At 46.6% G+C, this 144179-nt stretch overlaps 1 protein-coding gene and 1 long non-coding RNA gene across 2 annotated transcripts; one reads left to right on the top strand and one right to left on the bottom strand.

Annotated features, from left to right (window-relative positions):
• Positions 1–66874: 66874 nt before the first annotated feature.
• Positions 66875–69412, bottom strand: LOC123107243 (uncharacterized). The gene is made up of 3 exons (XR_006451624.1): positions 69149–69412; positions 68385–68476; positions 66875–67818 (listed from the first exon to the last, which is right to left on the bottom strand). It is a non-coding gene; the product is annotated as an uncharacterized lncRNA (long non-coding RNA).
• Positions 69413–97566: 28154 nt separating this feature from the next.
• On the top strand, positions 97567–98441 carry LOC123107242 (adenomatous polyposis coli protein 2). The gene has a single exon (XM_044529238.1). It carries the CDS (start codon positions 97651–97653, stop codon positions 98014–98016), a length of 366 nt encoding a protein of 121 aa, XP_044385173.1. The 5' UTR covers positions 97567–97650; the 3' UTR covers positions 98017–98441.
• The last annotated feature ends 45738 nt before the right edge of the window (positions 98442–144179 follow it).

Below are 144179 nucleotides of genomic sequence, written 5' to 3'. Positions count from 1 at the left end.
TTTGGGTGTGTCCTCCACCCCTTCCTTCATCACAGTTTCTTCTAAAATTTCCATGAGGGCTCCTTTCATTACTTCTTTCTTCTGCTGGATGGTTCATTGTACCATGGGGTAAATGTGACACTGAGCAGGATAGTGGGTAGTCCCTTCACACAAGAAACAAGTAATCTGCCTAATTGGGCATTCTTCAACTGGGTGACTTCCTTCGCAATTAGGGCATTCATCCTTGTGTTCTTTATGGGTGTGTCCTATTTCTCCACAAATCTTGCATGCACAAGGTTTCTTCATATCCTTTCCATAAGGCTTCAACTTCTGGGACACAAGCCGAGACTTTGGCAAAGTCAACTTAAATTATTTCCAAGTGGTTACTCCTTGCCATCCATTCATGGTTTGGTACATCCTCCACCAAGTAGCAGCACCTCTTTCAAAGCATAGAAGAGCATGCTGGGTCATATCATGTCCAACTATAGGGTTATTCTCCATGTGATCCTCCATGTTCTGAATCCATCGGTCTGTCTCCAACTGACCCATCGGTCCAAAAAATACAAGCTCATCTCCATTCATCCGCTATTAGGTCCATGTGGGTTTGGGGTAAGATAAGAGAGAGGGAGAGGGACACATAATACAAACAAAAGTTTTGAAAAGACAGATTTTTGTTGTGGCTGTCGAAAAACATCAAACAAATGACAGCTCACAAACGTCGCATCTAACGTAGGTATATAACAGGGGTTTGGTCTTCTAAAGGTCAATAAATCTTCAACGTCTCCAAATTCTTCAAACCTTGTTCATGCCTCCAATGGCTTCTTCCGATCATGCTTGTCTTTCTCAAGTTCTTCTGCCAGATCCTCTCTGTTGACAAAAAGTTTCTCGTGACGTCCTTTAATATTTCTGGAGTGGCATTCCAAACTTCTGGGTTTCAACATTGGCATGAACCATGGTACTACTGTCCTTTCGTTCCTGACGAATCTCCGGTATCTCGAGGTTGTAGCTCCTCCATCTTGGCTACTTTCAGCTTTTGGTTCCTGAGTTCTTCACGAAATGCTTCCTGGTCTAATATGCTTTCATGGAGCTCCACCTTAAACTTCTTGATGTACTACTCCAGATCCTGGTGATACACCAGCTAAGGTTAAAACTTCATCTTACTGTTAGGTGCTCCATCAACCTTCTACCATCCAATCCTTCCGAAGAAATGCATGCTTAGCTCAGCTCGGTGACCATAGTATCAGTGGCGATGACATCATGGATAACCGTGTTTCTGCCCTTGTCATTGCCATGAGCTATCTTCCATAGTTGATATCTCCTACCTTAGGGTTTTCTTGACAAAACTTTGAGTTCTCATGCTCCTTGTTTCAGTCTTTCTCCAATACACCTTGATCTCGGGTATTGACAGCTTCCATAGTCTGCCAAGTTCCATCAGGGTAGCAGTCCTAGGTCATACAAATCTGGGGATTCTTCAGAGCCTTCAAATTCTACTTGTCTTCGGCCTTCAACCGTTGTAGTTTCCATTATTCAGATGCACGGAAAATACTCTTCATTCCGAAGTGGTATTAGTTGTCCGATATCTCGTACTTCTTGGAGTGGTCTCATCAGTCGAATCTTCGAGTGGTCAAAGGGAAAGGGGGTATGGTTTCACTAAAGGGAAATTTGAATAAACTCAGAAGAGAAGAGAGGTAAAAGATCTTTTTGAAAGGGAAAGTTGTAGAGAAAAACCTTTGCTGTGGGCTTGCCAGTTTCTAGGGTCACGTCCTACAGTCAACATGTGCTCTGATACCATCTTGTAGCGACCCGACCCGAATGGGTCAAGTCTCTGTGCTTAAGTGTCATCCCTGGATCGGTATGCTGACACACAATGTAATCGAGGATTTATAACAGAGGTAAATCACATGTAAAAGTAACATAAATACTATTACCTCAAATCCAAAATAGCGGAAGCAACAAGGTTGTGGTTTCCCATCAACACCAACGGCAAAGTTGAGTGTAGAAATCGTAACCCTAACGTATCACTTACTCGACGTAAGAAACCTGCAACATGAGACGTTGCAGCCCGAAACGGGTCAGTACATTGAATGTACTGGCAAATTCACACCATAGAGAAAATGATGAACAATGGCTATCACTATATGCATATATGGCTGGTGGAAAAGCTCTATGGTTATAAGGTTTTTGCGTAAAGCCAATTTTTCCCTAATGCAAAGGAATAAATTTATTTAACTATCATGGTGGTTGTTGAACATTGAGAATGGTTGACAGCATTCTCAATCCCAATTAAGTAACATCATTAAACCCAACAATATTCATTTAAAGTAACGTGATGAGATCAACAGGATAATCCAAGAACTAGATACTCAAGATGTCCATAACCGGGGACACGGCTAATCATGATTAGTTTATACACTCTGCAGAGGTTTGTGCACTTTTCCCCACATGACTCGATCGCCTCTGTTTGTTTTCTCTCACTACATGGTGTTTGAGAAACGGATGACCGAGACATAGTCTTTCAGAAGCACTAGCACCTTACATGTGGGGTAGACCGTACCACCTACAACCCCTACATATGCTAGTCCACCCCGTAAGAGTTCGCACAACTTAGTCAACTATGCCAGAGCCCATAGTAGCATGTGGCTGCACACGGAAGTTTCTAGCATGAATTATCTTATGATCCCTTTGAGCCTGGGTGGCGGTCCAAAATAAAACAGGCAAGTCCTGATAGACATCAGGTGCCTCAATCCACCCAGATGTGTGTTTAAGTTGCCACCTTAGATAAACCATTAAAATTATCAACTCACATCTGTCATGGATATCACTCACCCAATCCACGTCTACTAGCATAGCATGGCATAATAAGCAAACGTAGAAGTAACTCCCAAAGGTTTCATAATAATACAGGTGATAGGTACTACCTCATCTACTTCCCATCCCACAGTTTAATTAGATCCTAATCATGCAATGTGAGAGGATTGATCTAATGCAATAAAACATGGGTTGTAGAAAAAGTATGATCAAAGTGTGAACTTGCCTGCAATGTTGATGAAGATGGTTCGCACTTAAAACTCTTGATAGATCTACTCGTCACACTCCGGTCAATCTATCGTAAGCAAGCAATAGTAACCACACAATAAGCACTCATCTAATGCACAAGTAAAACTCGAACGGAAGAACGAACCAGAAAGTTCAACTTAAGAACTCCGGTTGCAAAGAAAGAACGAATCGAACAAACGACAGAAAACAAAGGCGGAAGAAAACAACTCGGTTCTAGCAAGTTGAAACTAGGTCAAAATTTTACAGTAGCAAAAACTTGTTCAAGTTGATTAGACGGAACGGCGGTTTCGAGACGAAACTCCAGGCGCTTGAATCACCTGATTCTGATAAACGGGCGAGAAGATAAACTAGAACGAAGGTCGGATCTGAGATCGCGATCGCGGAATAAATCCGACGAAAATAAAGAGACGAACGGTTAAACGAACGGGCGTCGTTAACCGGGAATAATCGGTGATCACGTCCGTTGAGACGAACGGTCCGAAAGAAGAACGAAAACCGATCTAGGGTTTTCGGAAAAGAAACCGAAAAAGAAAACGGAAAACCGACCTAGGGTTTCGGAAAAGAAACCGAAACAAAGAATCGGAGAGAAAAAACGGAAAAGAAAACCGGAACGGTTTCTTTTAAAAGAACCGAACCGCGGGGAAGAAAAAGAGAGGCGCGGGGCTACCTCCGGCAAGGCGGGGCAAACGGTGGCAACGGCGGCGTGCTAGGGCGGCGGCGGCGCTGGGAGGCGGCGGCGTGGGCGAGGTGCGGCGGCGGCGCTAGGGCACAAGGGCGGCGGCGCGGGTGTGGGGTGGCGCGGCGGCGGTGTAGGGCGCGGGGTGCAGTGCAGTGGAGGGCTTGGGGCTTGATTTGATGGGTTTAGAGGGGGGTGTTGGGGTATTTATATTGGGGAAGGGAGGGGTTTTCTTGGGGTAGGGGACAAGAAATAGAGTAGGAAAAAGAGTCCTAGAAGAAAAAAGAAAACGGAACAAAGGAAAAGGGAGGGGCTAACCGGCCAGAGTCCAAGCCGGACTCGGCTTGAGCGAGGCGGCGGCCTGGCAGCTGCCTGGCGCGCAGGGGCGCAGGGGCGCAGGGCTGGGGTGGCCGGCCGGCTGGGCCTTTGGCCCAGGCGGGGCGCTGCTTCCTTTTTTTTAAACGGTTTCGCGCGCAGAAAAACACAGAAAAGAAAATCTAAACGAACTCCAAAATTTCTAAAGTAAATTTTCCCCGACTCCTAAAAATGAGTCGAACAAAATGAACTTTACTCCGGACCTAAAATGCAATTTTCGAAAACGCGCATTTTTTCCTATCCAAAGAAAACGCAAACAAAACTCCAGCAAAACCAAAATTGATCTATTTATTAATTCTTCATTTTTTTTCTAAATTTGGGAAAGTCATATTATTCCCTCTCTTATATTTTGATATCGGAAAAATAATTGAAGATGAAATAAATAAATCAAATGATCCTCTTTTCAAATTCGAGAAAACTCTCAAATATGAAAATAACGAAATCTGCAACTCTCTCCGAAGGTCCTTGAGTTGCGTGAAATTTCTAGGATCGACCAAAATGCAAGAAAATAAAATATGCATGATGATCTAATTTATAACATTCCAAATTGAAAATTTGGGATGTTACAAAGCATCCGCAACTACAACAAAAGTATTAAGGTAAACCTAACCATAGCATGAAACATATGGATCCAAATCAGCCCCTTACGAAGCAACGCATAAACTAGGGTTTAAGCTTCTGTCACTCTAGCAACCCATCATCTACTTATTACTTTCCAATGCCTTCCTCTAGGCCCAAATAATGGTGAAGTGTTATGTAGTCGACGTTCACATAACACCACTAGAGGCTAGACAACATACATCTCATCAAAATATCAAACGAATACCAAATTCACATGACTACTAATAACAAGACTTCTCGCTTGTCCTCAGGAACAAACATAACTACTCGCAAAGCATATTCATGTTCATAATCAGAGGGGTAATAATATGCATAAAGGATCTGAACATATGATCTTCCACCAATTAAACCAACTAGCATCAACTAAAAGGAGTAATTAACACTACTAGCAACCTACTAGCACCAATCCCGGACTTGGAGACAAGAATTGGATACAAGAGATGAATTAAGATTTTGAGATGAGATGGTGCTGATGAAGATGTTGATGGAGATTGCCCTCTCCCGATGAGAGGAGCGTTGGTGATGATGATGGCGATGATTTCCCCCTCCGGGAGGGAAGTTTCCCCGGCAGAACAGCTCTGTCGGAGCTCTAGATTGGATCCGCCAAGGTTCCGCCTCGTGGCAGCGGAGTTTCGTCCCGAAAAGTTGCTTCTTATTTTTTTCTCGACGAAAGACTTCATATAGAAGAAGATGGTCATCGAAGAGCCACCAGGGGGCCCATGAGGTAGGGGCCGCGCCCTAGGGGGGCGCCCCCACCCTCGTGAGCAGGGTGTGGGCCCCCTGGTCTTCATCTTTGGCGAGGATTTTTCATTATTTATTATAAGGTATTCCGTGGAGTTTTAGGACTTTTGGAGTTGTGCAGAATAGGTCTCTAATATTTGCTCCTTTTCCAGCCCAGAATTCCAGCTGCCGGCATTCTCCCTCCTTATGTAAACCTTGTAAAATAAGAGAGAATAGCCATAAGTATTTCGACATAATGTGAAATAACAGCCCATAATGCAATAAATATCAATATAAACGCATGATGCAAAATGGACGTATCACTTAACAGACGGGTTATGCAAAACATTCAAAAAGGTGTTAGGTGGCACCGGCTTACGCTGAGATCCCAACCGGCTTAGAGCATCAACTGCTTCATTCTTCCTACGGTCAATGTGTTCCACCTGATAACCTTTAAAATGTCATGCAACAGCGTCAACTTCATGGCGATAAGCCGCCATGAGAGGATCTTTGGAATCCCACTTGTCTGACACCTGTTGAACCACCAAATCTGAGTCACCAAGACACCGGACCGGGCTCAGGCTCATCTCTTTAGCCATTCGAAGACCATGGAGCAAGGCTTCATATTCTGCTGTGTTATTAGTGCATGGGAACATTAGTCGCAACACATAACAAAAAATTTCACCTCGAGGGGAAGTTAAAACAACTCCAACCCCTGAGCCTTCCAACTGTCTGGACCCATCAAAGTGAATAGTCCAATACGTGTTGTCTAGTTTCTCTTCTGGCATCTGCATCTCTGTCCAGTCATTAATAAAGTCCACCAGTGCTTGAGACTTGATCGCAGTATGTGGAACATACTTCAGCCCATTAGATCCAAGTTCAATGGCCCACTTGGCGACTCGTCCAGTAGCCTCTCTGTTCTGGATGATATCCCCCAAAGGCGCAGAGCTAACCACAGTGATCGGGTGACCCTGAAAGTAATGATTGAGCTTCCGGCTTGCCATGAACACCCCGTACACGAGCTTCTGCCAATGTGGATATCTTTGTTTAGATTCAATCAGCACCTCACTGACGTAATAAACCAGCCGTTGAATCGGATGTTCCTTGCCAACCTCCTTGCGCTCTACTACAGTTGCCACACTAACAGCCCGTGAGTTAGCGGCTACGTACAACAATAGTGGCTCTTTCTCAATTGGAGCAGCAAGAACCGGCGGCCCAACAAGTTGTTTCTTCAGATCCTCAAAAGCAGAGTTCACAGCATCACTCCAAACGAAATCATCTATTTTCTTCATCATCTGATACAAAGGCATCGCTTTCTCCCCTAATCAGCTTATGAACCGGCTTAAAGCAGCAACACGACCCGCCAGCCGTTGAACATCATTGATGCATGTTGGTTTGGCCAGGGATGTGATTTCCTTAATTTTCTCCGGGTTAGCTTCAATACCTCGGTTGGACACCAAAAATCCCAAGAGCTTGCCAGCTGGGACTCCAAAAACACACTTAGCCGGGTTAAGCATCATTTTGTAGACCCGGAGGGTATCAAAGTCTCTTTCATATATCTGTGACCAAGGTTTCCTCTTTCCTGGATTTTACCACTATATCATCCACATAAGCATGAACATTATGCCCAATCTGATTGTGAAGGCAATTCTGCACACACCGTTGATAGGTCGCCTGGGCACTCTTAAGCCCAAAAGGCATAGACACATAGCAGAAGGCTCCAAATGGAGTGATGAAAGATGTCTTCTCCTGATCCTTGACTGCCATCTTGATTTGATGATAACCTGAATAAGCATCCAAAAAACTCAAACGTGCGCAACCCGCCGTAGCATTGATGATCTGATCAATACGAGGGAGAGCAAAAGGGTCAGCCAGACAAGCTTTGTTTAAATCGGTGTAATCCACACACATACGCCAGGTGCCGTTCTTTTTTAGTACAAGCACTGGGTTGGCTAACCACTCTAGGTGAAAGACTTCCACAATGAACTCGGCCGCCATGAGCTGGGCCACCTCTTCTCCAATGGCCTTGCGCCTTTCCTCGTTAAACCGTTGGAGAAATTGTCTGACCGGTTTAAACTTTGGATCAATATTGAGAGTGTGCTCAGCGAGTTCTTGATGTCTACTACACAACCTTCTTCTTGTAGACGTTGTTGGGCTTCCAAGTGCAGAGGTTTGTAGGACAATAGCAAATTTCCCTCAAGTGGATGACCTAAGGTTTATCAATCCATAGGAGGGGTAGGATGAAGATGGTCTCTCTCAAGCAACCCTGCAACCAAATAACAGAGAGTCTCTTGTGTCCCCAACACACCTAATACAATGGTAAATTGTATAGGTGCACTAGTTCGGCGAAGAGAGGGTGACACAAGTGGTATATGGATGGTAGATAAAGGTATTTGTAATCTGAAATTATAAAAACAGCAAGGTAACTAATGATAAAAGTGAGCATAAACGGTATTGCAATGTGTTGAAACAAGGCCTAGGGATCATACTTCCGCTAGTGTAAGTTCCCTCAACAGTGATAACATAATTGGATCACATAACTATCCCTCAACATGCAACAAAGAGTCACTCCAAAGTCACTAATAGCGGAGAACGAACGAAGAGATTATGGTAGGGTACGAAACCACCTCAAAGTTATTCTTTCCAATCAATCCGTTGGGCTATTCCTATAAGTGTCACAAACAGCCCTAGAGTTCGTACTAGAATAACACCTTAAGACACAAATCAACCAAAACCCTAATGTCACCTAGATACTCCAATGTCACCTCAAGTATCCGTGGGTATGATTATACGATATGCGTCACACAATCTCAGATTCATCTATTCAACCAACACATAGAACCTCAAAGAGTGCCCCAAAGTTCCTACCGGAGAATCACGATGAAAACATGTGCCAACCCCTATTCATAGGTTCATGGGCGGAACCCGCAAGTTGATCACCAAAACATACATCAAGTGAATGACGTGGTATCCCATTGTCACCACAGATACGCACGGCAAGACATACATCAAGTGTTCTCAAATCTTTAAAGACTCAATCCGATAAGATAACTTCAAAGGGGAAACTCAATTCATTACAAGAGAGTAGAGGGGGGGGGAGAAACATAAGATCCAACTATAATAGCAAAGCTCGCGATACATCAAGATCGTGCCAAATCAAGAACACGAGAGAGAGAGAGAGAGAGAGAGAGATCAAACACATAGCTACTGGTACATACCCTCAGCCCCGAAGGAAAACTACCCCCTCCTCACCATGGAGAGAACCGGGATGATGAAGATAGCCACCGGAGAGGGATTTGCCCTCCGACAGGGTGCCGAAACGGGTCTAGATTGGCTTTCGGTGGCAACGGAGGCTTCTGGCGGCGGAACTCCCAATCTATTGTGCTCCTCGGTGTTTTTAGGGTATATGGAGATATATAGGCGGAAGAAGTACGTCAGGGGGGCCACGAGGGGCCCACGAGGGTGGAGGGCGCGCCCAGAGGGGGTGGGCGCCCCCCTGCCTCGTGGCCTCCTCGTAGATCCCCTGACGCGCACTCCAAGTCTTCTGGGCTTCTTCTGATCCAAAAATAAGTTCCGTGAAGTTTCATGTCAATTGGACTCCGTTTGATTTTCCTTTTCTTCGGAACCCTAAAACAAACAAAAACTGGCACTGGGCTCTGGGTTAATAGGTTAGTCCCAAAAATGATATAAAAGTGTATAATAAAGCCCATAAATATCCAAAACAGTAGATAATATAGCATGGAGCAATTAGAAATTATAGATACGTTGGAGACGTATCAGCATCCCCAAGCTTAATTCCTGCTCGTCCTCGAGTAGGTAAATGATAAAAACAAAAATTTTGATGCGGAGTGCTACTTGGCGTAATTTCAATGTAATTCTTCTTAATTGTGGTATGAATATCAGATCCGAAAGATTCAATACAAAAGTTCATATTGACATAAAAATAATAATACTTCAAGCATACTAACTAAGCAATTATATCTTCTCAAAATAACATGGCCAAAGAAAGTTCATCCCTACAAAATCATATAGTTTAGTCATGCTCCATTTTCGTCACACAAGAATGCTCTCATTGTGCACAACCCCGATGAAAAGCCAAGCAATTGTTTCATACTTTAGTAATCTCAAACCTATAAACTTTCACGCAATACATGAGCGCGAGCCATGGATATAACACTATGGGTGGAATAGAATATAATGATGGGGGTTATGTGGAGAAGACAAAAAGGAGAAAATCTCACATCAACGAGGCTAATCAATGGGCTATGGAGATGCCCATTGATTGATGTTAATGCAAGGAGTAGGGATTGCCATGCAATGGATGCACCAGAGCTATAAATGTATGAAAGCTCAACAAAAGAAACTAAGTGGGTGTGCATCCAACTTGCTTGCTCACGAAAACCTAGGGCACTTGAGGAGGCCCATAGTTGGAATATACAAGCCAAATTCTATAATGAAAAATTCCCACTAGTATATGAAAGTGACTAAACAAGAGACTCTCTATCATGAAGATTATGGTGCTACTTTGAAGCACAAGTGTGGCAAAGGATAATAGCATTGTCCCTTCTCTCTTTTTTCTCTCATTTTTTTATTTGGCCTTTCTTCTTTTTTATGGCCTTTCTCTTTTCTTTTTTTTCTTTTTTTGCGCCTTCTCTTTTTTATGGCCTTTCTCTTTTTTTTATTCCTCACTTGGGACAATGCTCTAGAAAATGGTGATCATCACACTTCTATTTATTTACAACTCAATGATTACAACTCGATACTAGAACAAAGTATGACTCTATATGAATGCCTCCGGTGGTGTACCGGGATATGCAATGAACCAAGAGTGACATGTATGAAAGAATTATGAACGGTGGCTTTGCCACAAATACTATGTCAATTACATGATCATGCTAAGCAATATGACAATGATGAATGTGTCATGATAAACGGAATGGTGGAAAGTTGCATGGAAATATATCTCGGAATGGCTATGGAAATGCCATAATAGGTAGGTAAGGTGGCTGTTTTGAGGAAGATATAAGGAGGTTTTTGTGTGGAAGAGCATATCATATCACGGGGTCTGGATGCACCGGCGAAGTTTGCACCAACTCTTAATGTGAGAAAGGGCAATGCGCGGTACCTAACAGGCTAGCAAAGATGGAAGGGTGAGAGTGCGTATAATCCATGGACTCAACATTAGTCATAAAGAACTCACATACTTATTGCAAAAAACCACAAGTCATCAAAAACCTCAGCACTACGCGCATGCTCCTAGGGGGATAGATTGGTAGGAAAAGACCATCGCTCGTCCCCGACCGCCACTCATAAGGAGGACAATCAAATAACACCTCATGTTTCAAATTTGTTACACAACATTTACCATACGTGCATGCTATGGGACTTGCAAACTTCAACACAAGTATTTCTCAATTTCACAACTACTCAACTAGCACGACTTTGATATTATTACCTCCATATCTCAAAACAATCATCAAGCATCAAACTTCTCTTAGTATTCAAAACACTCATAAGAAAATTTTACTAATCTTGAATACATAGCATATTAGGATTTTAAGAAAATTACCATGCTATTAAGACTCTCAAAATAATCTAAGTGAAGCATGAGAGATCAATAGTTTCTATAAAACAAATCCACCACCGTGCTTTAAAAGGATATAAGTGAAGCACTAGAGCAAATGACAAACTACTCCGAAAGATATAAGTGAAGATCAATGAGTGGTCAAATAATTATGCAACTATGTGAAGACTCTCTAACATTTAATAATTTCAGATCTTGGTATTTTTATTCAAACAGAAAGCAAAGCAAAATAAAATGACATTCTAAGATTGGCAAACATCATGTGAAGAAGCAAAAACTTAGGATCAACCAAATCTAACCGATAGTTGTTGAAGAAGAAAGGTGGGATGCCAACCGGGGCATCCCCAAGCTTAGATGCTTGAGACTTCTTGAAATATTATCTTGGGATGCCTTGGGCATCCCCAAGCTTGAACTTTTGTGTCTCCTTAATTCCTCTCATATCACGGTCTCCCTAAATCTCAAAAGCTTCATCCACACAAAACTCAACAAGGACTCGTGAGATAAGTTAGTATAAACCATTGCAAAAACCTTATCATACTCTACTGTAGCAAATCACTAAAATTATTATTCAACATTGCATACTAAATGCCTCTGCTTATTTAATAGCCCTATCCTCAAATAGAATCATTAAAGAAGCAAACATATGCAAACAATGCAAACATAACAGCAATCTGCCTAAATAGGACAGTCTGTAAAGAATGCAGCAATATCCATACTTCCCTAGCTCCAAAAATTATGAAAGAAAATTCACACTGTAGTAAATCTATCAGAGCTTAATATGAAAAATGTTTCAACATTTTATCACATTCTTACTTTTCTAGGGAATTATTGCAACAGCGGTAAACTTTCTGTTTCCAAACAGCAACATGTGGACTTCTAAAATAGGCATAGTAAAGGCTATCAATGCCACTTCTATTGAAATAAAAGATGCAAAACATTGTTCTAAATAACAGAAAGCAAATCCTAACAAAATAAATTGACGCTCCAAGCAAAACACATATCATGTGGTGAATAAAAATATAGCTCCAAGTAAAGTTACCGATGAACAAAGACGAAAGAGGGGATGCCTTCCGGGGCATCCCCAAGCTTAGGCTCTTGGCTATCCTTGAATATTACCTTGGGTGCTTTGGGAATCCCCAAGCTTAGGCTCTTTCCACTCCTTATTCCATAGTCCATCGAATCCTTACCCAAAACTTGAAAACTTCACAACACAAAACTTAACAGAAAACGCGTAAGCTCCGTTAGCGAAAGAAAACAAAACACCACTTCAAGGTACTGTAATGAACTAATTCTTTATTTATATTGGTGTTAAACCTACTGAATTCCAACTTCTCTATGGTTTATAAACTATTTTACTAGCCATAGATTCATTAAAATAAGCAAACAACACACGAAAAACAGAATCTGTCAAAAACAGAACAGTCTGTAGTTATCTGGATCAAACATATACTTATGGAACTCATAAAATTATCAAATAAATTTATGTACCTGAGGAATTTATCTATTAATCATCTGCACAAAGAGTTAACTAAATATCACTTTCCAAATAAAAATTGCAGCAATTCTCGTGAGCGCTAAAGTTTCTGTTTTTTACCACATGATCAACAAGACTTTCCCCAAGTCTTCCCAAAGGTTCTACTTGGCACAAACACTAATTAAACACAAAAAACCACATCTAAACAGAGGCTAGATTAATTATTTATTACTAAACAGGAACAAAAAACAAGGAACAAAAATAAAGTTGGGTTGCCTCCCAACAAGCGCTATCGTTTGATGCCCCTAGCTAGGCATGATGATTTCAACGATGCTCACATAAAACATAAGAATTGTAACATAAAGAGAGCATAATGAAGAATATAACTAGCAAATTTAAGAATAACCCACTTCCTACACATAGGGATTTTGTGATCAAACAATTTATGTAAACAAGAATCAACTTGCATAGGAAGGTAAAACAAGCATAACTTCAAAACTTTAAGCACATAGAGAGGAAACTTGATATTATTGCAATTCCTACAAGCATATATTCCTCCCTCATAATAATTTTCAGTAGCATCATGAATGAATTCAAAAATATAACCAACACCTAAAGCATTCTTTTCATGATCTACAAGCATAGGAAATTTACTACTCTCCACATAAGCAAAATTCTTCTCATTCGGAATAGTGGGAGTATCATAAGAAACTCGAATACTATAAATTGTTTCCACATTAAAAGAGTAATGTTCAGAGAAGGGGTAATCATAATCATGACAAGTTCTATAAATATAATCACTACTTTTTATAGCATAAGTATCATCACAATAATCATCATAGGTAGGAGGCATGCTATCATCATTATAAATTTGCATATCAAAACTTGGGAGACTAAAAATATCATCTTCATTAAACATAGCATCCCCAAGCTTGGGACAAACATTAATTGCAGCAAATATATTCTCAAAAACATCGCCTTCATCAAACATAGCATCCCCAAGCTTGGGCCTTTTCATATCATAAGCATAATCACTCTCATCATTAATTGTATGGATATCACCAATAGTATAGCAATTATCATATTCTTCCAAGCAAGTGCCAAAAAGATTTTCAAGAGCATAAGAAGTATCATTATCTTCCACAATTATATTTTCATGAGGCACAATAGTAATAGGAGCAGCATTATTTGGGGGATATATCTTTTTACCTCTCTTCCTTTTTCTTTTCTTCTTCTTCACCACATCATGTGTGGGTTCAATCCTCTTTTTGGAGCTCCTTATTAATGAGATTGGTTGAATAGGAGGCTCCTCCTCGTTACCTGATTCATCATAAGAAATAATAGGAGGATATTGGGAAGTCTCTTCCCTTTCATTAGTATTCTCTTCATCTTCTATTTGTTTTCTTTTCTTTATGTAATTGGCAATATAAGGATTTTCAATACAATTCACTGCACAATACATATAAATTTCCTCTAGATCAAAATGAAGAACTCTATCAAGGGAAAATTTTGGAATATCCTTAGTTATACGTTTCATTTCTTCACAACCCAAGAGTAAACTAAGTTCCTTATGATGTGCAAGGGAAATCAAGTCATCACAATTTTTGGACACGATACGATCATGAAACAATTTGCATTGAGTATTGAAATGATCATGTTCATTGCAAAGCTCACAAGTACGGCTAAGAAAATTTAAATTTTCAGAACATTCATCTAGCCTTTCTTGCAACAGTTTAGTTTCTATGTACTTATGCCTCTTGCACTATCTATCTTCCCTATTTGGTGTGTACTTACAAACCCAATGTACTCCACAAAAATTGACATGTTTATAGGAGACATTTTCATCATAACTAGTGCAATCATCAATAGTATCATGGATATTCAAAGAATTCATACTAACAACATTGCAATCATGCTCATCATTCACATATTTTATGCCAAGCATTCTATGTAATTCTTCTTCTAGCATTTGAGCACAATTTTCCTTTCCATCATACTTACGAAAGATATTTAAAAGGTGAAGCGTATGAGACAAACTCAATTCCATTTTTTATATAGTTTTCTTTTATAAACTAAACTAGTGCTACAACAAGAAACTAAAAGACTCGATTGCAAGATCTAAAGATATACCTTCAAGCACTCACCTCCCCGGCAACGGCGCCAGAAAAGAGCTTGATGTCTACTACACAACCTTCTTCTTGTAGACGTTGTTGGGCCTCCAAGTGCAGAGGTTTGTAGGACAGTAGCAAATTTCCCTCAAGTGGATGACCTAAGGTTTATCAATCCGTAGGAGGCGTAGGATGAAGATGGTCTCTCTCAAGCAACCCTGCAACCAAATAACAAAGAGTCTCTTGTGTCCCCAACAGACCTGAGGGAGTCCTGGATTAGGGGGTCTCCGGACAGCCGGACTATATCCTTTGGCCGGACTGTTGGACTATGAAGATACAAGATTGAAGACTTTGTCTCGTGTCCGGATGGGACTCTACTTGGCGTGGAAGGCAAGCTAGGCAATACAGATATGTATATCTCCTCCTTTGTAACCGACCTTGTGTAACCCTAGCCCCCTCCGGTGTCTATATAAACTGGGGGGTTTTAGTCTGTAGGACAACATAAAATCATACCATAGGCTAGCCTCTAGGGTTTAGCCTCTCCATTCTTGTGGTAGATCAACTCTTGTAATACTCATATCATCAAGAATAAATCAAGCATGACGTAGGGTTTTACCTCCATCAAGAGGGCCCAAACCTGGGTAAAACATCATGTCCCCTGCCTCCTGTTACCATCCGTCTTAGACGCACAGTTCGGGACCCCCTACCCGAGATCTGCCGGTTTTGACACCGAGATTGGTGCTTTCATTGAGAGTTCCTCTGTGTCGTCGCTGTTAGGCTTGATGGCTCCTACGATCATCGATAGTGATGCAGCCCAGGGTGTGACTTTTCTCCTCGGACAGATCTTTGTGTTCGGTGGCTTTGCACTGCGGGCCAACTCGCTTGGCCATCTGGAGCAGATCGAAAGTTACGCCCCTGGCCACCAGGTCAGGTTTGGAAGCTTAAACTACACGGCCGATATCCGCGGAGACTTGGTCTTCGATGGATTCGAGCCCCTACCTTGTGCGCCATGTGGTCATGATGAGTAGGATTTAGCTCTGCCATCAGACCGTATTTAGGAGATCGCACCGGCGGCCGCTCCGAGCCTCAATTCGGAGCCAGTTGCGCCATCCATGGACGGGTGGATAGACCTCGTCACGGAGGCCGTATCCTCAGCGGCGATCGAGCCGAATATCGACCTTACCCTTCACGAGAGTCGTGTTGTCAAACTGCCGGATCCTTCTCCGGCCACGGACTCCGAACCGCCTGCGCCCGTTCCTGTCGAATCCGATTGGGCGCCGATCATGGGGTTTACCTCCGCGGATATTTTTCAGCACTCGCCCTTTGGCGACATACAGAACTCATTAAGGTCTCTCTCCTTGTCAGGAGAGTCTTGGCCGAACTATGTCCGGTAGGATTGGGATGCGGATGACGAAGAAATTCGCCGCCCACCCACCACCCACTTAGTAGCCACCATCGATGACTTAACCGACATGCTCGACTCCGACTCCGAAGACATCGACGGTATGGACGATGATGTGGGAGGCGAAGAGGAACCACTGCCCACAGGGCACTGGACAACAACCTCATCATACGATATATGTACATGGTGGACACACCCAAAGAAGGCAATGGCGACGAGACAACGGAGGATGACCCCTCCAAGAAGCAACCCAAGTGTCGGCGTCAGCGGCGCCGCTCTAAGTCCCGCCAAGGCAAAAGTGCGATACCGGCACAGGAGATAATAGCACTCCGGACAGTGCCGAAGACGACAACAATCCCCTCTAGCAAGATTTAGGGCAGGAGGATGGAGAGGCCATCCCTCCCGAGAGAGCGGTAGATGGAGAGGAGGAGGATGATAATTACATGCCTCCCTCCAAAGACGAGGCAAAGCCTCGACGACGACGAATTCGTTGTGCCAGAGGATCCCGTCGAACAAGAGCGCTTCAAGCGCAGGTTTATAGCCACGGCAAATAGCCTTAAGAAAAAGCAACAGCAGCTTCAAGCTGATCAAGATTTGCTAGCTGACAGATGGACTGAAGTCCTGGCGGCCGAGGAATATAAACTCGAACGCCCCTCCAAGAGTTACCCAAAGTGCAGGTTGCTACCTCGACAGGAGGAGGAAGCACCGAAACCTACATCCCCGGCGTATGACGCGGCTGATCGGCCACCTCGTGGTCGCGACAGAGAAACATTCTAGCCAAAAGCTCAGCCCGCACCCCGACGCCATTCAAATAAAAAGGCATGGGGAAATACGCCAGACCTGCGACATGTATTGGAGGACAAAACAAAACACGCAAGATCGATCTACGGATCATGGGGGAGCGCCACTAGGCGAGATGATAATCGTCACGCCGGATACAGTAAAAGTAAGTCCGGCTGGGCCGAACACAGCGGGCAAGACTGATTTGAGCTGCGTCGCGATATAGCCCAGTACAGAGGCTCCACGCACCCCTTATGCTTCACAGACGAAGTAATGGATCATCAAATCCCAGAGGGTTTCAAACCCGTAAATATAGAATCATACGACGGCACAACAGATCCTGCGGTATGGATCGAGGATTTCCTCCTGCATATCCCCATGGCACGCGGTGATGATCTACACGCCATTAAATACCTCCCACTCAAACTCAAAGGACCAGCTTGGCATTGGCTCAATAGCTTGCCAGCAGAGTCCATTGGCTGTTGGGAAGATCTAGAAGCCGCATTCCTCGACAACTTTCAGGGCACTTATGTGTGACCACCAGATGCCGATGACTTGAGCCACATAATTTAGCAGCCAGAGGAATCAGCTAGGCAATTCTAGACACGGTTCCTAACAAAGAAAAATCAAATCGTCGATTGTCCGGATGCAGAGGCCCTAGCAGCTTTCAAGCACAACATCTGCAACGAGTGGCTAGCCCGGCACCTTGGTCAGGAAAAGCCGAAATCTATGGCAGCCCTCACGACACTCATGACCCGCTTTTGCGCGGGAGAAGACAGCTGGCTAGCTCGCAGTAATAACATATCAAAGAACCATGGTACTTCGGATACCAAGGACGGCAATAGCAGGTCACGTCACAACAAACATAAGCGCCGCATTAACAATGACAATACCGAGGATACGGCAGTCAATGCCGAATTCAAAGGCTCTAAACCCGGTCAGCGGAAAAGTCATTCAAAAGAAGCACTCCGGGCCCATCCAGTTTGGACCGCATACTCGATCGCTCATGTCAAATACACGGCACCCCCGACAAGCCAGCCAACCACACCAACAGGGATTGTTGGGTGTTCAAGCAGGCCGGCGAGTTAAATGCCGAAAACAAAGATAAGGGGCCACATAGTGATGACAAGGAGGAGCCCCGGCAGCCGAACACCGGAGGACAGAAGAGGTTCCCCCCACAAGTGTGGACGGTGAACATGATATACGCAACTCACATCCCCAAGAGGGAGCGGAAGCATGCGCTCAGGGATGTATATGCGTTGGAGCCAGTCGCCCCAAAGTTCAACCCATGGTCCTCCTATCTGATCACCTTCGATCGTAGGGACCGCCCCACTAGTATCCGTCATGGCGGATTCGCCGCACTGGTCTTAGACCCAATCATTGACGGATTTCACCTCACTCGAGTACTCATGGATGGCGGCAGCAGCCTGAACCTGCTCTATCAGGACACAGTGCGCAAAATGGGTATAGACCCCTCAAGGATCAAACCCACAAAAACGACCCCTAAAGGCGTCATACCAGGTGTAGAGGCCCATTGCACAGGCTCAGTCACACTGGAAGTGGTCGTCGGATCCCCGGATAACTTCCGAAGCGAAGAGTTAATCTTCGATATAGTCCCGTTCCGCAGTGGCTATCATGCACTGCTCGGGCGAACCGCATTTGCGAGATTCAATGCGGTACCGCATTATGCATACCTCAAGCTCAAGATGCCAGGACCTCAGGGGGTCGTTACAACTAATGGAAACACAGAGCACTCTCTTTGAAAGGAGGAGCACACTGCGGCCCTCGCAGCAGATGCACAAAGCAGCCTCTTAAGGCAATCCACTAGTTCCGCGATTAAGGACACGGAAAACTTCAAGCGCGCCTGGAGTAATCGGCAACTGGACCGCCTGGCACGTTCCGAGCTCGCATAGTAATGCGGCCCCCACCCCGATCCCAGCCAAACGGTGAAACCCGTGCCACGCGTACATAATTACGCATTAAAAATACCATTGGCATGGGTGGGGAGGGGGGAACGACTACGGCACGCTCCAAGACGCGGCTTAAAACGCACTAGGGGCTTCCTGCTTAGTTATTTTTCTCTTTCAGGACTTTAATCTCTGGAAACCCTGTCCGGCAGCATGATTGCCGAACACATGATGCAGCAACCAAGGAGGCAGAAAGCTACGTCACACCACGGAACTCCCAGGTGGATTACGATAACGAGTGAAATATCTGCTTTAATACTATTCCTCAGCTTGCCCTTGGAGGGGACATAGTCCTACTTTTTGCTTATCGCACTACCTGTATCATTCTGCTTTAACGCACCTTTTTGAATAAACAATGCATAGCATTAAGACTATTATTGCATTCTTATTTATATTTATATATATATATATATGTTCATTCATGACATCCAGCACCCGTACACTCTGGTACGGCCAATACGCTAGGGGCTTAAGCATAACCCATAATACGGCGTGAGAAGTCCAAACACTTTCGACAGTGCGGCACCCCGAACTTAGAGCATTATATGCATCAGCTCCGAATCATGTCTTGGGTCAATAGTTGGGTTTGCCCGGCTCCCATGTTTTGGTACCTTACGTTCTGCTATATCGGCTAAGGTAGCACTGGGAGAACTACTGTCATGATAAGGCGAGAGACTGGTCGCTGTTCGAGAGGTTTCGAGTCCTTAAAGACTTACGCCGCTTAGAGCGAGGAGTCGGCCCTGTCCGGCTTAAGGCGTGTATAGCGCCCCGAATTCAGCCTTCCAAACACTAGGGGCTTCACCGAAATTTAAAATTATAGAATTCTATGGCTAAGTGACAGTGATAACGCATTATAGTCTGATTGCCTTGTTCGTTGTGCTGAGCACCTCCCTCGAAGGACCGAAAAATGGGAACAAGAGTGCTCAGGTTTATCCCGAACACCCCAGCACTCGTGGCATGGGGGCAGAAGCCAACGACTAGCCATCTCTCAGATTTGATAAACAGCCGAACAGAAGGTAATATTTTAAATTCAAACAAGCGTTGCATAGCGCATATGAACAAGTTTTCATAAATACAGGATTACACAAGCAAGTTCATTCAAATATTACATCTTTTGCACACTCGTCCGCTACAAGACGGGCACCCTTCAGGACACCCTCATAGTACATCTTGGGGTGGCGACGCTCCTTGCCCTCCGGCGGCCCTTCCTTCACCAGCTTCACGGCGTCCATCTTGGCCCATTGCATCTTCACATGGGCGAAAGCCCGGCGTGCACCTTCGATGCAGACGGACCGCTTGATGACTTCCAGCCGTGGGCAGGCATCCACAAGCCGCCTCACCAAGCCGAAGTAGCTATTGGGAAGGGCGTCGCCAGGCCACATCCGGACTATAAAGCCCTTCATGGCCTGTTCGGCCGCCTTGTGTAGCTCGACCAGCTGCTTTAGCTGGTCGCTCATAGGCACCGGGTGTTCAGTCCCAGTATAATGGGCCCAGAACAACTTCTCCGTCGAGCTTCCCTCCTTGGCTCAGTAAAATTTCACGGCATCCGACACGCTGTGGGGAAAATCTGCGAATGCTCCTAGAGAGCTCCGGATTCGGGTAAGTAACAAGTAATTTACTTTCACATGCTTGCTTTGCATATAGAATGTCTTACCCACCGCTATCTTCTTCATCGCATCAATCTCCTGGAGGGCCTTTTGGGCTTCGGCCTTGGCACTCTTTGCACTCTCAAGGGCCGTGGCAAGCTCGGACTCTCACGTGTTCAAGTCAAGCTCCAACGCCTCGTGCTTCGTCACGAGAGCATGGAGCTCTTGCTGCACCTCGCCCACCTGTGCCTCATGCCTTTCCCGCTTGGTGCTCTCCTTGGCCGCTTTGTTTTCGGCCTCGGATAGCGCTTGCTTCGGGGTCGCCACCTCGGTCATGGCCCCTGGCAAATTTACGATGATCCTGTCATTTTGCAATCGGATTCTTTTTATATATATCCATAGACTAGGTACTACTTACCTTTGTTCTCCTCGAGCTGCCTCTTGGCAAGGTCGAGCTCTTCCTTGGACCCTTTGAGGTCCTGCTTCAGTGCGGCAACCTCCGCAGTCAGTGCGGCAGAGGCCAGAAGCGAAGCCTGCATACGCATATAGACATACTTATATTAGACTCCTGCGATATTGTTTGATCATCTGTTCTCCTTTTCTTTGTGAGCACCGAACAGAGCATCAGGGGCTACTGTCTATGCGGTAATACTTTTCCTATATTTCAAAAACTTACCTCAAAGCCTGTTAGAAGGCTGGCACAGGCTTCAGTCAGTCCGCTCTTGGCGGACTGAACCTTCTGGACCACCACACTCATAATAGTGCGGTGCTCTTCGTTGATGGAAGCGCTGCGAAGTGCTCTGAGCAGATTGTCCGGTGCCTCTGGATGGATAGAGGTCACCGGCACAGGCGTCTTGCCCCTCTTGGAAGGAGGCCGCCTGCTCGAGTCTGGAACCACTGGAGGTTCTGGCGCGGTGTTCGGCTGAGGGCCGAACTCGGAGTCCTCGGGAGCCTTGCTCCCTCTGCTCCCGGAGTCCGGAAGGTCGCCTTGAGGCACCTCCGGGACTGTCTCCCCTCGACCCGGTGCCTCTTGAGACAACACCTCGGTGTTGTCCGTAGGGCAAGGGGAGGTGGTGGTCGGAAGTGGATCGCTATCCATATCCGACGAGTCCAGGGAGCCGTCCGACGAGGATACGTCGATACGGGCTCGGGGCGGTTTGCATAATCATAATTCGGCGTTAGGAGAAGCAGTGCGACAAAGGTATGCTATGAGTTACTCTGGTATCCGAATACTTACGACTTCGCCAGGGGATTGGCCCTGAGCAGCTGAGGGAGTCCTGGATTAGGGGGTGTTCGGGTAGCCGGACTATACCTTCAACCGGACTCCTGGACTATGAAGATACAAGATTGAAGACTTCGTCCCGTGTCCGGATGGGACTTTCCTTGGCGTGGAAGGCAAGCTTGGCGATGCGGATATTCAAGATCTCCTACCATTGTAACCGACTTTATGTAACCCTAACCCTATTCGGTGTCTATATAAAACGGAGGGTTGTAGTCCGTAGGCAATCAACTCCATACACAACAATCATACCATAGGCTAGCTTCTAGGGTTTAGCCTCCTTGATCTCGTGGTAGATCTACTCTTGTACTACCCATATCATCAATAGTAATCAAGCAGGAGTAGGGTATTACCTCCAGCGAGAGGGCCCGAACCTGGGTAAAACAAAGTGTTCCCTGCCTCCTGTTACCATCCGGCCTAGACGCACAGTTTGGGACCCCCTACCCGAGATCCGCCGGTTTTGACACCGACATTGGTGCTTTCATTGAGAGTTCCTCTGTGCCGCCACAATCAGGAAGGATGCCTCCTCCCGTCTTTAAAGATGACGCCGTTGCTAAGGGAGCCTTGGCTGTCGGCCAAACCCTCCGGCTAGGTGGTTTTCTCATGACCGCCTGTTCGGCTGTTGCGCCGACGATGACCTCTCGGGTCAATAAAAGCAACCTACACGTTAGCTTGGAGCTCGTCGAGCAGCTAGATCCAATGGAGCTCTCTTCCGTAAACGAGCTCTTGGATCGCATCGTCGCCCTGGGGGTCGCTACGGATTACGACCAGGTTGGGCTTAAACCCGATCTAAGAGAAATTAACTCTCCCCAAGTCACCCACCACGTTGCCATGGTAGAGGCGCAGTGCGGCGACCCTTCATCTATTTTAAGGACTAGCTACGTCCGAATTCCCGACTCCTCCAAGCCGGATACCCGCCGAGAGGAGGATGTGACTCAAGACCTGAGCTTAGGATCAGGCAACGGGCTAGATTCATTGGACAACGTCCAAGAACCCGAACTTCAGAGTTCGGAAACTCTTCGGCCTCCGAATCTTGGATTGGGTGAGGCTTCAGATTCAACGACACCCGCCCACCCGAACATAAGCGATCTCTCCCAAATCAGGCAGAGGCCCGAGGAAACAGTACATCATTACTGGGCCAGATTCCTCCTGGTTATGAACAGGATAAAGGATTGCCGCAAGGGAGACACAATCTCTATTTTTTGCAGTAATTGCACAGACGAGGGAATCCTTAACGCTGTAAGTCGTCGTGATATTACACGCTTCGCTGACTTGGCGTCCATAGTACAAAAATACTGTGTGATGGAAAGCGCCTGGAAAACCGAAATAAAATTTTGGGACAATCTGGCCTTGAATAGTAATTCCGTCCGAACTAAGAGGGTGCATCATCATAGGACACCCGGGATAAACACCAAAAAGCCAAAACCCTCTACAGGGCATGGAACCATACTGGAAAGGTGGCTTGACGGACCCTGTAGAATTCACAGTACAGAGGACGCCACACCAACTCACAGCCTTAGAGCATGTTGGATACTCCGGCAGGTGGCCAAAATCGGCGAGGACCTCTTAATCTTGGAGGCCGCAGAAAGCCAGCCCGACGACACCAGTACCGTTCTCACAATCTTCGAGACTTTCGCATCAAACAATATGCGAAAAAGAACACTCCGCAGCCTCGCCGAAGTCTATCAAGTTGCAACAATAAATCTATGGAGCGACACTGCCATTACCTTCAACGCAAGTGATGAACCTAGATTCCGAACAGCCCGAGCACCAGCCGCATTGGTCCTCAGTCCCATAGTGGACGGCTTTCGCCTCACCAAGGTGCTCATGGATGGAGGCAGCGGACTGAACCTCATTTATGAGGAAACCCTTCAAAAAATGGAAATAGACTGGAACCGCATCGAGCGAAGTAGCACAACCTTTAAAGGAATAATCCCCAGTCGGGAAGCGCGCTGCACAGGAAAAATCACACTAGATGTGGTGTTCGGCACGCCGGATAATTACAGGTCCGAAGAAGTCACGTTTCAGGTGGCCCCGTTTAAGAGCGGACATCACGATTTACTAGGGCGGGAAGCATTCACAATCTTCCAAGCAATACCCCATTACGGCTACATGAAGCTTAAGATGCCCGGGCCGAATGGAATTATCACTCTAGCTAGTGATCCGGACATAGCACTCCGCGCCGAAAACAAGACGGCCGCATTAGCCCTTGAGGCACTATCCGAAGCCTTAGCGTCCGAGGAACTGACTGCGCTGCGCTCCACGGTTAACAAGGATGATGTGATACTCGACAAGAGATCCAAATCCACATCCTTCAAGCCAGCTGACGAAATAGTCAAATTCCAGGTCCATCCAACGGACCCCAATAAATCAGCTTCCATCAGGGCACGACTGAACCCTGATGTAGACGCTGCACTGCGGGAGTCCCTACGAGAGAACTGGGACATTTTCGCCTGGCACCCTTCAGACATGCCAGGGATCCCACGCAGGCTGGCCGAACACAGCTTAAATATCCTAAAAGGACTCAAACCTATCAAACAAGCCCTTCGGCGTTTTTCCGAACCCAAGGGACAGGCTATGGGAGAGGAGCTAGCCAATTTATTGGAGGCCGGATTCATTAGAGACATAAAACATCCGGACTGGCTAGCAAACCTGGTGATGGTACCAAAGAAGGACAAATCCTGGCACCTGTGTGTCGATTTTAAAGACCTTAACAAGGCTTGCCCAAAGGATCCCTTCCCCCTCCCCCGTATCGATCAAATTATCGATGCCACCGCAGGACACGATTCGTTGTGTTTCCTCGACGCATACTCCGGTTACCATCAAATCAAGATGGCAGAATCAGACCAAGCTGCAACAGCATTCATCACACCATACGGCCCATTCTGCTTCAACACAATGCCCTTCGGGCTGAAAAACGCCGGCGCAACATATCAGCGCATGATCCAGACATGTCTGGCAAACCAGATCGGCAAAATAGTGGAGGCGTATGTGGATGATGTGGTCGTCAAATCAAGACATGTCGAATCCCTAGTAAACGACTTGAGGCTTACATTCGATAACCTCCGACAATATGACATCAAGCTCAATCCAGAAAAATGTGTCTTCGGCGTTCCAGCCGGAAAGCTCTTGGGCTTCATTGTATCCGGTAGAGGAATTGAAGCAAACCCAGCCAAGATCCAAGCTTTGTCACAATTGGATGTCCCAAAGGACCTCAAACAAATACAAAAATTAACCGGATGCATGGCGGCTTTAAGCCGCTTCATCTCCCGCTTGGGAGAAAAGGCACTACCCCTCTATCGCCTCCTTCGGCACACCGAACACTTCGAGTGGACGGAGGCCGCCACGGCCGGACTTGATGAAATAAAAGCCATATTGGCAACAAACCCAGTCCTGGCTGCGCCGAACACCGGCGAACCAATGTTATTGTACATTGCAGCAACACATCAAGTTGTCAGCGCAGTGCTCGTTGTCGAGTGGGAAACGGATGGACACAAATTCCCCCTTCAAAGGCCGGTCTACTACGTATCCACTGTCCTCACTCCATGCAAATCACGGTACCCGCATTATCAAAAGATTGCATACGCGGTATTCATAGCATCCCGGAAGCCACGACACTACTTTCAAGAGTGTTCCATAACAGTAGCCTCGGAAGTACCACTCAACGATATTATTAACAACCGCGATGCAACGGGCCGGATTGCAAAATGGTCCATCGAGCTTCTCCCGTTTGATATAACCTATAAGCCACGGTGAGCTATTAAATCGCAAGCTTTGGCCGACTTCGTCGCAGAATGGACGGAGGCCGAGCTCCCTAAAGAGTACGACACATATTCAAATTGGATTATGCATTTCGACGGCTCCAAAATGTTGACCGGACTGGGGGCTGGCATCGTCCTGACGTCTCCCACAGGAGACACAGTCCAATATGTGCTCCAGATCATGTACACAGTTCCAACAATGTAGCCGAATATGAGGCCCTCCTACATGGTCTCCGGATAGCAGTATCCATGGGTATCCAGCGCCTAGAGGTACGCGGGGATTCAAACCTCGCAATATCCCAAATAAATGGAGACTTCGACGCCAAGGACCCAAAAATGGCAGCTTACTGCAATGCCGTCCTAAAAATGTCAGCTCGGTTCGAAGGGCTGGAGTTTCACCATATAGCTCGAGAAAACAATCAAGCAGCGGACGTCCTGGCACGCATCAGAGCAAAACACGATGCAGTCCCCCCCAACATCTTTTTGGAAAGATTGTTCAAGCCATCCTAGCAAGGGAGGGTGAACCCGCAAATAACAGCCCGGACCCAACCGCACCACTCGACGCCGAACAATCTGACACAATTGGAGGCTCTGCCAACGAAATTACACCTTCAGCCCACGTAATAATGGCGGTTATCGCCCCGTGGACAGAACCATTCCTAGCCTACCTTACTAGACAGGAACTCCCGGAGGACCAAAACGAGGCCTGCTGCATAGTGCGGTGATCTAAAGCCTATAGAGTCCATGAGGGAGAGCTTTATAAGAAAAGCACTACCGGAGTCCTTCAAAGGTGCATCTCCGAAGAGGAAGGGCAGAACCTTCTGGCTGAAATTCATGCCAGACTCGGTGGTCACCACGCCGCTGCTCGGTCCCTTGTTAGCAAGGCTTTCCGTACAGGCTTTTATTGGCCGACGGCTTGGGCAGACGCTCAGGACCTAGTCCAATGATGTGCTGGTTGCCAACTTTTTTGCCAACCAAAGCCATATGCCACCCACCGCACTCCAAACTATACCCATCACCTGGCCTTTTGCGGTCTGGGGGCTTGACATGGTCGGACCCCTTAAAGGTGGCACCGATAGAAAAAAATACTTACTGGTCATGGTGGATAAATTCACCAAAGGGATAGAAGCCAAACCTGTTAAAACGGCCGAATCCGGACCTGTGATAGACTTCTTATCCGGAGTTGTACACCGTTATGGCGTCCCCCATAGCATCATAACCGATAACGGTACAAACTTTACCGCCGACGAGGTAAAACTCTCGTGCAAAAACATGGGCATCAAGCTTGATTATGCTTCCGTCTATCACCCACAAACCAACGGCCAGGTCGAACGTGCAAATGGTCTTATCATGAGCGGCATTAAACCCAGACTGGTGCGGTCCCTCAAGGAATCTAACACGCACTAGGTAGACTCCGTGCTATGGGGGCTGCGGACCACGCCAAATCGCACCACCGAATACACACCATTTTTTATGGTGTACGGCGCAGAGGCAGTTCTGCCCTGCGACATAATTCATGACTCACCTAGAGTGCGCATGTACGAAGAAAGAGAAGCCGAGCTCGATCGGCAGGACAACTTGGACGCCCTGGAGGAGGAGCGTGACGTGGCAAAAGCCCATTCCGCATTTTATCAATAGCAGGCCCGAAGATATCAAAGCAGAGAAGTACGGGCCAAAAATTACAATGTTGGCGAACTAGTTCTACGCCTGCCGGATAAGAAAAAGGACAAACTCAAGCCCAAGTGGGAAGGTCCATTCATAATCTACCAAGTCCTGACTGGCGGGGCATACCGCCTGCGAGATGCGTCGGATAACCAACTTGAGCCGAACCCGTGGAACGCCACCCGTCTCCGAAGATTCTATGCCTAGCGCCGGACTCTGTGTTCGTCTCCTTCCTCTGTCCATTTTTTGCATTTTTCTGTCTTACATTTCTCTCTTTCCCCTCTTTTCTTTTATAGCCCTTAAAGGCTCATCTAGTGACGCGCCACTCACGCTCATTAAACCTGGGGGCTTCTTTAACAGGAGCCTATTTATACGGGCTTCACGCCCAACACATGCGTCAAACTTCCGCATGTACCTTTTTCTTCACCATTATATGCATCGATATGACTTAAGTTTTGGCCAAGCTGGGTTGCCTGGCTCTTGTGCTTACCCCTACGTTCCCGATTGTTCGGCTAGGCGGTAAAGGGAGCACCTCTGTGATTGTTACTGCCGGGTCAGCCGGATGTGTACCTCAGACTGGGTGAAGCCGAAAGCTAGCGTTCTTAAGGGAATATTCGGTCGGTGAGATAAAAGATGATATTTTTACTCATTTTATGCGCCCCCAGATGCTTTTTCTGCGTCTTTTTACGCAGTCCGGACATGCACTTTAGGGCATGCCTCCCAGCGAAAGGAACCCCTAACGGAACTATTCTCTCTGGAAGATGTTTCTTACTAACCGTGTAATATAACATAACTAGTTGGGCACTTGTCTAATAAAGCACTAATGACCCCTACGCCTGGTCTCCACGCATACCACGGTTCTTATATAACCGCTATGGTATTCGGACACACTCCGGACCATCAGGTCCCGAGGTTGAAGCGAAAAGGTCGGCAACGACAAACGATCTACAATCCGGCTAGAAGGCATTACACATGTCAATTCAAAATTACATAGTCATTCTGACTGATTGTATTCCTCTTCTATACCATCTAACAGGCTGTCTAATTTACAGTCCTGCTGGGAATACTTCGCGGATAACTCTACTTGGCCATATACTAAGCTTACAGGGATCTCCTTCCCGTCAGGCCCCACTGGTCCAACCTCGGCCATGTGGTTTGGGTCAGACTTCGTAAAATGGGTCTTCACCATGGCCCAGGCCTCCCTAGCGCCTTGTCGGGAGGCTGATATCTTCCACAACCGGAAGCGCTGCCGAGCTCCCTTCAGCTTCTCTGCAAGCTCTCCAAGGCCCTCGGGCATGGAGTGGGCAGGCCATAAGGCTTGGGCAACGCCTCGCATCGCCTGCCAAAATCGCTCGTGCAGTTGCATGAGTTTGGGAAGAAGGTCACCCGTAGAACCGGGCATCTCCCCTGCAAGACGACCTGTGAGCATACCTACAGACATTACTCTGTTAGTCGACTTCCTCGTCGAACTCTTTTTTCAAAGTTCATTCAAGCACTTACTAAAAATGCTGCGTCGAAGCCGCTGATTCTCCTTCGTGGAGTCGGACAGCTGGCCACGAACATCTTTAAGTTCGACGTCCAGCTTGGTATTGGCATCCTGAAGATCATTCTTCTCTCGCCTCACCTTTGTCAACATACTCTCACCGGCCTTTAGCCGGCGTAAGAGTTGTTGCTTGTCCAGATCTAATCCGGCGCCATCTGCAATATGATTTGTCAGATTTGCACCCACACCGCACAATACTAATCTTTCGAAGTGTATCTTACCTGAGGGGGTCTCTTTGGGCTCCCTGCTGCGGCTAGTGCGGCCTCTAGTTGGGCCTTGCACTTTTCCAGCTCCTGGGACAGTACGGTATTCTTCTCTGTAAGAAGCTGCATATTAAATGATCCTTAAATCAGTTGCTCTAACTGTTTCAAGTCTCGGGGGCTACTGGTATATATATATTTGACCAAAATTTTCTTACCTATATGTCTTTTACATACTGCTCCGTGGCTCTGGCTAAACCATTTTGAGCGGCACGGAGGTACGCATCTCCCGAATTAAAGGCATATAAAGCCTCTTGGGAGAAACAAGCATCGCGTAGAACTGCCCGGCGACGCCTGTGGTTCATGGCACTCTCCACTTCAGAATTTGTGGCAGACAGCCTGTCCACATTCTCTGTCGGAGGAGCGTCCGGTGCGCGCCTTGTGCTCGCCTCTGCTTCCTGGCTAGACGTTGGAGCCTGGCTGGTGGAGGCGCGATTGGCAACCTCTCCGGATGTAGTCCGGCGAGGTCTCTTTGTTCTGAAAATAGCATGAACGTTAACATGCCCTGACAGAATAACACCAAGGAAACAAAGGGTGTGCTATACCTTTGCTCCGGCATCTCAGTCCGGACTACATTCCTTTTTGCCCCACGGGGCCCTGCGGCCCCTCGTTGGCTAGCCGCCGCAGGTTCGGCCTCCTGCCTTGGAAATCTCCCCTGCAAAACACGGTTGTCGTCAGAGACACCGGAATACATGAGAGTGGAATCTCTCTCAAGGGAATGAGACTCCGGTTTCTGTCACCTGGGAGGCCGGGATTAACCCTGGGTAATCAGCCGTGATGGCTACCAAGGTATTGTCCTTGCTTAGCTGATGGAACACCCCGGCTTTTTGCATTCGTTTGAACACGTGGAAGACGGCCATTATTGGGCGTGGAAGCCGAGGATCACTACGTTACAAAAATCGGACATTATTCCTATAGGTACACAAGATTTGGAGAGGAACCCGCCTTGCAATGCCGAACAATCTGCGCGCCGGACTCATCGTCATTGAAGCCTGGTTCGGGGGCTACTGAGGGAGTCCTAGATTAGGGGGTGTTCGAGTAGCCGGACTATACCTTCAGCCGGACTCCTGGACTATGAAGATACAAGATTGAAGACTCCGTCCTGTGTCCGGGTGGGACTTTCCTTGGCGTGGAAGGCAAGCTTGGCGATGCGGATATTCAAGATCTCCTACCATTGTAACCGACTTTATGTAACCCTAACCCTATCCGGTGTCTATATAAACCGGAGGGTTGTAGTCCGTAGGCAATCAACTTCATACACAACAATCATACCATAGGCTAGCTTCTAGGGTTTAGCCTCCTTGATCTCGTGGTAGATCTACTCTTGTACTACCCATATCATCAATATTAATCAAGCAGGAGTAGGGTATTACCTCCATCGAGAGGGCCCGAACCTAGGTAAAACAAAGTGTTCCCTGCCTCCTGTTACCATCCGGCCTAGACGCACAGTTCGGGACCCCCTACCCGAGATCCGCCGGTTTTGACACCGACAGTAGCCACTCGCCTTCGCCTTCGGCGGCTGTGGTGGAGTAGTTCGGAAGGAGAGTCCTTCCCTTCTTGGACCCTTCGCCCCCCCCTCCCGGTCGGGGCGGCCTTCCTTTTCTTGTCTCCCTCAACTGAAGGGGGAGCATCTTCATCTTCCTCCTTGTCTTCGGGGGAGGAGTGCATCGCGGAGTTATCGGACGATGAGTCCGATAACACCTGGCGTCGGGAACTCTTTCGGGTTCCCTTGGCCTTCTTGGTCTTCTCAGGCACCTTGTAAGGAGCCGGAGTCAGCATCTCTGTCAGGAGAGCGTCCGCAGTGTCTTCGGGCAGAGGGGTCGGACAGTTAATCTGCCCTGACGTCTCCACCCAGTCCTGTCAAAGGCATGGAGCTCAGACCCCGCACATGGTTAAGCTAGGGGAAATAAATATCCTACCGGATGTATAGAACTCACCGAATGCGCTCGGCGCTTCGCGCTTAGCCCGCGGTCCTCGGTGAGAGAGGGGGGACCTCGACGCCCTTGAACAGCACCCTACAGACGTCCTTGTGCGTCGTGTCGAAGAGCTCGCTCAGAGTCTGGTGCGGGGCCGGGTCGAACTCCCACAAGTTGAAATCCCGTTGTTGACATGGGAGGATCCGGCGGATGAGCATGACCTGGACTATGTTGACAAGCTTGAGTTTCTTGCTTGCCATGTTCCGGATACATTTCTGGAGTCCGTCCAGCTCCACCGATGAACCCCAGGACAGGCCCTTCTCTTTCTAGGAAGTGAGCCGTGTAGGGAATCTGGATCGAAACTCGGGGGCGGCCGCCCAGTTGGTGTCGCGCGGCTCGGTGATGTAGAACCAGGCCGATTGCCACCCCTTCATGGTCTCCACGAAGGAGCCTTCAAGCCATATAACATTGGGCATCTTGCCCACCATGGCTCCAGCACATTCTGCTTGTTGGCCGCCCACCACCTTCGGCTTGATATTGAAGGTCTTCAGCCAGAGACCAAAGTGGGGGCGGATGCAGAGGAAAGCCTCACAGACGACGTTGAACGCCGAAATGTTGAGGATGAAGTTCGAGCCAGATCATGAAAGTCCAGCCCGTAGTAGAACATGAGACCGCGGACGAATGGATGAAGGGGAAACCCCAGTCCGCGGAGGAAGTGGTGAAGGAAAACTACCCTCTCATGAGGTTCCGGGGTAGGGACGATCTGCCCCGCAGCGGTCAACCGATGCATGATATTCGCGGCTAAGTATCCGGCTCCGCACAGCTTTTTGATGTGCCCCCCCCCCCCCGTAACGGAGGAAGCCATCCATTTGCCCCACGCTCCGAACATGTTTGGAGAAGGTTGAGGGGAAGGATGTGGACTTGGGCGTTGGAGCTCGAGTGCGCAAGAACGGATGAGCAAGGAGGAAGAAGGCGTGGGTAGAGAAATACTAAACCTTATCCCTTTATAAAGGCGGCCGAAACTATGCACTCCCACTAGCCTGGTAAAACTCGCTTATCCCCCAAGCGCCATAATTGGTGGCGCGGTTGGGTTACCCACGCCCGTATTGATGACAATCCCGTAATAAGGGGGACACGATCTCTGCTTTGACAAGACGTGTCAAGAAACCACCTCGCGTTATGTGCGGGGCTGGTTAAAGAAAAACGGTTCGAATAATCGCCGAGCCATGGCATGATGTCATGTTGCCGAAATGTGTCAGCAGATTAGATTTGTGGAAATATTATTCTCTCTACGGTGGTATGTGGAACTTATTTTGCAGGGTCGGACACTATCCTTGTATTTAGATTCTTCTGTGGTGTATTCGGAGGAGGAACCCGCCTTGCAATGCCGAAGACAATACTGCGCGCCGGACTCATCGTCATTGAAGCCTGGTTCAGGGGCTACTGAGGAAGTCCTAGATTAGGGGGTCTCCGGACAGCCGGACTGTTGGACTATGAAGATACAAGATTGAAGACTTTGTCTCGTGTCCGGATGGGACTCTACTTGGCGTGGAAGGCAAGCTAGGCAATACGGATATGTATATCTCCTCCTTTGTAACCGACCTTGTGTAACCCTAGCCCCCTCTGGTGTCTATATAAACCGGATGGTTTTAGTCTGTAGGACAACATACAATCATACCATAGGCTAGCCTCTAGGGTTTAGCCTCTCCGATCTCGTGGTAGATCAACTCTTGTAATACTCATATCATCAAGAATAAATCAAGCAGGACGTAGGGTTTTACCTCCATCAAGAGGGTCCGAACCTGGGTAAAACATCATGTCCCCTGCTTCCTGTTACCATCCGCCTTAGACGCACAGTTCGGGACCCCCTACCCGAGATCCGCCGGTTTTGACACCGACAACACCCAATACAATGGTAAATTGTATAGGTGCACTAGTTCGGCGAAGAGAGGGTGACACAAGTGGTATATGGATGGTAGATAAAGGTATTTGAAATCTGAAATTATAAAAACAGCAAGGTAACTAATGATAAAAGTGAGCATAAACGGTATTGCAATGTCTTGAAACAAGGCCTAGGGTTCATACTTTCGCTAGTGTAAGTTCCCTCAACAATGATAACATAATTGGATCACATAACTATCCCTCAACATGCAACAAAGAGTCACTCCAAAGTCACTAATAGCGGAGAACGAACAAAGAGATTATGGTAGGGTACGAAACCACCTCAAAGTTATTCTTTCCAATCAATCCGTTGGGCTATTCCTATAAGTGTCACAAACAGCCCTAGAGTTCGTACTAGAATAACACCTTAAGACACAAATCAACCAAAACCCTAATGTCACCTAGATACTCCAATGTCACCTCAAGTATCCGTGGGTATGATTATACGATATGCGTCACACAATCTCAGATTCATCTATTCAACCAACACATAGAACCTCAAAGAGTGCCCCAAAGTTCCTACCGGAGAATCACGACGAAAACATGTGCCAACCCCTATGCATAGGTTCATGGGCGGAACCCGCAAGTTGATCACCAAAACATACATCAAGTGAATCACGTGGTATCCCATTGTCACCACAGATACGCACGGCAAGACATACATCAAGTGTTCTCAAATCTGTAAAGACTCAATCCGATAAGATCACTTCAAAGGGGAAACTCAATTCATTACAAGAGAGTAGAGGGGGAGGAGAAACATAAGATCCAACTATAATAGCAAAGCTCGCGATACATCAAGATCATGCCAAATCAAGAACACGAGATAGAGAGAGATCAAACACATAGCTACTGGTACATACCCTTATCCCCGAGGGAGAACTACTCCCTCCTCATCATGGAGAGCACCGAGATGATGAAGATAGCCACCGGAGAGGGATTTCCCCTCCAGCAGGGTGCCGGAACAGGTCTAGATTGGCTTTCGCTGGCTACGGAGGCTTCTGGCGGCGGAACTCCCGATCTATTGTGCTCCTTGGTGTTTTTAGGGTATATGGAGATATATAGGCGGAAGAAGTACGTCAGGGGGGCCACGAGGGTGGAGGGCGCGCCCCCTGCCTCGTGGCCTCCTTGTAGATCCCCTGGCATGCACTCCAAGTCTTCTGGGCTTCTTCTGATCCAAAAATAAGTTCCGTGAAGTTTCAGGTCAATTGGACTCCGTCTGATTTTCCTTTTCTTCGAAACCCTAAAACAAGGTAAAAACAGAAACTGGCACTGGGCTCTGGGTTAATAGGTTAGTCCCAAAAATGATATAAAAGTGTATAATAAAGCCCATAAACATCCAAAACAGTAGATAATATAACATGGAGCAATAAAAAATTATAGATACGTTGGAGACGTATCAGTTCTCTCGGGTCACCCGGCATGTCAGAAGGTTTCCATGCAAAGATGTCCCGATTCTCACGGATGAACTCGATGAGCGCGCTTTTCTATTTTGGATCCAAGTTGGCACTGATGATGAACTGCTTGGATGAGTCGCCAGGCACAAACTCGACCATCTTGGTGTCATCAGCTGATTTGAATTTCAACACCGGTTCATGCTCCGTTGTTGGTTTCTTTAAAGACGTCATGTCTGCCGGGTCAACATGATCCTTATAAAACTTTAACTCCTCTGTTGCGCAAACAGACTCAGCATATGCCGCATCTCCCTCTTCACACTCCAGGGCTATTTTCTGGCTTCCATGTATTGTAATGGTGCCCTTATAACCTGGCATCTTGAGCTGCAAATACACATAACACGGCTGAGCCATGAACTTGGCGTAAGCCGGCCGTCCAAACAGAGCATGATATGGGCTTTTGATCTTAACCACCTCAAAGGTTAATTTTTCCGCTCTAGAATTATACTCATCCCCAAAGGCTACTTCCAATTCAATCTTACCAACTGGGTATGCCGACTTTCCAGGTACCACACCGTGAAAAACAGTGTTGGATTTCTTAAGACTCTTATCAGTCATCCCCATCCGACGAAACGTCTCATAGTAGAGGATGTTGATGTTGCTGCCTCCATCCATGAGCACCTTAGTGAACTTATATCCACCAACCTGAGGCGCTACTACCAAGGCCAAGTGACCCGGATTATCAACCCGGGGAGGATGATCCTCTCTGCTCCACACAATAGGTTGTTCTGACCATCGTAAGTAACATGGAATCGCCGGCTCAACAGCATTGACAGCCCTCTTGTGAAGCTTCTGGTCCCTCTTACATAAACTAGTGGTGAACACATGGTATTGCCCACTATTCAACTGTTTTGGGTTGCTCTGATATCCGGACTATTGCTGCTGGTTACCTTGGCCAGGTTGTGGATTATAGCCTCCCTGGTTACCCAGATGGCCCTGACCGTGAAAACCGCCTCCACCTGAACCGACGCCCGGCCATGGAAACCGCCTCCACCTGAACCGCCGCCTGGGCCGTGACCTCCATCAAATGCATTTGAATTTTTAAACGCCTTCATGATTGTACAGTCTTTCCACAGATGGGTGGCTGGCTTCTCCCGGGTACCGTGTTTTGGACAAGGTTCATTCAATAGTTGCTCAAGGGTGGGACCTGACCCGCCTGACCGAGGGGGTTGCCTACCCTTGCGTCATTTATTGCTGCCCTGCGCATTGGTGTTAGCTACAAATTCGTCGGCCTTACGTTTATTACCTCCTTGATTTGCCGGGTTTTGCTGGTGACCCTTGTCGTTGCCATTCTTCTTCCCCTTCCCTGTCTTTTCTTCATCAGACACAAGGTCTTTGGTACTATCAGAATCAGCATACTTGACGAGAGCCACCATCAACTGGCCCATGTCATTGCAGTCACGCTTGAGCCGCCCCAACTTCTGCTTCAGAGGTTCAAAATGGCAGTTTTTCTCCAACATCAAGACTGCTGAGCTGGCATCCATCTTATCGGATGAATGTATTATCTCCTTGACCCGGCGCACCCAATGGGTTGTAGATTCACCTTCCTCTTGCTTACAATTAGTTAGGTCCACAATTGACATAGGTTGCTTACATGTGTCTTTGAAATTCTGAATGAACCGGGCCTTCAACTCCGCCCATGAGCCGATGGAATTGGCTGGCAATCCTTTCAACCATGTACGGGCCATTCCATCCAACATCCTAGTGAAATACTTAGCCATTGCCACATCACTGACCTCCAACAGCTCCATTGCCATCTCATAACTCTCAATCCAGGCCCCAGGCTGTAAGTCGGTTGTATAATTAGGCACCTTACGAGGCCCCTAGAAGTCCTTTGGCAAGCGTTCATTATGTATGGCCGGCACCAGCGCAAGGGACACCTTGGTTCTTGTGGCCACTCCTGTCTCAATCGAGGTTGCTGGATAAGCCGGAAACGTCTGATGAGCCGCCTGCTCAGCTTCTTGTCGGATCCTCTCCTAATCCGCTAAGTTAAGGGCTCCAGCCTGTACCGGCTCATGCCTGCGCGGCCGGTTGCGGCGTTGAGCATTGCTTGACATGTCAGCTGAATCCATATGCCTACTATAGCTTGGGATCCGGCTCGGGCGAGGGGTTGAATGGATTCTGTCTCGACTGTAAGAGTGCGCATCCTGCTGTGCCAGAGCTGTTTGCAGAAGTTCTCTCACCCTTCGCATTTCGATCGCCGCCGGAGAGTCGCCCTCCATCGGGAGAGCCGCCAAACGAGCCGACGCGGCAATGAGGTTTTCTAAGGGATTGGAGAAGTGACCCGGTGGTGTTGGCACATAATGAGGTGGGGCGGTATGTACACGAGGCGGTTCCATGGTGCGTGGCTGAACCGGTGCCCCGGGTGTCGTGATCCGATTTGCCTCCAGCAGGTTACTTGTCCCAGCCCGAGGTGTATGAAAAAGGTTCCTAGGATCGAGCGTCAGAGGTAGACGTGACTGAGTTTTCTGATGCCTTCTTCCCATGATCTCGTTTGACGCGTTCAGATCCACCGAGAGACGGAAAGTCTCCACTTGAAGCTGTTGAGCATGAGCGTCCAAAGCCACTCGCTCCGCTACCATCCTGACCTCTTCTGTTGCTAAATTTTCTTTAGCTTGTGCCATCTCTTCACGCACACGTGCCACCTCCGCGTCATGATGAGCTTTATCCGCAGACTCTACCACGACAGTCAACAGAGTCATCAGTTTATCCATGAGGTCCATTAGAATCTGAGCCGGGGGGCGCGCGGGGTCTCCTGACCCGGCTGCAGCCGATCCGGTGGTTGTTGTTGCTGCTGCTGTGGAGTTCCGCCCGGGCTGTGTTCCTGCCATGAAGACTCCGGCCCAATTCGGCGGCTCAAGGGGTCCGGAATACTGCTGCCATCGGAACAGCCCCCGAGCATGCCGTCCTGCAGCTGATACAAAGAATCCGTCTCGCCCGTTGATGATGTAGCGTCAGAACAGACGGCCGTCTCACCGCCATCCACCGATCCTTCAGAGTATTCACCATCGTGGATGCAGCCTACGAAAGCATGCTTCACGACAAATTGAACACGGGTGGACCTCGCGCGCTGAGCCGTTTCGACGAGGTTGGTGTGGACGTCCGGCTCAGGACCCGACTCGCCGATCCAGCCGATGAAAACATGAATTTCGCCAAGGGGACCCGGTACCCGTACTCAATTGAGCCGGCCTCGGGGCCCCAGCCTTCGTCATCGATGTAGAGCTTGTCGCGACGACTCTTGGTCATCCGGCCCACAGTGTATCCCTTGAGCCCTTCGAAGTTGCCCTTCAAGAACTCAAATCCACCATGCGCTGGCCCCACGGTGGGCACTAACTGTCATGGAATTGTCATGGCAGATGTCCTAGCAAAAGGACTTAGTCGTAGGACCATCGCAACTAGGAAGCTTAAAGGGGTTAATCAGGACAAAGGACACAAGATGTTTTATACTAGTTCGGCCCCTTACGATGAAGGTAAAAGCCTACGTCTAGTTGTGTTGGTATTGCTGGGGTTTCGATCACCAAGAGGCTAGTTCGCCGGCTTGGTTATCAATCTCTTGTTTCTTGCCCTAAGCCGCCACCGGTTGTCCCCTTATATACATGGGTTGACGCCTGGTGGCCTACAGAGTCCCGGCCGGCTCATAAATCGTGTCCGGCTCGGTGACTTCTTTTACATGCCTTTCTTTACAAGTCTTTCCTTACATACGGCGGTTTACAATATTGGGCCTTAAGCCGCCTCTAGGCCTTTAGGCCTTCTATAAGATTTAACAAACTATCGCCTTGAGTGTTTACTGGGCTTCCTTTATGACCCGCCATTGGGGCTTGACCCGGACCCTCCTGGGCAGGTCATAACTGATAGCTATATCCCCAACAAAAACCCCGCCGCCGGACATGTCCACCGCCGCCGCCACGTCGCCCGGACCAATCCGGGGCCGACATGTCATCGCCACCTGTCCCGCGCGCCTTTCCCCGTCGGGCCTAGGGCAGGCCCGCCCGGGCCCGAGCACCCGCACCGCCGCCCGAGCGCTCGCCTCGCTCCACCGCCGCCTCGCTGTCGTCCTCGTCGCCCGTCTCCGGCGACCGCGTCTCGCCAGAATCCCGATGTTCTGCCGCCTCAACCACCCGCGCAGCCCGCCGGAGCTTCCCCGCCTGCTGCTCCCGCGCCATGGCCGCCGCCCCGTGCCGCCTTCCTCCAGGAGCTCCTGCGCCGCTCCACCTTTCGGCCATCACCGGAGTTCGGACACCGCCGGATCCGCGCCGCCGTGCAAGGAGTTCGCCGGAGCCGCCGCTTCCTGCGCCGGATCGGGAGGAGCCCGATCTGGCCGCGCCCACGTTGACCCTCCGTATGGGCCCCGTGTGTGGGCCGCAGCCTCAGCGCCGGCCTTCCTCCTCCTTGCGGTCGACCTGGGCCAGGCCCATGGTGAGCCACCCCTCTAAACCCCACTCGTGTGCACTTTAGCTATCATGTGCCCATGTATTTTTCACTAAGTCCTTAGATCCTCATAATATATGCCTTTGTTCATCATGCCATAACTTGTTGCATACTGCTCCGTTTCATGCGCATGATATATCAATATGTTCATCGTGATGTGCTCCTCATTTTGTTCCATTGTGTCATGCTTATTTGAGTCCATCTTGATGCCCAAATCATGGGTGCAAGAGTGCTATAAAATGTTAGGTGCTGTTTCTTATCAGTTTAAGAGCATTTGTCATTTTTGCCATGATTATTGTGTGCTGCATATGAGCATGAGCTCTACATGTGTTATGGGCTATGCCATGCCATCTTTACAGGGGTGTATGCCATGTATTTTTGTGATCTTTGTGGTGACTAGCACAAGCATGCAAAGTAGCTCTCGTGATATTGTTGATTTCAGAGGCTTAGAATTTCACCAAGTCTTTACTCTGCTGTTATTTTTATGTCATGTATTCATGTTGCTACAGTGAGATCCATGCTTCTTTTGAGTATGTTCAGTAAGGATGATTTTGACATAGGGTTATGCTATATCCATCCATGCCCATGTTTGCATTTATGGAGTGCCCTAGCATGACTCAATCTTGCTCTACTTTTGCTATAAAATGTTCCTGGCAGATTGTTTATGTGTTAATCAATTTTGCCAAGGTTGTTGTAGTTGATCCATGCATGCTATAAACTTGTTTTTGTCATGGTTAGCCTTAGGATCATGTCTTCTTGCTGGTAGTTTGTTTAGCTTGTCATGCAATGCCTTGTGTTGAGTGAATCAAGCTCGCAAAGATGCCTTCGTAATTCTGTTGATGCCATGTCCAGTTTTCTGCTAAGTCTGAGTCTGTTAACGAAACTTGCTATGTTTACATGGGTGCCATCATATCTTATGATCCTTTTTGGCTTATGGTCAGTAAGGGACTTTTGTTATATGCTTTGAGTAGTTTCATGCCATGCCTTTGTTTGCTATGATACATTCTTGTAGCATGTTGTTATCTTGCTCTAAACATTACTTCCTGATGTTAATTCCTGGCATGTTAGTATTTTCACTAAGTCTGTGATGCTGATATCTTTTGCACTTTTGCCATGCTTGTTTGAACCTGCTATTGTGTGATTTAGCCGTAGCTCAGTGTTCATCTTTTGTCAAGCATCTTGAGTAGATCACTGCCATGTGCTTTGTTGCTATGTTGGAGTGCAGTAGCTTAGTTTCTTGTTGCATTCTAGATGGCATCATGCTGTTAATCGCATAATTGTGCCATTATCGTTTTGCTTGCCATTTGCAAACCGTGCATCCGATTCCGGTGATCTTTATATCGATTTCAACCGAAATCAACTCATCTTTCCAGCGGCGCACTTGGTTTGCCAACTTGATGCCTAGTTCAATCTTTTCCTTCTGGAGCATGCATATGCATTGCATATCACATCCCGCATGTCATGCCATGTTTTGCATCATGTTGCTTGCGCATTGCACCATGGTTGATTGTTGGTTCTTTTGCTTATATTGTTGCCTTGGGTAGAGCCGGGAGACGAGTATGTGATCGAGGAACCTATTGAGTACGCTTACGAGGATCAAGCTTTCGTCAACTCGGAGAACTTTGCAGGCAAGATGATCATACCCTCGAAATCACTTCTATCTTTGCTTGCTAGTTGCTCGCTCTATTTCTATGCCGCGATACCTACCACTTGCTATATCATGCCTCCCATATTTCCATGTCAAGCCTCTAACCCACCTTGTCCTAGCAAACCGTTGTTTGGCTATGTTATCGCTTTGCTTAGCCCCTCTTAAAGCGTTGTTAGTTGCAGGTGAAGATGGAGTTTGTTCCTTGTTGGAACAAGGATATGTTGGGATATCACAATATCTCTTATTTAATTATTTAATGCATCTATATACTTGGTAAAGGGTGGAAGGCTCGGCCTTATGCCTGGTGTTTTGTTCCACTCTTGCCGCCCTAGTTTCCGTCATACCGGTGTTATGTTCCTTGATTTTGTGTTCCTTACGCGGTTGGGTTATAATGGGAACCCCTTGACAGTTTTCTTTGAATAAAGCTCCTCCAGCAAGGCCCAACCTTGGTTTTACCATTTTCCACCTAAGCCTTTTTCCCTTGGGTTCTTTACACTCAAGGGTCATCTTTATTTTGAACCCCCGGGCCAGTGCTCCCCTGAGTGTTGGTCCAACCTGTCAGCCGCCGGTGACCACTAGGGGCAACTCTGGGTTGGCCTACCGGAAGTTTGGACAATCCGGTGTGCCCTGAGAACGAGATATGTGCAGCTCCTATCGGGATTTGTCGGCACATTCGGGCGGCTTTGCTGGTCTTGTTTTACCATTGTCATGTATTGTACTTGGGATTCCGAGTCTGATCGGGTCTTGATACGTCTCCGTCGTATCTACTTTTCCAAACACTTTTGCCCTTGTTTTGGACTCTAACTTGTATGATTTGAATGGAACTAACCAGGACTGACGTTGTTTTCAACAGAATTGCCATGGTGTTGTTTTATGTGCAGAAAACAAATATTCTCGGAATGACCTGAAACTCCACGGAACATCTTAGAAAAAATAATAAAAAATCCTCGCCAAAGATGAAGACCAGTGGGGCCCACACCCTTCTCATGAGGGTGGGGGGCGCCCCCCCCTAGGGCGCGCCCCCTACCTCATGGGCCCCCTGGATGCCCTCCGACGCCAACTCCAACTCTATATATTTGCTTTCGGAGAGAAAAAAATAGGAGAGAAGAAATCATCGCGTTTTACGATACGGAGCCGCCGCCAAGCCCTAAAACCTCTCGGGAGGGCTAATCTGGAGTCCGTTCGGGGCTCCGGAGAGGGGGATTCATCGCCGTCGTCATCATCAACCATCCTCCATCACCAAATTCATGATGCTCACTGCCGTGCGTGAGTAATTCCATCGTAGGCTTGCTGGACGGTGATGGGTTGGATGAGATTTATCATGTAATCGAGTTAGTTTTGTTAGGGTTTGATCCCTAGTATCCATTATGTTCCGAGATTGATGTTGCTATGACTTTGTTATGCTTAATGCTTATCACTAGGGCCTAAGTGCCATGATTTCAGATCCGAACCTATTATGTTTTCATGAATATATGTGAGTTCTTGATCCGATCTTGCAAGTCTATAGTCACCTACTATGTGTTATGATCCGGCAACCCCGAAGTGACAATAATCGGGACCACTCCCAGTGATGACCATAGTTTGAGGAGTTCATGTATTCACTATGTGCTAATGCTTTGTTCCGGTTCTCTATTAAAAGGAGGCCTTAATATCCCTTAGTTTCCAATAGGACCCCGCTGCCACGGGAGGGTAGGACAAAAGATGCCATGCAAGTTCTTTTCCATAAGCACGTATGACTATATACGGAATACATGCCTACATTACATTGATGAATTGGAGCTAGTTCTGTGTCACCCTATGTTATGACTGTTACATGATGAACCGCATCCGGCATAATTATCCATCACTGATCCGGTGCCTACGAGTTTTCCGTAAATTGATTTACGCTTATTTACTCTCCCGCTGCTACTGTTACAATCACTACAAAATACCAAAAACATTACTTTTGTTGTCCTTTACTTTTGTTGTTGCTACCACCACTATCATATTACTTTGCTACTAAACAATTTGCTATAGATACTAAGTTTCCAGGTGTGGTTGAATTGACAACTCAGCTGCTAATACTTGAGAATATTCTTTGGCTCCCCTTGTGTCGTATCAATAAATTTGGGTTGAATACTCTACCCTCGAAAGCTTTTGCGATCCCCTATACTTGTGGGTTATCAAGACAAATTTCTGGCGCCGTTGCCGGGGAGCATAGCTCTATTCTTTGAGTCACTTGGGATTTATATCTGCTTATCACTATGAAGAACTTGAGAGATCCAAAAACCAAGATCTATCCCTCAACTACGAGGCGAGCTAAGGAACTGCCATCTAGCTCTGCACTTGATTCACCTTCTGTTATGAGTAAGATTGCGACACCTACACCTGCTTCTGCTATTCGTTCTGATATGTCGCATGTTATTGATGATGCCATTTCTGCTATGCATGATACTTATGATGAAACTACTTCTATGCCTGATACTACTGTGCCCCTTGGTGAATTTCTTGATGAACAAATTGCTAGGGCTAGAGAAAAAGAAATTATTGAATCTGAATATGATGATGATAGTGATGATGAAAATATGCCTGTTATTCCTGAGGGTTATCTTTTTGATATGGAATCTTCTGCCGCTATTTTAGCTTGCAAAGATAGATATGAGCTTAAGAGGTTATTAGTTAAATGGAACAAAGAATCACTTAGAGATAAAATGAAACCCGGCCCTGCTTTTGCTACTTCACCTATTTGTGTTCCAGATAAGGATTATGAATTCTCTGTTGATCCTGATGTAATTACTTTGGTTGAATCTGATCCGTTTTATGGCTATGAATCTGAAACTGTTGTGGCACATCTTACTAAGTTAAATGATATAGCTGCCCTGTTTACTAATGATGAGAGATCGTGTTACTTTTATATACTCAAAATATGTCAGTTCTCATTAAAGGGTGATGCTAAGATATGGTTTAATTCTCTTAATCCTGGTTGTGTGTGTAGTCCCCAGGATATGATTTATTACTTCTCTGCTAAATATTTTCCTGCTCATAAGAAACAAGCTGCTTTGAGGGAAATATACAACTTCGTGCAAATTAAAGAAGAGAGTCTCCCACAAGCTTGGGGGAGGCTTCTCAAGTTACTTAATGCTTTGCCTGATCATCCTCTTAAGAAACCTGAAATACTTGATATCTTTTATAATGGACTAACCGATGCTTCCAGAGATTACCTGGATAGTTGTGCTGGTTCTCTTTTCAGGGAAAGAACACCGGATGAAGCTGAAATCCTATTGAATAATATGTTGACAAATGAAAATAATTGGGCACCTCCTGAGCCAGCTCCTGAGCCAACTCCTGCTCCAATTACTGAGCCTATTCTTAAACCAACTCCGAAGAAGAGAGGTGTTCTATTTCTCAGTCCCGAAGATATGCAAGAGGCAAAGAAATCTATGAAAGAAAAAGGTATTAAAGCTGAAGACGTTAAGAATTTACCTCCTATTGAAGAAATACATGGTCTTAATTCACCGCCTATTGAAGAAACATATGATCTTAATTCTTTATTTATTGAAGAACCTCCAAATCCCGATATCCCGACACAGGTAGTAAAGGTAAATTCTCTCTATAGATATGATAAAGCTGAAGTTCCTCCTACTAAAATTGCTAGTCAGTGCTTGGATGAGTTTGATAACTTTATGTTTAAGCAAGACGACTTCAATGCTTATTTTGGTAGACAATTAAAAGAAAATGCTTATATGATTAGATGCTTGGGTGATTATATGGCTAATATTAAAGGTGAACTTAAACTTGTTAGCAAACATGCTTCTATGGTTACCACTCAAGTAGAACAAGTACTTAAGGCTCAAAAAGAAGTTCTTGATGAAATGAATAGTAAGAAAAATGATTATGCTGTTAGAGTGGCTACTAGAACTGGTAGAATGACTCAGGAACCTTTGTATCCTGAAGGCCACCCTAAGAGAATCGAGCAAGATTCTCAAAGAAATAATATTGATGTTCCTAGTTCTTCTAAAAAGAAGAAAAAGAAAAATGATAGAACTGTGCAAACTTCTAGTGAACCTATTGCTGAACCACCTGATAATCCAAATGATATCTCTATGTCTGATGCTGAAACACAATCTGGTAATGAACATGAACCTAGTGAAAATATTAATGATGATGTTCATGACGATGCTCAACCTAGTAATGATAATGACGTAGAAATTGAACATGAACCTAGTGAAAATATCAAAGAATCAACGTTATGATAAAAGAGACTTTGTTGCTAGGAAACATGGTAAAGAAAGGGAACCTTGGGTTCAGAAACCCATGCCTTTTCCTCCGAAACCATCCAAGAAAAAGGATGATGAGGATTTTGAGCGCTTTGCTGAAATGATTAGGCCTATCTTTTTGCGTATGCGATTAACTGATGTGCTCAAAACAAATCCTTATGCTAAATATATGAAGGATATCAGTACTAATAAAAGAAAGATACCGAAAGCTGAAATTTCCACCATGCTTGCTAATTATACTTTTAAGGGTGGAATACCAAAGAATCTTGGAGATCCCGGAGTACCTACTATACCTTGCTCCATTAAAAGAAATTATATTAAAACTGCTTTATGCGATCTTGGAGCCGGTGTTAGTGTTATGCCTCTCTCTTTATATCGTAGACTTGACTTGAATAAGCTGACACCTACCGAAATATCTTTGCAAATGGCTGATAAATCAACTGCTATACCTGTCGGTATCTGTGAGGATGTGCCTGTTGTGGTTGCAAACGTTACTATTTTAACGGACTTTGTTATTCTTGATATTCCCAAGGATGATAGCATGTCCATTATTCTTGGAAGACCTTTTCTTAATACTGCAGGGGCTGTTATTGATTGCAACAAAGGCAATGTCACTTTTCATGTTAATGGTAATGAGCATACGGTACACTTCCCGAGGAAACAACCTCAAGTTCATAGTATCAACTCCATTGGAAAAAATCCATCGATTATAATTGGAGGTTTTGAATTTCCTCTTCCTACTGTCAAGAAGAAATATGATATACTTATTATTGGGGATGTGCATATCCCCGTTGAGGTAACTTAGTGTTATTCGAAATTTCTCTGGTTTCATGATTATCGGGACGAGTTTGTTAACAAGACTTGATCAACCTTGTTAGTGGATTCTTTTTGATGAGCATGAGATGGATGAAACTAGAAGCACCACCTTCTGAACCTTCTCTTTATTTTTTGTCAATTAGTAGAAATAAAGTAAAAGTAGTATTTTTCTGTCTGTTTCCTGACTTATCCGTGCAACATAAAAATATCCCGAAAATAAAAGTCCTCAGAATGCCATGCCAATTTAGTATGATTTGTTCGGGAATATTTGAGGATTTACTGTGCAAAAATTACCGTGGGAGGACCTGCCACCTGGCCACGAGGGTGGTGGGCGCCCCCCCCTCTAGGGCGTGGCCCCTGCCTCGTGGGCCCACGGTGGCCCTCCTCCACTTATCTGAGCACCCATCTTCTTCCTCGGTCTCACACAAACCCAAAAAACCAACTCAAGCACGAGTTCCAGCCACTTTTGCTGTGATTTTCGATCTCCTTGCTCAAAGCACCTCTCGCAAAACTGCTTGGGGAGATTATTCCTTGGTATGTGACTCCTCCATTGGTCCAATTAGCTTTAGTTCTAGTGCTTTATTCTTTGCAAATTTGTGCTGCATAGGTGACCATGTTCTTGAGCTTGCATGTCAAATTTATATGGTTCTAGGTAGTTTTGATGCATGATATAGGCCCTAGGCACTTGTAGGAGTAGTTGCTATCAATATTAGGTTTTTGGCCTAAGCTTGGGGGAGTACGTATTTCTCACCGACATTACATTTATGTTCACACACACTCGTTGCTAGATATCGGTGCTCATACTTTTTCACTATAATATCCATGCTAGTTTATTTTCTTTTTCCTGCTTTCTTCTTGTGTGTTTGTTAAACCTTAAGAAAAACCAAAAAAATAGTAGTAGTTTACTTTTTTGTTGTAGTAGTAATAATTAAAAATAAAACCCAAAAATATTTCCCGTTCTTCTTTTGCTTGTTGGGAGCTTTCCCGTGTAAATAGTTTTATTTCTTTTCTTTTCTTTGGGGGTCAGTAGGAGAAGACTAGAATCAAATTGTTGAAGTGGCTCTTATATGCATTATTGTTGAATTAACCCAGAGCCCATATTGCCTTGTCTTCTCCTGTTTATTGAATGCTCGCAAATTCCAGCTTAGTCCAATGCACGTACACTCTTATTATTATTCACACCGTTCGGTCATGCAAGTGAAAGGCAATTATGATGATATATGATGGACTGACTGAGATGAGAAAAGCTGGTATGAACTCGACCTCTTTTGTTTTTGTAAATATGATGAGTCCCTCGTTCTTGATTCAGCTTATTATGAATAAACATGTTTGCAATGACAATTAGGGATCATCGTTGCTTGTGCCATGCTTGATTTGCTATGAGTTATAATGGTTTACCTTGTGTGCCAACATGCCATTGAGATGATTATGATGTGGTATGATGGGGTGGTATCCTCCTTTGAATGATTTAAGTGACTTGACTTGGCACATGTTCACGCATGTAGTTGAAACAAATCAACATAGCCTTCACGATATTTATGTTCATGGTGGATTATATCCTACTCATGCTTGCATCCAATGTTTATTAATTTTAATGCATGTACATGGCTGTTGTCGCTCTCTAGTTGGTCGCTTCCCAGTCTTTTGCTAGCCTTCACTTGTACTAAGCGGGAATACTGCTTGTGCATCCAATCCCTTAAACCCCAAAGTTATTCCAGATGAGTCCACCATACCTTCCTATATGCGGTATCTACCTGCCGTTCCAAGTGAATTTGTATGTGCCAAACTCTAAACCTTCAAATAAACATTATGTTTTGTATGCTCGAATAGCTCATGTATCAACCAAGGTTGTCCTTATCTTCTGTGTTAGGCGGGTTATTCTCAAGAGGAGTGGACTCCGCTCCTCACTCACGAGAAAATGGCTGGTCACCGGGATGCCCAGTCCCATGCTTTATGCAAACTAAATCAAAATTAATTGCAAACAAAACTCCCCCTGGGACCTGATGTATGTTGGAGGCACTTGTTGTTTCGAGCAAGCCATGGATTGATGCTTGTTGGTGGAGGGGGAGTATAAACTTTACCATTCTGTTTGGGAACCGCCTATAATGTGCTTAGCATGGAAGATATCGCCATCTCTTAGTTGTTACGTTGACAATGAAAGTATACCGCTCAAAATACAATTTATCTCTATTTCAAAACTGAGCTCTGGCACCTCTACAAATCCCTGCTTCCCTCTGCGAAGGGCCTATCCATTTACTTTTATGTTGAGTCATCACCCTCTTATTAAAAAGCACTAACTGGAGAGCACAACCGTCATTTGCATTCATCACTGTTAATTTATATTGGGTACGACTATGGTTGGATCTTTTTTACCATGAATTACAATGTCTAGTCAGTCCTAGATCTTTAAAGGTGCTCTACATTTATGTTTTGCGATCTTAGAAAGGGCTAGCGAGATATCATCTTGTTATATCATATTATGATTGTTTCGAGAAAGTGTTGTCATCTGAGATTTATTATTATGAATTGCTAGTTGATTATGCTATTGATATGAGTAATTATAAGACCTGAGAATTATTGCAAATGTGGTTAGTTATGATCTATGCTGAAAACTTGAATGCTGGCTTGACATAGTTACAACAACAAGAGCAAACAGAGTTTGTAAAAGTTTTTCTTTCTTTCTTTCAGTTTGTCAACTGAATTGCTTGAGGACAAGCAAGGGTTTAAGCTTGGGGGAGTTGATACGTCTCTGTCGTATCTACTTTTCCAAACACTTTTGCCCTTGTTTTGGACTCTAACTTGTATGATTTGAATTGAACTAACCCGGACTGACGTTGTTTTCAGCAGAATTGCCATGGTGTTGTTTTATGTGCAAAAAACAAATATTCTCGGAATGACCTGAAACTCCACGGAACATCTTAGAAAAAATAAAAAAATCCTCGCCAAAGATGAAGACCAGTGGGGCCCACACCCTTCTCACGAGGGTGGGGGGCGCCCCCCCTAGGGCGCGCCCCCTACCTCGTGGACCCCCTAGATGCCCTCCAATGCCAACTCCAACTCTATATATTTGCTTTCGGAGAGAAAAAAATAGGAGAGAAGAAATCATCGCGTTTTACGATACGGAGCCGCCGCCAAGCCCTAAAACCTCTCGGGAGGGCTGATATGGAGTCCGTTCGGGGCTCCGGAGAGGGGGATTCGTCGCCGTCGTCATCATCAACCATCCTCCATCACCAATTTCATGATGCTCACCGTCGTGCGTGAGTAATTCCATCGTAGGCTTGCTGGACGGTGATGGGTTGGATGAGATTTACCATGTAATCAAGTTAGTTTTGTTAGGGTTTGATCCCTAGTATCCATTATGTTCTAAGATTGATGTTGCTATGACTTTGCTATGCTTAATGCTTGTCACTAGGGCCCGAGTGCCATGATTTCAGATCTGAACCTATTATGTTTTCATGAATATATGTGAGTTCTTGATCCGATCTTGCAAGTCTATAGTCACCTACTATGTGTTATGATCCGGCAACCCCGAAGTGACAATAATCGGGACCACTCCCGGTGATGACCATAGTTTGAGGATTTCATGTATTCACTATGTGCTAATGCTTTGTTCTGGTTCTCTATTAAAAGGAGGCTTTAATATCCCTTAGTTTCCAATAGGACCCCGCTGCCACGGGAGGGTTGGACAAAAGATGCCATGCAAGTTCTTTTCCATAAGCATGTATGACTATATACGGAATACATGCCTACATTACATTGATGAATTGGAGCTAGCTCTGTGTCACCCTATGTTATGACTGTTACATGATGAACCGCATCCGGCATAATTATCCATCACTGATCCGGTGCCTACGAGTTTTCCATAAACTGGTTTACGCTTATTTACTCTCCCGCTGCTACTGTTACAATCACTACAAAATACCAAAAACATTACTTTTGCTGTCTTTACTTTTGTTGCTGCTACCACCCCTATCATATTACTTTGCTACTAAACACTTTGCTGCAGATACTAAGTTTCTAGGTGTGGTTGAATTGACAACTCAGCTGCTAATACTTGAGAATATTCTTTGGCTCCCCTTGTGTCGAATCAATAAATTTGGGTTGAATACTCTACCCTCGAAAGCTGTTGCGATCCCCTATACTTGTGGGTTATCAGGTCTTCCTGGGAGAAGGAATATCCTTCGTTCACCGTGAGAGCTTGTGATGGGCTAAGTTGGGACACCCATGCAGGATTTTGAACTTTCGAAAGCCGTGCCCGTGGTTATGGGCAGATGGGAATTTGTTAATATCCGGTTGTAGAGAACCTGACACTTAACTTAATTTAAAATGTATCAACCGCGTGTGTAGCCATGATGGTCTCTTCTCGGCGGGGTCCGGGAAGTGAACACGGCTTTGGAGTTATGTTTGAATGTAAGTAGTTTCAGGATCACTTCTTGATCACTTCTAGTTCACGGCCGTGCTTTGCTTCTCTTCTCGCTCTCATTTGCGTAAGTTAGCCACCATATATGCTAGTGCTTCTTGCAGCTCCACCTCACTACCTTTTCCTACCCATAAGCTTAAATAGTCTTGATCGCGAGGGTGTGAGATTGCTGAATCCCCGTGACTCGCAGATTACTTCAAACAGTTGCAGGTGCCGATGATAACCGTGCAGGTGACGCAACCGAGCTCAAGGAGGAGCTCGATGAAGATCGTGTTCGTTGTGTTGTTTTTGTTTCCAGTTGATCAGTAGTGGAGCCCAGTCGGGGCGATCGGGGATCTAGTATTAGGGGTTGTCTTTCTTTATTTGGTTCCGTAGTCAGACCTTGATTGTATTCTGGATGATGTAATGCTATGTTTATTGTATTGTGTGAAGTGGCGATTGTAAGCCAACTCTTTATCCCTTTCATATTCAGTACATGGGATATGTAAAGATTATCCCTCTTGCGACATGCCTACTATGCAGTTATGCCTCTAAGTCGTGCTCTGACACAGGAGATATAGCCGCATCGTGGGTGTTACAGTCCGAGTGGGGGAGATTGAATGTTGGTTCGTCCGTCCAGGGAGTACATGCAAAGCTTAGAAGTTTGGGCGAAAATTTGTCCAGTTGGGATAGGAATACTTTTGGTCATGTCAAGGGAGAAATAAAACATTTGAAGAGAGAATTGGAGGTCTTAAGAAGTGTTTCGAGGAGAGTGGAACCGAGCCACTTGGAGATAAAAGTGACAGACAGGCTGGTGGAGATGTACCAAAGAGAAGAAATTCTAGAAAAACAAAGATCAAGAGTGGACTGGTTAACACATGGTGATAAGAACACGAAGTATTTTCAGAGAAGAGCTGCGTTGAGGCGCAAAAAACAGAATATCTATGTTAGCAAAACCTGGTGGACAGTTGACAGAAGACGTGGACGAGATTGAGTCGATGGTAACTCCGTTCTACAAGGAGCTGTATACTTTGGAAGGTTGCAATAATATGCAGGATGTACTGGAGGCGGTCCCAGCAAAAGTAATAGGTGATATGCGAGCCCGGCTTAATGATGCATATTCTAAAGAAGAAGTGAAGAAGGCGTTGTATCAAATGTAACCGACAAAGGTTCCGGGTCCGGACGGTTTTCCGGCCCAATTTTTTCAGAAACACTGGGCCATATGTGGAGCTGAGGTGACGGTGGCTGTTTTCAAGATTGTAGAGGGAAAGGAGAGTGCGGAAGGCATTAATCAAACTTATTTGGTTCTAATTCCAAAGGTAAAAGACCTGACCCTTCTTTCGCAGTTTCGGTCAATAAGTTTGTGCAACGTCCTATATAAGATAGCATCAAAGGTCATTGCTAATCGTTTAAAGGAAGTGCTTCCAGAGATTATTTCTGCAGAACAGTCAACTTTCGTCCCTAGGCGTATGATTACTAATAACATTATCGTTGCCTATGAGTGCTTGCATTTTATGAAGCACAACCGAGCTGTCAAACACTGTCATTGTGCACTCAAGCTGGACATGATGAAGGCTTATGATACTGTTGAATGGGAGTACTTGAGAGCGATCATGTTAAAGCTAGGCTTCTCGAAGATATGGGTGATCATTGTTATGCATCTTGTAAGCTCAATGTCCTTTTTGCTTAATGGCAAGAAGTTGGAAGAATTTAAACCCAGCAGAGGTATTCAGTAGGGAGATCCAATCTCCCCTTACCTGTTTTTGTTAGTAGCAGAGGGCCTTTCGTGCCTCTTGAAGAATGTGAATCGGTCATCTCAGATGGGGGGGATACAGGTGGCTCCTTCGGCACCGCCAGTTAATCACCGTTTGTTTGCAGATGATAGCCTGTTGTTTTTCAAAGCAAATGGTGGAGGGGCGACGGAGGTGTCAAACCTGTTGGAAACTTACTGTCTAGCATCGGGTCAGAGAATTAACCCAATGAAATCTACTATATTTTTTAGCAAAGGTTGCCCGGCTAGTGCAAAAGAGGAGGTTAAAACAATTTTGAACATCCCAAATGAAACTCTAAATGACAAGTTGATACGTCTCCAACGTATCTATAATTTTTGATTGTTCCATGCTATATTATCTACTGTTTTGGACATTATTGGGCTTTATTATCCACTTTTATATTATTTTTGGGACTAACCTATTAACCGGAGGCCCAGCCTAGAATTGTTGTTTTTTGCCTGTTTTAGGGTTTCGAAGAAAAAGAATATCAAATGGAGTCCAAACGGAATGAAACCTTCGGGAACGTGATTTTCTCAATGAACAAGACCCGGGAGACTTGGACCCTACGTCAAGAAAGAAAAGAGGAGGCCACAAGGTAGGGGGGCGTGCCCACCCCCACCAGGCGCGCCCTCCACCCTCGTGGGCCCCCTGTTGCTCCACCGACATACTCCTTCCTCCTATATATACCTACGTACCCCCAAACGATCAGATACAGAGCCAAAACCCTAATTCCACCACCGCAACTTTATGTATCCACGAGATCCCATCTTGGGGCATGTTCCGGAGCTCCGCCGGAGGGGGCATCGATCACGGAGGGCTTCTACATCAACACCATAGCCCCTCCGATGAAGTGTGAGTAGTTTACCTCAGACCTACGGGTCCATAGTTAGTAGCTAGATGGCTTCTTCTCTCTTTTTGGATCTCAATACAATGTTCTCCCCCTCTCTTGTGGAGAATTATTCGATGTAATCTTCTTTTTGCAGTGTGTTTGTTGAGATCGATGAATTGTGGGTTTATGATCAAGTCTATCTATGAATAATATTTGAATCTTCTCTGAATTCTTTTATGTATGATTGGTTATCTTTGCAAGTCTCTTCGAATTATCAGTTTGGTTTGGCCTACTAGATTGATCTTTCTTGCAATGGGAGAAGTGCTTAGCTCTGGGTTCAATCTTGCGGTGTCCTTTCCCAATGACAGTAGGGGCAGCAAGGCACATATTGTATTGTTGCCATCGAGGATAACAAGATGGGATTTTCTTCATATTGCATGAGTCTATCCCTCTACATCATGTCATCTTGCTTAAGGCGTTACTCTGTTTTTAACTTAATACTCTAGATGCATGCTGGATAGCGGTCGATGAGTGGAGTAATAGTAGTAGATGCAGGTAGGAGTCGGTCTACTTGTCTTGGACGTGATGCCTATATACATGATCATACCTAGATATTCTCATAATTATCCTCAATTCTGTCAATTGCTCAACAGTAATTTTTTTCACCCACCGTAGAATACTTATGCTCTCGAGAGAAGCCACTAGTGAAACCTATGGCCCCTGGGTCTATCTTCATCATATTAATCTCCTACTACTTAGTTATTTCCTTTGCTATTCACTTTGCCTTTATTTTACTTTGCATATTTATCATAAAAATACCAAAAATAGTATCTTATCATATCTATCAGATCTCACTCTCGTAAGTGGCCTTATAGGGATTGACAACCCCTATTTGCGTTGGTTGCGAGGATTTATTTGTTTTGTGCAGGTACGAGGGACTCGCGCGTAGCCTCCTACTGGATTCATACCTTGGTTCTCAAAAACTGAGGGAAATACTTACACTACTTTGCTACATCATCCCTTCCTCTTCGGGGAAAACCAACGCAGTGCTCAAGAGGTAGCAAGAAGGATTTCTGGCGCCGTTGCCGGGGAGGTCTACACAAAAGTCAACATACCAAGTACCCATCACATACCCTTATCTCCCGCATTACATTATTTGCCATTTGCCTCTCGTTTTCCTCTCCCCCACTTCACCCTTGTTGTTTTATTTGCTCTCTCTCTCTATATATATATATCCTCCCTCTCTTTCTCTATTTGCCTCTTTTTGCCCGCTTGCTTTTTGTTTGCTTGTGTGTTAGTTTGGTTGCTTGTCATTATGGCTAGTCCCTTATCTTCTCCGTTGTCTCCCGAGAATGAAATTCTAAATTTTAAGCAAAGGGAGGGAGAAAATCTAAAAGATGCTTGGTATAGAATTTGCAATGCTCAAAATAGATCCACTAGGAAGCAATCTACTTCCGTTCTCCATCGCAATTTTTATGTAGGCATTACTCCTTGGCATGGATATGTTCTTGATACTATTACCGGAGGTAACTTTGTGGGTAGCCATACTTTTGATTCTTATAATGCTATGTTAGATTTATTTGGCTCACCCCCTCTCTTGGTTAATGGAACTATATTAACTTTGGAGCATGTAATGCAAAGGCTTGAAATTATTGAAAATAAGGTTGCTACCATAGAGTTAGTTGAAAATTTGGATAAAAAGATCCACTGCCGAATCTCTCAATATGGATCTAAAGTAGGAGTTACTTTGAAAAATATTAAAGAAAATGAACCCATAGTTAATGAGAAAATAAATCACGATTCCACTAGGATCGATAAACTTGAGGATATTATTACCAACTTGGGAACCACTTTTTCTTCCGTAAAGAATACTCCAAGTCCTCCCACTAAAATTTCCAAGCTTATGTATGTTCCTAAAAATAAGGGTGAATCCTCTAGTAAGGATTCTGCGAATCTCAAATCTATAAGTATTCATTCCAATCTTTTTGCTATCATTAAGGAACCGTTTGTTACAAATGAATTTTTCGATCTTGTGCCTAAAAGTTTGATAATTAATAAAAAGAAATAAATTCCTAAAGATGGTAGATGCCTAATTGAAGAATTGCCTACCAAAGATGGCAATACCTAGATCTATTCTTGCTTGGTATGCCTAGCTAGGGGCGTTAAACGATAGCGCGTGTTGGGAGGCAACCCAATTTTATTTTTATTCCTTGCTTTTTTCTCCTGTTTAGTAATAAATAATTTATCTAGCCTCTGTTTTGGTTGTGTTTTTTGTGTTTAATTAGTGTTTGTGCCAAGTAGAACCGTTGGGAAGACTTGGGGAAAGTCTTGTTGAACTTGCTGTAAAAAACAGAAACTTTAGCGCTCACGAGAACTGCTGTCATTTTTATTTAGAAAGTGATATTTAGTTAATTATTTTTGCAGATGTTTAATAGATAAATTCCTCACGTCCAGAAAATTATTTTAGAATTTTTGGGGTTCCAGATCTTGCGCTAGCTACAGATTACTACAGAATGTTCTGTTTTTGACAGATTCTGTTTTTTGGTGTGTTGTTTGCTTATTTTGATGAATCTATGGCTAGTAAAATAGTTTATAAACCATAGATAAGTTGGAATACAGTAGGTATAACACCAATATAAATAAATAATGGGTTCATTACAGTACCTTGAAGTGGTCTTTTATTTTCTTTCGCTAACGGAGCTCACGAGATTTTCTACTTTAAGTTTTGTGTTGTGAAGTTTTCAAGTTTTGGGTAAATATTTGATGGATTATGGAACAAGGAGTGGCAAGATACTAAGCTTGGGATTGCCCATGGCACCCCCAAGATAATCTAAGGACACCTAAAATCCAAAGCTTCCGGGGCATCCCCTCTTTCGTCTACTTCTATCGGTAACTTTACTTGGAGCTATATTTTTATTCGCTACATGATATGTGTTTTGCTTGGAGCGTCTTGTATGATTTGAGTCTTTGCTTGTTACTTTACCACAATCATCCTTGCTGTACACACCTTTTGAGATATCCATACATGATTTGGAATTTGTTAGAATACTCTATGTGCTTCGCTTATATCTTTTGAGTTATATAATTTTGCTCTAGTAATTCACTTATATCTTTTAGAGCACGATGGTGGATTTGTTTTATAGAAACTATTGATCTCTCATGCTTCACTTAGATTATTTTGAGAGTCTTAATAGCATGGTAATTTTCTTAAAATTCTAATATGCTAGGTATTCAAGAATAAAAAATTCTCTTATGAGTGTGTTGAATACTATGAGAAGTTTGATACTTGATAATTGTTTTGAGATATGGAGATGGTGATATTAAAGTCATGCTAGTTGAGTAGTTGTGAATTTGAGAAATACTTGTGTTGAAGCTTGTGATTCCCGTAGCATGCACGTATGGTGAACCGTTATGTGATGAAGTCGGAGCATGAATTATTTATTGATTGTCTTCCTTATGAGTGGCGGTCGGGGACGAGCGATGGTCTTTTCCTACCAATCTATCCCCCTAGGAGCATGCACGTAATACTTTGCTTTGATAACTTGTATATTTCCGCAATAAGTATATGAGTTCTTTATGACTAATGTTGAGTCCATGGATTATACGCACTCTCACCCTTCCACCTTTGCTAGCCTCTCTAATATCCCACACCTTTCGCCGGTATCATACACCCACCATATACCTCCCTCAAAACAGCCACCATACCTACCTATTATGGCATTTCCATAGCCATTCCGAGATATATTGCCATGCAACTTTCCACCGTTCCGCTTCATCATTGTCATATTGCTTAGCATGATCATATAGTTGACATCGTATTTGTGGCAAAGCCACCGTTCATAATTCTTTCATATATGTCATTCTTGAATCATTGCATATCCCGGTACACCGCTGGAGGCATTCATATAGAGTCATATTTTGTTCTAAGTATCGAGTTGTAATTGTTGAGTTGTAAGAAAAATAAAAGTGTGATGATCATCATTATTAGAGCATTGTCCAAGTGAGGAAAGGATGATGGAGACTATGATTCCCCCACAAGTCGGGATGAGACTCCGGACGAAAAAAAATAAAAAAAAGAGGAAGAAATAAAATAGGCCATAAAAAGAGAGAAAAGGCCCCAAAAATGAGAGAAAAAGAAAGAAGGGACAATGTTACTATCCTTTTACCACACTTGTGCTTCAAAGTAGCACCATGATCTTCATGATAGAGAGTCTCATATGTTGTCACTTTCATATACTAGTGGGAATTTTTCATTATAGAACTTGGCTTGTATATTCCAATGATGGGCTTCCTCAAATTGCCCTAGGTCTTCATGAGCAAGCAAGTTGGATGCACACCCACTTAGTTTCTTTTTGAGCTTTCATATACTTATAGCTCTAGTGCATTTGTTGCATGGCAATCCCTACTCACTCATATTGATATCTATTGATGGGCATCTCCATAGCCCGTTGATACGCCTGGTTGATGTGAGACTATCTTCTCCCTTTTTGTCTTCTCCACAACCACCACTCTATTCCACCTATAGTGCTATATCCATGGCTCACGCTCATGTATTGCGTGAAGATTGAAAAAGTTTTGAGAATGCCAAAAGTATGAAACAATTGCTTGGCTTGTCATAGGGGTTGTGCATGATTTAAATACTTTGTGTGGTGAAGATAGAGCATAGCCAGACTATATGATTTCGTAGGGATAACTTTCTTTAGCCATGTTATTTTGAGAAGACATAATTGCTTAGTTAGTATGCTTGAAGTATTATTATTTTCTATGTGAATATGAACTTTTGTCTTGAATCTTTCGGATCTGAATATTCATACCACAATTAAGAATAATTACATTAAAATTATGCCAAGTAGCACTCCGCATCAAAAATTCTGTTTTTATCATTTACCTACTCGAGGACGAGCAGGAATTAAGCTTGGGGATGCTTGATACGTCTCCAACGTATCTATAATTTTTAATTGCTCCATGTTATATTATCTACCGTTTTGGACATTATTGGGCTTTATTATCCACTTTTATATTATTTTGGGACTAACCTATTAACTGGAGGCCCAGCCCAGAATTGCCTTTTTTGCCTGTTTTAGGATTTCGAAGAAAAGGAATATCAAACGGAGTCCAAACGGAATGAAACCTTCGGGAACGTGATTTTCTCAATGAACAAGACCCGGGAGACTTGGACCCTACGTCAAGAAAGAAAAGAGGAGGCCACAAGGTAGGGGAGCGCACCCACCCCGACCAGGCGTGCCCTCCACCCTCATGGGCCCCCTGTTGCTCCACCGACGTACTCCTTCCTCCTATATATATACCTACGTACCCCCAAACGATGAGATACGGAGCCAAAACTCTAATTCCACCGCCACAACTTTCTGTATCCACGAGATCCCATCTTGGGGCCTGTTCCGGAGCTCCGCCAGAGGGGGCATCGATCACGGAGGGCTTCTACATCAACACCATAGCCCCTCCGATGAAGTGTGAGTAGTTTACCTCAGACCTACGGGTCCATAGTTAGTAGCTAGATGGCTTCTTCTCTCTTTTTGGATCTCAATACAATGTTCTCCCCCTCTCTTGTGGAGAACTATTCGATGTAATCTTCTTTTTGCAGTGTGTTTGTTGAGACCGATGAATTGTGGGTTTATGATCAAGTCTATCTATGAACAATATCTGAATCTTCTCTGAATTCTTTTATGTTTGATTGGTTATCTTTGCAAGTCTCTTCGAATTATCAGTTTGGTTTGCCCTACTAGATTGATCTTTCTTGCAATGGGAGAAGTGCTTAGCTTTGGGTTCAATCTTGCGGTGTCCTTTCCCAGTGACAGTAGGGGCAGCAAGGCACATATTGTATTGTTGCCATCGAGGATAACAAGATGGGATTTTCTTCATATTGCATGAATCTATCCCTCTACATCATGTCATCTTGCTTAAGGTGTTACTCTGTTTTTAACTTAATACTCTAGATGCATGCTGGATAGCGGTCGATGAGCGGAGTAATTGTAGTAGATGCAGGCAGGAGTCGGTCTACTTGTCTCGGACGTGATGCCTATATACATGATCATACCTATATATTCTCATAACTATGCTCAATTCTGTCAATTGCTTAACAGTAATTCGTTCACCCGCCGTAGAATACTTATGCTCTTGAGAGAAGCCACTAGTGAAACCTATGGCCCCCGGGTCTATCTTCATCATATTAATCTCCTACTACTTAGTTATTTCCTTTGCTATTTACTTTGCCTTTATTTTACTTTGCATCTTTATCACAAAAATACCAAAAATATTATCTTATCATATCTATCAGATCTCACTCTCGTAAGTGGCCTTATAGGGATTGACAACCCCTATTTGCGTTGGTTGCGAGGATTTATTTGTTTTGTGCAGGTACGAGGGACTCGCGCGTAGCCTCCTACTGGATTGATACCTTGGTTCTCAAAAACTGAGGGAAATACTTACGCTACTTTGCTGCATCATCCCTTCCTCTTCGGGGAAAACCAACGCAGTGCTCAAGAGGTAGCAATTCCTCATGGCGTCTGTCGGGTGTACTCTACCAGCTGCTGCCCAGACTTGCCATTCGGCGGCGAATCCGGCGTTCCTGGCGTTGCCATGGGCGCTCCCTTGCAGCAGCCTCCCCCTCCCCAACGGCATGACCCAGCCCTGCTGGTGTTCTGTTTTTGGGCGTGGGGCCTGCGGGTGGAGGCGGGGCATCCACGACCCGCCTTCCGTGCAGGCGGCCCCCTCGTCTATGGCGGCCCTCCCTCGCCCTCGAGCCACGGTGATAGTTCTCGCGCGGAGATGGAGATGCTTCTGTGGTGTGGCTGACACCGGGATCCTCACGGTGGATCATTGTTGGTGCTGCTCCGATCCCGGTGGCCTCGGGCCCGCGTCTCTCTGGTGTTCCCTGCTGTCGGCATCCACTATCGGGCATCTCCTCCTCGGCGACCGTGTAGCTGCGTCCCCTCCAGCTCACTCGGCTCGTCGACATCATGACGGGTAAGGCCACAGCAGCTCGGATATGCGTCCTTCCAGTCCTGGTTTGCCGGCGTTGCTGGACGCAGCGGCCCAGATCCACCTACGGGGTTTCACTTCGTCGCCAGCCCCACCCTGTTCGCCTCAAAGCCTCCACCTTTTCCCAAATCCAGTGCTTGTAGGTTCGATGGCGGTGCCACCCTCCGACGGCAAGTGCAGCCCCGCCAACCTCTCCCAACATGGTGGTTCCGATCAACTTTGGCTTCCTCATCTTCAATTCCAGACTCAGCAGCTATGGGATTGCTCAGCTTCAGGCCAGGGAGAGATCCCTACTCGGCTTGCCAATGCTGGCAGTGGCGGCGCTCGTGGGTGTCACTTCCTTCTTGGAGGCACTGCCAAGGCCTTCAGCTGCGCCCCTCTTCGAGCTCAGGAGAAACCCCAAGTCCGATCCCCCGGACCGGATAGTGATGACATCCCAGCGTTGTCTTCCTTCTTGAAGGTGCTATCTTGCGAGCTCGCGGTGTCCCCGATTCTGCCTCGATCGATGTTGGAGTTCTTGTGTTGGTTTGGCATTGCCGCTTGGTTTGGGTTTGGTAGGTCTAGCTGTGATGTATCCTCCCTTCGGGCCGAGCATCCCCTTCTCTCTTCTCCACACACCATGTTCACGCCTACCTGTGTCCGTGTCATGTGTTGTACCTCCTTTTGTACTCATTCTTCTCCTTCTATCAATGAAAGATACACAAGCTTTGCGTATTCGCGAAATCAACTGCGGCCTCCCAGCTGCTCCCACCACGGGGGCCAACGGCCGCTACTGTGCGCTGCTTTGTTACAACGACCACTACTGCGGCCACGGCCCTCCCCCAGCCGACGCCATTGCTGCCAGTCACTAAATCAGCTAGACCGACTGTCGCGAGCTGTCGTCGATGATGAGGGAGAAGCTTATAGTACTTAAATAAAATAAAATTTTAGTGGAAATGGCTTCTCTGTGTGAGTCTTACTGTCTGAGATGGGAATGGAATGATGTAATATGGCTTATCTCTGGGGTGATCTGGTGAGCAGTATATTGAAAGAACATTATAACTCACCTAGCTAGGAGTCTCCATGGTGATTTGACTGTCTTAACCGTCGGATCCTCGAACATAGGATCCAGATCATCTCGCTACGTCCCAAGTCGTCAGCACGCTAGACACCACGTTTCTTGCCTCGTGGGCTAGCTGTCTTAATGGGACGCTGCTCTGGGAGAAATTTCTAAGGTCTGTGGTTAATTGGGTCTCTCCCACCCGAAGCGCGCCTCAGCTTGACTCTTCGCACCTTTGAAGGCGGACTCAGTAGCGGGGCATGACAACGACGAATCATCCTCCTTCCCAGTGGCATAGATCAGCGCCATGGCAACCTCACGCGCCCCCTTCCCGACCTTGACCTCGAACAATAGTGCCCATGGCGACTTCCCAGCTCTCCCTGCGGCGTTGCCGGTAGAACTGGCATTCCTAGGCGAGGAGTCGTCGAAGATGGTCGAAGTGCTCCCCCATTCCATGTACATCGGTTGTTCCTTCCCCTGTAGGTACAATCGCGCCCTTTCTCTTACATGATATGCTAATGAGAGTGGTTCTTCTACACCCACTCTCGGTGCACCCACGGTGCACCCACGCAAGAAAACATATCAAAATATTTCGAAAAAATCTGAAACTTCATGGAAATGATCATCAACAAATGTTATGGGGGCTTGCAAAATTTGGTAGCCAAATAACATTCGAGGAGCTCTCTACCAAAAAGACAAAATCACTGAAAATTAGTCATAATGTACATGCACTGTTTGAGCAGATTTTGCAATTTTGTCTTTTTTGTAGGGTGCTTCTGGAAAGTTATTTGACCACCAAACTTTGCAAGCCCTCATAACATTTGTTGATCATCATTTTCACGAAGGTTCATATTTTTTCGAAAAGTTTTGATATGTTTTCTTGCGTGGGTGCACCGTGGGTGCACCGAAAGTGGGTGCAGCCACTACTTTCGTGCAGAGAGAGGTTCCTGTCCTGATCCATCTGTCTGCCTCCCGGAACAATTCATTACTAGAGCATTGTTGGCGCGCGTTGTTGCGCCCGTCTATTTTGAAGTTTTCTTTGACAGAGAGATATATAATTTTTTTGTAAATACATTTAGACGAAATAATGCATGAAAATGATAAAATAGATTGATATAACAATGGAGTTGACCATTCAACCAACATGTTTCATCACAGGTTTCTGGAGCTCTAGAGACAACACATGTATGGCAATCTATCACAACTAAGAAGCAAAATCAGCAGATTAGCAATCGTAATAGAAAAAAAGAAGATATGGACAGTCGTGGGTACTGCAGCTTAGCTGATTAGCTGGACGAACTCCACATTTAGTATGCATCCCTCATATATGGACAGTCGTGGGTACTACAGTCGTGGGTACTGCAGCTTATCTTTTTGTTGGATGCTGCCCTCCTGCTGACCAAATTGTTACATTAAAGTTTTCATGTAGGAAGAGCCAAAGACCTCATAAAAACCTTTCTTTCTTGTTGTACAGTGAAGGAAAGCAACGATGGGATGCTATGAAACAAAGACTTCCTATAGTCCGGCAAAAGGAACACTTGCTATTGTCCTCCGGAGAAACATGTAGTAGCCAAAGCAATGTCCTGAAACAAAGGCTTGCTATAGTCCCGCCAAAAAAACACTTGCTATAGTTCTCCGGATAAAGTATGTAGTAACCAAAGGCAATGTGAAACAAATACTTGTTGCAGTCATCTGGATAAGTATGGAGTAACCAAAGAGGTGTCCCAAATACATCCAGTTGTTCCACATAAACATTGAAGTAAAAAATGCAAGTTAATTTGTTATGCACAGATGGCTAAATGACACACTATCAATTCTACTATTGAGATTTCTATATCTCGAATGTTGAGAAGTATTTATATCATTATGCTTTATTTTTTCTAAAACCAAAGAGTAACATATAATCAATCAACAATTTACTTGTGGACTATAGAAAGCTGCAACTTCTTCGCATTGTAAATGGGAGAAAGAGAAAAATAATTAAAAAATACAACTGAAAAACACTTGTGGTAGTAAAGATCAAATACCACAGTTGATGGAAATGCCGGCAACTTAGTAAGTATTCCTTCTACTCGATTGTTGCAAGCATATTCCAGAGTGCAGACCACAAATAGATGTTATGCGACCAGAAATAAATCACATTGTTGTAATGTATGAAGATTTTTTTTCAATAATATTCATCGATATAACCTAACCTGCACGGTTATATACGGCTGGAACAATGGATAATACTGAGTACGCGAATCCTTGCTGTTGTGTTAGACGATAGCAGAGGTCCTTGCCCATTCAAGTCCTCTCAATTCTGCCTGTCAGGTGCAATATTTTGTACTGAAGAATAGTGGACAAGACAGAGAAAGCATGCTTAGTCATCTCCATGGTGAAAATTTAGCCCACTGACCTATCTAAAATGTAGAAACTGAAATCAATACCTGCACGACAACTATCACAAGATCATGTGAGAGGAGATCCTTGGGGAGACGGAAGATCAGGCAGCGTAGCAGTACCTCAATTTCCTGCGTTTCTCTCCACGAACATAATTTAAGACCAGAAAGATATTCGAATATCCAAGGAGGACGACGCGCTCGAGGAGATTCAGCTATGGCAAGGCACCCGAAGGAATCCAGCGCTTGATGGTATCCAGTCAATCAAGTCGAGGCGCGGGATGTAGGTGAACCGGGGGCCTGTCAATCCAGCCAACCATGGTAATCCATCTGCGAGGTAGAGAGTCACCTCGAGCATCGAACAGTTGCCGGAAATCGAGGAGGTATATAACCATCGCAAACAGGACCTTAATGGCGACTGGTGTGCGCCACTCACCGGCGACGGATAATTGCAGGGTAGTTGTACACCTGGTATCATGGATAGGATATAACTCATCCACTGAAACTTCCTTCACATCTTCTAATAATCTACATAAGGGAGAAAGTTAACAGCTCTTTTGCAACATTTATCCTCTTTCTTAAACTACACTATTGTGTGCCGGAAAGGACACAATAAATGGATATTTATATTAGAATCTTACAGTACATTAACAAAAAGGAACTTTGCAAGATACAAAGAATTGTTTGTACGGCCAACTACATATACATAGTTAAAAAAATGGAGCCCCTGAAATGTTCTTGGATTCTAATGGATTCATCAATTTGTACCTCTTAATCCTTAAATAGCATCATCTCTATCAGTAATTTGTATTCTTGACAGCAGTCAGTTTAGATGTATTCTTCAGTGACTAACTGATAGAAACAAACATTGTTCTTTCAGATCGTACAACTCCACCAAATATACTAATCTAATTATTTGCTTCAAGCAACTGGGAGCAACGAATACCAGGATTGTCATATTATATACAACTGCAAGTGATAAATATTTTCAGTCCAACAATCATTTTTGATGGACAAAATGAAAGGAGAGCAGCTGAACCTATGCCAATAACCTGCAGTGGCGGAGTGGCATCAAGCTCACGCAAGCACATGTCTTCGGTGTTCCAAGCGACGGCCTCCTCCAAATCTCCCTTGAGGCTAGTGGCGCACCGCTCCGCATCAGACGTTCTCTCATATACATAAGAGATTGAACTAAACCTGGCGGCGACGCGCACGAGTGGCTACAGCAAGGAGCAACGGTGACGGGGAAGAGGAGACGTCGCACATCTGCTACCGTCGGGATCCTGTCGAGCATCACATCCTGGCATGCATCGCGTCGGGTCGATCCCCTCCTGCGCCAGATCACTGATTGCAAGCATCGCCTCGGATTGATGCCCACCCGCGCCGGAATCCCTCACGAGGCTTGACTTAGGCTGGATGGAAGAAGAACGCCCGAAGTTGAGGGAGGCGAGGAGATGTGTGGGCGGCGGCGGGGAGAGGAGGGGGCATCGGTGAGTAGCGAAGCGAGGTGCTGGTTCGCTTTTTTTTTTTTGAGACGAGGAGGTGTTGGTTCGCTGTGTTTTAGCTGTCTTGGGCCACGTAGGAAAACTCGCCCGCTTAACCCCTGGGCTCCAAAATAGCTACGGGAGTAGCTGCCCTTGCGAGGTTAGGCCCAGTTCGCGGCTAACGTAGCGCTAACTTTAGATCGGATGGTCAGAAACGTTTAACATATGAAATCAAACGGCCAGAAATGTCTAATTCATGAGAGAGCAGGGATTAGGCTCAGTTTTACTGTTCTTAATTTCTTCATCTCTTCATTCATAGCGACGCAGCCGTGACCTGCGAGGTAAGTTGGCGCTAGCTGGGACCGGTTGATGTTGAAGGTGCGCTTCATTCTGGGGCTTTTCTTCAATCTATTAGTAAGCCCCTCCTCAGAAGGACCATGTCTGTTTTTGCAACTATGCTTTGCCGATCGGTGCTTTGTTCATTGTTGATTCTCAACTACTACATATCTGAATTCGTAGATGAAGTTGATTGTCTAGAGCACTAGCTATATATGTGAGATTGGCAGCTAGGTGAATGCATTCGTTAAGCAACACAACAAAGGTGTCTACTGGTTCCGATTTCTGAGTATCTTCTCGGTTGCTAAGATAAAAATCTAGGTATCATAGCATATGTCGTTTTCTTGCAAAAAAAATAGTATCATATTATTAGTCACTCTTGAGACAGAGCTATGGATTAGCAATTATCTCTTCTCTGTAGAAATATTTTGGCCAACTTTTTGAGACACTGAATTTTATTGAAGATGACCACGGTCTTCTCAGGATCTTTGAACCTTGGAAACGTACATATACCGTTTTGACTATTGTTAGGTGCCTGCCATCTTGTACATGTATCACAATTGTTGTGAGAATTTTAAAGTGTGCTTTGACAGATATAGCAAGGCCTAATCTTTCTGGGTATAATTTTATATATATCAGCTCATAAGTAATCATACATTTTTATTGTAAGATAAGAAATCTTTGACTAATCCAACCACCGTGTACTGAAGTTTCTTTTTGTGAGTTGTGAAATGTGTGGTGCTTGCTTAAAATTTGACTGAGAGGCTAAAATAAAGAAGACAAAAGTCAGTCCTGTGAGTAAAAATAATTTGCTTTGACGAGGGCATAGAACGAAATTTCCTCCTGTAAATCATATGTTTGTATTGCACTAAGACGTTGACCAACATTAATAAATTTGTTCCAACGTCGATGTTATGCATGACCATTTTTCCTCCCAAGTTTTATTGGATAATTGAAGTGTTTCCCCTCCCAAGATGTATTTTATCACAGTTGAGTTTATCGAGTCACTAGTAAGCTTGCACGTGCAACGCACGGCAATACAATATAAAAAAAATCTCATCCATCTAGTTAGACTTATGAACAAAAAAGGAAAACATCCTACATAAATTTTCAGACGCAAGATTTAACCAAATAATTGCAGAGAAAATATTTTGATAAGGTGTCCGAACCTCTGTAGTTGCAAATTCAATGTACAGACAAACATTTTTTGTTGTAATAAGTGCTTGGTCATCCAAAAATCTAATACACTTTAGATCATTGTTAATCATCGCAAGCATCAGATAAAGTTATATTCATGTGAAGCAAATTGATTATATAAGAATGTTTTGTTTCGTCGCACAAAAGTACAATATTTCATTCACGAAATCCTTAAAAATGAGCATGCGAGCGCGCGCGCACACAAAAAAAATGAAGTATATCCATATTACATCACAAAAACAAGTATTTTTTATTACATCTTAAAGAAAGTACACTCATATTCCATCGCAAACAAGCATATTATTTTTGAAAAGTTGACATGAGCAATGTCATATCTATTGGTAGGAGTAGATAGTTTTACAATCGGATCCATACAACCAAGCTCCCAAAACCGCAGCCCCGTCACTTTCTCTTATCATTCCCTAAAAAAACTAATACTGATCTTGAATGTGGCGTCACTGATTCCCCTATAACTTCTGAGGTCTCACGCATGTATAATAACCAGTGAAAAATCTCCTACTCCGCACGACATGTCAATTGTGTTCTTGCAAGAACGGCACCAGTCTGCAAACAGATGACTCCAAATATACAAAATATGCAGAATTTTCCTAATAAAACAATATTTCAGCCAAGTACAAAGGGAAGAAACAGTCCCTTTTTAACAAATGCTTGGCAGCTAAATTATTACGAAGAACAATGGAACTTCACATGTTTGTTCAGAATACAGACTCCATATGATACAGTTCAGAAACACTACTAGAAACTACGATTTTACCTAGCCATATACCCTAGGTGAAATGCAAAAAACCATAGGTAAAGGCTTTACCTAGAGCTTGCCCCAGGGAAAGAACCTTAGGTAAAGTATAGTCGGTAAAGAGCTCTTTACCTAGAGTGCACTTGCCAAGCCCTAGGGAAACCATTTGGTTACCTAGGGCTGCAGGCCCTAGGGAAAGAAATGAACTTGTCTGCCTGTCCAACGTGGAAAGGTGCTTTACCTACAAACAAGTTTGGCTCTAGGGAAAGACTGGAGCCCTTCTGAAACATTTCCCCTAATAAACAAATATGCTATTCAAACTTAATTTCATAGCAGACATAATTCAAATAATTAAATTCTGAACAATAATTCAAATGTATAATTACAGCCGTAATTCAATGTACGCATCAGATTTATGATCAAATGACACACATACATCAGACCCAAGGTCAGTTTGAAACCAGATTCAAGGTCAGTTTAGAACCAAAATTTAAAAAAATGCTACAACTAGCAGAATACCTAAATCAGCACGTACAAGCTTTGTTGGTCAATCCAAGTATCTACTACTACAAAAAAACTTGTAACAATATGTATCTATGTTATCTATGCATTCACCCAAAAAGTTGGTCTTCAAATAGACTTCATGTTCTACATGTTGCTGAGCACACGAAGTTGGCAGTTCTGTGCTTGTTTCCAAAATCTACAAGAGCGATCAAACAAGCAGTTGGTCGAACTGGAGGTGGTGGAATTTTGTTGATAAGACATTCCTTGTTTAGCTGCCAAAGTCTGCAAATGAATAGAGATACACCAACTGGTTAGTTCCAAAGGCTGGCAAGAATGTTGATAAGCTCGAACTCTACATAGCATCACCTCAAGAATATTCTTTGTGTAAGAGCCTGCATATGATGAAGGCAGAAATTATTTTTAGGTGTGGCGGGGTTTATGAAGGAGCTAATCATATATCATGCAATTAGGCAAGAGCTCACTAGAATAGTAGATATATATTACTTTGTGTTCTGAAAATACAACCAAAATCCAAAATTGAAGTGTTCGCACTCAACATACGTCACTAGATGGATGACCGATCAATAATTTATCATGTATATTAACCAGACAGACATAAAGATTATCTATAAAACATAGAAACTATAGATAAATCATGAATTGGTAACTAGTAGGATAAAACCGTAGTGAAGAATAAAGTCATAGTGAAGATTGATAAAGAATACATAGTTATAAACCCATAATGAAGCTTTACTTTCTTAACAGAACATGGCAACTACATCCAAAGTTAAACTGGCTTCAGTGAGACTTGCTTGGCAAAACTGCTCTTTAAATCTGCATAACAAAATTACAAGCAGAACCGAATCAATTGGTCATTCAACAATGGAAGTGCACTAGAACAAATTGAATAGCAGAGCATATTTCACTCAACCACTGCAATTGCCTTTCATCATAGTACGCACTTTCTTCTTTGGCGCCATTATAGCATACTGACTCTCGCGGCCTTGCCGAGTAATTGCTAGTTTTACTGATGTGCTGACGTGCAGTCAAGTTACAACCTACAAGCCCACTGCATCAGGCCACGACCCGGCGATGAGCAATCAAGCCCCGCAGGGAGGCACGTCTTAGCTCAAATTTTCATACGTCTTAGCAAATTTTACGTATGGCGGACACCAAACCACGCCAGATTGCTGGCTTCGCCCCTTGCATTACATGATAGTATACATCGACCATCAGACTATGACACCCATAAGAACATGTTCTTGCAGATAAAGAAGATAACTCAATGATAAATAAAGTATGAACAACTAATGGTTTCCTTTGTGCAAACAAACCAATGCAAACACATAGTCATCATAGTATAATTTAAGTGCCTGATGGTACAAATGATTTGTGCTAACCAGATCTCAGTTTTTCAGAGATGTCTCATCTGCATATGTAGCAAACCATGCCTGACACCGCATTGCTGGACTGATCATCTAGCCCTTATAGCCTATAAATCAACAATAATATCAGTTATGGCAGTAACTACATAACAAACTAAACTATTTCTTGTTCTTGGCTCATTTTTCCATGAGCGTTGATGTTTCATGCTTACCTCAATTCAACCAACAACACAAAAGTTAGCATACAACTAGATATCAAAATCAAATTGACATAATAATAGATATTAGATGGACATGGTTGTCAGTTCGACATATTCAAAAGGGAAATGCCTAGATAGTAGAAAATTACTAGGCTCCCTGATACGGTAATGTGCTTAAGACCACAGCCTCTCTGACTGCATTAATAAGATGCTACTACTATCAGTTATATAGACTCAAAGTGACCCTTTTATAACAAGACAAGGTTACTATACTAGTATACTTGATGTATGTCCATAGATTCTTAATAACTTGAGATTCAACACAGTTGTTAATGATATCTCTTGTTGCAGCGTTCTTGTCAAACATTTCCTGAACCTACTCTCTTTTACCGATTAAAGTATCTATAACTGCTGGGTAGGTTATGCAATTATAATCGAACTGATAATAACTACTTAATGGTAAAGAAATAGTGTCACATGATTATATCCCCACGTAGTCTATTGATCTACTGAATATGCAGATTTATATTGAAGATCCAGCACACAAGTAAACGTTAGAGTGAGAGATATAGAGGTAACCTGTTGGGTAGGAGGGGGGTACAACGTCGGGTAAATGCGATAGTCTTCCGACTAGCAGGCGCGACAAGGTCAACAATGGACGGCGCGGCGCCGTCATCCCGGCCGGCGTGGCCATGGTCACCACGCCCGTCACGCCATGGTTTCGCTGGAGCGCTGGAACTAGAGAAGGGGAATAAGAGGGGGCACGGCAGGGGCAGTGCGGCGTGGGGCGGCGGGGGACACGGCGGGCCAGAGGGGACGCGGGGTGGCGGTGGGGCGGGGGACACAGCAGGCCGTGGATGCGGTAGGGAACGGGGCGGGTGGCCAGGAGGCAGGCGGCACTAGTATACGACGGGACGGCATGGGACACGGCGCGAAGTCGACCAAAATATCGACGGAGTCCATCTACGTGCCACAGCGGGGCCAGGCTTGATGCCATTTAAGTAGGGCTGGCCCTTGGAAATATATTTCTGGTTTTTTTTGCCCAAAAATTCATCTTCCCCTAGGGTGTACTGTTCACTGCTTTACTATCCCTTGAGGAGGCCAATGAGCTCTAGGTAAAGGACTTGGCCCTAGGTAAAATGGGAGTTTCTAGTAGTGAAAATGAGTTCCGCCAAAGAATGATAGTTCAGTTCAGAAACATGATTTTTTTTTTGTTATGTGTGTGTGTGTTGTGTAGTGTGGGTCCATTGAAAATTCAGTAGTAAATTAATTCTAAAATGAATCATCTAATGAAAAAAGCATCATAATTAACTATTTAACTGTCCCACTTGTGTATTTCGTGACAAAGAATACCTATTTGCATGAATCTGGGATTCTTCAGAATTTCAAATCTAGTTATGACATGGTATGAGCAGCATATGGAGTTCTTGGAGATTGCATTTTCAGTAGAAATACTTATGAACAGACATAATAAATTCTCATTTTGTACAAACCAACTCCAACTCCACAATGGCTATACATGGTGCTCCATTTGGTAACCTCGCCCAAGATAATTGAATAGTGATACTTCCAAGTAGCTTACAAGCGAAACATTGGATACCAATAATGAATCATATATGGATTTAGATACTCTAAAATAATATATGGAAGTAATTACACATGCTCCTTCAAGCTATCTTTTCTAGATATTGTTTAGCAAATTATTATTCAAAGCATTACAAAGAGTTCTATAAATGATTATAAAACACATGATATGCGGCATTCATACAAGCTGACTATATACTTTAAGCATGTTCAAGGTAAATCTGTCTAGATATGAGTTACATTCATGAATATAAATTAAATCTACTACTTATGCTTATGCACAACGCATCATAAAGATGACAACCACACCTGGATCATGGAAACTTAGGAGCTTCATGGCTTACACAGAGACATGCCATTGCTTGTAGCAGTGGTGGAGGTAGAGGGTGGACAGGGTGGGCCACGGCCCACCCTGGCATTTTTGGAATAGCTTTATAGCATAGGAAAAAGGGTAAAAAATATTAAGAAAAAATATTTTTTATGAACACTTCTATTGTTGGCCCACCCTGGCCCATTGGGCTAGATCCGCTATTGGCTTGTAGGGTCATTGTTCACGCACATCTGTGACGACCTAATTAAGAGATAAGAAGCCCTCCACCACCGGTGTGCCTCCGTGAGGCCATTGCCACGCACAGCTGCCAAAACGTCCTATATTTAGGAACCGGGGAAGTACTTGACCAAAAAAATTAACATGCTACAACATATCAGAACATAACCACGGAAAAGAGGAACTTAGAAAAAAATATAAGAGGCAAACTGAAATCAAAGGCCCATCAGAAAATGTAAGAAAGCGGACGACACCGAGTGACTGAAGACTGTAAAAAGGGAGCGACACCGAGGCAAATTGAAATCAAAGGCTCATCAGCAATCATAATTACCGGCCTCCTGTGACGCCTCGTCACCCGATCAAGACAATACTTTCTTCACCTTCGCCTTCAACTTTTGTGGCCTCAACTATTACTCGATCTGAGCAAGGGAACCCACTAGCCTACGACATGTAGCATCCACACATCAATCTAAGCAAAGATATATCATATATGAGGCAACCAAGTTGTCTACAATGGTTTCTTAAGACATTCCCAGAACCTATTAAAATCTGCATGGTCTTTTTGCAAGTTAATTTTGTACGGATGGCATAAACAGTTTTATGCATAAAGGATGAGAAACAAGGGACATACCTTACTCTTCTTACTAAAATATTTCTTACTAAAATATCCATAGAAATAGTAATGGCCAAATTTTTTTTGAAGGTCACCGGGGGAGGGCTAAGCCCTCCACCTGAATCTTTTTCTTTTTTCTATTGCATCACACCCCCTGCTTGGGGAAGTTGTTTACACATGTGGGGGGAGGAAGAGAGGTACTGAGAGAGGGAGGGCGGGCACAGGCGCCACACCCTAACACTAAGTCTAATTCTCCTGAGAGAACGCGCGCAGCCACCTATCTGCGCACGGCCGATCGGCCACTTTCAAACGGCTTTTCCAGAGGACCGAGTCTTCCCGACAGCACCCGAGCAAGCGGGTCAGGGAAGGCCATGCGCCTTGGAACACAACGGCATTTCGATGCTTCCACAACTGCCAACAGCAAAGGAGGGTGAAGGAGGCGTGGGTAGCATCACCGACCACCCCCCGTGAAAGGGCATTTCCCTTCTTTATGTTTTGGATGATGATGACAACCCTTTGTGGTCTAATCGTGTGCTATATGTTTCAGGTTCTCGATGCTTAGGCTTGCATCGGATTGCTATTGCCTCTCGAAGGAAAAGATCGAAGATGTGTCATCTACGCTTTTATTTTCTTTGGTCGTAGAGTACCCGTACTATCAAGAGGGAATCCTCATTAGGAAGCTCTGGGGGAATCAGTTCACGTACACTTTTCTCACCCTCTCTTTGCCTTCCTCATGTGTGTGTGTGAGAGAGAGTTTTCCTTGCCTCTTCCCCTCTTTCCTGCTCACTGTTTCTGCCCAGCGGTTGTACCGCTCTTTGGAGCGGTTGTACCGCTGGGTCTTGTCGCTCACCAGCTTTGCTCAAGCGGTTGTACCGCTGCCTCCGGGTGGTGGTACCGCCACCATGCTCTGCAACAGCTAGGGCGGTGGTTCCGTCCATGCACCGCTCAAGTACCGCTCTCACTTCTGGTTTGATGCGGTTCTTGGGCGGTAGTGGCCTGGTTGGTCCTTTCGTTCCACGATGACCGGTACCACCGGTGGTCCGAGCGGTTCTTCCGCTCAGAACTTAGTCGTCCAAGAGCTCAAGGCCATGCGGTTGTTCCGGCCAGGCACCGCCCAAGTACCGGTCAAGCTCCTGTTTTGATGCGGTGGTTGTGCGGTAGCCAGGCGGTTAGTCCGGTTATTTTTCTTAGCCGGTACTACCGCCCGCCTGTCCGGTTGTACCGCTTGGTAGGGTTCTGCAGTTACACCGTGAGTCCCGGTTGTACCGGGACGAGGACCGGTTGTACCGCTGCAGTGCAAAAAACGCAGTAACGGTTGGAAATGTGGGGTGACTATTTAAGGGGGCTTCTCCCACCTACCACTCCTACCTTTGACCTCTCTCACTCCACCATTAATGCCCTTCAAGCTCTCTTGCCCGATCTCTCTCTCTAGCCACTCAAACTTGTTGATTTGCTAGGGATTGAAGGAGGAGACCTAGATCTACACTTCCACCAAAGGATATTTGCTTCCCCCATACTTTCTTGTGTGGATTTTGTTACTCTTGGGTGTTTGAGCACCCTAGACGGTTGAGGTCACCTCAGAGTCATATTCCATTGTGGTGAAGCTTCATGGTTTTTGTTGGGAGCCTCCAATTAAGTTGTGGAGAGAGCCCCAACCTTGTTTGTAAAGGTTCGGTCGCCGCCTTCAAGGGCACCAATAGTGGAATCACGGCATCTCGCATTGTGTGAGGGCGTGAGGAGAATACGGTAGCCCTAGTGGCTTCTTGGGGAGCATTGTGCCTCCACACCGCTCCAACGGAGACGTACTTCCTCTCAAAGGGAAGGAACTTCGGCAACACATCCTCGTCTCCACCGTCTCCACTCTTGGTTATCTCGTGCCTTTATTTGAGCAAGCTTACTTGTTTTGATATCTCTTGCTTGCTTGTGTACCTATCCTTGTTGCATCATATAGGTTGCTCACCTAGTTGCATATCTAGACAACCTACTTTGATGCAAAGTTTAAATTGTTAAAGAAAAGCTAAAAATTGTTAGTTGCCTATTCAGCCCCCCCCCCTCTAGTCAACCATATCGATCCTTTCAATTGGTATCAGAGCCTCGTCTCTTTATTAAGGACTTTACCGTCCAAAGAGTATGGTTGATACCATAGACGGTGTGGAGGAACACTCCGGTGTGAATCCGATCTCGTCTACGGGAGATGGGGGAACTTAGGTCTCTCGTGAGGAGTTCAATGTGGCCTTGGAGACATTGAAAACCTCCATGACGACCGAAGTCGAAAGCATGTTTACTAAATTTCTTGAGGGGCTTAAACTATCCACCGCACCGTTGAAAGTGGGTGATCCCGCCAACAAGGTGACAGATGCTATCCCCGACAAGGGGGAAGCTAGTAGTGAAAAGGCTCCTTCTTCTAGTGGCAAGAATGGCACCGGCATCTTTGCCCATGTGGAACCACCACTTGTTTATGGTGGACCGGTTCCTTCCACTCATTTGAATCATGCCAGTCCTCCCCCTAAGATTGTGAAAAATGAGGATTTTGATTCTTGGGTTTACCGCTTTAAACGTTATTTAAATCATGTGAACACTAACCTTTGGAGAATCATTGAAGAAGGTTTCTATCCACATGATCCAAGCAACTTCACTCCTCGAGAAGCCGCGGACAATCAATTCAATGAGAATGCTCTCTTCATCATTCAAGATGAAATTCCACCCGAAGACCTACCTCATCTTCGTCCTTTCGCCTTGGCCAAAGATGCATGGCATTGTGTCGTGTCTCTCTACCGGGGAAGCGCAAGCATTCAACGCTCCAACTATGAAGTGATACAAGATGAGGCCGATGAGTTTGCAATGAAGGAAGATGAAGAACCTCGTGAGCTCTATCGGAGAGTAACCAAACTCGCGGTCTCACTATGGGATCACGGGAGCAAGGACACGGATGACAATTGGATCAAGCGCAAATTCCTCAAGGCAATGATGCCCTATCACAAGGCCATGTCCTCCGTCATTCGTCAAAGACCGGACTTCCACACTTTGACCTCAAGTTAAGTGTTGGATGAGTTTGTGGCCATGAACATTTTGGACAAGACCGCCGACAATGCGGTGCTCCGTTCTCAACGGGCAAAGAAGCCTAACCTTGCATTGAAGGCCAAGCTCATCGTGGAAGACGAAGAAGAGGAAGAAGAGGAGAGCAAACCCGAAGATACGAAGTATGCATATCATGAACACATGGCACTTGCTTCAAGGCAATTTTGGAGCAAGAAAAACTCAAGGCCAAACTTTAGCAAAAACAACTCGAGTGGTACAAGGGGAAAGCAACGTGTAAGGACTTGCTACAATTGCGGCAACGTGAGTCATTTCGTTGCGGAATGTCCGTATGAGAAGAGGGATGACAATGGTGGCAAGCTCATCCGAAAGGACAAGGACAAGTCGTTCCCCAACAAGAACAACTTCTCCAAGAAGACTCCTCACAAGGCTTTGGTTGTGCAAGAAGAGTACAATGAGGATGATGACGATGATGAAGATGATGAGTCGGTTGCCATGGCCTCCGTTGCCATTGCAACAACGTCACGGGTGTCTCTCTTCGACTCACCCAACGAGAGCATCACCGCCAAGTGCCTCATGGCTAAAGCCACCAACAAGGTAACCTCCAACATCAAAACTACCATCATTAATCATCCTTCCCCGACGGATTGCATTAATGAACTTGAGGGAGCTAATGTGGAGGCTAACGAGTTTGAGGCCTTTATGGGCAAACTCAAGGGAAAATCCAAGAAGCACTTTGTTGCTCTCTTGGAACAACTTGGTGAAGCCAATGACATGATCGAGGCTCACGAGGACACCATCTCTAAGATGGAAGGGCATAGTCGTGACTATGCCGATGAGATCTCGGATCTTTCCAATGCTCTTGAGGAAGAGCGTGGTCTTTGTTTGGCTCTTGAGGAGTCACACAACGTTGATCATGCTAAGTTAAAGAAAGATTATGATCATGACCTCATTGTTTCTTGTGTGCTAAATTCCGAGAAGGCCAAACTCGAGGTTGATCTTGCTAGACTCAAAGAGGAGTTTGATATACTTGACAAGGCCCACAAGGCCTTGAAGGGTATTCACGCTAGTCTCAAGGAGTCTCATGATCAACTCCAAGTGAAGCTAACTAAGGAGAAAGCAACTTTTCCTCATATGGTTTTAATTGATAATGCAAATGCTACTAACCCGTGTTGTGAGCATATACATCTTGTTGAGGAAAATGCTAAGTTGAAGGAACAACTTGAGAGAGGTCTTGCAACTTGCATACAAGGCAAGAAGAACCTCAACGATCTCTTGATCAACCAAAAGGGAGTTGTGGCCAAGGAAGGGGTTGGGAACGTACCCGACTCCAAGAACAAGAAGAAGAATGACAAGACCAAACGACCTCCTCCTCTCATGCAAACCTTTGTGAGGGAGGGAGAGAGTGCCCCCGAGGAGAAGAAGAAGAACAATATCAAGAAGGGCAATGTCACCCCTCCCAACAAAGCCGGCGATTTTAATCCTTCTTATGTGTTATGCCGTGCTAGTGATGGGCATGTTTATGCCAAATTTGTTGGTTCTCTTCATGAATGCATTGAATGGTCTATTTGGGTTCCTAAGACCCTTGTTACTAACATCAAAGGACCCATTACAAAATGGGTACCTAAAACCAAGCATTGATCTCTTGTAGGTGTTTGCTTCCGGTGGTGGATCATGGTTGCTCGATAGCGGAGCTACAAATCATATGACCGGAAGCAAGGACTTGGTGGTGGACGTGAACAAGGTTCCATCTATGCCCACCAATGTCGAGTGGGGTGACGCCTCATCTTCTAAGGTATTGGGACTTGGCAAGGTGGTCATCTCTCATGATCTCACGATCGAGAAGGTCATGCTTGTTGAGTCCCTTGCATACAATTTACTTTCCGTTCGTCAACTTGCAATCATGGGCTTTGCCACTTTCTTTGATATCGATACCGTGGCCCTCTTATGGAGCAAGACTCTTAAGGTAGCCTTTGTTGGGCATGTCGAGAATGGTCTATATGTGATTAACTTTTCGGAGCGACCCACTAAGACCGCGACATGCCTAATGGCTAAAGTTGATGTGGGATGGCTTTGGCATCGCCGTTTAGCCCATGTCAATATGAGATCTTTGCAAAGTCTCCTCAAGGGGGACCATGTCCGTGGACTAATGAATGTTAGTTTTGCTAAAGATCGTGCTTGCAGTGCCTGTATCGAAGGAAAGCTACATGAGAAGGCTCACCCTCCCACGACTATCATTTATTCAAAGAGGCCTTTGGAGCTCCTTCACATGGATCTCTTTGGGCCTCCATCCTTCGGTAGTCTTGGAGGTAGGAAGTATTGCTTGGTGATTGTGGATGACTACTCAAGGTACACGTGGGTGTATTTCTTCAAGAGGAAGAGCGAGACCCAACAAACCGTCATTGACTTTGCAAATGAAGCACAACGTCAACACAATGCAAAGATCTTGACAATAAGAAGTGACAACGGTACCGAGTTCAAGAACTACACCTTGGATGAATTTCTTAGTGATGAGGGAATCAAGCATCAATATTCAGCACCATACACCCCTCAACAAAACGGTGTCGCGGAAAGGAAGAACCAGACGTTGATGGATGCGGCAAGGACCATGATGGCGGAGTTCAAGTCTCCGTACAACTTTTGGGCCGAAGCCATCAACACCGCGTGTCATGCATCCAAACGGCTCTACCTCCGCAAGGGCTTGAACAAGACTCCATATGAGATACTCACCAGTAACAAGCCCAACCTCAAGTACTTCCGAGTATTCGGGTGTAAGTGTTTCATTCTCAAGAAAGGTGTTTGGTTGTCTAAATTTGAGGCTAGAGATCATGAGGGCATATTTTTTGGTTATGCTACAAACTCTCATGCTTACCGTGTCCTCAATAAATCCATGGGACTTATTGAGGAGACGTGTAACGTGGAGTTTGATGAGAATAACGGCTCCCAAGTGGAGCAAAGTGGCACTTGTGATGTAGGTGATGAAATTCCTCCTCAAGCCATAAGAAGAATGGGTGTTGGTTTTATCCTACCCATTGAGGAACCCCTTGTGGCCGAAGGAGAAGGACAATGCTCCACTCAAGTGGAGCCATCGCCAACCCAAGGCCCACATGCTTCCGAAGAACAAAGTGAAGGCCCTCAACCTCATGAACTAGACTAAGGGCAAGATCATACTCAAGACGATGTTGACACACGAGTGATGCCCAAGGTCAAGTTCTCTCCCCCGAGCAAGTTCAAGATCAAGAACAAGTTCATGACGGCGCTCAAGATGATCAAGTAACCGCTCCTCAACCCACCACCGAGGAGGAATTAGAGCGTCGTGCCGCCAAGATTGCATCCAAGCTCTCCACCAAGGATCATCTCATGACGAATGTGCTTGGAAGCTTAAGAAAGGGGGTAAGCACTCGTAGACAATTAGCAAATTATTGTGAGCATCACGCGTTTGTCTCTTGTGTGGAACCCCACAAGGTCTATGAGGCGCTAGAAGATCCGGATTGGCTCAATGCCATGCATGAAGAACTCAACAACTTCGAGCGCAACAAAGTGTGGAGATTGGTGCCAAGGCCAACGGGGAACCACAATGTCATTGGAACCAAGTGGATATTCAAGAACAAGCAAGATGCCCATGGGATTATCATTCGCAACAAGGCTCGTTTGGTAGCACAAGGCTACTCCCAAGTCGAGGGTATCGACTACGGTGAAACCTTTGCTCCCGTTGCTCGTCTTGAATCCATTCGCATGTTGATTGCATATGCTTCTCATCATAATTTTAAGTTACAACAAATGGATGTGAAGAGTGCTTTTCTTAATGGTCCCATTAATGAATTGGTTTACGTCAAGCAACCCCCCGGGTTCGAGGATCCCTACTTTCCCGATCATGTGTATCAACTCGATAAGGCGCTCTATGGCCTTAAACAAGCCCCACGTGCGTGGTATGACCACCTTACCGAGTTGTTACAAGACCGTGGTTTTGAAGTTGGGCTAATCGACCCCACTCTTTTTACTAAGAAGGTCAAAGGGGAGTTGTTTGTGTGCCAATTATATGTTGATGATATTATCTTTGGTTCTCCTAACAAAGCTTTCAATGAGGAATTTGCCGCTCTCATGACCTCAAAGTTCGAGATGTCCTCCATGGGAGAGTTGAAGTTCTTTCTAGGGTTCGAAGTGAAGCAAAGAAGAGAAGGAACCTTCATCAATCAATCCAAATACACTCAAGACATGCTCAAGAGATTCAAGCTAAGTGACGTCAAGCCGGCTTCCACTCCAATGCCCACCAAGTGCCAACTTGACTTAGATCCCAATGGTAAAGTGGTGGATCAAAAGGTATATCGTTCCATGATTGGATCCTTGCTTTACCTTTGTGCATCTAGACCGGACATCATGTTGAGTGTGGGAATTTGTGCACGGTTTCAAGCCGCACCTGAGGAAAGTCACTATGTGGCGTTCAAACGAATCTTTCGATATTTGGCTCATACCCCAAACTTTGGCCTATGGTACCCTAGAGGATCAAACTTCAAGCTTGTAGGGTACTCGGATTCCGATTGGGTGGGAGACAAAGTGGATAGGAAGTCCACTTTCGGAGGGTGCCAATTCCTTGGTTGCTCTTTGGTAAGTTGGTCTTCCAAAAAGCAAAGTTGTGTGTCTCTCTCGTCCACTGAGGCGGGGTATGTTGCCGCAGGTAGTTGTTGTGCTCAACTCCTATGGATGAGGCAAACTTTAAAGGATTACGGTGTCACTTGTGACAAAGTGCCTCTTTGGTGTGACAATGAAAGTGCCATCAATATCTCTCTCAATCCGGTGCAACATTTCAAGACGAAGCATATTGAGATCCGGTATCATTTCATCCGGGATCACATTAGACGAGGAGAGATCGAGCTCAACTATGTCAACACTCATGACAACCTTGCAGATATTTTCACGAAGCCCTTGGATGAAGTAATATTTCGCGAGTTAAGGCATGAGCTAAATATCATTGATTCGAGCAATGTGGCTTGAACCCTTGCACACCCTACCACGCTCAATGTGTTGTCTAGTTTAGGTGTAGGCATGGACATAGGGGGAGTGTTTTTCTCTCAATGAACTCTCCCTCCCCCCATTATGTATAAATTGATTGTGTCTTTCACATTAGGCATATTTAATGGTACTTGTGCTTCAAAGACGAGCTTTGGTCATGGACCCAAGGATAATTCTTCGCGGTGCCGTACCAATTGACTCAAACATAGGTGGCCTCGGCCACCGTCCTCTCTTCGGGAGGTTGGAGTTAGCCTTGTTGTTCTCGTGTTGTTTTCTCTCTTTCTTTCTTTGCTCTTTGTGTTAGGTTCTCCTAGGGTGTTGTTTCTCTCCTGTTTTGTGCCCCTTCTTCCTCCCTTCGGATTGCACCCATTTGATCTTGGCTTGGGCTTAGGTGGTCGGGCGGTACAACTGGTACCACGAGCGGTTCTACCGCTGGTACTGGGTTGTGCCGTCCCAAGGGTCTCCGTTCGGTGCTTGGGCGGTTCCACCGCACAAACCCATGGTAACCCACGTCCAGTACTACCGGTTGATGCCGTGTGGTACTACCGCTGCCTCCCAGGCACCGGAAGTACCGCCTCCATCCACCGGTCTATACCAGACGAGCGGTACAACCGCTCCCCTAAGCGGTTCTACCGGGGTGTGTGTACGGGCCTATATATACTCGACGGGGCTGAAGGGTTGTCTTTTTCCCTTCATCCTCATTCCTCTTCTTTTTGCCCTAGCTGCCGGCCATCTCTGCCCCTGCCCCGGAGTGCGTCTCGCGCTTCGGATCCTTGGCTCTCCGTGGATTCTCTCCGTGGAGGCCTCCCGATCTCTTCCCATGGATGGTGGTAATGCCTCGTGTTCTTTGCCTCTAGACTTTTTTTAGGGTTCTTCCTTGTCTAGGGCTTTACTTATCTTTCCGCGTTTAGTGTTTGATCTATGGCTTAGAAGAGTTCTTTGTTAGCCTCATGTCTTGTTTGCAGCACTTAGAATTCAGAATATTACTTGTGTGATTCGTATGCCTCGGTTAGATCTATCTTCCCTGGTAGTGCCACTGTCAGCGGTTCTACCGCCCCTACGGGCGGTACAACCGCTGGAGCGGTACTACCGGCGGAAGATCCGGTACAATCGGAGTATATCAACCACTAAGCACTGTTCTATCTTCTCTGTTGTTGCAACTTGTTCCTTTTCTGCTAGTGGGTGCAATCCTCTCATCCTTGTTGGGTTTTTGTGTGTTCTTTTCGTGTGTGTGTTCAGGTGGCTCTAGTTCTCGCTCTGCTCCTCACAAGACCAAGAAGAGGGCACGAAGGACCTTGCGCCCGGTTGTGTCTGATGATGATGAAGAAGTTGTGATTCCCACCAAGCCCACTCGCCGTGAAAAGTCTGCAGCTGCTAAGCAATGTGTGGTTATGCCGTTGCATCGTTGGAAAGCCAAGGATTGGGAAGCCTTCCGCTCAAAGAATCCGTATGAGGTTCCCATTGCTCCCCGTTGGACCACTGTTCAGTTCCGGAATGAGATGCAAGTGCGGATTGTTCATGAACTCTTTGAGCACAACAAGAATAGATATGCCAAGCACTGGACAATTGATTTTGATCATTGGAGAAACAACATGGAGTATTTTGGTGAGGCGCTAGCTCTCTGCGAGGAGTTTGATCTTGTCAAGATCATGTCAGTCAACTGTGACTTTGATGTTCAACTTATCCATCAGTTCTATGCCACGGTTCATTTTGGGGAAGATGATGCGCGCACTCTCACCTTCATGTGTCGCGATGAATTGTTTCATGTTCCCTGGAGGGCTTTCTGCAATGCTATTGGGTACGAGGATATCGGTCTGGAAGGAAGGGGTGGCATTCGTCCTCATGATTTTCCTGAGTCCATGCCTAAGGAGAAGCTTGCCCCTCTGTACATTCGGGGCCGTGGGATTATTGGAGAATCCAAGGATTTGGAGAAGGTCTATGACATCATGCACCGAGTGTTCCGCAATGTGCTCTTGCCCAAGGTGGGCAATCAAGATGAGATTCATGGCTATCTGGTTGATTTGATGGTTGCTATGAAGACCATGGTGGGGACAGGGGCAACGTTTGATGTGTCAAATTGGCTGTGGCATGAGATGTACAACATGGTCATCTACCGTAAAGTCCCAATCTACGCTCCGTTTGTCATGTGCTTTCTGAACTCTGTGTGGGCTGTTCGTCGTCCTGGAGAGCTCCTCACTTCTCCAGACAACCTCACTGTTCATGAGGTCAAGCTCCTTAAGAAGAAGAAGCATGCCGAGCCTCGCTTCCCTGAACATGCTCCTGAGGATGTCTATGCTACTTCTGACGATGAGGACTTTGAGCTGGAGCCAGGGGCCAAGCCTTCGTGGGTGGCCAAACTTACTGCCAAGGTGAAGAAGACCTTTTGTCTCCAGGCTGACATCCAGAAGAAGATGTATGAGGCACATGTCAATGAGAAGCTTGCACGGCGTCGCCAAATTGCAATGATGAAGCACCTCAACATGCAGGTTCAGAGTGGCTGTGAGAAGAGCATCACCCCAGAGGAGCGTTGGATCTCTACCCATAGCACCTGGACTGATGATGAATCCCCTTCCTAGCCATCATCCTCATTTGCAGCAGCTGACAATGCCATGGAAGAATCTGATCACGACGACGATGAACGACTCTGATGATGAAGATCCAGATGCAACCGAGGAGTCAGAGGAGGACGCCTGAGCGTTGGGTCGCTAGCTTCGCTCTTTTCCTTTTTGGTGTCTTGATGCCAAAGGGGGAGAGGGTTCTATAGGTCTCGGGGATTTGCTTGGGTTTTTCTGTTTTGTGTTTGTTTGTGGACTTGTTTCGTTCCGTGCTGTGTGTGAGACTTGTTCTCCGTTTACCTTTTTATTGCCTCTAAGTATTATATTGTCTATCCTTTTGAGCTCAGAGTGATGAGTCTATAAAATCTAGGGGGAGTCTAGTCCTGAAAGTGTGCCCATGCTTTCTAACAGCTAGTACTTGTTGGGGCACACATTCAGGGGGAGTTCCGTCTAGATTTCATTGACTTATCTCTTGCAAATCATGTTGTTGTCATCATCCACCAAAAAGGGGGAGATTGAAAGGGCATTTCCCTTCTTTATGTTTTGGATGATAATGACAACCCTTTGTGGTCTAATCGTGTGCTATATGTTTCAGGTTCTCGATGCTTAGGCTTACATCGGATTGCTATTGCCTCTCGAAGGAAAAGATCGAAGACGTGTCCTCTACACTTTTATTTTCTTTGGTCGTAGAGTACCCGTACTATCAAGAGGGAATCCTCATTAGGAAGCTCTGGGGGAATCAGTTCACGTACACTTTTCTCACCCTCTCTTTGCCTTCCTCAGGTGTGTGTGAGAGAGAGAGTTTTCCTTGCCTCTTCCCCTCTTTCCTGCTCACTGTTTCTGCCCAGCAGTTGTACCGCTCTCTGGAGTGGTTGTATCGCTGGGTCTTCTCGCTCACCAGCTTCGCTCAAGCGGTTGTACCGCTGCCTCCGGGTGGTGGTACCGCCACCATGCTCTACAACAGCTGGGGCGGTGGTTCCGTCCATGCACCGCTCAAGTACCGCTCTCGCTTCTGGTTTGATGCGGTTCTTGGGCGGTAGTGGCCCGGTTGGTCCGGTCATTCCACGATGACCGGTACCACCGATGGTGCGAGCGGTTCTTCCGCTCAGAACTTAGCCGTCCAAGAGCTCAAGGCCATGCGGTTGTTCCGGCCAGGCACCGCCCAAGTACCGGTCAAGCTCCTGTTTTGATGCGGTGGTTGTGCGGTAGCCAGGCGGTTAGTCCGGTTATTTTCCTTAGCCAGTACTACCGCCCGCCTGTCCGGTTGTACCGCTTGGTAGGGTTCTGTAGTTACACCGTGAGTCTCGGTTGTACCGGGACGAGGACCAATTGTATCGTTGCAGTGCAAAAAACGCAGTAACGGTTGGAAATGTGGGGTGACTATTTAAGAGGGCTTCTCCCACCTACCACTCCTACCTTTGACCTCTCTCACTCCACCATTAATGCCCTTCAAGCTCTCTTGCCCGATCTCTCTCTCTAGCCACTCAAACTTGTTGATTTGCTAGGGATTGAAGGAGGAGACCTAGATCTACACTTCCACCAAAGGATATTTGCTTCCCCCATACTTTCTTGTGTGGATTTTGTTACTCTTGGGTGTTTGAGCACCCTAGACGGTTGAGGTCACCTCAGAGCCATATTCCATTGTGGTGAAGCTTCGTGGTTTTTGTTGGGAGCCTCCAATTAAGTTGTGGAGAGAGCCCCAACCTTGTTTGTAAAGGTTCGGTCGCCGCCTTCAAGGGCACCAATAGTGGAATCACGGCATCTCGCATTGTGTGAGGGCGTGAGGAGAATACGGTGGCCCTAGTGGCTTCTTGGGGAGCATTGTGCCTCCACACCGCTCCAACGGAGACGTACTTCCTCTCAAAGGGAAGGAACTTCGGCAACACATCCTCGTCTCCACCGTCTCCACTCTTGGTTATCTCGTGCCTTTATTTGAGCAAGCTTACTTGTTTCATATCTCTTGCTTTCTTGTGTACCTATCCTCGTTGCATCATATAGGTTGCTCACCTAGTTGCATATCTAGACAACCTACTTTGATGCAAAGTTTAAATTGTTAAAGAAAAGCTAAAAATTGTTAGTTGCCTATTCACCCCCCCCCTCTAGTCAACCATATCGATCCTTTCACCCCGCACCTCCAAGGCCTGTAGAGCACCAACCTGGTAACCCTTTCTGGCCACCTCAACGCCCACGGCCAGCCAGAATGAGCAGGCAAGGGGGCAGTCAAAGATCAGATGATCCGCCGTCTCGATCGCATGCCCACAGATGGGGCATGTAGCCTCCTCAGCCATCAGAATAGTCTTCCGGAGCAGGACGTCTCTCGTGTGAATCCTTCGTTGCACAAGGAGCCACCCGAAGAACCGAACACGGGACGGCGCGACACACCCCCAAATGAAGCTGGCGAAGGTGGCCTGCGTGCCGCCGAAGCGCTCCAGGGCGTATACCGCAGCCGTCTTGACGCCCCCGCCCGCGCTTCGGCACAACACAGGGAAGCGTTCATCGTCGCCAGGGGGCACCTGAACCTCGGCGAGCAACGCCAGAAGCGCCCCCCGCTCTGCGCCCCCAGCGGTGGTGAGCCTGGGAACGAGCACCCAGTCGAGGCCACGAGTTTGCACCTGCCACACAGTGGCCTCCGTCACCGTAGCATGCGAAAGAAGGGCAGGGAAGGCCGCCGAGACCGCCCTGCACGGCAGCCGTCGATCGAACCAGAATGACGTCCGCCGCCCGTCATGAACCACCACCGTCGTCACGCTCCGGTAGAGCGGCAGCATCTTGGACAGCGACCGGGCGTGCTCGCCGGCCGACCGGAGGCCCGAGGCAGAGAGCAGCGATTGTCCGCCCAGCCCCGCCCACAGTAATGGCCAAATTTACATCCCAGAGACGTGTCCATTGCTAAAACTAAAAAATGTGGTACTTTGAAACATATGTAGCAAGTACAACTACAACTAAGACGAAATTTGCACACACCTGTGTGTGTATGCACAGTACTATTCATAACTGATTTGCAAACCAAAAATTGATAAATCGCTACTGGAAAGCACTATCCAAAATTATTACATCAATATACTGCAGGATGTACAAACCACTTATAAGCTGCATTAAACTGAGACTGGAGAAAATTTTGTAGTGGAAATGGCACTACACTATTCAGTTGACTCAAAAGAAAATCATAATGAGGATGTGTGCACCTAGAACATTGCTCATCAACCAATTGAGCAGACTCTATATGGCTTTTAGTGGAAATCCCACCTTTTTTCTTCAGAAAATACATACCCAAAGAACAGAAGAATTCAACAAGTTTGGCATATGAAAGCAACCATCTATTCATCCATACATGTTTTCTTGGAACGACCCGCCATCACGGCTGCATTTGCCAATACATGTCAGAGGTGCATGCTAATTGATAGTCAATCAAAGCAATTCCAGAGCAGAGCTCGAACTTACAGTAAGCAGAGGTCGATGATTATAGGCTGAGTTCAAAAGTTGTATTGTTCTCATAAAAGTAATACTGTAACAGGCAGGTCCGTGAGGAAGAATGTCCAAAAAAACTGTTAAAAATGATTCTGAGCCTAAACAGTACATGAACATATGCCCAAAATGTAGTTCACCTCTTTGCAATGGTTACAGAAGAAATAAAGCTCGGTAATTTCTTCTAGAACTCCAGTTCCTATGGATCAAGCAAGTAAATGAACACCACTCAACAAAGCATATGCGCTCGTGTTCATTGTCACTGAAAAGTAAAAAAAAGGAAAAGTGAGATAGTACTTAGTGTGGTGGTAGGTGTCCAGAAAAGAGCAATCTCCTAGATTTGTATCAGTATGTAGAGCAATAATAAGGCGAAAGTGAACTTGCTCCAAATGAAAGAAAAAGTTGGACCTAATTATCATTAATAGCTAAAAAATATCTACTGAAACCAGTACTGTTTCAAGCATAGTATGAAGAAAATTTTACATAAAGACCTTAAATAGAAAAAAACTGGTATTATATTTGCATCTCTGAACTGAATAAATATTTAACAGCTATATTATTTTTCAGTTCAAAGACATGTGTTAGATAATGTCCATCAGTATTCAGAACAGGTCACTGAGAACACCTCAATTTTGCACCATCGAGAAGCGTACAGAGATCTTCTTGTCCAGGAAGCTCGTCCTCGTGCACCATCACTTCCTCACTTGACAGAACAAATTAATCCAGCAAGTTAGTGATCCTAAAAGATTAACACCACAATCTTTGAGGCAATAACACAAGCACCTGGTGCAGCGGAGAGTGGTGTGCGCGTGGGTCGCCTGCTCGTGGAGGCATCGAAAAGCCAACAGGGAGCACGCTGGTTCTGCGTGGTGGCAGCGGGGAGGTCCGGCGAGGGTTGCAGGGAGGCAGGCGATGAGGCCCGGTGATGTCGGCATCTGGGAGGCTGTTGGCGATTTTGGCCGGGAGGGACACGACGTGCGGGCAGCAATGGGGTGTCGGTGTTGGAAATATGCCCTAGAGGCAATAATAAATTAGTTATTATTATATTTCCTTGTTCATGATAATCGTTTATTATCCATGCTATAATTGTATTGATAGGAAACTCAGATACATGTGTGGATACATAGACAACACCATGTCCCTAGTAAGCCTCTAGTTGACTAACTCGTTGATCAATAGATGGTTACGGTTTCCTGACCATGGACATTGGATGTCATTGATAACGGGATCACATCATTAGGAGAATGATGTGATGGACAAGACCCAATCCTAAGCCTAGCACAAAGATCGTGTAGTTCGTATGCTAAAGCTTTTCTAATGTCAAGTATCATTTCCTTAGACCATGAGATTGTGCAACTCCCAGATACCGTAGGAATGCTTTGGGTGTACCAAACGTCACAACGTAAATGGGTGACTATAAAGGTGCACTACAGGTATCTCCGAAAGTGTCTGTTGGGTTGGCACGAATCGAGACTGGGATTTGTCACTCCGTGTAAACGGAGAGGTATCTCTGGGCCCACTCGGTAGGACATCATCATAATGTGCACAATGTGATCAAGGAGTTGATCACGGGATGATGTGTTACGGAACGAGTAAAGAGACTTGCCGGTAACGAGATTGAACAAGGTATCGGGATACCGACGATCGAATCTCGGGCAAGTACAATACCGCTAGACAAAGGGAATTGTATACGGGATTGATTAAGTCCTTGACATTGGTTCATCCGATGAGATCATCGTGGAACATGTGGGAGCCAACATGGGTATCCAGATCCCGCTGTTGGTTATTGACCGGAGAGTCATCTCGGTCATGTCTGCATGTCTCCCGAACCCGTAGGGTCTACACACTTAAGGTTCGATGACGCTAGGGTTATAAAGGAAGTTTGTATGTGGTTACTGAATGTTGTTCGGAGTCCCGGATGAGATCCCGAACGTCATGAGGAGTTCCGGAATGGTCCGGAGGTAAAGAATTATATATAGGAAGTGCTACTTCGGCCATCGGGACAAGTTTCGGGGTCACCGGTATTGTACCGGGACCACCGGAAGGGTCCCGGGGGTCCACCGGGTGGGGCCACCTATCCCGGAGGGTCCCATGGGCTGAAGTGGGAAGGGATCCAGCCCAAAGTGGGCTGGGGCGCCACTTTCCCCTAGGGCCCATGCGCCTAGTGTGGGGGAAACCCTAAAAGGAAGAGTCCTAGGAGGGGAAGGCACCTCCTAGGTGCCTTGGGGGGAGGGAATCCTCCCTTGGCCGCCACCCCAAGGCCCATCTAGGGCTGCCGCCCCTCTAGGGGTGGGAACCCTAGAGGGGGCGCACCCTCCTCCCTCTCCCCTATATATAGTGAGGCCTGGGGCTGCCCATAACACGCGATCTGATCTCTGCCTATTGGTGCAGCCCTCCCTCTCTTTATCCTCATATCTCGCGGTGCTTGGCGAAGCCCTGCAGGATTGCCACGCTCCTCCACCACCACCACGCCGTTGTGCTGCTGCTGGATGGAGTCTTCCACAACCTCTCCCTCTCTCCTTGCTGGATCAAGGCATGGGAGACGTCACCGGGCTGTACGTGTGTTGAACGCAGAGGTGCCATCCGTTCGGCACTAGGATCTCCGGTGATTTGGATCACGACGAGTACGACTCCACCAATCCCATTCTCTTGAACGCTTCCGCTTAGCGATCTACAAGGGTATGTAGATGCACTCTCTTTCCCCTCGTTGCTGGTCTCTCCATAGATAGATCTTGGTGACACGTAGGAAAATTTTGAATTTCTGCTACGTTCCCCAACAGTGGCATCATGAGCTAGGTCTATTGCGTAGATTCTATGCACGAGTAGAACACAAAGTAGTTGTGGGCGTTGATTTTGTTCAATATGCTTACCGTTACTAGTCCTATCTTGATTCGGTGGCATCGTGGGATGAAGCGGCCCGGACCAACCTTACACGTATGCTTACGTGAGACCGGTTCCACCGACAAACATGCACTAGTTGCATAAGGTGGCTGGCGGGTGTCTGTCTCTCCCACTTTAGTCGGATCGGATTCGATGAAAAGGGTCCTTATGAAGGGTAAATAGCAATTGGCATATCACATTGTGGTTTTTGCGTAGGTAAGAAACGTTCTTTCTAGAAACCCATAGCAGCCACGTAAAACATGGAAACAACAATTAGAGGACGTCTAACTTGTTTTTGCAGGGTATGCTATGTGATGTGATATGGCCAAAGGATGTGATGAATGATATATGTGATGTATGAAATTGATCATGTTCTTGTAATAGGAATCACGACTTGCATGTCGATGAATATGACAACCGGCAGGAGCCATAGGAGTTGTCTTTATTTTTGTATGACCTACGTGTCATTGAGAAACGCCATGTAAATTACTTTACTTTATTGCTAAATGCGTTAGCCATAGTAGTAGAAGTAATAGTTGGCGAGCAACTTCATGGAGACACGATGATGGAGATCATGATGATGGAGATCATGGTGTCATGCCGGTGACAAGATGATCATGGAGCCCCAAGATGGAGATCAAAGGAGCTATGTGATAATGGCCATATCATGTCACTATTATTATTTGATTGCATTTGATGTTTATCATGTTTTGCATCTTGTTTACTTAGAACGACGGTAGTAAATAAGATGATCCCTTACAACAATTTCAAGAAGTGTTCTCCCCTAACTGTGCACCGTTGCTAAAGTTCGTCGTTTCGAAGCACCACGTGATGATCGGGTGTGATAGATCCTTACGTTCACATACAACGGGTGTAAGACAGTTTTACACATGCAAAACACTTAGGGTTAACTTGACGAGCCTAGCATGTACAGACATGGCCTCAGAACACAGAGACCGAAAGGTCGAGCATGAGTCGTATGGCAGATACGATCAACATGAAGATGTTCACCGATGCTGACTAGTCCGTCTCACGTGATGATCGGACACGGCCTAGTTAACTCGGATCATGTAATCACTTAGATGACTAGAGGGATGTCTATCTGAGTGGGAGTTCATAAGATGAACTTAATTATCCTGAACATAGTCAAAAGGTCTTCACAAATTATGTCGTAGCTCGCGCTTCAGTTCTACTGTTTAGATATGTTCCTAGAGAAAATTTAGTTGAAAGTTGATAGTAGCAATTATGCGGACTAGGTCCGTAAACTGAGGATTGTCCTCATTGCTTCATAGAAGGCTTGTATCCTTAATGCACCGCTCAGTGTGTTGAACCTCGAACGTCGTCTGTGGATGTTGCGAACATCTGACATACACGTTTTGATAACTACGTGATAGTTCAGTTAAACGGTTTAGAGTTGAGGCACCATAGACGATTTCGAAACGTCGCGGAACATATGAGATGTTTCGAGGACTGAAATTGGGATTTCAGTTTAGTGCCCACGTCAAGAGGTATGAGACCTCTGACAAGTTTCCTAAGCCTGCAAACTAAGGAGAAAAGCTCAATCGTTGAGCATGTGCTCAGATTGTATGAGTACAACAATCGCTTGAATCGAGTGGGATTTGATCTTCCAGATGAGACAGTGATGTTTCTCTAAAGTCATTACCACCAAGCTGCTAGAGCTTCGTGATGAACTATAATATATCAGGGACATGTATGATGATCCTTGAGATATTCGCGATGTTTGACACCACAAAAGTAGAAATTAAGAAGGAGCATCAATTGTTGATGGTTGGTGAAACCACTGGTTTCAAGAAGGGCAAGGGCACGAAGGGATACTTCATGAAACGGCAATTAAGCTGCTGCTCTAGTGAAGAAACCCAAGGTTGAACCCAAACCCGAGACTAAGTGCTTCTGTAATAAAGGGAACAGCCACTGGAGCAGAATTACCCTAGATACTTGGTAGATAAGAAGGCTGGCAAGGTCGATAGAAGTATATTGGATATACATTATGTTAATGTGTACTTTACTAGTACTCCTAGTAGCACCAGGGTATTAGATACCGGTTCGGTTGCTAAGTGTTAGTAACTCGAAATAAAAGCTACGGAATAAACGGAGACTAGCTAAAGGTGAGCTGACGATATGTGTTGGAAGTGTTTCCAATGTTGATATGATCAAGCATCGCACGCTCCCTCTACCATCGAGATTGGTGTTTGCGTTGAGCATAGACATGATTGGATTATGACTATCGCAATACAGTTATTCATTTAAGAAGAATAATGGTTACTCTGTTTATTTGAATAATACCTACAATGGTCTTACACCTAAAATGAATGGTTTATTGAATCTCGATCGTAGTGATACACATGTTCATGCCAAAAGATAGTAATGATAGTACCACCTACTTGTGGCACTGCCACGTAAGTCATATCGGTACAAAACGCATGAAGAAGCTCCATGTTGATGGATCTTTGGACTCACTTGATTTTGAGTCACTTGAGACATGCAAATCATACCACATGGGCAAGATGACTGAAAGCCTCGGTTTCAGTAAAATGGAACCAGAAAGCAACTTGTTGGAAGTAATACATTTTGATGTGTGCAGTCCAATGAGTGCTGAGGCGTGTAGTGGATATTGTTATGTTCTTACTTCACAGCTGATTTGAGTAGATGTTGAGTATATTTACTTGATGAATCACGAGTCTGAATTATTGAAAGGTTCAAGTAATTTCAGGGTGAAGTTGAAAGATCGTCGTGACAAGAGGATAAAATATCTATGATATGATCATAGAGATGAATATCTGAATTACGAGTTTGGCACAGAATTAAGACATTGTGGAAATTGTTTCACAACTGATACAGCCTGGAACACCATAGTGTGATGGTGTGTCCGAACATCATAACTGCACCATATTGGATATAATGCATACCATGATGTCTCTTATCGAATTACCACAATAATTTATGGGTTAGGCATTAGAGACAACCATATTCACTTTAAATAGGGCACCACATAATTCCGATGAGATGACACCGTGGTTTAGAGAAACCTAAGCTGTCATTTCTTAAAAGTTTGGGGCTGCGACAAAGTTTCAGGCTGATAAGCTCGAACCCAAAGCGGATAAATGCATCTTCATAGGACACCCAAAACAGTTGGGTATACCTCCTGTCTTAGATTCGAAAGCAATAAGGGATTGTTTCTAGAATCGGGTCCTTTCTCAAGGAAAAGTTTCTCTCGAAAGAATTGAGTGGGAGGATGCTAGAGACTTGATGAGGTTACTGAACCGTCTCTTCAACTAGTGTGTGGCAGGGCATAGGAAGTTGTTCCTGTGGCACCTACACCAATTGAAGTGGAAGCTTATGATAGCAATCATGAAACTTCAGATCAAGTCACTCCCAAATCTTGTAGGACGACAAGGATGCGTACTACTTCAGAGTGGTACGTAATCCTGTCTTGGAAGTCATGTTGCTAGACAACAATGAACCTACGAGCTATGGAGAAGCGATGGTGGGCCCGAATTCCGATAAATGGCTCGAGGCCATAAAATCCGAGAGAGGATCCATGTATGAAAACAAAGTGTAGACTTTGGCAGAACGACTCGATGGTCGTAAAGCTGTTGAGTACAGATGGATTTTAAAAGGAAGACGGACAATGATGGTAAGTATCACCATTAAGAAAGCTCGACTTGTCGGTAAGATGTTTTCTGACAAGTTCAAGGAGTTGACTACGATGAGACTTTCTCACTCATAGCGATGCTAAGAGTCTGTTGGAATTATATTAGCGATTACTGCATTATTTATGAAATCTTGCAGATAGGATGTCAAAACCATTGTTTCCTCGACGACTTTCTTGAGGAAAGGTTGTATGTGATACGACCGAAAGGTTTTGTCAATCCTGAAAGATGCTAATAAGTATGCAAAGCTCCAGCAATCCTTCTAAGGACTGGAGTAAGCATCTCGGAGTTGGAATGTATGCTTTGATGAGATGATCAAAGATTTTGGGTTTATACAAAGTTTATGAGAAACTTGTATTTCCAAAGAAATGAGTGGGAGCACTATAGAATTTCTGATGAGTATATGTTGTTGACATATTGTTGATCAGAATGACGTAGAATTTCTGGAAAGCATATAGGGTTATTTGGAAAGTGTTTGTCAATGGAAAGCCTGGATTAAGCTACTTGAGCATTGAGCATCAAGATCTATAAGGATAGATCAAAACGTTTAATGGTACTTTCAAATGAGCACATACCTTGATATGATCTTGAAGGTGTTCAAGATGGATCAGTCAAAGAAGGAGTTCTTGCCTGAGTTGTAAGGTATGAAGTTAAGACTTAAAGCTCGACCATGGCAGAATAGAGAGAAAGGACGAAGGTCGTCCCCTATGCTTAAGACGTAGGCTCTACAGTATACTATGCTGTGTACCGCACCTGAAGTGTGCCTTGCCATGAGTCAGTCAAGGGGTACAAGAGTGATCCAAGAATGGATCACAGGACAGCGGTCAAGGTTATCCTTAGTAACTAGTGGACTAAGGAATTTTCTCGATTATGGAGGTGGTAAAAGAGTTCGTCGTAAAGGGTTACGTCGATGCAAGTTTAACACCTATCCGGATAGCTCTGAGTAGAGATACCGGATATGTATAATGGAGCAACAATTTAGAATAGCTCCAAGTAGAACAGTTATTTGGAATAGCTCCAAATAGAACGTGGTAGCTACATCTAGGAGATGACATAGAGATTTGTAAAGCACACACGGATCTGAAAGGTTCAGACCCGTTGACTAAAACCTCTCTCACAAGCAACATGATCAAACCCAGAACTCATTGAGTGCTAATCACATAGTGATGTGAACTAGATTATTGACTCTAGTAAACTCTTGGATGTTGGTCACATGGCGATGCGACCTGTGAGTGTTAATCACATGGCGATGTGAACTAGATTATTGACTCTAGTGCAAGTGGGAGACTGTTGGAAATATGCCCTAGAGGCAATAATAAATTAGTTATTATTATATTTCCTTGTTCATGATAATCGTTTATTATCCATGCTATAATTGTATTGATAGGAAACTCAGATACATGTGTGGATACATAGACAACACCATGTCCCTAGTAAGCCTCTAGTTGACTAGCTCGTTGATCAATAGATGGTTACGGTTTCCTGACCATGGACATTGGATGTCATTGATAACGGGATCACATCATTAGGAGAATGATGTGATGGACAAGACCCAATCCTAAGCCTAGCACAAAGATCGTGTAGTTCGTATGCTAAAGCTTTTCTAATGTCAAGTATCATTTCCTTAGACCATGAGATTGTGCAACTCCCGGATACCGTAGGAATGCTTTGGGTGTACCAAACGTCACAACGTAAATGGGTGACTATAAAGGTGCACTACAGGTATCTCCGAAAGTGTCTGTTGGGTTGGCACGAATCGAGACTGGGATTTGTCACTCCGTGTAAACGGAGAGGTATCTCTGGGCCCACTCGGTAGGACATCATCATAATGTGCACAATGTGATCAAGGAGTTGATCACGGGATGATGTGTTACGGAACGAGTAAAGAGACTTGCCGGTAACAAGATTGAACAAGGTATCGGGATACCGACGATCGAATCTCGGGCAAGTACAATACCGCTAGACAAAGGGAATTGTATACGGGATTGATTAAGTCCTTGACATCGTGGTTCATCCGATGAGATCATCGTGGAACATGTGGGAGCCAACATGGGTATCCAGATCCCACTGTTGGTTATTGACCGGAGAGTCATCTCGGTCATGTCTGCATGTCTCCCGAACCCGTAGGGTCTACACACTTAAGGTTCGATGACGCTAGGGTTATAAAGGAAGTTTGTATGTGGTTACCGAATGTTGTTCGGAGTCCCGGATGAGATCCCGGACGTCACGAGGAGTTCCGGAATGGTCTGGAGGTAAAGAATTATATATATGAAGTGCTACTTCGGCCATCGGGACAAGTTTCGGGGTCACCGGTATTGTACCGGGACCACCGGAAGGGTCCCGGGGGTCCACCGGGTGGGGCCACCTATCCCGGAGGGTCCCATGGGCTGAAGTGGGAAGGGATCCAGCCCAAAGTGGGCTGGGGCGCCACTTTCCCCTAGGGCCCATGCGCCTAGTGTGGGGGAAACCCTAAAAGAAAGAGTCCTAGGAGGGGAAGGCACCTCCTAGGTGCCTTGGGGGGGAGGGAATCCTCCCTTGGCCGCCACCCCAAGGCCCATCTAGGGTTGCCGCCCCTCTAGGGGTGGGAACCCTAGAGGGGGCGCACCCTCCTCCCTCTCCCCTATATATAGTGAGGCCTGGGGCTGCCCATAACACGCGATCTGATCTCTGCCTATTGGTGCAGCCCTCCCTCTCTTTCTCCTCATATCTCGCGGTGCTTGGCGAAGCCCTGCAGGATTGCCACGCTCCTCCACCACCACCACGCCGTTGTGCTGCTGCTGGATGGAGTCTTCCTCAACCTCTCCCTCTCTCCTTGCTGGATCAAGGCATGGGAGACGTCACCGGGCTGTACGTGTGTTGAACGCGGAGGTGCCGTCCGTTCGGCACTAGGATCTCCGGTTATTTGGATCACGACGAGTACGACTCCATCAACCCCGTTCTCTTGAACGCTTCCGCTTAGCGATCTACAAGGGTACGTAGATGCACTCTCTTTCCCCTCGTTGCTGGTCTCTCCATAGATAGATCTTGGTGACACGTAGGAAAATTTTGAATTTCTACTACGTTCCCGAATAGTCGGGCGGCTGTTGGAGGTGGATGGCGAGGCTCCCGCCGCCGTCCTTCGGGGACCCTTGGTCGGCCAGTGACGGATCTGGCGACCTGGTCTCCCGCATCCATGGAGGCCACCAAGCAGAGGAGGACGACATCGATGGGCCACTCCCTAGACCTCTCGGCGCCCGGCGCCCTCAGGAGTAGGGGCGGCGACCGGAGCAACCGTCGGCATGCGAGTGGCGGCGGCCGGCGCAGGAGGCAGGCCGGCGAGGGAGGGGAGGCGTGCGGCCGGCGCGGGAGGCGGGGGCGGCGAGGGACGCTTGCGGCCGGCGTGGGAGGAAGGAGGAGCGGAGAGGTCCTGTGGGTGTGGGCGTAGTGCGCAACGTTTTTTTTTCCGAAAGGGTGTGTGGGTTAATGATCGTGGCTTAAGCGTAGCTTGTTACGTTAAACACGAAGATATTTTAGACCCTTGGATCTAGTAAATAGACGGTTCGTGTTATTTGGATATGCCCCTTTCTTCCTTTTATAGGGGTAGTAGATGAATGTGGCTCAAATCCTCCTACAGCAGCGACCGTGATCTTGTATTGATGGTTTTTCAACATGTTTTGGTGATATGCACATTTCGTCTTCTAGTGTGTGTGAATTTTGCTTCAATATCTTAGTGTCATGTCAAGTATGTCTAATCGTAGGTGTAGAAGTATGTCTAAGGTAGGTGTAATATCATTGGGGAAACAGCTAATAGGAGGACATGTCCTATGTACATATCAAAGTCAAGCTCCAACCAACAATCGATCATTGATAAATATTCAGGCGAGTTGCCACAAATTTTACATATTTAACGTCTCTTATGTAAGATCATTTTACATATTTCTTGTCTCTTTATTTAAGATCACTATCGTTAGAATGGACGGGCGCTCATCACGCACCATTAGGGATCGAGTTTCCCAGTAAGACAAAGTGCATACCATGTCCACAGATTTCTCCTGAATTACCTTTATTCTCTGAATCATAGAACCAATTTCTGTCTAGCATATAAATTAAAAGAATTGCAATATGATTTTGTAAAATGAAATGAACCGGTTCACTACCTTAGCGTAAAAAAAGTTTTATGTTAAGTTACAGAGGTAGTATTTCTTTCACACAAAACAAAAAAACCATGAGGAGGCATTTCTTTCAAAAATAAAATAAAAAGAATCATCATTGTCAAACAAGCCACCAAGACGAAGCGGAGCGTAAGCTTAGAGGCGAAGAGATGTTACAGGGGGGAGGAGCTGGTGATAAAGATGAAGCCAGAGGGAAACCCATTTTATATTCAAGAAAAAAGGAGTTAGTGACGGGACCTAGCCCCTTCGTCGTTGAGAGGGACGTCGCGGACGAAGACTCCAAGGTCAAACCTCTGCTTCTGCCCATCGTTTGCTACCGCACTGGGATAGCCTCCATCTTGGCGTCCGGGAGATCGGAGGTGGGTTGGGTATCGCCTGAGCGGACTCCGATCCAGATCTGCCACCGGTGGGGTGGGTGGTGGACCGCTGGATCTTAGCGGTGCTAGACGCGAGGACAACGACGAAATGACCGGGGGGGGGGGGGGGGGGGGTGTGGAGGGCGGACGGCGGACGGCACGAGCACAGTGTGATGGTGTGTCAGGCCCTTGCGGTCTTGACTAAAGAAATCGACAGTTTTATTATTCAGAACATGCCACGAGGCAAATTCCATCATGATCAAGAGCCACCACACCCAAAACAGCTTTCTTGAGATTAACAAAAATAGCAGCATCAGAAGAAACTAGAACAGGACCTGCCGGTGGCGGGGACCAACAAGAGCTAGAAGCATGAGTCTCAGGTCTATTAATAGGTATTGGATTGTATAAATGCATTAGTATCAACATAAGTACGGACCTTTGCAGTAGAAACACGTGGATGTGATAAATAGCTCCATTTCTTGCTGCATTTCTGGCTTCCCATATGTGCCATATCGTTGCCGCAAGAACGATGGCTTCCCGATCAGAAGACCCGTGAAGGAAGTCAAATAGCCACTGTGTGGTAGAGCGGCACAAATTAATATTGAAAGAAGATTTTACGCCATCCCAGATGGTATGAGCATGGGGGACAGAACAAGATGATGTGTTCGATACTTTTTGGTCTACAATACAATAGAAACAACGATTTGCTAGAGCTGGAACCTGACGCTGAAGAAGTTGTTCACCGGAAGGCAAGCAATTATGTGCGAAACGCCAGAACACAATCTTCATCTTATGAGGAGCTTTGATCGACCAGATAGATTTCCAAAATTTCGCTTCATTTGCTCTGTCAGAAGATTGTCCACGTCCCCTCTGGGTGTGAGCTACTAGTAAGAAATCAATTATGAGTAAAGGAAAACGTGGAACCTGTAAAGGGAACAACAAAGCGACCCTACGAAGCCGGCGGGAACATGCAACCGAAGCGCGGACCAACCAAACCTACCGTGGCAGGACCGAAACTGGGAGGAAGTCGTCCAAGTCCACCGCAACACCGCGTCGGCCGATTAGACAACGCGTCTTCACTTCACCCGCTCCCCCCTCTCCTTCCCCCCGCCCCTACAATACCCACACTCACCCGCATTCCATTCCCACACAGCAGTCAACCGCGTTCTCCACTCCCCATTCCCCCTCTCTCCGATCGCCCATCCCCGTTCATATGGCCACCGAGATCCTCCGCCCGCACAACATCCTGCACCCGCAGCCGCAGAGGATCCGCGCCGCGCACCGGAGGCCCAGCAACCCCGGCACCGCCAGGAGGTCTCCTCCTCCATCGGCCTCCACGACCGGCCGGAGACACCATGGGCGGCCTTCCTCTTCTTCTTCTTCCTCGTACGGGAAGGTGACGTCTGCAGCCGCTCCGGCGAGGCGTCCCGCGGTGGAAGTGTACGCCGGCCCAGCGTTCTCCGCCGCGTCCCCCGAGCCGAGCTCGCTGCCGCTGCCGCAGTTCCCGCTCCAGAAGCCCGCGGCCGCCGTCAACGACGCCGCCACGCGCGACCTCAGGCGCATGCTGCGCCTCGAGTAGCTCGCTATCCCGGTGCCAGCTAATGGACACGAGCTGTATGTTAGTTTAGTTCTAGCGGCAATCGTCGTTGAGTGGCGCGGCCGCGCGCGCGCAGCAAGGCCTCCGGCTCGGTTTTATTGTGTGGCCGGCGGCATGGTGCGCGGGGGCCGTGGGCTCCGACGACGGCGGTCTGGAATGAGCGCAGCCAGCGATGTGACCATGGACCGGCGTGATGTAATTACAAGTAGAATCACAAGTCCAAGAGTACCTACGTATATGCACGACCTCCTAGTTGATCGATCCCCTTTGCCTCTGGTTAGCACGCAGGTGCCAAATGGCCAAGGTTTGGCTAAATTTTAATTTCTGTTCATGCTGATTAAAAAAGTTTTATGTGTCCCAATCATGATGCTTTGAATGAGTCACATCAAGGATAAAGTTGATTTCAATCAGTCGCATCCAAGATAATGTTGATTTATTAGTCACACCAGCCGGCAGGTTGCTTGGCCAACCTACATGCCTTCCGTGCGCTACCCGGCATGTTTGTTTGCAGCTGAATCGGTCGTCTCAGTCGTCTTATTTTTGTTAGTACCTCTACTTGCCTCGTCGTTAACGCATAGCCTCCAACCAACCTGTGGTTAGTGCATCTCGAACGCCGACCCCAAGTCAAACACGTTGCGGATCAATAAGGACCATTTCGTGAACCGTGATGTAGAAGTCGGCCATTCAAAATAGACCTGGCCAATTTAAAACTCAAATCCGACCATATAGTGCCCGATCACAACCAAAAAAAGACAAGTTTGCATAGTTTTCACATGCCTGATCGCAGAAAAATACTAGTCCGGCAGCCCATGCAAAAAAGAAAATATTGATTTCTGCCTTACCAGACCACCAATCCGAGCCTCCACACTCACCCTACCACTGCCGCCTTCTCGGCTGATCCTTAGTGCGCTTCAACGTCATATGGCAGACGGATTGCACGGTCATCCTTACATCGTCATCCAAATCCCTCGTCTTTAAGGTCAACATCTTCGCCTCCTCCGAAGCGGATGCAATCTCAAACTTCTTCTCTTCAAGTATGACATTCTTCTCTAAAAGCTTGAGCTTCTTCTCGATCGCCACCTTCAACATGTTAACCTCTCGTCCTTACATGCCTTCTTGATGCCGAAGTGCTTGACACATACCTCCTCCTTCTTCGCCAAGATTTTCTCGAACCTCTCTGTCATCTTGGCCGCCACCCCTTCTCGCTTTGCCTTCTCCTCCTCTCATTTCTTTCTCTAGAACCCTCTTCTAACCTTCATTGTCGGCCCTTTTGTTGGGTCAGTTGGATCACCCGTTTCTTCCTCGGTGCCCATGCCGGCGGTCTTGGCGGAGTTGACAATGAATACATTCCACGTGGGTTGTCCATTCAACTTCAACAAAGAGTGCATGACGACAAAGTTCTTCTTCTATAACTTCAAGAACAAATTGCACGCACGATAATGCTACAAAGTAAAACATTATCAACAAGTTGCATGTCTGATCTGGCCAAATGACCAATAGAGCACATACGGCCAACAAGTTGCATATCCAGCCAATGATCAACACATATCAAAATTTACTTGCTCGGAGATTTCCACATCACTTGGCCACCATCCGATGAGTTGCTTCAAGTGGCCGCAATACAATGCGGCCAGCTCCAAAAGCGTTGGCTGCAACTCAGTTTTGGGTGGGCCATAGGTGTTAGAATTATACGTTGCTGGTGTCCGAACTCCCGCAAAGCCCCGCTAGTTTGGTTTCGATTTGCAAGAAAGGGTAAGTCCAGACTAGTCCGCGGACGGATGCAGGACACCATTGGATGGCTTGTGGAGTCTAGACCGCTCAATTTAGACGGATACAAGAGATTTGAGGGTCTGCATTGGAGATGCCTTGGTATAGTTGGAACCCAAAAAGAAACATTCCCTCTCGGTCACCTGCGTGTACGAATGTAGGCCGACGCGTCCGCGAAGTCTATGACCATCCGTGTTGATTGTTTTTGCATTACCACAATTATCAAATTAACAATGATTTGTTTACCTTTTGATATCGTGGACATCGCTGATGCATACGCTGCACCCCTACATGTGTGCACCAGGGTCTAGTAAGCATCACTCATCCTGGGGGGGGGGGGTCTCCCTTCCTGGTCTGGACGATGTTCCCGGTCGTAGGTGTCTCTTCTCCAGAGGCGTGGTGGCGTAAATGTAGAAAATATTGATCCATGGTAACACAACATGCGACTATAGTAGGAGTACTTATTCTCCTAAATGGCATCTTTTGGACTTAAGCGCACCACTGGCCCACGAGAGAACTTATTTGCACATCTGGTCCCCCTTCCTGTCATGCCTAACAGTTAGGTGGGTCTTTTGCACATTACTCGTGCAATGGTTAGGTGTGTTTAACTTTCTGCCTTCTACGGTCGCCAGTCTCCTTTTCTACATGGCATCGGTTGGACGCATCATATCGCTAGTCGTGACCCGCTTGTCGCCCCTAACGTCGCACATCAGAGTGTGTTAGTCATGGCTGAGAGCCTGTTGTTGTTATCAAGCTTCTCATGCACTCTAGTATCATGTCAGTGTTGGAGAACATAGCAATAATTTAAAAAAAAATCTACGTGTCACCAAGATCAATCTAGGAGATACTAGCAATGAGAGAGAGGGAGTGCATCTTCATACCCTTGAAGATCGCTAAGCGGAAGCGTTACAAGAACGCGGTTGGTGGATTCGTACACGCAGCGATTCAGATCACGGTCAATTCCGATCTAATCGCCGAACAACGGCGCCTCCGCGTTCAACACACGTACAGCCCGGGAACGTCTCCTCCTTCTTGATCCAGCAAGGGGAGAGGAGAAGTTGAGGGAGAACTCCGACAGTACGACGGCGTGGTGGTGATGGAGCTCGTGGTTCTCCGGCAGGGCTTCGCCAAGCGCTACGGAGGAGGAGGAGGTGTAGGAGAGGGGGAGGAGCTGCGCCAGGGGAAGGGTGCGGCTGCCCTCTCTCTCCCTCACTATATATAGGGGGGACGGGGAAGGAGGAGGCACCCTAGGGTTTCCCTAGGGTAGGGGCGGCGGCCACAGGGGAAACCCTAGATGGGTTTGGGCGCCCCCACCCTTAGGAAACTTGCCTCCAAAGCCGGGAGGGGTGGCTGCCCTAGGGGAGGCGCCCCCATCTCTCCAGGTTACGTGAGATGGGGTGGGAGGGGCGCTAAGCCCCTTAGTGGGCTGATGTGCCCCCTCCCCTTGGCCCATAAGGCCCCCCAACGCTTGCCGGGGCCTCCGAAACCCCTTTCGGACACGCTGGTCGTCACCCGGTACCCCTGGAACAATTCCAGACTCCAATACCCTTCGTCCAATATATCGATCTTCACCTTCGGACCATTCCGGAACTCCTCGTCATGTCCGAGATCTCACCCGGGACTCTGAACAACCTTCGGTAACCACATACTATTTCCCATAACAACTCTAGCATCACCGAACCTTAAGTGTGTAGACCCTACGGGTTCGGGAACCATGCAGACATGACCGAGACATCTCTCCGGCCAATAACCAATAGCGGGATCTGGATACACATATTGGCTCCCACATGTTCCACGATGACCTCATCGGATGAACCACGATATTGGGGATTCAATCAATCCCGTATACAATTCCTTTTGTCTATCGGTATGTTACTTGCCCGAGAGTCGATCGTCGGTATCCCCGTACCTCGTTCAATCTTGTTAATGGCAAGTCTCTTTACTCGTTCCGTAACGCATGATCATGTGGCTAACTCCTTAGTCACATTGAACTCATTATGATGATGCATTACTGAGTGGGCCCAGAGATACCTCTCCGTCATACGGAGTGACAAATCCCAGTCTCGATTCGTGCCAACCCAATAGACACTTTTGGAGATATCTGTAGTGCACCTTTATAGCCACCCAGCTATGTTGTGACGTTTGGTAGACCCAAGGCATTCCTATACTATCCGGGAGTTGCACAATCTCATGGTCTAAGGAAATGATGTTTGGCATTAGAAAAGCTTTAGCAAACGAACTACACGATCTTGTGCTACGCTTAAGATTGGGTCTTGTCCATCACATCATTCTCCTAATGATGTGATCCCGTTATCAATGACATCCAATGTCCATGGTCAGGAGACCATGACCATCTATTGACCAACGAGCTAGTCAACTAGAGGCTTACTAGGGACATATTACGATCTATGTATTCACACATGTATTATGGTTTCCGGTTAATACAATTATAGCATGAACAATAGACAATTATCATGAACAAGGAAATATAATAATAAACATTTTATTATTGCCTCTAGGGCATATTTCCAACATCTCCCACTTGCACTAGAGTCAATAATCTAGTTCACATTATTATGTGATTAACACTCATAGTTCACATCGCCATGTGACTAACACCCGAAGAGTTTACTAGAGTCAATAATCTAGTTCACATCGCCATGTGATTAACACCCAAGAGTTTACTAGAGTCAATAATCTAGTTCACATCACCATGTGATTAACACTCAATGAGTTCTAGGGTTTGATCATGTTATGCTTACGAGAGAAGTGTCAGTCAACAGGTCTGCAACATTCAGATCCGTGTGTTCTTCGCAAATCTTGATTTCATATTGTAGATGTTGCTACTATGCTCCACTTGGAGCTATTCCAAATGGTTGCTCCACTATACGTATCCGGTTTGCTACTCAGAGTCATCCGGATAGGTGTTAAAGCTTGCATCGACGTAACCCTTTACGCCGAACTATTTATCACCTCCATAACTGAGAAACATTTCCTTATTCCTAAGGACAATTTAGACCGTTGTCCAATGATCCACTCCTGGATCACTCTTATACCCCCTTGCCAGACACGTGGCAAGGCACATCGCGGTACACAGCATGCCATATCGTATAGAGCCTATGGCTAAGGCCTAGGGGACGACTTTCGTCCTTTCTCTTTCTTCTGCCATGGTCGAGCTTCAAGTCTTAACTTCACACCTTACAACTCAGGCAAGAACTCCTTCTTTGACTGATCCATCTTGAACTCCTTCAAGATCATGTCAAGGTATGTGCTCTGTGAAAGTCTTATCAGGCGTCTTGATCTATCTCTATAGATCTTGATACCCAACATGTAAGCAGCTTTACACAGGTCTTCCTTTGAAAAACTACATTCAAACAACCCTTTATGCTTTCTAGAAATTCTACATCATTTCCGATCAACAATATGTCATCCATATATACCTATCAAAAATGTTGTAGTGCTCCCACTCACTTTCTTGCAAATACAAGTTTCTTGCAAACTTTTTATAAACCCAAATGCTTTGATCGCCTCATCAAAGCGTATGTTCCAACTCCGAGATGCTTGCTCCAATCCATAGTAGGATCGCTGGAATTTGCATACCTTTTAGCATCCTTAGGATCGACAAAAACTTCTGGTGGTATCACATACAGCCTTTCCTCACGGAGACCGTCAAGGGAACTTTGTTTTGACATCCATCTGCCAGATTTCGTAAATGAAAAATGCAGCAACTGCTAACACAATTTTAACAGACTTTAGCATCGCTATGATTGAGAAAAGTCTCATCACAGACAACTCCTTGAACTTGTCGAAAACTTCTGTGAGACAAGTCGAGCTTCATAAATGGTGACATTACCATCAGCGTCTGTCTTCTTATTAAAGATCCATTTATTCTCAATGGCTTGCCGATCATCGAGAAAGTCCACCAAAGTCCATACTTTGTTCTCATACATGGATCCTATCTCGGATTTCATGGCTTCCAGCCATTTGTTGGAATCCGGGCCCACCATCGCTTCTTCATAGCTCATAGGTTCATCGTTGTCCAACAACATGACCTTTAAGACAGGGTTACCACTTAGAAGTTGTACACACCCTTGTCGACCTATGATGTTTGATAGTAATTTGATCTGAAGCTTCATGATCATCATCATTAGCTTTCTCCTCAACTGACGTAAGTGCCACAGAAACATCTTTCTGTGATGCGCTACTCTCTGGTTGAAGTGAAGGTTCAACAACCTCATCAAGTTCTGTCTTCCTCCCACTCAATTCTTTCGAGAGAAACTCTTTCTCGAGAAAGGACATGTTCTTAGCGACAAACACTTTGCCCTCAGATCTGAGATAGAAGGTATACCCAATCATCTTATTTGGGTATTCTATGAAGATACAATTTTCCGGTTTGGGTTCGAGCTTTTCCGACCGAAGCCTATCGACATAAGCATCGTAGCCCCAAACCTTAAGAAACAACAATTTTGGTTTCTTGCCAAACCATAGTTCATACGATGTCATCTCCACGGACTTAGATGGTGCCCTATTTAAAGTGAATGTAATTGTCTTTAATGCATAACCCCCAAAAATAGCAGTAGATTGGTAAGAGACATCATACACCATATCCAATAAGGTTCGATTACGACGTTCGGACACACCATCATGCTATGGTGTTCCAGGCGGCGTCAACTGTGAAACGGTTCCACCTTGTCTTTAGTGATTGCCAAACTCATAACTCAAATACTTTCCCTTTGATCAGATCGAAGGAACTTGATCTTCTTGTTACGATGATTCTCAACTTCACTCTGAAATTGCTTGAACTTTTCAAACATTTCAGACTTATGCTTCATTAAGTAAATATACCCATATCTATTCAATTCACCGGTGAAGGTGAGAAAATAATGATATCCACCGCGCGCGTCAACACTCATCGGACCGCACACATCAGCATGTATGATTTCCAACAAGTCACTTGCCCGTTCCATTGTTCCAAAGAACGGGGTTTTAGTCATCTTGCCAAAGAGGCATGGTTCGCATGTGTCAAGTGATTCAAAATCAAGTGACTTCAAAAGTCCATTAGCATGGAGGTTCTTTCATGCGCTTTACACCAATATGACCTAAGCGGCAGTGCCACATGAAAGTGGTACTATAATTATCAACTCTACATCTTTTGGCATCAATGTTATGAGCATGTGTATAACTACGACCGGGATTCAATAAACCATTCACATTGGGTGCATGACCATAGAAGGTATTATTCATGTAAACAGAATAACCATTATTCTCTGACTTATGAATAATCGTATTGTAATAAACATGATCTAATCATGTTCATGCTCAACGCAGACACCAATGCAAACAACATTTATCTAGGTTCAACACTAATCCCGAAGGTAGCGGGGCATGCGATGGTGATCACATCAACCTTGGAAACACTTCCAACACACATCGTCACCTCGCCCTTAGCTAGTCTCCGTTAATTCCGTAGCTTTTGTTTTGAGTTACCAATATTAGCAACTGAACCGGTATCTAATACCCAGGTGCTACTAGGAGTACTAGTAAGGTACACATCAATAACACACATATATCAAATATACTATTGTTGAAGTTGACAACCTTCTTATCTACCAAGTATTTGAGGCAGTTTTGCTACCAGTGACCATTCCCCTAATAGAAACACTTTGTCTCGGGTTTGGGTTCTTGGGTTTCTTCACTGGAGCGGCAACTGGCTTGCCATTCAAGAAGTTTCCCTTCTTGCCCTTGCCCTTCCTTGAAACCAGTGCTCTTGTTAACCATCAACACTTGATGCTCCTTCTTGATTTCTACCTTTACGGCCTTAAGCACAACGAACAGCTCCGGGATTATCTTCCCTTGCATGTTATAGTTCATCACGAAACTCTAGTAGCTTGGTGATAGCGACTGGAGAATTTTTGTCAATCACTCTCTTATCTGGAAGATTAACTCCCACTTGATTCAAGTGATTGAAGTACCCAGACATTCTAAGCACATGCTCACTGGTTGAGCTATTCGCCTCCATCTTGTAGGCAAAGGTCTTGTCAGAGGTCTCAACCTCTCAACACGGGCATTGATAACCCACAAGTATAGGGGATCGCAACAGTTTTTGAGGGTAGAGTATTCAACCCAAATTTATTGATTCGACATAAGGGGAGGCAAAGAATATTCTCAAGTATTAGCAGCTGTGTTGTCAATTCAACCACACCTGGAAACTTAATATCTGCAGCAAAGTATTTAGTAGCAAAGTAATATGATAGTAATGGTAATGGTACCAAAAGTAATGTTTTTGGTATTTTGTAGTGATTGTAACAATAGCAACGGAGAAGTAAATAAGCGAAGAACAATATATGGAACGCTCGTAGGCAATGGATTGGTGATGGAGAATTATGCCGGATGTGGTTCATCATGTAACAATCATAACATAGGGTGACACTTAACTAGCTCCAGTTCATCAATGTAATGTAGGCATGTATTCCGAATATAGTCATACGTGTTTATGGAAAAGAACTTGCATGACATCTTTTGTCCTACCCTCCCGTGGCAGCGGGGTCCTAATGGAAACTAAGGGATATTAAGGCCTCCTTTTAATAGAGTACCGGACCAAAGCATTAACACATAGTGAATACATGAACTCCTCAAACTACGGTCATCACCGGTAAGTATCCCGATTATTGTCACTTCGGGGTTAACGGATCATAACACACAATATGTGACTATAGACTTGCAAGATAGGATCAAGAACTCTCATATATTGATGAAAACATAATAGGTTCAGATCTGAAATCATGGCACTCGGGCCCTAGTGACAAGCATTAAGCATAGCAAAGTCATAGCAACATCAATCTCAGAACATAGTGGATACTAGGGATCAAACCCTAACAAAACTAACTCGATTACATGATAGATCTCATCCAACCCATCACCGTCCAGCAAGCCTACGATGGAATTACTCACGCATGGCGATGAGCATCATGAAATTGGTGATGGAGGATGGTTGATGATGATGATGGTGACGGATTCCCCTCTCCGGAGCCCCGAACAGACTCCAGATCAGCCCTCCCGAGAGGTTTTAGGGCTTGGCGGCGGCTTCATTTCGTAAAACGCGATGAATTCTTCTCTCTAATTTTTTCTCCCTGAAAACAAATATATAGAGTTGGAGTTGAGGTCAGAGAAGCTCCAGGGGGCCCACGAGGTAGGGGGCGCGCCCCCCACCCTTGTGGACAGGTGGTGGGCCCCCTGGTCTTCATCTTTTGCAAGGATTTTTTATTATTTCTGAATAGATGTTCCGTGTAGTTTCAGGTCATTCCGAGAACTTTTGTTTCTGCACATAAATAACACCATAGCAATTCTGCTGAAAACAGCGGCAGTCCGGGTTAGATCCATTCAAATCATGCAAGTTAGAGTCCAAAACAAGGGCCAAAGTGTTTGGAAAAGTAGATACGACGGAGACGTATCAGGCATGAGCCTGAAATACCAATTTCAGCTCTTCGAACATCTCATATGTTCTATGGCATTCAAAACGCTTTTGGATCCCCGACTCTAAGCCGTAAAGCATGGCACACTAAATTATCAGGTAGTCATCAGAACATGTCTACTAGATGTTCACAACATCCACAGACGACGCCAGAGGGATTGGCACACCGAGCGGTGCATCAAGGACAGAAGCCTTCCATGTAGCAGTGAGGACAATCCTCAGACTACGGTCCTAGCCCGCACAATTGCTTACAGTATCTTTCAACATAGTCTTTCTCTAGGAACGTATTAAAACAAAGAGCTAAAGCACGAGCTATAAATCCACAACATAATTTGCAAAGACAATTTAGACTATGTTCATGATAATTAAGTTCATCTAATCAAATTATTCAATGAACTCCCACTCAGATAAACATCCCTCTAGTCATCTAAGTGATACATGATCCGAATCGACTAGGCCGTGTCCGATCATCATGTGAGACGTACTAGTCATCAATGGTGAACATCTCCATGTTGATCGTATATACTATACGACTCATGTTCGACCTTTCGGTCTCTCGTGTTCCGAGGCCATGTCTGTACATGCTAGGCTCGTCAAGTCAACCTAAGTGTTTTGCATGTGTAAATCTGGCTTACGCCCGTTGTATTTGAGCGTTATGTCAGTGTTCTGGGAACGGGGGTCCCCAGACTTGCCTGCCTGCGGCCTGCGGCGTGGCTCAAAGGGGGGCCCAGCACGGCCCATCTTCACCAACACAAACCCAAGACCCTCGCGAGGGGCCAAGCCTCGCGGGGCGGACGACGCGGAGCTTCCTCAGGCACGGCCTCGTCAGGCTGGCTCACGAGGAGGCGGAGAGATCAAGGCGGGGTACCTCATGAGGTGCCCGTGACGCAAGCCATGACGACCGAGGGTGCCAGGCGGGTGCCAGCCCGCGCAGTGTCCTCCTTTCCTCTTTGGTGCAAAGGGGGGCAAGCGCAGTCGCGGAGTACTGAGGCATCAGGCAAAGGTTGCCATTTCGATGCAACGAGATCAAGACCATGAGGATTGCAAGATGGAGGTCATCGTGGAGCCCGAGACGGCGTCATCACCAGAGCTTTGTGCAGGCGAAGACTACTTTTGTCAGGGTAGCTAGTACTAGCTGTCCCCCTTCAAATTAGCCCGCCATTGTTGGCTCCCTTCCCGCTCGATATTTGGGAAGAGGACCAGGGCCTCTATAAATAGGACCAGCCACCCACAGAGCAAAGAGAGGTTCAGAGGTTGAGAGGTTCGAAGAAGAAGAGAAGGAGAGAGAGGGTTCGAGGAAGGAGGCTCCTTAGAGAGGGGTTTCGATCAGAAAGAGAGAGAGAGAAAGGTGACTGAACTCCTCCCAGCAGTTCATCGCCCCAGCCAAGAACAGACCCTCGCGAGGCTGTTCTTCCTTGTATTGTTCATCATCATCATCCCAAGAGGCAATCCACTACACCACACACTAGAGTAGGGTATTACACCACAACGGTGGCCCGAACCAGTATAAACCCCGTGTCTCTTGTGTTGTTCTTTCCTTAGTTTAGATCCTAGCAAGGCGGAGGAGTGCAGGTAGGTAGGAGGCGAAATCTCCGCGCGCACCCCAGTGTTCGAACCTCAAGGGTCTGCCGGAACCCGAAATCCGACATTTGGCGCGCCAGGTAGGGGTGCGCCGGGATTCGTCTTCCACCACCCCGTTCTCCTTCGACCATCACGCCCATGTCTGACGCTCGTCGGGCCCGCGCCGAGCGCCGGGCCGCACTCGCTTCCTGCGTCACCCAGACGGCCCCTGTCGGCGGGCATCCTCGCCGTTCCCCGTCACCTGCCGTCAACACCACCACCGGCCCGGCGGGGGATGAGCAGCAAGTATCGTCCCAGCATCCGTCCGTGCGGCAAGACGGCCGCACCGCAACTCCCTCGCTCGCCCCAGCTGGTTATTCGTCCCGCGCGCTCCGCGTGCCCATGGAGGCTCGGGCTGCACTCATCGCGGTGAACGAGCTCCTGCGCTACCGTCCCGTCGACGACGTCTACGAAGAATGGCTCGACCGCGTCGCCGAGCTCGTCCGCGTCGCAGGGGGCTCTCCTGCGCCGTCCGTTCCACTGCACCGCACCCCGGCCGCCTCCTCCTCAGGACGGCACCATGGCTCCAAGGCGCATGGCCCCTGGGCGGAACCCGCTCCGTCAGGCGCCAGCGCGGCATGAGCAGAGCTGTCAAGAAGTCCCTCGCCCGCAAGAAGCTGCCCGGGCGCTCCCTGCTCTAGCACGTCGCGACCATGCTCCTGCTCCCGCGCGTCAAGACCCCACGCTGCTCCTAGCTGCAGCGCATGAGGACATGCAAGACCAAGCTCCCCGTCATCCAAGGCCTCCCATGGCCACAGCAGGCTGCCGCGCCTTCACTGCCGAGCTACGCAGTGTCGCGTGGCCCGGCAAGTTCAAACCAGACTTGTCTCCTCGCTACGACGGCACGGCTGACCCTGCGGAGTTCCTCCAGCTCTACGAGCTAGGCATCAAAGCTGCCAACGGAGACAAGAAGGTCATGGTGAACTGGTTCCCCATGGCGCTCAAGGACGGGGCCCGCACCTGGCTCCTGAACCTGGCTCCAGGCACAATCTCCTCCTGGGACGAGATGCGCACCCGCTTCATCGCCAACTTCCAGGGCACTCGCGACCGGCCACCCGCCGTGAGCGACATGCGCCGCATTAAGCAACAGCCCGGGGAGACCCTGCAGAAGTACATCCAGCGCTTCAACAACTCGCGCCTCAAGATTCCCAAGGTGACTGAGGAGGCCATCATCTCGGCCTTCTCCGACGGCGTGCGCAACGTCAAGATGAAGGAGGAGCTGGCGATGCATGAAGACCTCTGCACTTCCTTGGAGCTGTTCAACCTGGCAACCAAGTGTGCCAGGACTGAGGAAGGGCGTCTCTCCCTCCTCGAGCTGCCTGCCACAGACCCAGAAAAGAAGAAGCCCAAGGCCAAGGATGTGAAGCGCAAGGGGGCTGCCGTGCTCGCGGCAGAACCAGACATCAAGCAAGGCAGAGATCAGCCCGAACCTTCCAAGGGCAGCCGGTACTGTGTGTACCACGACCTCCACACCCACAACACCAACGAATGTCAAGAGCTCCGAGCCGTGCGAGAAGGAAGGATCGGCCGTCGCCCTGACCGCAGTGACCGGGGCTATGGTCGAGGAGGAGGAAGGAACGCAGGACGTTGGGAAGACTGTGGCCCGTGCCAAGGGTGGCGCGATCAACCTCGCGAGGATCGCTGGCAAGACCCGCCACGTGAGGGAGGCTAGAGAGATCAGCCTCGCGAGGGAGACTGGAGGGATCAGCCTCGCGAGGATCGCCCGCAAGGGAACGCAGGCCTCCCACCGTTGCCGCCGCAGTCAAGGAGAAACGAGGACCGCCACCAGGACAAGGGGGCTGGGGGCTTCCAGGAGCCGCGCGCGATCGCCTGCATCCTGGGCGGGGCACAAGCCCCAGCCTCTCAGCGCTCAAGCAGTTCGCCCGCGAAGTGAACGCAGTCCTCCCCAGGCTCGAAGCCACGCGCCCTCTCAGGTGGTCGGCGTGCGCCATCACGTTCAGCTCAGCAGATCAGCTCAAGTGTGCGGCTACAGCCGGAGTTCTCCCGATGCTTTGCTCCCCGATCGTCAGCAACGTGGTGGTCACCAAGACCCTCATTGATGGCGGGGCAGGGCTCAACGTCCTCTCCGTGGAGACATTCAACAACCTCCAAGTGCCCTACAGCCAGCTTCAGCCAACCAAGCCTTTCTCCGGTATCACCGACGGCTCCACGGTCCCGATTGGGCAGGTCCGCCTCCCTGTCACCTTCGGGGCACGCGACAACTACCGCACCGAGCTCATCGACTTGGACGTCGCTCACATTCGCCTGCCGTACAACGCCATCCTTGGGTACCCAGCGCTGGCCAAGTTCATGGCCGTAACTCACCATGGCTACAACGTCCTCAAGATGCCAGGAAGCGGCGGAGTCATCACGGTGCCTTGTGAAGAGAAGGACGCAATGTGTTCCCTGGAACAAGCCTTTCAGGCCGCGTCACTGGAAGACCCGGATCGTGGAAGCAGGAGGCCTCCCGAGACCGCCCTTAAGAAGAAGAAGACATCGTCCGGCCCGACCACTCAAGAGGCGGGCCCCTCGCCTGCCCAGGGGGAACCTCCTTCCATCGCATAGGAAAGCACGCCCGGCGCCCTCCTCAGGCAGGGCTCGGGGGCTCTCCCCTGGAGGGCCACCGACCTAGCTAGGGTCACGAGGGAGGCGCTTGGGCACCACATGGAGGCATGTTTCGAAGCACGTTTCCCTCAAGAAGGAGCAAGGCAAGGAGATCCAGACCCTCAGGAGTTCATCAGCAAGGCCATTCAGGAGCTACAGGAGTCAAGAGTCATGAAAGGCGACCGCCGCCTACCAGCAGTGGCTCCCCATCCAGGCGAGGATGGTGGGCTGCGCGTCTACATCGACATACCAGGGCTCAACCGAGTCGCCTCTCTGGAGGACCTCTGGCCCTCGCGAGTGGGGCGCTGCGGAGGCCCACCCCATAGCTATGCTCGCATGCCTTACGGCTTGCCGAACACGGCTGACACGTACCAACGCCTCATGAGGGGCATCACGGAGGCACGAGAGGCCAGGCGTTCCGCAGCCCTAGCAGGGATGGAGATGGCCCGCGAGGAGCCGCCAGCGCCTTCGGAGCCTCCCGAGGCCCTTGGGCCTGGGGGCTCATGAGGATCGGCTCCCGCAGCCCACCGAGCCTGCTACATCAACGCTCCTTCGTCCTCAACATCATCAGGTGACATCTTTCGAGTTTTATTTCCAGTTGGGAGCGCCCCCCAGGGCTGCATTATTCCCAGGCCGCGTGGGTCCGTCCCTGTGGCGTGTATCCCTTTTTTATTCCATGTTGTTAGCTTACCTTGTCGGGGGCGCCCCTCGGGCTGCATGACCCCCAAGTCGCTCGGGCCTGACCCAGTGATGTCCGTATTCCCAGCATCTATTTGAACGAATCCACTCCTTCGCGGCTAATGTGTTTTACCTAGTTGCCTGCTCAGCTGACGTCAACTAACGGAGCTGCTCCCAAACAGCACGACGCTTGCACACGGGTCCGTCCCTACAACGTCGACAAAGCTGGATGGCTGAGCTCTGGTCGCGGCAGCCCCGCATAGCGTCACCTCGTCAAGCCTTCAGTGCCTCACTACCCCTCAGAAGCAACCAACGGCTGACTGTCAATTGTCATGACAACCCCTTGTTTATTCTATGATGGACCTGCAGGACCTCCTGAAGGAGCTGCGTCAGGCGAGGCCCTTGCGGTGTCTCCTTCGCTCTCGTCCGCGTGAACCGCTTGCACGTTAAAGGGGGGGTGCCTGAGCATCGCAACTCAGGGCTCCTAGTGGCTCTCCAGCCCCCACCCTCTGGCCTTGACCACGACATCGCGACCTGGCATACCAGCAACGACTGAGACTCGCTCGAGGGTCGGGACCCGAGGACGTAGAGCAGAAAGGGGAGCAAAGGCGAGAGGGGAGAGACACACGAGGACCTCGCCGAGCAACCTCGCGCCTGCCGATGCACGACCCCGGCAACACACCAGAGAGCGGCCCCTGATCCTCGAGATAAGTCATCACCCGGAAGCACCAGCTACCGTGGCACCATCCCCGCACCTAATGCTATCCCGTGTTAGCGGCACCGCTCTCCTTTCTCACCAAACAACGGCTGCTTGGGCGCCAAAGGGGACCTCCTGAGCATCGCGACTCAGGGGCTCTTACCGGACTCCGGGTCGCTGATCTCCTAGCCTTGACCACGACATCGCGACCTGGCATACCAGCGATGGCTGAAGCCGCCTTGGGACTAGGACCTGTCGGCGTAGAGCACCAAGCCCTCGTGAGTTTCGAAAGGAAGGACTGAGCTAAGACGGAATGAGCAACTCGCGTAATTCTACGACAAGGGTTATATTAACAAAACAGGATCACAGGCACCTTACAAGCCCCCACGGGACGCGTTTTTGATTCCTCGCAGGGAACAGATCCTAAAGGGACACAAACTACACGTGTCCCTGCAAAAGACACCATCATCAACAGTGGGCCGTCAAGCACCGACGCCAACCCCATCCAGATCAGAGTCGGCGGTGGCCTGACGAGCCCGCCCTGCTCCAGGAGCGGCACCGGCTCGGGGGCTCGTAGCTGTCGTCGCTCGTCTCCGGAGTCGCGAAGAGCTCGCCGGAGTCGCTGGAACCTCCGACGCCTCCACCGCCTGAGGAGCCGCCAAGGGAGTGGTTGGCGGGACCAGTCCTTGTCGCGTCAGGGTCCTGGCCACCTTCCCCGGGGCAGCACTCCAGCCGGCGCCCGCTCGCATCGAAGACCTTGAAGTGCATCACTGAAGCACCTTCGTAATCCAAGTGGACCGCGAAGACGCCCCTTACCCTGCAAACCCGGGCGATCTCTCTCCAGCCCCGAGTCATGAAGACCTCGCCCGGGGTAACGACCGCGACCTCTGCCTCGTCGCGAGGGTGCTGCAGCCGGCATGCTGCAGCCAGAGCTCCAGGGGCTCCCCCTGCGGGATGATGGAGGCGAAGAAGGGAGGAAGGCGGATCCAAGACTGAAGAGGAAATGGCTACGTGGAGCACGAACTCTTGGGAGGAGCCCTCAGTGTGGACCCCAGGGGGGACGACCCACACCTTCGTGACCCGTCGGCGCCGACGGCGACGCCGCCCGTGGCGGTCAGCATCAGCTCCTTCGGGGCCCTCGACGAGGGCGTACAATGGAAGCGGGAACCCCGGCGGCGCCCACTCGCACCAAGGCCTCGACACCACCTGAAGGGCCCCCTCGTCCGGGCCACGGGGGGCGAGCCGTTTCTTTGGCGGGAGTGGGCTAGGTTCCTCTCGGGGAGCCTTTCCCTTCTGTACCGTTGAGAACCGGTGGATCGGAGCCATCACAGCAAGACGGAGCAAGGATCGGGAAGAAGGAGAAGCAAGGAGGGATGGACTGGAAGGGCGCGCGCTGTTCCGTACTTATGGCCGGCGAAGGCCAACCGCCGACCTCCACGATTGCAGGTAATCATGACCCACTTTGCATGCAGGGACTTGTCTAGTCCGTGCAGTTGCCGAGGCGCCATGGGGAAGTGGAGGCTCCCACGTCCAATCAACCGCCACGCGGCGCCTAAGGCCGCAGGCTGTTAGGGCTCGCGGCGCTTCGCTCTTGCCCTTCCGCCTCCCTGCACGGCCAAGTCCGGGCACGCCTTGGGCCCGGGGGCTACTGTCGGCGTCTTGGGAACGGGGGTCCCCAGACTTGCCTGCCTGCGGCCTGCAGCGTGGCTCAAAGGGGGGCCCAGCGCGGCCCATCTTCACCAACACAAACCCAAGAGCCTCGCGAGGGGCCAAGCCTCGCGGGGTGGATGACGCGGAGCTTCCTCAGGCATGACCTCATCAGGCTGGCTCACGAGGAGGCGGAGAGATCAAGGCGGGGTACCTCACGAGGTGCCCGTGACGCAAGCCATGACGACCGAGGGTGCCAGGCGGGTGCCAGCCCGCGCAGTGTCCTCCTTTCCTCTTTGGTGCAAAGGGGGGCAAGCGCAGCCGCGGAGTACCGAGGCATCAGGCAAAGGTTGCCATTTCGGTGCAACGAGACCAAGACCATGAGGACTGCAAGATGGAGGTCATCGTGGAGCCCGAGACAGCGTCATCACCAGAGCTTTGTGTAGGCGAAGACTACTTTGTCAGGGTAGCTAGTACTAGATGTCCCCCTTCAAATTAGCCCGCCATTGTTGGCTCCCTTCCCGCTCGATATTTGGAAAGAGGACCAGGGCCTCTATAAATAGGACCAGCCACCCACAGAGCAAAGAGAGGTTCAGAGGTTGAGAGGTTCGAAGAAGAAGAGAAGGAGAGAGAGGGTTCGAGGAAGGAGGCTCCTTAGAGAGGGGTTTCGATCAGAAAGAGAGAGAGAGAAAGGTGACTGAACTCCTCCCAGCAGTTCATCGCCCCAGCCAAGAACAGACCCTCGCGAGGTTGTTCTTCCTTGTATTGTTCATCATCATCAGCCCAAGAGGCAATCCACCACACCACACACTGGAGTAGGGTATTACACCACAACGGTGGCCCGAACCAGTATAAACCCTGTGTCTCTTGTGTTGTTCTTTCCTTAGTTTAGATCCTAGCAAGGCGGAGGAGTGCAGGTAGGTAGGAGGCAAAATCTCCGCACGCACCCTAGTGTTCGAACCTCAAGGGTCTGCCGGAACCCGAAATCCGACACGTTAGAATCTATCACACCCGATCATCACATGATGCTTCCAAACAACGAGCCTTCGCAACGGTGCACAGTTAGGGGGGACACTTTCTTGAAATTTTAGTGAGGGATCATCTTATTTATGCTACCGTCGTTCTAAGCAAATAAGATGTAAACATGACAAACATCACATGCAAATCATAAAGTGACATGATATGGCCAATATCATCTTGCGCCTTTGATCTTCATCTTCGAGGCGCGGCATGAACACCATCGTCACCGGCATGACACCATGATCTCCATCAAAGTGTCTTCATGAAGTTGCCTCGCCAACTATTACTTCTACTACTACGGCTAATGGTTAGCAATAAAATAAAGTAATTACATGGCGTTTTTATTGACACGCAGGTCATAAATAAATTAAGACAACTCCTATGGCTCCTGCCAGTTGTCACACTCATCGACATGCAAGTCATGATTCCTATTACAAGAACATGATCAATCTCATACATCACATATATAATTCATCACATCCTTTTGGCCATATCACATCACATAGCATACCCTGAAAAAACAAGTTAGACGTCCTCTAATTGTTGTTGCATGTTTTACGTGGCTGCTATGGGTTTCTAGCAAGAATGTTTCTTACCTACGCAAAACCACAATGGTGATATGACAATTGCTATTTACCCTTCATAAGGACCCTTTTCATCAAATCTGATCCGACTAAAGTGGGAGAGAGAGACACCCGCCAGCCACCTTATGCATCAAGTGCATGTCAGTCGGTGGAACCAGTCTCACGTAAGCGTACGTGTAAGGTCGGTCTGGGCCGCCTCATCCCACAGTGCCGCCGGATCAAGATAAGACTAGTAACGGTAAGCAAATTGAAGAAATCATCGCCCACAACTGCTTTGTGTTCTACTCGTGCATAGAATCTACGCATAGACCTATCTCATGATGCCACTGTTGGGGAACATAGCAATAATTCAAAAAAAAATCCAACGTGTCACCAAGATCAATCTAGGAAATACTAGCAACGAGAGAGAGGGAGTGCATCTTCATACCCTTGAAGATCTCTAAGCGGAAGCGTTACAAGAACGCGGTTGGTGGAGTCGTACACGCAGCGATTCAAATCACGGTCAATTCCGATCTAAGCGCCGAACAACGGCGCCTCCGCGTTCAACACACGTACAACCCAGGAATGTCTCCTCCTTCTTGATCCAGAAATGGGAGATGAGAAGTTGAGGGAGAACTCCGACAACATGACGGCGTGGTGGTGATGGAGCTCGTGGTTCTCCGGCAGGGCTTCGCCAAGCGCTACGGAGGAGGAGGAGGTGTAGGAGAGGGGGAGGGGCTACGCCAGGGGAAGGGTGCGTCTGCCCTCTCTCTCCCTCACTATATATAGGGGGAAGGGAGAAGGAGGAGGCACCCTAGGGTTTCCCTAGGGTAGGGGCGGCGGCCACAGGGGAAACCCTAGATGGGTTTGGGCGCCCCCACCCCTAGGAAACTTGCCCCCCAAGCCGGGAGGGGTGGCTGCCCTAGGGGAGCGCCCCCATCTCTCCAGGTTATGTGAGATGGGGTGGGAGGGGCGCTCAGCCCCTTAGTGGGCTGATGTGCCCCCTCCCCTTGGCCATAAGGCCCCCCAACGCTTGCCGGGGCCTCCGAAACCCCTTTCGGACACGCTGGTCGTCACCCGGTACCCGCGGAACAATTCCGGACTCCAATACCCTTCGTCCAATATATCGATTTTCACCTCCGGACCATTCTGGAACTCCTCGTCATGTCTGGGATCTCATCCGGGACTCCGAACAACCTTCGGTAACCACATACTATTTCCCATAACAACTCTAGCGTCACCGAATCTTAAGTGTGTAGACCCTATGGGTTCGGGAACCATGCAGACATGACCGAGACATCTCTCCGGCCAATAACCAATAGCGGGATCTAGATACACATATTGGCTCCTGTTGGGGATTGTTGCAGAAATTAAAATTTATCTACGCATCACCAAGATCAATCTATGGAGTAACTAGCAACAAGAGAGAAGGGAGTGCATCTTCATACCCTTGAAGATCGCGAGTCGGAAGTGTTGCAAGAACGCGGTTGGAGGAGTCGTACACGTAGCGATTCAGATCGCGGTCGAATCCGATCTAAGCACCGAACAACGGCGCCTCCGCGTTCAACACACGTGCAGCCCGGTGACGTATCCCGCGCCTTGATCTAGCAAGGAAGAGGGAGAGGTTGAGGAAGAAGGCTCCAACAGCAGCACGATGGCGTGTTGGTGATGGAGTGGCAATTCTCCGGCAGGGCTTCACGAAGCTCACGCGGAGGAGGAGAGGTGTTGGGGAGGGGAGGGGCTGCGCCTTGGATGTGGTGCTGCAGCCCTCCCCTCGCCCCTCTATTTATAGGGATAAGGGGGAAGGGGGTCCGGCCCCTCTAGATGAGATCTAGAGGGGGGGGCGGCCAAGGTGGAGGGAGCTTGCCCCCCAAGCAAGGGTGGCGCCCCTCTTTAGGGTTCCCCCCAAACCCTAGGCGCATGGGCCCTAGGGTGGGATGGTGGACCCTCCCGGTGGACCCCCGGAACCCCTCCGGTGGTCCCGGTACAATAGCGGCATACCCCCGAATATTTCCGGTGACCGTATGATGACTTCCCATATATAAATCTTCACCTCCGGACTACTCCGGAACTCCTAGTGACGTCCGGGATCTCATCCGGGACTCCGAATAACATTCGGTAATCACATACAAATCTTCCTAATAACCCTTGTGTCATCGAACCTTAAGTGTGTAGACCCTACGGGTTCGGGAACCATGCAGACATGACCGAGACAACTCTCCGGCCAATAACCAACAGCGGGATCTGGATACCCATGTTGGCTCCCACATGTTCCACGATGATCTCATCGGATGAACCACGATGTCGAGGATTCAAGCAATCCCGTATACAATTCCCTTTGTCAATTGGTATGTTACTTGCCCGAGATTCGATCGTCGGTATCCCAATACCTCGTTCAATCTCGTTACTGGCAAGTCGCTTTACTCGTTCCGCAACACATCATCCTGTGATCAACCCTTAGTCACATTGAGCTCATTACAATGATGTCTTATCGAGTGGGCCCAGAGATACCTCACCATCATACGGAGTGACAAATCCCAGTCTCGATTCGTGCCAACCCAACAGACACTTTCAGAGATACCCGTAGTGCACCTTTATAGCCACCCAGTTACGTTGTGACGTTTGGCACACCCAAAGTATTCCTACAGTATTTGGGAGTTGCACAATCTCACGGTCTAAGGAAAAGATACTTGACATTAGAAAAGCTTTAGCAGACGAACTACACGATCTTGCGCTATGCTTAGGATTGGGTCTTGTCCATCACATCATTCTCCTAATGATGTGATCCCGTTATCAATGACATCCAATGTCCATAGTCAGGAAACCATGACCATCTGTTGATCAACGAGCTAGTCAACTAGAGACTCACTAGGGACATCTTGTGGTCTATGTATTCACACATGTATCACGATTTCCGGATAATACAATTATAGCATGAACAATAGACAATTATCATGAACAAGGAAATATAATAATAACCATTTTATTATTGCCTCTAGGGCATATTTCCAACAATCTCCCACTTGCACTAGAGTCAATAATCTAGTTACATTGTGATGAATCGAACACCCATAGAGTTCTGGTGTTGATCATGTTTTGCTCGAGGAAGAGGTTTAGTCAACGGATCTACGACATTCAGGTCTGTATGCACTTTACAAATATGTATGTCTCCATTTTGAACATTTTCACGAATGGAGTTGAAGCGACGCTTGATATGCCTGGTCTTCCTGTGAAACCTGAGCTCCTTGGCAAGGGCAATAGCTCCAGTATTGTCACAGAAGAGAGTCATCGGGCCCGACGCATTGGGAATAACTCCTAGGTCGGTAATGAACTCCTTCATCTAGATTGCTTCTTGTGCTGCCTCCGAGGCTGCCATGTACTCTGCTTCACATGTAGATCCCGCCACGACGCTTTGCTAGCAACTACACCAGCTGACTGCCCCACCATTCAAAATATACATGTATCCGGTTTGTGACTTGGAGTCATCCAGATCTGTGTCGAAGCTAGCATCGACGTAACCCTTTACGACGAGATCTTCATCACCTCCATAAACGAGAAACATATCCTTAGTCCTTTTCAGGTACTTCAGGATATTCTTGACAGCTGTCTAGTGTTCCATGCCAGGATTACTTTGGTACCTTCCTACCAAACTTACGACAAGGTTTACATCAGGTCTGGTACACAGCATGGCATACATAATAGACCCTATGGCCGAGGCATAGGGGACGACACTCATCTTTTCTCTATCTTCTGCCGTGGTCAGGCATTGAGCCGTGCTCAATCTCATACCTTGCAATGCAGGCAAGAACCCATTCTTGGACTGATCCATATTGAACTTCTTCAATATCTTGTCGAGGTACGTACTTTGTGAAAGACCAATGAGGCGTCTCGATCTATCTCTGAAGATCTTGATGCCTAATATATACGCAGCTTCTCCAAGATCCTTCATTGAAAAACACTTGTTCAAGTAGGCCTTTATGCTTTCTAAGAATTCTATATAATTTCCCATCAATAGTATGTCATCCACATATAATATGAGAAACGCTACAGAGCTCCCATTCACTTTCTTGTAAACACAGGCTTCTCCATAAGTCTGCGTAAACCCAAACGCTTTGATCATCTCATCAAATTGAATGTTCCAACTCTGAGATGCTTGCACCAGCCCATAGATTGAGCGTTGGAGCTTGCACACCTTGTCAGCATTCTTAGGATCGACAAAACCTTTCGGCTGCATCATATATAATTCTTCCTTAAGGAAACCATTAAGGAATGCCGTTTTGACGTCCATTTGCCATATCTCATAATCATAGAATGCGGCAATTGCTAACATGATTCGGACGGACTTCAGCTTCGCTAAGGGTGAGAAAGTCTCATCATAGTCAACCCCTTGAACTTGTCGATAACCCTTAGTGACAAGCCGAGCCTTATAGATGGTCACATTACCATCCGCGTCTATCTTTTTCTTAAAGATCCATTTATTTTCTATGGCTCACCGATCATCGGGCAAGTCAGTCAAAGTCCATACTTCGTTTTCATACATGGATCATATCTCGGATTTCATGGCTTCCAGCCATTTGTTGGAATCTAGGCCCGCCATTGCTTCTTCATAGTTCGAAGGTTCACCATTGTCTAACAACATGATTTCCAGGACAGGGTTGCCGTACCACTCTGGTGCGGAACGTGTCCTTGTGGACCTACGAAGTTCAGTAGCAACCTGATCTGAAGTTTCATGATCATCATCATTAACTTCCTCTCTAGTCGGTGCAGGCACCTCAAAAACATTTTCTTGAGCTGCGCCACTCTCCGGTTCAAGAGGCAAGACTTCATCAAGTTCTACTTTCCTCCCACTTACTTCTTTCGAGAGAAACTCTTTCTCTAGAAAGGATCCATTCTTGGCAACAAAGGTCTTGCCTTCGGATCTGAGGTAGAAGGTATACCCAATAGTTTCCTTAGGGTATCCTATGAAGACGCATTTTTCCGATTTAGGTTCGAGCTTTTCAGGTTGAAGTTTCTTGACATAAGCATCGCATCCCCAAACTTTCAGAAACGACAGCTTAGGTTTCTTACCAAACCACAATTCATACGGTGTCGTCTCAACGGATTTCGACGGAGCCCTATTTAAAGTGAATGCGGTAGTCTCTATAGCATAACCCCAAAATGAAAGCGGTAGATCGGTAAGAGACATCATAGATCGTACCATATCCAATAGAGTGCGATTACGACGTTCGGACACACCATTACACTGAGGTGTTCCAGGCGGCGTGAGTTGTGAAACAATTCCGCATTTCCTTAAGTGCGTGCCAAATTCGTGACTCAAATATTCTCCCCCACGATCTGATCATAAGAACTTGATTTTCCTGTCACGTTGATTCTCAACCTCACTCTAAAATTCCTTGAACTTTTCAAAGGTCTCAGACTTGTGTTTCATTAAGTAGACATACCCATATCTACTCAAGTCATTAGTGAGGGTGAGAACATAACGATAGCCTCCGCGAGCCTCAACACTCATTGGACCGCACACATCAGTATGTATGATTTCCAATAAGTTGGTTGCTCGCTCCATTGTTCCAGAGAATGGAGTCTTGGTCATTTTGCCCATGAGGCATGGTTCGCACGTGCCAAATGATTCATAATCAAGAGACTCCAAAAGTCCATCTGCAGTTTCTTCATGCGTTTGACACCAATGTGACCAAGGCGGCAGTGCCACAAGTATGTGGGACTATCATTATGAACCTTACATCTTTTGGCATTCACACTATGAATATGTGTAATATCACGTTCGAGATTAAATAAGAATAAACCATTGACCAGCGGGGCATGACCATAAAACATGTCTCTCATATAAATAGGACAACCATTATTCTCATATTTAAATGAGTGGCCATCTCGCATTAAACGAGATCCAAATACAATGTTCATGCTCAAAGCTGGTACTAAATAACAATTATTGAGGTTTAAAACTAATCTCGTAGGTAAATGTAGAGGTAGCGTGCCGACGGCGATCACATCGACCTTGGAACCATTCCCGACGCGCATCGTCACCTTGTCCTTCGCCAATCTCCGTTTATTCCGCAGCTCCTGTTTTGAGTTATAAATATGAGCAACTGCACCGGTATCAAATACCCAGGAGGTACTACGAGCGCTGGTTAGGTACACATCAATAACATGTATATCACATATACCTTTGACATTGCCGGCCTTCTTATCCACTAAGTACTTGGGGCAGTTTCGCTTCCAGTGACCGTTTCCCTTGCAATAAAAGCACTCAGTCTCAGGCTTGGGTCCATTCTTTGTCTTCTTCCCAGTAGCTTGCTTACCGGGCGCGGCAACTCCCTTGCCGTCCTTCTTGAAGTTCTTTTTACCCTTGCCTTTCTTGAACTTAGTGGTTTTATTCACCATCAACACTTGATGTTCCTTTTTGATTTCTACCTCCGCTGATTTCAGCATTGAATATACCTCAGGAATGGTCTGTTCCATCCCCTTCATATTGAAGTTCATCACAAAGCTCTTGTAGCTAGGTGGGAGCGACTGAAGGATTCTGTCAATGACCGTATCATCTGGGAGGTTAACTCCCAGCTGAGACAAGCGGTTGTGCAACCCAGACATTTTAAGTATGTGCTCACTGACGAAACTATTCTCCTCCATCTTATAACTGTATAATTTGTCAGAGACTTCATATCTCTCAACCCGGGCATGAGCTTGGAAAACCATTTTCAGCTCTTGGAACATCTCATATGCTCTGTGTTGCTCAAAACGCTTTTGGAGCCCCGATTCTAAGCTGTAAAGCATGCCGCACTGAACCAGGGAGTAATCATCACTGCGCATCTGCCAGGCGCTCATAACATCTTGATCTGCTGGGAAAACAGGTGCTTCACCTAGCGGTGCATCAAGGGCATATGCTTTCTTGGCAGCTATGAGGATAATCCTTAGGTTATGTACACAGTCCGTGTAGTTGTTGCCATCGTCTTTCAGCTTGGTTTTCTCTAGGAACGCGTTGAAGTTGAGGGCAACATTAGCGTGGGCCATTTGATCTACAAGACATATTGCAAAGATTTTTAGACTATGTTCATGATAATTAAGTTCATCTAATCAAATTATTTAATGAACTCCCACTCAGATAGACATCCCTCTAGTCATCTAAGTGATACATGATCCGAGTCAACTAGGCCGTGTCCGATCATCACGTGAGACGGACTAGTCATCATTGGTGAACATCTTCATGTTGATTGTATCTTCTATATGACTCATGTTCGACCTTTCGGTCTTCTGTGTTCCGAGGCCATGTCTGTACATGCTGGGCTCGTCAAGTCAACCTAAATGTATTGCGTGTGTAAATCTGGCTTACACCCGTTGTATGCGAACGTTAGAACCTACCACACCCGATCATCACGTGGTGCTTCAGAACAATGGACCTTAGCAACGGTGCACGGTTAGGGGGAACACTTTCTTGAAATTATTGCGAGGGATCATCTTATTTATGCTACCATCGTTCTAAGCAAATAAGATGTAAAACATGATAAACATCACATGCAATCAAATAGTGACATGATATGGCCAATATCATTTTGCTCCTTTTGATCTCCATCTTCGGGGTGCCATGATCATCATTGTCATCGGCATGACACCATGACCTCCATCATCATGATCTCCATCATCGTGTCTTCATGAAGTTGTCTCGCCAACTATTACTTCTACTACTATGGCTAACGGTTAGCGATAAAGTAAGTAATTACATGACGTTTATGTTGACATGCAGGTCATAAATAAATTAAGACAACTCCTATGGCTCCTGCCGGTTGTCATACTCATCAACATGCAAGTTGTGATTCCTATTACAAGAACATGATCAATCTCATACATCACATATATCATTCATCACATCCTTTTGGCCATATCACATCACACGACATATGCTGCAAGAACAAGTTAGACGTCCTCTAATTGTTGTTGCAAGTTTTTACGTGGCTGCTATAGGTTTCTAGCAAGAATGTTTCTTACCTACGCCAAAACCACAACGTGATATGCCAATTTCTATTTATCCTTCATAAGGACCCTTTTCATCGAATCCGATCCGACTAAAGTGGGAGAGACAGACACCCACTAGCCACCTTATACAACTAGTGCATGTTAGTCGGTGGAACCAGTCTCACGTAAGCGTACGTGTAAGGTCGGTCCGGGCCGCTTCATCCCATGATGCCGCCGAATCAAGATAAGACTAGCAACGACAAGTAAATTGACAAAATCGATGCCCACACCAACTTGTGTTCTACTTGTGCATAGAAACTACGCATAGACCTAGCTCATGATGCCACTGTTGGGGACCGTTGCAGAAATTAAAAAATTTCTACGCATCACCAAGATCAATCTATGGAGTAACTAGCAACGAGAGAGAAGGGAGTGCATCTTCATACCCTTGAAGATCGCGAGTCGGAAGTGTTGCAAGAACGTGGTTGGAGGAGTCGTACACGTAGCGATTCAGATCGCGGCCGAATCCGATCTAAGCACCGAACAACGGCACCTCCACGTTCAACACACGTGCAGCCCGGTGACGTCTCCCGCGCCTTGATCCAGCAAGGAAGAGGGAGAGGTTGAGGAAGAAGGCTCCAACAGCAGCACGACGGCGTGGTGGTGATGGAGAGGCAGTTCTCCGGCAGGGCTTCGCCAAGCTCACGCGGAGGAGGAGAGGTGTTGGGGAGGGGAGGGGCTGCGCCTTGGATGTGGTGCTGCAGCCCTCCCCTCGCCCCTCTATTTATAGGGAGAAGGGGGAAGGGGGCCGGCACCTCTAGATGAGATCGGGGGAGGGGGCTTGCCCCCCAAGCAAGGGTGGCGCCCCCCTTTAGGGTTCCCCCAAAACCCTAGGCGCATGGGCCCTAGGGTGGGATGGTGCCCAGCCCACCAGGGGTTGGTTCCCTTCCACCTACAGCCCATAAGGCCCTCCGGGGCAGGTGGACCCTCCCGATGGACCCCCGGAACCCCTCCAGTGGTCCCGGTACAATACCGGCATACCCCCGAATATTTCTGGTGACCGTATGATGACTTCCCATATATAAATCTTCACCTCCGGACTATTTCGGAACTCCTCATGACGTCCGGGATCTCATCCGGGACTCAGAACAACATTCGGTAATCACATACAAATCTTCCTAATTACCCTAGCGTCATTGAACCTTAAGTGTGTAGACCCTACGGGTTCGGGAACCATGCAGATATGACCGAGAGAACTCTCCGGCCAATAACCAACATCCGGATCTGGATACCCATGTTGGCTCCCACATGTTCCACGATGAGCTCATCGGATGAACCACGATGTCGAGGATTCAAGCAATCCCGTATACAATTCCCTTTGTCAATCGGTACGTTACTTGCCCGAGATTCGATCGTCGGTATCCTAATACCTCGTTCAATCTCGTTACCGGCAAGTCACTTTACTCGTTCCACAACACATCATCCCGTGATCAACCCTTAGTCACATTGAGCTCATTAAGATGATGTCTTACCGAGTGGGCCCAGAGATACCTCTATGTCATACGGAGTGACAAATCCCAGTCTCGATCCGTGCCAAGCCAACAGACACTTTCGGAGATACCCGTAGTGCACCTTTATAGCCACCCATTTACGTTGTGACGTTTGGCACACCCAAAGTATTCCTACAATATCCGGGAGTTGCACAATCTCATGGTCTAAGGAAAAGATACTTGACATTAGAAAAGCTTTAGCAGACGAACTACACGATCTTGCGCTATGCTTTGGATTGGGTCTTATCCATCACATCATTCTCCTAATGATGTGATCCCGTTATCAATGACATCCAATGTCCATAGTCAGGAAACCACGACCATCTGTTGATCAACGAGCTAGTCAACTAGAGGCTCACTAGGGACATGTTGTGGTCTATGTATTCACACATGTATCACGATTTCCGGATAATACAATTATAGCATGAACAATAGACAATTATCATGAACAAGAAAATATAATAATAACCATTTTATTATTGCCTCTAGGGCATATTTCCAACAACTCTCACATGTTCCACGATGATCTCATCGGATGAACCACGATGCCGGGGATTCAATCAATCCCGTATACAATTCCCTTTGTCTATCGGTATGTTACTTGCCCGAGATTCGATCGTCGGTATCCCCATACCTCGTTCAATCTTGTTAATGGCAAGTCTCTTTACTCGTTCTGTAACGCATGATCCCGTGGCTAACTCCTTAGTCACATTGAGCTCATTATGATGATGCATTATCGAGTGGGCCCAGAGATACCTCTCCGTCATACGGAGTGACAAATCCCAGTCTCGATTCGTGCCAACCCAACAGACACTTTCGGAGATACCTGTAGTGTACCTTTATAGTCACCCAATTACGTTGTGACGTTTGGCACACCCAAAGCACTCCTACGGTATCCGGGAGTTGCACAATCTCATGGTCTAAGGAAATGATACTTGACATTCGGAAAAGCTATAGCAAATGAACTACACGATCTTTGAGCTATGCTTAGGATTGGGCCTTGTCCATCACATCATTCTCCTAATGATGTGATCCCGTTATCAATGACATCCAATGCCCATGGTCAGGAAACCATGACCATCTGTTGATCAACGAGCTAGTCAACTAGAGGCTTACTAGGGACATATTACGACCTATGTATTCACACATGTATTACGGTTTCCGATTAATACAATTATAGCATGAACAATAGACAATTATCATGAATAAGGAAATATAGTAATAACCATTTTATTATTGCCTCTAGGGCATATTTCCAACAGTGAGGCCGCTTGATCACCTCCTTACATGCCAATTGAACATGTGTTCAACCGAAAACTCAAACGCATGCCACATGACACATTTCTTTGTCCCGTAGCGAGTAAATTTCTGAAAGTCACCATATTTGTGGCTAGGATACTGCAAAACTACCGCGTTTACCAAAAATCATGAAAGACCATCACTTCTATGGCAAGTGAGTAACAAATCCCACTAATTGAAAACTTAACTGCAACTAAACACAAAACTGATCGATTGGACCCACATGTCAGGCCGACGTGGCATATCTACATAGACAATACGCTGAGGTGGCAAGAGTCCCCCATGTCAGCCCCTCACCTCATTTTTCTTTCTCATTTTTCCTCTGGTTCTTCTCTCGCTCTCAAAGTTCCCTCTCTATGCGCCGTATGCACGACCCCATGCCATGGAGCTTCGGCGCTGCCGCCACACTGCTGGACTCCAGATCCTACCAGAATCGGTCTCCCACCTCCATATCCGCCATCTGCCGTTGTTTCCCATCCAAAATTGGGTCCAACCATTGCCGCAGGGGCCCGGCATCACCGCCGCCGATTGGACTCGAACCCCACCGCCGCAGGGACCCTGCATCGCCGTCGTCATTGATTCACTAGTGGCTGGCCACTACATGAGCATCTGGCGGCAAGGAGCCGTTGCATCCGAGCTGCTCACCAGGGTCAAGCGGCTGGCCATGGTCAAGTCCATCGCATGGCCTCGAACCCACTGCAGGGCCCCTGCATCGCCACCGTTGCCGATTCGCCAGCATCTCACGGTTGGGCACGGCCGCGTCCACCACCGGCGACTGACTTCGATGCCGCACGTGTTGGGTGCGCGCACGACAGCTCGGACTTGTCGGAGCGGGCCGAGGCGCGGGCTCACGCCGGCTCGGCCTCACCGGAGTAGGCAAGGGTCGGGCGCGCGATGAGGAGCAGGCAGGGGGCGGGCATGCGGCAGCTCAGCCTCGCCGGAGCAGGCAAGGGGCGGGCATGCGGTAGCTCAGCCTCACCGGAGCAGGCAGGGGGCGGGCACACAGGGGCTAGGCCTCGTCGGAGTGGACTGGGTGTTGGAAATATGCCCTAGAGGCAATAATGAAATGGTTATTATTATATTTCTTTGTTCATGATAATTGTCTATTATTCATGCTATAATTGTGTTATCCGGAAATCGTAATGCATGTGAAAATACATAGACCACAACACGTCCCTAGTGAGCCTCTAGTTGACTAGCTCGTTGATCGAAAGATAGTCATGGTTTCCTGACTATGGACATTGGATGTCATTGATAACGGGATCACATCATTAGGAGAATGATGTGATGGACAAGACCCAATCCTAAGCATAGCTCAAAGATCGTGTAGTTTGTTTGCTATAGCTTTTCCGAATGTCAAGTATCATTTCCTTAGACCATGAGATTGTGCAACTCCCGGATACCGTAGGAGTGCTTTGGGTGTGCCAAACGTCACAACGTAATTGGGTGACTATAAAGGTACACTACAGGTATCTCCGAAAGTGTCTGTTGGGTTGGCATGAATCGAGACTGGGATTTGTCACTCCGTATGACGGAGAGGTATCTCTGGGCCCACTCGATAATGAATCATCATAATGAGCTCAATGTGACCAAGTGGTTGATCACGGGATCATGCATTACGGTACGAGTAAAGTGACTTGCCGGCAATGAGATTGAACAAGGTATTGGGATATCGATGATCGAGTCTCGGGCAAGTAACATACCGACTGACAAAGGGAATTGTATACGGGATTGATCGAATCCTCGACATCATGGTTCATCCGATGAGATCATCGAGGAGCATGTGGGATCCAACATGGGTATCTAGATCCCGCTGTTGGTTATTGACCGGAGAGTCGTCTCGGTCATGTCTGCGTGTCTCCCGAACCCGTAGGGTCTACACACTTAAGGTTCGGTGATGCTAGGGTTGTTGAGATATTAGTATACGGTAAGCCAAAAGTTGTTCGGAGTCCCGGATGAGATCCCAGACGTCACGAGGAGCTCCAGATTGGTCCGGAGGTGAAGATTTATATATAGGAAGTCAAGTTTCGGCCATCGGGAAGGTTTTCGGGGTAATCAGTATTGTACCGGGACCACCGGAAGGGTCCCGGGGGTCCACCGGGTGGGGCCACCTATCCCGGAGGGCCCCATGGGCAGAAGTGGGAGGGGAACCAGCCCCAGATGGGCTGGTGCACCCCCCATGGGCCTCACCTGCGCCTAGGGTTGGAAACCCTAGGGGTGGGGGCGCCCCACTTGGCTTGGGGGGCACTCCACCCCCCTTGGCCGCCACCCCCCTTGGAGATTCAATATCCTAGGGCCGGCGCCCCCTAGAGGTCCTATAAATAGTGGGGGGAGGGAGAGCAGCCGCACCCTAGCCCCTGGGGCCTCCCTCTCCCTCCCGTGACACTCCTCCCTCTCCCTGAGCTTGGCGAAGCCCTGCCGAGATCACCGTTGCTTCCACCACCACGCCGTCGTGCTGCTAGATCTTCATCAACCTCTCCTTCCCCCTTGCTGGATCAAGTTGGAGGAGATGTCTTCCCAACCGTACGTGTGTTGAACGCGGAGGTGTCGTCCGTTCGGCGCTAGGTCATCGGTGATTTGGATCACGACGAGTATGACTCCATCAACCCCGTTCTCTTGAACGCTTCCGCGCGCGATCTACAAGGGTATGTAGATGCACTCCCCTCTCCCTCGTTGCTAGATGACTCCATAGATTGATCTTGGTGATGCGTAGAAAATTTTAAAATTCTGCTACGTTACCCAACAGTGGCATCATGAGCTAGGTCTATGCGTAGTTTCTATGCACGAGTAGAATACAAAGCAGTTGTGGGCGTGGATATTGTCAATCTGCTTGCCGTTACTAGTCTTATGTTAATTCGGTGGCATCATGGGATGAAGCAGCCCAGACCGACCTTACACGTACGCTTACGTGAGACTGGTTCCACCGATTGACATGCACTAGTTGCATAAGGTGGCTGGCGGGTGTCTGTCTCTCCCACTTTAGTCGGATCGGATTCGATGAAAAGGGTCCTTATGAAGGGTAAATAGAAATTGGCATATCACGTTGTGGTTTTGGCGTAGGTAAGAAACGTTCTTGCTAGAAACCTATAGCAGCCACGCAAAAACTTGCAACAACAATTAGAGGATGTCTAACTTGTTTTTGCAGCATGTGCCGTGTGATGTGATATGGCCAAAAGGATGTGATGAATGATATATGTGATGTATGAGATTGATCATGTTCTTTGTAATAGGAATCACGACTTGCATGTCGATGAGTATGACAACCGGCAGGAGCCATAGGAGTTGTCTTTATTTATTTATGACCTGCGTGTCAACATAAACTTCATGTAATTACTTTACTTTATTGCTAAAGCATTAGCCATAGTAGTAGAAGTAATAGATGACGAGACAACTTCAAGAAGACACGATGATGGAGATCATGATGATGGAGATCATGGTGTCATGCCGGTGACAACGATGATCATGAAGCCCCGAAGATGGAGATCAAAAGGAGCAAATGATATTGGCCATATCATGTCACTATTTGATTACATGTGATGTTTATCATATTTTACATCTTATTTGCTTAGAACGACGGTAGCTTAAATAAGATGATCCCTGGTAATAATTTCAAGAAAGTGTTCCCCCTAACTGTGCACCGTTGCGAAGGTTCGTTGTTTCGAAGCACCACGTGATGATCGGGTGTGATAGATTCTAACATTCGAATACAACGGGTGTAAGCCAGATTTACACACGCAATACACTTAGGTTAACTTGATGAGCCTAGCATGTACAGACATGGCCTCGGAACACGGAAGACCGAAAGGTTGAGCATGAGTCGTATAGAAGATACGATCAACATGAAGATGTTCACCGATGTTGACTAGTCCGTCTCACGTGATGATCGGACACGGCCTAGTTGACTCGGATCATGTTTCACTTAGATGACTAGAGGGAGGTCTATCTAAGTGGGAGTTCATTGAATAATTTGATTAGATGAACTTAATTATCATGAACTTAGTCTAAAATCTTTACACTATGTCTTGTAGATCAAATGGCCCACGCTAATGTTGCCCTCAACTTCAACGCGTTCCTAGAGAAAACCAAGCTGAAAGATGATGGCAGCAACTATACGGACTGGGTTCGGAACCTGAGGATCATCCTCATAGCTGCCAAGAAAGATTATGTCCTAGAAGCACCGCTAGGTGACGCACCCATCCCAGAGAACCAAGACGTTATGAACGCTTGGCAGTCATGTGCTGATGATTACTCCCTTGTTCAGTGCGGCATGCTTTACAACTTAGAACCAGGGCTCCAAAAGCGTTTTGAGAGACACGGAGCATATGAGATGTTCGAAGAGCTGAAAATGGTTTGCCAAGCTCATGCCCGGGTCGAGAGATATGAAGTCTCCGACAAATTCTTCAGTTGTAAGATGGAGGAAAATAGTTCTGTCAGTGAGCACATACTCAAAATGTCTGGGTTGCATAACTGCTTGACTCAGCTGGGAGTTAATCTCCTGGATGACGCGGTCATTGACAGAATCCTTCAGTCGCTTCCACCGAGCTACAAGAGCTTTGTGATGAACTTCAATATGCAGGGGATGGAAAAGACCATTCCTGTGGTATATTCGATGCTGCAATTAGCGGAGGTGGAAATCAAAAAGGAACATCAAGTGTTGATGGTGAATAAAACCACTAAGTTCAAGAAAGGCAAGGGTAAAAAGAACTTCAAGAAGGACGTCAAGGGAGTTGTCGCGCCCGGTAAGCAAGCTGCCGGGAAGAAGCCAAAGAATGGACCCAAGCCCAAGACTGAGTGTTTTTATTGCAAGCGAAGTGGTCATTGGAAGCGGAACTGCCCCAAATACTTAGCGGACAAGAAGGCCAGCAACACTAAAGATATATGTGATATACATGTAATTGATGTGTACCTTACCAGTACTCGTAGTAGCTCCTGGGTACTTGATACCGGTGTGGTTGCTCACATTTGTAACTCAAAGCAGGAGCTGCGGAATAAGCGGAGACTGGCGAAGGACGAGGTGACGATGCGCGTCGGGAATGGTTCCAAGGTCGATGTGATCGCCGTCGGCACGCTACCTCTACATTTACCTACGGGATTAGTTTTAAACCTCAATAATTGTTATTTAGTGCCATCTTTGAGCATGAACATTGTATCAGGATCTCGTTTAATTCGAGATGGCTACTCATTTAAATCCGAGAATAATGGTTGTTCTATTTATATGAGAGATATGTTTTATGGTCATGCTCCGCTGGTGAATGGTTTATTCTTAATGAATCTCGAGCATAATGTTACACATATTCATAGTGTGAATACCAAAAGATGTAAGGTTGATAATGATAGTTCCACATACTTGTGGCACTGCCGCCTTGGTCACATAGGTGTCAAATGCATGAAGAAGCTCCATGCAGATGGACTTTTGGAGTCTCTTGATTACGAATCATTTGACACGTGCGAACCATGCCTCATGGGTAAAATGACCAAGACTCCGTTCTCAGGAACAATGGAGCGAGCAACCAACTTATTGGAAATCATACATACTGATGTGTGTGGTCCAATGAGTGTTGAGGCTCGCGGTGGCTATCGTTATGTTCTCACCCTCACTGATGACTTGAGTAGATATGGGTACGTCTACTTAATGAAACACAAGTCTGAGACCTTTGAAAAGTTCAAGGAATTTCAGAGTGAGGTTGAGAATCAATGTGACAGGAAAATCAAATTCTTGCGATCAGATAATGGAGGAGAATACTTGAGTCACGAATTTGGCACACACTTAAGAAAATGTGGAATAGTTTCACAACTCACGCCGCCTAGAACACCTCAGCGTAATGGTGTGTCTGAACATCGTAATCGCACTCTATTGGATATGGTGCAATCTATGATGTCTCTTACCGATCTACCGCTGTCATTTTGGGGCTATGCTTTAGAGACTACCGCATTCACTTTAAATAGGGCTCCATTGAAATCCGTTGAGACGACACCGTATGAATTATGGTTTGGTAAGAAACCTAAGCTGTCGTTTCTAAAAGTTTGGGGATGCGATGCTTATGTCAAGAAACTTCAACCTGAAAAGCTCGAACCCAAGTCAGAAAAATGCATCTTCATAGGATACCCTAAAGAAACTATTGGGTACACCTTCTACCTCAGATCCGAACGCAAGATCTTTGTTGCCAAGAATGGATCCTTTCTAGAGAAAGAGTTTCTCTCGAAAGAAATAAGTGGGAGGAAAGTAGAACTCAATGAAGTATTACCTCTTGAACCGGTAAGTAGCGCAGCTCAAGAAGATTTTCTTGAGGTGCCTGCACCGACTAGAGAGGAAGTTAATGATGATGATCATGAAACTTCAGATCAAGTTGCTACCGAACTTCGTTGGTCCACAAGGACACGTTTCGCACCAGAGTGGTACGGCAACCCTGTCTTGGAAATCATGTTGTTAGACAACGGTGAACCTTCGAACTATGAAAAAGTGATGGCGGGCCCGGATTCTAACAAATGGCTGGAAGCCATGAAATCTAAGGTAGGATCCATGTATGAAAACAAAGTATGGACTTTGACTGACTTGCCCGATGATCGGTGAGCCATAGAAAATAGGGACATTTACATTTTTCCCCTAATCTTGCCCCACCCTCATCTTTACCCCTAAAAGAAACAAGTGCTCAACTTTGCCCCTCTTCCGTCTGGTGCTGTTTCAGAAATACCCCTCCGTACCCTTACCGTCCAGTCAAAGTGGTTTGACCGTGCAGGAGACACATTTCGGACAATTTACCCCTGGTACTTACATGTGGGGCCCTTCGGACAGAGTCACTCACTCACAGATATCCTCTCCTCTCATCTCTTCTCTTCTCTCTGGCGACTTGAACCCTAACCCTACCCCGCCCACGATTTGGTTCGCCGTCGGCCGCCGTGGAGGGATAGCGTGGGGATTGAGATGCGCCATGGCTAGATCTGACCCGCCGCTCCTCTTCACCGAGGGATTTCGCGGATGGGTGCCGTTTGTGGAAGCGGCGACGGCAGCAGCAGCAGAGCTGAGAGCTCTCAGACCACAGCGGCGACCACACCGACTGTTCCAACGGGGTAAGTGTCTCCATTAGGTTACTCGCACGATTGCTATGCTCACTATCTTTGCCTTCCTCTAATTTTTCTCAACATTTACCGTAGGATGGATCCAGCTAGAGCTTTCTATCTCAACTGTAGGATGGAAATCGCCGTGTTAGGCACTTCTGGTAGAGAAGGATCTGGCACATGGTTTAATTTTTGTCTTGTAGTTGATTGCACATCAACATTTGTGAAGTTTAGATCTGCAATCTCAGATAAATATCCATGGGGCCTCTATGATGCTGTAGAATTTAGGTATTGGGACATGGGAAATACTAATTGAGTGCCAGTGCAGTCTGATGATGAATTGGGAATTATGTTTGCAACCAATGTTGAAACTAAGACAATAGATTTAGAAATTAATGTGATACAAAGGCTTAGAGGAGAGACTGAGAGGAGAGGAACTAGATCTCAAGCTCACAGTTCTCAAGCTAGGTGCAGTCAAACAAGAGGAAGATGGAGTTCAGGTGGCAGAGGTAGTTCAGGTGCAAGAGAGAATTCAGGTGGCAGAGGTAGTTCAGGTGCAAGAGAGAATTCAGGTGGCAGAGGTAGTTCAGGTGCAAGAAGGAATTCAGGTGGCAGAGGTAGTTCAGGTGGAAGAAGAAATTCAGAAAGTAGTGTTGTGCATGAACCAGGTCCTAGCAGTAGCAAGCAACCATATGCTGATCCAATCATAGAAGAGGAACAACCTGATGATGTACCAACAGATGATGAGGATGAATTAATGCATCCTGAATTTGTAATAGGGAAGAAGCCAAAGGGGAAGGAAGCAGCTCAACAAGATGATTACATTTCCCCTCCAGAGTTTGTTGAGACAGATTCAGATGAGAGAGAGGAGGACAATGACATGGGTTATTCTGAGAGTTCTGATGAGGCCAGGCCAGATGTGCATTTTAACAGAGATGATCCTTCTCTTGCAGAAGGAACTATATTCTCTGATGTTGTAGAGTGTAGAAATGCATTAGCCACTTATGCAATCAAGACTCAGAGTGAATTCAAAATTGACAAGAGTGAGCCTGGTAGGCTAACAGTACATTGTGCATATAGAAGGTGTAAGTGGAGGATGCATGCATCCTTTCTGAAAAATACCAAACTATTTCAGGTACACTAACAGTTAACTGTGCATGTTCTTTATGATTCTTAGGTTGTTTATGATTCTGATCCTTGTTACAATGTTTGACTGCAGGTCAAAGTAAACAGAAATCCTCACACATGCCCAAGTGTGACAAGAAGACAAAGGTTGAGATCAGCAAAGTGCAGATGGATTGCAGATGCAGTTAAGAACTGGGTGAGAGAAAACTCCAATATAAGGGTCACACAACTTCAAATTGACTTGAAGAAGAAGTATGGATTGCAGCTGCCATACATGAGAGTATTTTATGGTAAGCATATGGCCATTGACAACATCTATGGTAAGTGGACTGACAGTTTTCAATTATTATACACATTCAAGGCTGAGGTAGAGAAAGCATCACCTAGTAGTGTAGTTCACATTGATAGGCACACCGTTCAGTTTGAAAAGAATGGTCAGAGCAGGTGCAAAGAGTGCTTTAGGAGAGTGTTTGTGTCATTTAAGGCATGCTGGAAGGGTTTTTTAGAAGGTTGTAGGCCATATCTGGCAGTAGATGCCACTGCACTCAATGGTAGGTTCAAAGGACAACTAGTCAGTGCCTGTGCTGTAGATGCAAACAACTGGATATTTCCAGTTGCATATGGTGTGCTAGAGGTAGAGAACCTGGAGAGTTGGACATGGTTCTTTGAGCACTTGAAAAACCTGATAGGCCACCCAGATGGTCTAGTCATACACACTGATGCCTGTAAAGGATTAGAGGCAGCTGTAGATGATGTTTTCCCTGGAGTAGAGCACAGAGAATGCATGAGGCACTTAGCTGCAAACTTCACCAAGAAGTTTAAAGGGAATTTTTTTGATGAGAACTTGTGGCCCTGTTCCCTAACATTTAGCTTAAAGAAACACAATTACCATCTCAGGCAGTTGTATAGCAAGCCAGATGTAAAAGATTATCTGGATGAACATCACAGCAAGATATGGGCCAGGGCATTGTTCAATGAGAAGTGCAAGTTAGATTATGTGAACAATAATCTTGTAGAGTCTTTCAATTCCAAAATCAGAAAATGAAAAGGACTACACATTGTAGACCTGCTAGACAAAATTAGGCAAGTCTTAATGGAGAAATTTGATCTAAGGCAAAGCATTTCTGCTGGCACTTATGGAGGACATATCATAGTCCCCAAAGTGATGAAACAGTTAATGGCAAAATCAAAAACCTTAGATATGAGTATTGTTAAGAGAAGTACTCATGAGGCAGAGGTGACTGCAATTGATAAAGAGAAGAGGGAGTGGAGGTATCCTGTTGATCTGCAAGCACAAACTTGCACCTGCAGAAAATGGCAAATCACTGGACAACCTTGCATTCATGCATTATACTTCATTACTTCACTCAGAGGTCCAGCAAGTGAGATTGATCAGTATGTGCATGAATTTTACTCTATGCATAGATTCAATCTTACTTATGCAGAGAATTTGCCTGCAATGGAGGGGAAGCAGCAGTGGGACATTGTTGATACTGGGTTTAAACTATGTGCACCAGTGCAAAATAGACCACCTGGAAGACCAAGGAAAACTAGGATAAGGGCACAGGCAGAAGGAAAAGGTCTTGGAGGAAGGCAAAAGAAATGCAGTAGATGTGGCAGACTTGGTCACAGAGGCACCAATTGCAAAGAGTCAATTGATCCTGCATTTGGAGAAGATGAGCATTGGGGTGCAGAAAATGCTCCAGAAAATGCTCTTGCAACTGCTCCAAGCTCTCCACCATCTGCTACAAGCTCTCTACCAACTACTCCAAGCTCTCCACCAGCTCCAAGCTCTCCACCAACTGCTCCAAGCTCTGCACCAGCTCCAAGCTCTCTAACAGCACTTGTCAGGTATGTTTTCTACTACATGTTCATGCATTCTTTGTGTAACTTCATTATTTCATACTCATCTTGATTGTTTACATGCTTCTCAGTCCAAAGAAATGTACTAAAAGAGCTGCTGAGAGAGGAACTAGGTGGGGGTCACCACAGAAGAAGGCGAAAGGCGGCAACTCTGCTGTCAGCACAAGGAGCAAAGCTGCAAATCCTGCTGCCAACACTAGGAGCAAGAGGGCCAAACTAGTGTGATCAGCTTAATGTTGGTTCTGTTCAACTAGAGTGATGAATTGCTATGTTAGATGTAATGTGTTAACTAATGTGTGTTGCTTTGCATGTTGTCAAACTGTTGTGAACTCCTGTGTAATGTGCTCATATTTGCCCTGTGCTACACTTCTATGCTCATATTTGTCATTGTGCTACACTTCTGTGCTCCTATTTGTCCATGTGCTACACTCGTGTGCTCATATTTGCCCTTGTGCTATATTTGTGTGCTCATATTTGCCCCTGGATTGATATATATATTTGTGCTCATATTTACCACATGGAAACATCACTAGCCAAAAGTACCTCAATGTGCATTCATACAGGATTTAAACCACATTAACAACATAACCATTATATAAAGGGACATTTCATAAAGGCTCCAGAACATAAAGGCTCCAGAACATAACATAAAGGCTCCAGAACATCTACTACAATTTCATAGTTCACACCATTATATAAAGGCTCCATTACATAAAGGCTCCAGAACATAACAACATAACCTACATCAGCAAACACTTCAATAGCCTAATTTGACCACACAGAAACAAGACTAGCCACAATGCTTATGCCAAGAACAATGACAAAGCACATTGTTTCCATCAGCTCATTCTTTTTCTTCAACTTTTGCTTCAACTTCTTGTTTTTAGTGGTAAGATCCACAACCCTCCTCTCCAGATTGCTTGCTTTGATCCAACTGTGTTCAAGGGCAGCATGTAAATCCTCAAAAGCAAGCCCAACATAGTCAGTAGGAGGGGGGTCAATCCATACAACCCAATCACATTCATCGGGAAGCTGCAAAAGCATAGTTCAAAAATAATGTCAAACTGAAACCTTAGCATCAATTCGACAAAAAATATATCAAATTGAGGGAAATATAGCACTTACATCAACTGGACAACCCAAAAAACGTCTACCAGTGCTTGCTCCTCCCCAAGCTACACGGCGAGCCGGAACTAGCCCATGCCCTGGGCATCTACACTTCGAGCTCTCCTCAAGGCCACAGAAGATGGGATTGGGAATGAAATGCTCTGAACTAAACTGCACAATGCCGCAACCATCCACCTACAAACAAAATCTGATGCACATGGCTAAAAAATCCCAAATCCGCACAAACCCTAGATCTGAAATCCCCAAATATGCAGACTTTACTAACCTCGTCCTCCGCGGCTGAAGTCGCCAAGCACTGAGCCGTCGAGGACATGGACGCCATCTTCCTTTCCTAGCTCTCCAGCACTGAGCTGTCGAAATCGCCTGAGCAGCCGCCTCCTCCTACACTTTGTTCTTAGCGTCGAAAGGAAGAAGAAAACCGAGAGAGATAATTGTTCGGTCAGCCCCCCACATGTAAGTAGGGGCAAACTTGTCCCAAAATTGTCTCGAAAACGGTCAAACCACTTTGACTGGACGGAAACGGCGCGGAGGGGTATTTCTGAAGTGGCACCAGACGGAAGAGGGGCAAAGTTGAGCACATGCTTTTTTAGGGGTAAAGCTGAGACTGGGGCAAGATTAGGGGGAAAATGGAATTGACCCTAGAAAATAAATGGATCTTTAAGAAAAAGATAGACGCGGATGGTAATGTGACCATCTATAAAGCTCGGCTTGTCGCTAAGGGTTATCGACAAGTTCAAGGGGTTGACTACAATGAGACTTTCTCACCCGTAGCGAAGCTGAAGTCCGTCTGAATCATGTTAGCAATTGCCGCATTCTATGATTATGAGATATGGCAAATGAACGTCAAAACGGCATTCCTTAATGGTTTCCTTAAGGAAGAATTGTATATGATGCAGCCGGAAGGTTTTGTCGATCCTAAGAATGCTGACAAGGTGTGCAAGCTCCAACGCTCGATTTATGGGATGGTGCAAGCATCTCAGAGTTGGAACATTCGTTTTGATGAGATGATCAAAGCGTTTGGGTTTACGCAGACTTATGGAGAAGCCTGCATTTACAAGAAAGTGAGTGGGAGCTCTGTAGCATTTCTCATATTGTATCTGGATGACATACTGTTGATGGGAAATGATATAAAATTCTTGGAAAGCATAAAGGCCTACTTGAACAAGTGTTTTTCAATGAAGGATCTTGGAGAAGCTGCTTATATATTAGGCATCAGGATCTATAGAGATAGATCGAGACGCCTCATTGGTCTTTCACAAAGTACGTACCTTGACAAGATATTGAAGAAGTTCAAAATGGATCAGTCAAAGAAGGGGTTCTTGCCTGTATTGCAAGGTACGAGATTGAGCACGGCTCAATGCCCGACCACGGCAGAAGATAGAGAAAAGATGAGTGTCGTCCCCTATGCCTCGGCCATAGGGTCTATCATGTATGCTATGCTGTGTACCAGACCTGATGTAAACCTTGCCATAAGTTTGGTAGGAAGGTACCAAAGTAATCCCGGCATGGAACACTGGACAACGGTCAAGAATATCCTGAAGTACCTGAAGAGGACTAAGGATATGTTTCTCGTTTATGGAGGTGACGAAGAGCTCGTCGTAAAGGGTTACGTCGATGCTAGCTTCGACACAGATCTGGATGACTCTAAGTCACAAACCGGATACGTGTATATTTTGAATGGTGGGGCAGTAAGCTGGTGCAGTTACAAGCAAAGCGTTGTGGCGGGATCTACATGTGAAGCGGAGTACATGGCAGCCTCGGAGGCAGCACAAGAGGCAATCTGGGTGAAGGAGTTCATTGCCGACCTAAGAGTCATACCCAATGCGTCGGGCCCGATGACTCTCTTCTGTGACAACACTGGAGCTATTGCCCTTGCCAAGGAGCCCAGGTTTCACAGGAAGACCATGCATATCAAGCGTCGCTTCAACTCCATTCGTGAAAGTGTTCAAAATGGAGACATAGATATTTGTAAAGTACATACGGACCTGAATGTGGCAGATCCGTTGACTAAACCTCTCCCTAGAGAAAAACATGATCAACACAAGAACTGCATGGGTGTTCGATTCATCACAATGTAACTAGACTATTGACTCTAGTGCAAGTGGGAGACTGTTGGAATATGCCCTAGAGGCAATAATAAAATGGTTATTATTATATTTCTTTGTTCATAATAATTGTCTATTATTCATGCTATAATTGTGTTATCCGGAAATCGTAATGCATGTGTGAATACATAGACCACAACACGTCCCTAGTGAGCCTCTAGTTGACTAGCTCGTTGATCGAAAGATAATCATGGTTTCCTGACTATGGACATTGGATGTCATTGATAATGGGATCACATCATTAGGAGAATGATGTGATGGACAAGACCCAATCCTAAGAAGCTCAAAGATCGTGTAGTTCGTTTGCTATAGCTTTTCCGAATGTCAAGTATCATTTCCTTAGACCATGAGATTGTGCAAGTCCCGGATATCGTAGGAGTGCTTTGGGTGTGCCAAACGTCACAACGTATCTGGGTGACTATAAAGGTACACTACAGGTATCTCCGAAAGTGTCTGTTGGGTTGGCACGAATCGAGACTGGGATTTGTCACTCCGTATGACGGAGAGGTATCTCTGGGCCCACTCGGTAATGCATCATCATAATGAGCTCAATGTGACCAAGTGGTTGATCACGGGATCATGCATTACGGTACAAGTAAAGTGACTTGCTGGCAATGAGATTGAACAAGGTATTGGGATACCGACGATCGAGTCTCGGGCAAGTAACGTACCGATTGACAAAGGGAATTGTATATGGGATTGATCGAATCCTCGACATCGTGGTTCATCCGATGAGATCATCGAGAAGCATGTGGGAGCCAACATGGGTATCCAGATCCCGCTGTTGGTTATTGACCGGAGAGTCGTCTCGGTCATGTCTGCGTGTCTCCCGAACCCGTAGGGTCTACACACTTAAGGTTCGGTGACACTAGGGTTGTTGAGATATTAGTATATGGTAACCCGAAAGTTGTTCGGAGTCCCAGATGAGATCCCGGACGTCACGAGGAGTTCCGGATTGGTCCGGAGGTGAAGATTTATATATAGGAAGTCAAGTTTCGGCCATCAGGAAGGTTTTCGGGGTAATCGGTATTGTACCGGGACCACCGGAAGGGTCCCGGGGGTCCACCAGGTGGGGCCACCTATCCCGGAGGGCCCCATGGGCTGAAGTGGGAGGGGAACCAGCCCCAGATGGGCTGGTGCGCCCCCCATGGGCCTCTCCTGCGCCTAGGGTTGGAAACCCTAGGGGTGGGGGCGCCCCACTTGGCTTGGGGGGCACTCCACCCCCCTTGGCTGCCGCCCCCCCTTGGAGATTCAATCTCCTAGGGCTGGCGCCCCCCTAGGGGTCCTATAAATAGTGGGGGGAGGGATGGCAGCCGCACCCTAGCCCCTGGCGCCTCCCTCTCTCTTCCGTGACACTCCTCCCTTTCCCTGAGCTTGGCGAAGCCCTGCCGAGATCACCGTTGCTTCCACCACCACGCCGTCGTGCTGCTGGATCTTCATCAACCTCTCCTTCCCTCTTGCTGGATCAAGTTGGAGGAGACGTCTTCCCAACCGTACGTGTGTTGAACACGGAGGTGCCGTCCGTTCGGCGCTAGGTCATCGGTGATTTGGATCACGACGAGTACGACTCCATCAACCCCGTTCTCTTGAACGCTTCCGCGTGCGATCTACAAGGGTATGTAGGTGCACTCCCCTCTCCCTCGTTGCTAGATGACTCCATAGATTGATCTTGGTGATGCATAGAAAATTTTAAAATTCTGCTACGTTACCCAACACTGGGGTGCAGGCAGGGGGGCATGCGGTAGGAAGGACATGAGAGAAAGATAAGAGTTGTGGCAGACAAGTGGGACCCCTGTCCACCTCGATAGGTCAAACATTGACTAGAACTAGTCTTAGCCACATCAGCCCAGACATGCGGGTCCCACCTGTTAGTTTTGCTATTACGCGGCTTAGTTTCAAATTAGTGGGATTTTTTACTCACTTGCCACAGAAGTGGTTGTATTTCGTGATTTTTAGCAAAAGCGGTAGTTTTGCAGTACCCTAGCCATAAATATGGTGGCTTTCAGCAATTTACTCTCTCATGGCGCTATGTGAATTGTAATTGCAGTAAAGGGAAGACGTCAAATGACGTGGTGTCTTACTGTTGTCATTCCCGCCAGTTGGGTAGTCGTGTTTCACTTTTTCGGTCAAAAAGACATTTGGCGTAATTCCTTTCATGTGATGCCAGATAATATGTCACTACAATAAATCATTTGTTTTGCCTACCACGGCAAATAGATTTTCGCTTCCTAATTTCTTGCGGACGGGCATCCCACCAACCCGATTGCATAGCATTCATAAATGGGCTTCCATATGGGCCGTTTTCTTCAATATATTATGCTTTCAAGAGGCCCAGAGCCCACTGAGGAGGAACAGCCGAATCGGGGTTTTCCCAAATGCAGGCTCAAGCCACGCGTGGCACTCCCCTGCACCCCTCGGGAAGTGTGGGAGACGGTACTTGACTTTCATAGCTATCGTACTCGCCTTCTTATCGTACAAACCGCATTCACACCCTTCTCTACATGTACAGACACACACGTCCACATAGTGTCGGACATATATTCCTAATAGGGGTTACAAAGTGACTTGACCATGGTTTGTATTGTGTTTAACAATTTACCATGACGTGTTTTTCTTCATCTTCTTTTTACTGATAATCAAATTTGAAATAAGTTGGATGTATCATGTATGCATCCTGAGGTAGTGCAAACGTTGTTTAAACTGCACCATTTCTTCTACCGTAGGATTTTGTAACGAGCGTATATATGTACAAAGGTTAAAAGGAATAAGTCTGAGGTGTTGACCACTTTGTATCCAACTATTGTCATTCTTACTTCAAAAACCAAGTTCATCACAAATTATGGAGCACTAATGGAATGATCAAGTCATCTCAACACACAAATCAAGCTAAAGAAATATATCACGAAGACATGATGATGGGCTTGGAAGCTATTCTCTGCCTTCTGAGTGAATTTGAGCCCACCTGGTACTATTTTAAAGACAGACATAATTCACACTAGAGAGCTACTAGTTGCTAGTGTTTAGTCATCACACCTAGCAGAAGTTAAAGTGGCATAGTCGGCATCGCCGATTAACCATATTTTGTTTGTTGATGACAACCTTGTTGCTCTTCAAGGTGGTGGTGCTATTTGTCAGGCTTCTAAACAATGTATCAGTCATGATAAATCATCGATTTTCTTCAATCAGGGCTGGCCAAATGATACTCGTCAAGTGATCAAGAATATCCTCCATGTTCCAAATGAATCTTTGAGTAAATGTTACCTAGGGTTGCCTTCAGATGCAGCTTCTTCAAGGAATGGATGGTTTAAATATTTAAAGGACTGCTCTGGAAAAAGTTTATTGAATGGATTGAAAATCTCTGTCGTCTATGAGCAAGTTTTGGTCAATGTTGTGGCTCAAATAGTACCAGTTGTTTTGATGTCACGTTTTAAATTGTTGAGGGGTCTCTGTGAACACTAACTTCTCTCATTAGGCGATTTTGGTGGGGAAGCAAGGAGGGTAAGCGTAAACTGGCTTGGCTCTAATGGGACACAATGACACAATCAAAATATACGGGTGGTCTTGGCTTAGGGATTTTGAGATTTTTAATCTTGCTCTGCTTGCACGTCAAACATGGAGAATTTTGCACGCTCCAGATTCTCTTATTTCTTGTATTGTAAAGGTTGTCTATTTCCTATCGTGCTAAATACTCGGTGCTCAGCTCGGGTTACACCCAACATGGATTTGGAGAGAAATAATTGAAGGTCGTGTTGTTTTGTGTCAAGGATTGATCAAGAGGATTTGTGATGCCTCGAGAACTCATATTTGGAACCATAACTGGCTACCTAGGGATGAACTAATGAGGACCTTCTTATCTCATATTTAGGATCCGCCACAACTGGTTAGCAAACTGTTCAACCCAACGGAAGCTTGTTGAAACCGGGAACTACTTCAGCAGGTATTTCTCCCTTCTGATGCAAACATTATTTTTAATATTCCACTTTGCAC

The sequence above is a fragment of the Triticum aestivum genome, chromosome 5A (assembly GCF_018294505.1).
Source record: "Triticum aestivum cultivar Chinese Spring chromosome 5A, IWGSC CS RefSeq v2.1, whole genome shotgun sequence".
Taxonomy (NCBI): Eukaryota; Viridiplantae; Streptophyta; class Magnoliopsida; order Poales; family Poaceae; genus Triticum; species Triticum aestivum.
This window is presented reverse-complemented; position numbering and strand designations above follow the sequence as displayed.

What these genes read in the sequence shown, in the direction of transcription:
- LOC123107242 (XM_044529238.1), top strand. Translation starts at nt 97,651, where the DNA reads ATGGCCACCGAGATCCTCCGCCCGCACAACATCCTGCACCCGCAGCCG.